This window comes from Oncorhynchus kisutch, linkage group LG4 (genome assembly GCF_002021735.2).
Source record: "Oncorhynchus kisutch isolate 150728-3 linkage group LG4, Okis_V2, whole genome shotgun sequence".
Taxonomy (NCBI): domain Eukaryota; kingdom Metazoa; phylum Chordata; class Actinopteri; order Salmoniformes; family Salmonidae; genus Oncorhynchus; species Oncorhynchus kisutch.
In genome coordinates this window covers 46,962,238-47,093,088 of record NC_034177.2, presented here as the reverse complement: position 1 = coordinate 47,093,088, position 130,851 = coordinate 46,962,238, and the positions used below count along the sequence as shown (strand labels likewise).

General features: G+C 43.2%; 2 protein-coding genes and 1 long non-coding RNA gene across 3 annotated transcripts; 2 read left to right on the top strand and 1 right to left on the bottom strand.

Moving 5' to 3' along the window:
• The first annotated feature begins 21,791 nt into the window (after window positions 1–21,791).
• On the top strand, window positions 21,792–24,189 carry LOC116373667 (uncharacterized). The gene is made up of 2 exons (XR_004209596.1): window positions 21,792–22,548; window positions 23,192–24,189. It is a non-coding gene; the product is annotated as an uncharacterized LOC116373667 (long non-coding RNA).
• Window positions 24,190–31,939: 7,750 nt separating this feature from the next.
• Window positions 31,940–48,513, bottom strand: LOC109888711 (uncharacterized). Its single transcript, XM_020479885.2, has 8 exons — window positions 48,335–48,513; window positions 36,826–36,870; window positions 36,637–36,690; window positions 35,980–36,246; window positions 35,398–35,430; window positions 35,238–35,267; window positions 34,867–35,004; window positions 31,940–32,869 (listed from the first exon to the last, which is right to left on the bottom strand). The coding sequence occupies exons 2-8, from the start codon at window positions 36,845–36,847 to the stop codon at window positions 32,769–32,771; spliced, it is 645 nt and encodes a 214-aa protein (XP_020335474.1). The 5' UTR covers window positions 36,848–36,870; window positions 48,335–48,513; the 3' UTR covers window positions 31,940–32,768.
• A 27,400-nt stretch (window positions 48,514–75,913) lies between these two features.
• On the top strand, window positions 75,914–125,959 carry LOC109889611 (terminal nucleotidyltransferase 4B-like). The gene is made up of 12 exons (XM_020481173.2): window positions 75,914–76,807; window positions 95,542–95,665; window positions 108,308–108,354; window positions 108,454–108,583; window positions 108,701–108,808; window positions 108,946–109,074; window positions 110,667–110,880; window positions 111,282–111,408; window positions 117,976–118,079; window positions 118,226–118,395; window positions 118,694–118,840; window positions 123,481–125,959. The coding sequence occupies exons 1-12, from the start codon at window positions 76,227–76,229 to the stop codon at window positions 123,658–123,660; spliced, it is 2,061 nt and encodes a 686-aa protein (XP_020336762.1). The 5' UTR covers window positions 75,914–76,226; the 3' UTR covers window positions 123,661–125,959.
• Window positions 125,960–130,851: the final 4,892 nt, after the last annotated feature.

Below are 130,851 nucleotides of genomic sequence, written 5' to 3'. Positions count from 1 at the left end.
GAACATGCAGACAATTTTTTTCACATTGAGATGCAAACATGAGTCATTGAGCCATTTTGTAACCTGGACCATTTTAAATTGGTGAGTTCTTGTGCAGCTTGTGTGCTATTAACATGCACCTATATCATTGAATAATCTGCATACTTCAGACCCAGTACAGACAGAAGGCAGATCATTAATATACAGCTTGGAGTGGGCGACAGCTTATTGCTAGAGAAATGAACATTCAATTCCTTCACGGATATATAGATATTGAAAGGGAATTTGATGCATTTTGAAGTGAACACTTTTTTTTTTTTCAGTGTATGTAGGAGTTTTACCATGTCCCTGGGTGGTATTCAACTTATATGAGGAATATAAGCGATAACATAGTCGTAGTTAATCTTTTTTTTCATGATTATTGGATTTTATATTATCTGTGTCCATAATATCAATATACTTTAATCAAAGGGTTACAGAGTTTGGTCTTCTCAGAGTTGATACACTTGATGTACACATGTCAAAGAGCCAAGGGGACAGGATATTGATACCTTCGTGATAACAGGAGAGTAAGGAGGGCACGACCAGCCTACCAGTGTTCAAGAATGTAGAGCGTTGACAGTGAATTCTGGTACTTCTCTTCTCTGTATACAATGATCACAGCCATGATGGGGAACTCTGGAACTTTATATTTGTTGATATTATTTGCTAGTTAGTGAGTTATTAGCCCAGTTATAGATAAGTAATGGAGTTACTGCTTCCTACAAGATCACAAAATGTGTGCTAGATGTCAAGCTCTCTTTGAAAAGCCAAGCAGGTGAAAAGCTTATGTCTTAATTGAGGAGCAGCGTTGTATTTTGAGACAGGCTTAAATAAGGAAATTATCCAATAGGCAGGTGGTTGCCAACATTGTCTAATTCTCTGTATGGTAATAATTATTATTTAATAAAGTATGATGCAAGAAACCACAACACAATTCAATTTACAGTCACCAATTTGGCCCATGGTGTTATAGACCATGTAAAAAAAAAAAAAAATGAATTAATGTCAAGCCCTTCATAATGTAAAAACATGTTTTAAGAGTCTCATGCAATGTAGCCTGCATTGAACACCACATACAGGCTACTGTAGGCTATATCATAGAAATCAAAAGCTATTTTACATGTGAAAATGTTATGGGATTTGCTCCTTTGGTTTTGTTGGTAGGCCTACATTATGCTCAAATAGACACAATTAGCATATTGACTACTGTAAGGGTACAGTGTTCACTATAAATGCGTGCTGGAAGTTGCATAAAATTCTCACAATGTTAAAGACTTTGCTCACAAGACCTACAATTTGGTCAGTGACCCCAAAAATTTGAGGGGACATTGCCCATGAATGTGTGGCCGCCCACGACTCCAACTTTACCATGAAGTTTGCCGACAACACGATGGTGGTAGGCCTGATCACCAACGGTGATGAGACAGCATACAGGGAGGTGGTCAGAGACCTGACAGTGTGGTGCCAGGACAAAAACCTCTCCCTGAACGTCATCAAGACTAAGGAGCTGATTGCAGACAACAGGAAACAGAGGCGGGTTCACACTCCCATCCACATTGATGGGGCTGCAGTGGAGAACAATATGGAATGGCCACTCAGATCCTTAGGAACTTTTACAGCTACACCATCGAGAGCATCCTGACTGGTTGTATCACCGTCTGGTATGGCAGCTGTAGCGCCCTCGACTAGAAGGCCCTACTGAGGGTGGTGCGGATGGCCCAGCGCATCACTGGGGCTGAACTCCCAGCCATCCAGGAACATTTACCAAAAACTCCAGCCACCAGAGACATGGACTGTTCTCTATGCTCCCATCTGGCAGGCGGTAGGGTAGCATCAAGGCTCAGACCAACAGACACCCAAACAGCTTCTATCCCCTGGCCATAACACTTAAATGGCAAACAACTACTGCTCCCCTCACATCTATGCTGCTGCTAAAATTATTATTGATTATATTTACTACTACCCTGCTGTTCATTGATTGCCATATCTATCTATCTTATCTTTCTAGTAGTCCTTATATGTAAAGCAGCATACCACCCTGCATTCCACTGCTGGCTAGCCTATGAAGCTAAGCAGGATTGATCTGGGTCAGTCCCTGGATGGGAGACCAGATACTGCTGGAAGTGGTGTTGGAGGGCCAGTAGGAGGCACTTTCCTCTGGTCTAAAAAAAGATATGTATATATATATCCCAATTCCACAGGGCAGTGATTGGGGACATTGTCCTGTGTAGGGTGCTGTCTTTCAGATGGGATGTTAAACATGTGTTCTGACTCTCTGTAGTCACTAAAGATCCCATGGCACTTATTGTAAGAGTAGGGGTGTTAACCCTGGTGTCCTGTCTAAATTGCCAATCTGGCCCTCATACTATCATGGCCATCTAATCATCCCCAGCTTGCAATTGGCTCATTAACCCCTCCTCTTCCCTGTATCTATTCCCCAGGTTATTGCTGTAAATGAGAATGTGTTATCATTCAACTTACTTGGTAAATGAATGCATATATTACCATAAGTATTTATGTTACCAGTCACTTTTCAGACCCATTTACAGTGGGGCAAAAAAGTATTTAGTCAGCCACCAATTGTGCAAGTTCTCCCACTTAAAAATATGAGAGAGGCCTGTAATTTTCATCATAGGTACACTTCAACTATGACAGACAAAATGAGAAAAAATCCAGAAAATCACATTGTAGGATTTTTAATGAATTTATTTGCAAATTATGGTGGAAAATAATTTTTTTGCAATAATTACTACCATTAAGTGTTGTGCAAATTTGAAGCTGTATTGTGTAATATAACATATTTGTGTTGTCAGAGGTTACCTTACACAGTGAAAACTAAACATTTACTTTGTTTTTACCAGAAGACCAGTTGCTTTTACTAAGTTACATCCAAACACGCCAATGTGTGTCATCCTAACCCATGACAGACTTAATCAAAACCACTTATGTTCGTCTTTAATATCGCTTCCCTGTTTTTCTCTAAGTAAAGTTTTCAGTAAATAATACTCAGTATTATCTGACAACCTTAATCAATACCGGAAGTACAATTTTCCCAAGAGTGGTCCATAGTTTCCCACAATTATCCACATTTCAGGTTTCTTGCGAGAGAGTAACGGTTAATGTGATTGGATGTTAATTAGTTGACTAGGCTACCTGTATTTCGCTGAACACTAGATGGTTAAAAAAAAAAATTGGGGGGGGGGGGGGGGGGGGTAGTGAAACTAGGCTACTCGGGGAAGAAAAAAAACACCCAAATGTATAGCCCCGCTCAAAAAAATATTAATCACATTTTTATTTGGCATAGCCCTGACGTTGCCCCTGGGAATACCTGCTGTAGATGATAACATGGCAGCATGTTCTAATAAATGAGCAAACGAGACAAGATGATCACAGGAAGCTCTCACAGCTCAACTTAGCTTTTCCCAGCCTAATTGTAGCCTAACCAATAGGCTATCCAAACGGAGATTCAGTGCAAACAAAAATCGGACATAATTATTGATATCAAGTCGAGTTTCCAGACTTGTCTGTGGAACGGTCGTTAAGACACTAACAGCTTACAGACGGTAGGCAATTAAGGTCACAGTTATGACACTAAAGAGGCCTTTCTACTGATTCTGAAAAAGACCAAAAGAAAGATGCCCAGGGTCCCTGCTCATCTGCGTGAATGTGCCTTAGGCATACTGCAAGGAGGCATGAGGACTGCAGATGTGACCAGGGCAATAAATTGCAATGTCTGTACTGTGAGACGCCTAAGACAGCTCTACAGGGAGACAGGACGGACAGCTGATCGTCCTCACAGTGCAGACCATGTGTAACAACACCTGCACATGATCGGTACATCCGAACATCACACAGGTACAGGATGGCAACAACAACTTCCCGAGTCCCACCAGGAATGCACAATCTCTCCATCAGTGCTCAGACTGTCCGCAATAGGCTGAGAGAGGCTGGACTGAGGGCTTGTAGGCATGTTATAAGACAGGTCCTCACCAGACATCACCTGCAACAACATCGCCTATGGGCACAAAACCACCGTCGCTGGACCAGACAGGACTGGCAAAAAGAGCTCTTTGACGAGTCGCGGTTTTGTCTCACCAGGGGTGATGGTTGGATTCGCGTTTATCGTCGAAGGAATGAGCGTTACACAGAGGCCTGTACTCTGGAGCGGGATCGATTTGGAGGTGGAGGGTCCGTAATGGTCTGGGGTGGTGTGTCACAGCATCATCGGACTGAGATTGCCTGCAATGACAACAATCTCAATGCTGTGCGTTACAGGGAAGACATCCTCCTCCCTCATGTGGTACCCTTCCTGCAGGCTCATCCTGACATGACCCTCCAGCATGACAATGAAACCAGCCAAACTGCTCGTTCTGTGTGTGATTTCCTGCAAGACAGGAATGTCAGTGTTCTGCCATGTCCAGCGAAGAGCCCGGATCTCAATCCCATTGAGCACGTTTGGGACCTGTTGGATCGGAGCGTGAGGGCTACTTGCAGGTGCCTTGGTGGAAGAGTGGGGTAATATCTCACAGCAAGAACTGGCAAATCTGGTGCAGTCCATGAGGAGGAGATGCACTGCAGTACTTAATGCAGTTGGTGGCCACACCAGATACTGACTTACTTTTGATTTTGACCACTCCCTTCTGTTCAGGGACACATTATTCCATTTCTGTTAGTCACATGTCTGTGGAACTTGTTCAGTTTTTGTCTCGGTTGTTGAATCTTGTTATGTTCGTACAAATATTTACACATGTTCAGTTTGCTGAAAATAAACGTAGTTGACAGTGAGAGGACGTTTTTTTTTGGTGAAGTTGGTGAAAGTTGGTGAAAAAAATTTCTTGGTTTGAAAGGTGTAGGCTTATACAGGGATGGAAAAAAAAAATAAGCTTGATTTCCGTAGCAACAACAGAGAAACTGGGCAGAAGGAAGGAGTGCTGGAAAATGTGAGTCGGTCATGGTCTCGTGATCCCGCCTGCGAACTTCAAGCGTCTTGTTGATCATGTGCAATAACGATACACTGCTCATAATCAGCGGGATCAACTGACTGACCAGACTGGTCTCATAGACTAGATGCGACTTAGTAAAGTAAATCCGGGACATTCAAATTAGTATAATGTGTTACTTTTGGTATGGTTACATAAGATTGAAGGTTACTTAAGGTGAAAACGAACCTTAGGGTGGTTGGTCAGGGTGGATGGGTGGGCATATAATGCAAACAATTGATCTCTTTCTCAGACTCCCAGAGTCAATGACAAATGCCAGCACTCCAGCAGATGGCACCAGTAGTCCGCCTTGGATTAGAGGAGGTTGGGCAACGATGACTTTTGGCAGTTAACAGATCGTGGAGATACAACAAAAAAATCTCTGTGACACACCACTTAAATTGGTGTCTCTTTCACGGCTATTCATAGAAGACATGCTCTTATTATTTGTACATTTACTGGCTGCAGTAATGCTACAGGGATTATATAAATAAGGGATTAAGTCTAGGCCTTTCAGTTGAAGGTCTCCCTTCCTGTTGACCAATGTTCCCTATTGGGAGGCTGGTGTTGTTGGGAGGGGATGGGTGAGTCATTCAGTTCTCATTACCAGACCAGAAAGATAGATCATACAACAGTATACTGCAGCTGCATCCAGTACAAGGCATATGGGCAGACATGACAAACACCTTCAGAAATGTATGTACTGATTAGAAAGGCAATACTCCTGCCAACTGAGTACTGAAGTAGCCAAATGCTTCTGCTGTAGGCTGAGAGAGGAACTGTGTCTGCTTAGATCAGTTGACGCGAATCACTGCTCCATAGATCTGCTGTGTAATGGGGGTTGGGAAGTGAACCCTGAATCAGGAAAAACAAACTTCAGCTCAGATATTTATTGTGGCACAGATCCCATTTTGCTTTAAGAACTGTGTCTATTTTGGAATCCTGACAACTATCTGTTGTGTTCTACTGCTGGCTTCACCATTCTACTAGCCTGCCCCCATTACCATTCTACTAGCCTGCCCCCATTACCATTCTACTAGCCTGCCCCCATTACCATTCTACTAGCCTGCCCCCATTACCATTCTACTAGCCTGCCCCCATTACCATTCTACTAGCCTGCCCCCATCACCATTCTACTAGCCTGCCCCCATCACCATTCTACTAGCCTGCCCCCATCACCATTCTACAAGCCTGCCCCCATCACCAATCTACTAGCCTGCCCCATCACCATTCTACTAGCCTGCCCCCATTACCATTCTACTAGCCTGCCCCCATCACCATTCTACTAGCCTGCCCCATCACCATTCTACTAGCCTGCCCCCATCACCATTCTACTAGCCTGCCTCCCATCACCATTCTACTAGCCTGCCCCTCCTTCACCAATCTACTAGCCTGCCCCTCCATCACCATTCTACTAGCCTGCCTCCCATCACCATTCCACTAGCCTGCCCCTCCTTCACCAATCTACTAGCCTGCCCCTCCACCATTCTACTAGCCTGCCCTTCCATCACCATTTTACTAGCCTGCCCCCCATCACCATTCTACTAGCCTGCCCCCCATCACCATTCTACTAGCCTGCCCCCATCACCATTCTACTAGCCTGCTCCTCCATCACCATTCTACTTGCCTGCCCTTCCATCACCACTCTACTAGCCTGCCCCTCCTTCACCATTCTACTGGCCCGCCCCACAATCACCATTCTCCTGGCCTACCCTCCATCACCATTCTCCTGGCCTACCCCCCCATCACCATTCTATTAGCCTGCCCCGCAATCACCATTCTACTAGCCTGCCCCGCAATCACCATTCTACTAGCCTGCCCCCATCACCATTCTACTAGCCTGCCCCCATCACCATTCTACTAGCCTGCCCCTCCATCACCATTCCAGTAGCCTGCCCCTCCATCACCATTCTACTAGCCTGCCCCCATCACCATTCTACTAGCCTGCCCCCATCACCATTCTACTAGCCTGCCTCCCATCACCATTCTACTAGCCTGCCCCCATCACCATTCTACTAGCCTGCCCCCATCACCATTCTACTAGCCTGCCTCCCATCACCATTCTACTAGCCTGCCACTCCTTCACCAATCTACTAGCCTGCCCCTCCATCACCAATCTACTAGCCTGCCCCTCCATCACCATTCCAGTAGCCTGCCCCTCCAGCACCATTCTACTAGCCAGCCCCCATCACCATTCTACTAGCCTGCCTCCCATCACCATTCTACTAGCCTGCCACTCCTTCACCAATCTACTAGCCTGCCCCTCCATCACCATTCTACTAGCCTGCCCCTCCAGCACCATTCTACTAGCCTGCCCCCATCACCATTCTACTAGCCTGCCTCCCATCACCATTCTACTAGCCTGCCCCTCCTTCACCAATCTACTAGCCTGCCCCATCACCATTCTACTAGCCTGCCCCTCCATCACCATTCTACTAGCCTGCCCCTCCAGCACCATTCTACTAGCCTGCCCCATCACCATTCTACTAGCCTGCCCCATCACCATTCTACTAGCCTGCCCCTCCATCACCATTCTACTAGCCTGCCCTTCCATCACCATTCTACTAGCCTGCCCTTCCATCACCATTCTACTAGCCTGCCCTTCCATCACCATTCTACTAGCCTGCCCCTCCATCACCATTTTACTAGCCTGCCCCTCATCACTATTTTACTAGCCTGCCCCTCATCACCATTCTACTAGCCTGCCCCCCATCACCATTCTACTAGCCTGCTCCTCCATCACCATTCTACTTGCCTGCCCTTCCATCACCACTCTACTAGCCTGCCCCTCCTTCACCATTCTACTGGCCTGCCCCACAATCACCATTCTCCTGGCCTACCCTCCATCACCATTCTCCTGGCCTACCCCCCCATCACCATTCTACTAGCCTGCCCCTCCTTCACCAATCTACTAGCCTGCCCCGCAATCACCATTCTACTAGCCTGCCCCCCATCACCATTCTACTAGCCTGCCCCTCCTTCACCAATCCACTAGCCTGCCCCATCACCCATCTACTGGCCTGCCCCATCACTATTCTACTAGCCTGCCCCTCCTTCACCAATCCACTAGCCTGCCCCCCATCACCATTCTACTAGCCTGCCCCTCCATCACCATTCTACTAGCCTGCCCCTCCATCACCATTCTACTAGCCTGCCCCCATCACCATTCTACTAGCCTGCCTCCCATCACCATTCCACTAGCCTGCCCCTCCTTCACCAATCTACTAGCCTGCCCCATCACCATTCTACTAGCCTGCCCCTCCATCACCATTCTACTAGCCTGTCCCTCCATCACCATTCTACTAGCCTGCCCTTCCATCACCATTCTACTAGCCTGCCCTTCCATCACCATTCTACTAGCCTGCCCCTCCATCACCATTTTACTAGCCTGCCCCTCCATCACCATTCTACTAGCCTGCCCTTCCATCACCATTCTACTAGCCTGCCCTTCCATCACCATTCTACTAGCCTGCCCCTCCATCACCATTTTACTAGCCTGCCCCTCATCACTATTTTACTAGCCTGCCCCTCATCACCATTCTACTAGCCTGCCCCCATCACCATTCTACTAGCCTGCTCCTCCATCACCATTCTACTTGCCTGCCCTTCCATCACCACTCTACTAGCCTGCCCCTCCTTCACCATTCTACTGGCCTGCCCCTCCACCACCATTCTACTGGCCTGCCCCTCCACCACCATTCTACTGGCCTGCCCCTCCACCACCATTCTACTGGCCTGCCCCTCCATCACCATTCTACTGGCCTGCCCCTCCATCACCATTCTACTGGCCTGCCCCTCCATCACCATTGTACTGGCCTGCCTCTCCATCACCATTCTACTGGCCTGCCTCTCCATCACCATTCTACTGGCCTGCCCCTCCACCACCATTCTACTGGCCTGCCCCTCCATCACCATTCTACTGGCCTGCCCCTCCATCACCATTCTACTGGCCTGCCCCTCCACCACCATTCTACTGGCCTGCCCCTCCACCACCATTCTACTGGCCTGCCCCTCCATCACCATTTTACTAGCCTGCCCCTCCATCACTATTTTACTAGCCTGCCCCTCATCACCATTCTACTAGCCTGCCCCCCATCACCATTCTACTAGCCTGCTCCTCCATCACCATTCTACTTGCCTGCCCTTCCATCACCACTCTACTAGCCTGCCCCTCCTTCACCATTCTACTGGCCTGCCCCTCCACCACCATTCTACTGGCCTGCCCCTCCACCACCATTCTACTGGCCTGCCCCTCCACCACCATTCTACTGGCCTGCCCCTCCATCACCATTCTACTGGCCTGCCCCTCCATCACCATTCTACTGGCCTGCCCCTCCATCACCATTCTACTGGCCTGCCCCTCCATCACCATTCTACTGGCCTGCCCCTCCATCACCATTCTACTGGCCTGCCTCTCCATCACCATTCTACTGGCCTGCCTCTCCATCACCATTCTACTGGCCTGCCCCTCCACCACCATTCTACTGGCCTGCCCCTCCATCACCATTCTACTGGCCTGCCCCTCCATCACCATTCTACTGGCCTGCCCCTCCACCACCATTCTACTGGCCTGCCCCTCCACCACCATTCTACTGGCCTGCCCCTCCACCACCATTCTACTGGCCTGCCCCTCCACCACCATTCTACTGGCCTGCCCCTCCTCCACCATTCTACTGGTCTGCCCCTCCATCACCATTCTACTGGCCTGCCCCTGTTCCCAGGAATAATAAAGGCCTACTTCACTGATTTAGTTGAAAAAACACAATGACCAAATCAAATTTATTTATATAGCCCTTCGTACATCAGCTGATATCTCAAAGTGCTGTACAGAAACCCAGCCTAAAACCCCAAACAGCAAGCAATGCAGGTGTAGAAGCACGGTGGCTAGGAAAAACTCCCTAGAAAGGCCAAAACCTAGGAAGAAACCTAGAGAGGAACCAGGCTATGTGGGGTGGCCAGTCCTCTTCTGGCTGTGCCGGGTGGAGACGACCCAGAGTAATAAAGGCCTGGTTCACAATCTAATAATGTGTGTATATTTTTTTCATTCCGATTTATCAAGGGGTTGCTGCAGCACCCTCAGCACCCCGACTTCCCACGGCTATGGCTGTAGTGTGAGAAAAGTACACACTAGAGTAAACCAAGCTAGCCTACAGTGTTTACCTTTTACCCCATGACATCATACATCCGAAGAGCTGGAAAACTATTCATGTTGACCGGAGACTCAAATCAAATCAAATTGGTCACATACACATGGTTAGCAGATGTTAATGCGAGTGTAGCGAAATGCTTGTGCTTCTAGTTCCGACCATGCAGTAATATCTAACAAGTAATCTAACCTAACAATTTCACAACAACTACCTTTTACACACAAGTGTAGAGGAATGAATAAGAATATGTGCATAAAAATATATGAATGAGTGATGGCCGAACGTATGAGATGAGTAATGTAGGGTATGTAAACATTATATAAAGTGGCAATGTATAAAGTGGCTAGTGATACATTTATTACATCAAGATGCAGTAGATGGTATAGAGTACAGTACATACATATGAGATGAGTAATGTAGGGTATGTAAACATATAAAGTAGCATTGGTTAAAGTGATTAGTGATACATTTATTACATACATTTTTCCATTATTAAAGTGGCTAGAGTGAGTCAGTATGTTGGCAGCAGCCACTCAATGTTAGTGATGGCTGTTTAACAGTCTGATGGCCTTGAGATAGAAGCTGTTTCTCAGTCCCCGCTTTGATGCACCTGTACCGACCTCGCCTTCTGGATGATAGCGGGGTGAACAGGCAGTGGCTCGGGTGGTTGTTGTCCTTGATGGTCTTTTTAGCCTTCCTGTGACATTGGGTGGTGTAGGTATCCTGGAGGGCAGATAGTTTTCCCCCGGTGATGTGTTGTGCAGACCCTCTGGAGAGCCTTACGGTTGTGGGTGGAGCAGTTGCTGTACCAGGCGGTGCTGCAGCCCGACAGGATGCTCTCGATTGTGCAGTTTGTGAGTGCTTTTGGAGACAAGCCAAATTTCTTCAGCCGCCTGAGGTTGAAGAGACGCTGCAACGTATTACGTGTGTTTGGTTTTACTATCCTGATAGGGACCATAAATTAGGGTTCGTTTTAGGGTTAGCTTTAGGGCAAATAGGATTATGAATGTGAATCAATTATTTGGTCCCTACAAGGATAGTTAAACAAATGTGTGTGCGTGTGTGTGTGTGTGTGTGCGCACGCTTGTTGGTGCCTTGCCAATATTGTAACAGTTGATTAGTATCATGACCTTTCATCTCCACTCTCTCTATCACTGAATTTTTGCAGTTGACAGACCATGGAGATACTACAACTAACAATCTCTGTGACTCTTATGGCTGTTCATAGTAAAGGTCAACCGATTTATGATTTTTCAACGCCGATACCGATTTAATCGGCCGATTTGTGTATATATTGTGGCAAACCTCCTCTGGGTTAGGAGCGTTTGTCACAGATTAAGTGGTAAACTGTCACCAAATCACCCAAGAATGAGAGTTCTTTCGAACAGGACAGTACCTGTGTGTTTGTTTCTCCGTCCTGGTCCACCCAGGCCGTAGGCGAGGTCAAGGATAGCAGGGTTCGGTACACGAATCGGGTTCTCGGTAGGTCCAGGTCCAAACGCCAACAGGTAAATCCAAAACAATCCAGCTCATACACGGTAAATCCAGCCAATCTCTATTGTCTCTTTCTCTATTGTTCATAGATCCTTCCAGCACTCTCTCTCTCTCTTCCTGGTTTTTCTTGACCCTTTATCTGTGGGTCGGCTCCACCTTCTGAGGGTTCCCCTTGCTTCTGGGACTTGTAGTTTTGGCGGTCGGCCATTTTGTGATCTGTAGTTCTGACAGGGGTGGCCATTTTAGTGATCGGGCAGAGCCCGTTTATTAGTTCTGCTCTCACATATCTGCCATTTATCACTCGACCCCTTTCTTTGCCACAATATATATATATATATATATATTTGTAATAATGACAATACTGAATGAACACTTTTCCTATTTTAACCCTGCTCACAGTGCAGGATTCTTGGCTGAGCCAGAACAGCTCACAGTGCAGGATTCTTGGCTGAGCCAGAACAGCTCACAGTGCAGGATTCTTGGCTGAGCCAGAACAGCTCACAGTGCAGGATTCTTGGCTGAGCCAGAACAGCTCACAGTGCAGGATTCTTGGCTGAGCCAGAACAGCTCACAGTGCAGGATTCCAAAGCAATTCTAACATACACTTGCCGATTTGAAGATGTCATTCTTGCATTCTAAATCGAGTGACAGACAGTAAGACAGTAACGCTGGACAGGAGGGAGACTCTGGAAGCGCTGGACAGGAGGGAGCACCTGGAGGGAGGAGATGGAGAGACAGCCTGGTGCTTGGGGCTGCCACAGGATGCCTGGTGCGTCGTGGAGGCGCACTGGAGGTCTCGAGCACTGAGCCTGCACAACCTGTCCTGGCTGGATACTCCCAGTAGCCCGGAAAGTACGGCGGGTGGAACAGACCGCACTGGGCTGTGCTGGCGAACCGGGGTCACTGTGCGTAGGTCTGGTGCCATATAACCCGGGCCGAGGAGACGCACTGGAGACCAGATGCGCTGAGCCGGCTTCATTGCTCCTGGCTGATACGAGGAGCTGAGATGTAGCACACTGGGGACACCGTGCGCCTCACGGCATAACATGGTGCCTGCCCGGTCCACCACTCGCCACGGTAAGCACGGGGAGTTGGCTCAGAACTCATACCTGACTTAGCCACACTCCCCGTGTCCCCCCCCCCCCCCAATACAATACAATATTTTTGGGGCTGCCTCTCGTCCCTGTTGCGCTGCCGTGCTAACTCCTCATAACGCCGCCACTCAGCTTTAGCTGCCTCCAGCTCCTCCCTGGGGCGGCGATATTCCCCAGCCTGTGCCCAAGGTCCCTTACCGTCCAAAATCTCCTCCCATGTCCAGGAGTCCAGAACCCTCTGCTCCTGGTTACTATGCTGCTTGGTCTGGTTGTGGTGGGTAGTTCTGTAACGGCTGTCGTGGGTTGAAGAAGGTGAAGAGGACCAAGGTGCAGCGTGGTACGTGTTCATGGTAAATTTAATAAAGGAACTGAACACTAGAACAAAAGACCAACAACGTGGAACAAACGAAACACTTCTGTCTGGTGCAGACACACAAAGACAGAAAACAACTACCCACACCCATAGTGGGAAAACAGGCTGCCTAAGTATGGTTCTCAATCAGAGACAACGATAACCAGCTGCCTCTGATTGGGAACCATACCAGGTCTAAACATAGAAACACAACACCTAGACATACAACATAGAATACCCACACACATCACACCCTGACCAAACTAAAAAATAGAAACATACAAAGAAATCTACGGTCAGGGCGTGACACTTGTGGTTTAGCCTACCTGCCAGTATGAGGCCAGAGAGAGTAGACTCTTGATGACTAACTGTGATAATTGCCAGTATTAATGCTACTTCCTTATTGAGGAAGTTAACTGTACCATACAGGCTGCAGATGCTTCAGATGAGTCACAAGGCCAGACGGTTTTGCAACAAACTGAGGCTTAAGATACTATAGGCCTGTTATTAGCATTTTGTTATCTTTCAAATCAAACCAAATCAAATCAAATGTATTTATATAGCCCTTCGTACATCAGCTGATATCTCAAAGTGCTGTACAGAAACCCAGCCTAAAACCCCAAACAGCAAGCAATGCAGGTGTAGAAGCACGGTGGCTAGGAAAAACTCCCTAGAAAGGCTAGAACCTAGGAAGAAACCTAGAGAGGAACCAGGCTATGAGGGGTGGCCAGTCCTCTTCTGGCTGTGCCGGGTGGAGATTATAACAGAACATGGCCAAGATGTTCAAATCTTCATAGATGACCAGCAGGGTCAAATAATAATAATCACAGTGGTTGTCGAGGGTGCAACAGGTCAGCACCTCAGGAGTAAATATCAGTTGGCTTTTCATAGCCGATCATTCAGAGTGTTTCTACCGCTCCTGCTGTCTCTAGAGAGTTGAAAACAGCAGGTCTGGGACAGGTAGCACATCCGGTGAACAGGTCAGGGTTCCATAACCACAGGCAGAACAGTTGAAACTGGAGCAGCAGCACGGCCAGGTGGACTGGGGACAGCAAGGAGTCATCAGGCCAGGTAGTCCTGAGGCATGGTCCTAGGACTCAGGTCCTCCGAGAGAGAGAAAGAAAGATGTTGCTGGGGATCGGAAGTGTCCGGTGCAAGAGAGGCAGGTTGAAGTGGCTAGAGTCAGAGTAGTGCAGAAGGTGTCATATGCTGAGACAGTGAAGAAAGCAGAGGAAGGTGGGTCAAGGGTGAGGGATCCTGGGAGGATCCCTGTGAGTAGTTGATCTGTGCCAGCACAGAGGGATAGGTCAACGAGTGATTTATGCTTCAGTAAGGTTGGCTCCTTAGCATTCATAGCAATGGTTATCAAATGTATCGCAGAAATGGAATGTGAATCACAGAAAATAGATGTTATGGTGGCAGCTGCAAAGATGTATTTTGGTATATAAGATTTGACTTCAGAAGAGTTACAGGGCGTGTTGAGGGGTGGTGTCCCATCCTCCCGAGCCGTTGGCATGGTGCAGGAGCAGATAGTTTCAAAGTAGTGGAATGGGGTAGTGGGTTTTTAATGAGTCTAGGTGGTGGTGTTTAGGACATTTTTCAATTTCTTAGAGGAACCGGACTAATGGAGAGAATTTGATGTACAGTAGGTTGGCCGTGACTGGCCTCACTCTCCAGTACAGTAGGTGGCGGTGTATGCACCTAAAAGCTGGATGCGATCCGCCAACCAGATTACAAAGATGAAGGAGAGGTTTGGCTGTGGACCAAGTTCAGTGTGTTTTATAGAACTGTGCGTGCCGCAATGTAAGTTGGGGCCTCATATTGTTGATGATGATTAATACATGCTACTGAAACCTACTGGTGTTGGTTATCTTGTTACATAGAATTCCGAGCCGTCAAGGTAAAAAATATGTCGTTCTGCCCCTGAACAAGGCAGTTAACCCACTGTTCCCTGGTAGGCCATCACTGTAATTAAGAATCTGTTCTTAACTGACTTACCTAGTTAAATAAAGGTTCCATTTTATAATATATATATTTTTTAAACATAGTGTTCTGTCGCCAGATGTTAGCATTGTTTACCTGTTTAGCTAATGCATACTATCACCTAAGGACAGAATTGCCAGCTAATGTAACCATTGCATGTGTGTGACTATTATTATGTGATTGCTATTATTACTGCAAGAAAGTGTGTTATGTTTCAGCTAAGTCAGTAGAATATTCTTGACTGCCTGGTGAGCTTGCACATGCTCACTGTATTTGTGGCCTACTAGATAAGATCTCTAGCTGGCTGGAGAGAGGTCATAAATCGTGACTGGCAGCAGTAATTAGCCTCTCTTCCCCAATATGTTGACACCTTATCTATAGTGTGAATGTGTCTCCAATGATAGGCTATGTAGCCTACAGTTCCAATTGTATACCTTCATTATAGCTGTTACGTTCCCCAGTTTCTGTGTTGTTTTGGGTTTGTATGTGTGTATTTCAGGAAATGGTTTCCTGGATTCTAAGCAGCTGATTGGTTGGCCACATCGATGATTGGAGCTCTGAACCCTCCCTCTCGTCAGGGGAAACAGCTGTTTTCAATTACCAACTCCTTCTCCAGCTGGATAAAAGCCCGTGTTCCTTTGTCAGGAAGAGAGAGCTTCTTTGATGTCCTGTGTTGGTTGTTGCCTAGTAACAGTTTTGTTGAAAGTCTTTTGTAGCCGCTACTTCTGAGGTGTCTGTATGCCAAAAGGAATGTGTTTGTGATTATTGAAATTGTTCACTTTAAGTTAGTAATTGATCTGTTTTTGTTCCCGGGGGGAGGGGAGTCACCTTAAGAGTTTTTAGGCAAGAGGCCTGCGGACATACATAACCTGTAGTATCTACTGTCTACGCACACTAAGACCTGGGCGGACCACCCCCTGTATTTTGGTTAGCCTGCCAGGGGTGCTAAAATATGTAGGTAGGAGAGGGGACTTGAACTTTTACTTGATTTTCTTTGGTTCTGTCCAGCCCCTTTTCACATTACCGTGTTAAAGAAATAAATTCCCTGTAAACGGTAATATGCTCTGCCTCTCGTCCTTACCTGCACCTACAATCACATACATTTTTCACTTCACGGGAAGTTGAATTGTAGAAGGGTGTTGCGTTCCGTCCAAGAGGCGTACGTAACAATAGCCTATATAGATAGAGTGTACAAAGCATAAGGAACACCTGCTATTTCCATGACGTAGACTGACCAGGTGAAAGCTATGATCCCTTATTGATTTCACTTGTTGAATCCACTTCAGTCAGTGTAGATGAAGAGGAGGTGACCGGTTAAAGAAGGACTTTTTAAGCCTTGAGACAATTGAGGCATGGATTGTGTATGTGTGCCATTCAGAGGGTGAATGAGCAAGACAAAAGATTGAAGTGCCTTTGAAAGGGGTATGGTAGTAGGTGCCACGAGCAACGGTTTGAGCCTAGTTGTGTGGGGACACATATTGTCGGCTACAATATGAGGAGGAAATTATAGTCTGAAAAATGGTTTCCAGTTTCACTAACTCACCCAATGATGTGCAGCTCACTGGATGGTGATGGCCGATGTGTTCGTGCCAAAAGCCTATATCTCGCTCTTGTTTAACTTTGTAAAACGATATTTGGAAGTTGATCAAATATTTTGTTAGCCTAGAGCAGACAGATTAGTATTCTCAAATAACTTCACAGATCTTCATTGTAAAGGGTTTTAACACTGTTTCACATGTTTGTTCAATGAACCGTAAACAATTAATGAACATGCACCTGTGGAACGGTCATTAAGACACTAACAGCTTACAGACGGTAGGCAATTAAGGTCACAGTTATAAAAACTTAGGACACTAAAGAGGCCTTTCTACTGACTCTGAAAAACACCAAAAGAAAGATGCCCAGGGTCCCTGCTCATCTGCGTGAACGTGCCTTAGGCATGCTGCAAGGAGGCATGAGGACTGCAGATGTGGACAGGGCAATAAATTGCAATGTCCATACTGTGAGATGCCTAAAAGAGCACTACAGGGAGTCAGGATGGACAGCTGATTGTCCTCGCAGTGGCTGACCACGTGCAACAACACCTGCACAGGATCGGTACATCTGAACATCACACCTGCGGCACAGGTACAGGATGGCAACAACAACTGCCTGAGTTAAACCAGGAACGCAATCCCTCCATCAGTGCTCAGACTGTTCGCAATAGGCTGAGAGAGGCTGGACTGAGGGCTTGTAGGCCCTTTGTAAGGCAGTTCCTCACCAGACATCACCGGTGGCAACAACATCGCCTATGGGCACAAACCCACCATCGCTGGACCAGACAGGACTGACAAAAAGTGCTCTTCACTGATGAGTTGCGGTTTTGTCTCACCAGGGGTGATGGTCGGATTCGCGTTTATCGTCGAAGGAATGAGCGTTACACAGAGGCCTGTACTCTGGAGCGGGATCGATTTGGAGGTGGAGGGTCCATCATGGTCTGGGGCGGTGTGTCATTGCAGGCAATCTCAACATTGTGCATTATAGTGAGAGAGATCCTCCTCCCTCATGTGGTACCCTTCCTGCAGGCTCATCTTGACATGACCCTCCAGCATGACAATGCCACCAGCCATACTGCTCGTTATGTGTGTGATTTCCTGCAAGACAGGAATGTCAATGTTCTGCCATGGCCAGCGAAGAGCCCGGATCTCAATCCCATTGAGCATGCCTGGAACCTGTTGGATCAGAGGGTGAGGGCTAGAGCCATTCCCCCCAGACATGTCTGGGAACTTGCAGGTGCCTTGGTGGAAGAGTGGGGTAACATCTCACAGCAAGAACTGGCAAATCTGGTGCAGTCCATGAGGAGGAGATGCACTGCAGTACTTAATGCAGCTGGTGGTCTCACCAGATACTGACTGTTACTTGCGATTTTGACCCCCCCTTTTGTTCAGGGACACGTTATTCCATTTCTGTCTGTGGAACTTATTCAGTTTATGTCTCAGTTGTTGAATCTTATGTTTTGACAAATATTTACACATGTTCAGTTAGTTGATAATTAACGCAGTTGACAGTGTGAGGACGTTTCTTTTTTTTTCTGAGTTTACTAAGATGGTACACTATTAAATAAATAAGTCATCTAACAAGTCCAAGCAGGAATGCATTATTCAAAATATTTTGATGTGCAAGATAATCCAGTGAGTTGTGAGTTGACACATTTTATTGTTATATTTTGCTGTTGAAATAGGGCTCCATTAGTTTCTGAATTTTGTTCAATAGAGATGAATTTGCCTACATGTTTACGTGCACAAATATCATCGGCTACTTTTGTGGCTTATTCACCACATTTAAACACAACACAAATGAGCTAGATCCCTAACTCTAAAGATAATACCCACTGCTACTAGTCGTGTATTAATCTAACAGTAAATGAAATGTCCTAAAAAAAAATGCAGTTGTAGCCTGCTATCCTATGCTCTCGCAATATTTCGATATGGCAATCTAAAAGCCATATCAAAAATATGTTGTAAAATAGTTGCTATTCAGCTCAATATTAAGAGATTACACATTTTAAAAGCATACTCACAGAAAGAGAACAACAATAGTTGCTTCCAAAGCTATGTATTGGATTTTTTTTAAATCTCCCGGAGCACACAACAAATGGCTTGCAGCAGCATCCGGCCCCCAGCGGAACAGGCCCCTGCGAATCTAGCCCAGGGGCTGGGCAGACACTTTCATTACACGAGGATAATGCACTTTACTGTTTGACCCAAATCATGGTTTTAGCCGTCAAAGAATATTGATGTTTTGAAACTTTAAAAGTGAGATCAAATCAAATGTGATTTGTCACATGCACCGAATACAACAGTGAAAGACTAAATCAGTGAAATCCTTAATTACAAGCCCTTAACCAACAATGCAGTTTAAAAAAAAATTTGTTAAGAAAAAATGTACGAAACTAAAGTAAAATAAGTAACACAATAAAATAACGAGGCTATATACAGGGGGTCAATGTGCGGGGGTACAGGTTAGTAAAAAGATGGGCGAGGGGGGGGGTATTGGAGTCTTTGACAATTGTTTGCGCAGAACATTTTGACTCACCCTACTTGTAGACTAATTGAATGTCAATGCCATCCTCCTGTCTTTCACACTGGCAAAAACGGTCTATGACTCTGTCATACATTACTATTCGTTTTTGTTGTCATAGGCTAGCAAGCATTTTAGCTAGGTAGCCTATCTTCCTGGCATGGGCAACAGTGAACCAGCTAAGTTAGCTAGCTAGCTAGTTAACATGAGCCTACTAGGCTACATCTAGGCTACATAGTGACTTTTAATCGTTTCAGGCCAGTGGCACAATATTTTCAATCATGGTTAGATCCGAATCGCCATAATCATCGCTGCAGCTGCAGCTGTACATAGTCTATCGGTAAATAGCCCACCCATTTTTACCTACCTCATCCCCATACTGTTTTTATTTATTTACTTTTCTGCTCTTTTGCACACCAATATCTCTACCTGTACATGACCATCTGATCATTTATCACTCCAGTGTTAATCTGCAAAATTGTAATTATTCGCCTACCTCCTCATGCCTTTTGCACACAATGTATATAGACTCCCCTTTTTTTTCTACTGTGTTATTGACTTGTTAATTGTTTACTCCATGTGTAACTCTGTGTTGTCTGTTCACACTGCTATGCTTTATCTTGGCCAGGTCGCAGTTGCAAATGAGAACTTGTTCTCAACTAGCCTACCTGGTTAAATAAAGGTGAAAATTTTTTTTGGGCCTGTACAGAGAATTAAGTCAAAACCACAAGTCCAAATCCCTGTCTCCATCTATGGTTTAGGAAAGGGCTGATTTAGAAAGCTAGCTACTCCCGGACATCAACATAAGCTAACAAGGAACAGACATGTTTTTCAAAGAAAATAGTTTTGCTTAGAAAGTGATTTGATTGGTCTGAAGCCACATCCAAACTGGCCTCCCTTGGTGGGTGTTTTCTGCACCAAGACAACCCACAGTTGAGCTCAGCTCAAGCTGATTTGGCTACAGTAGCAACATGTTATACTCTTTTGGTCCAGACATTATCAGATACATGGGCTACACATACTGAGACAGAGGGGTGCTGCTCAGATGATTTCTTCGGTGAGATTCGCCAGGACAACCCGCAGTTGAGCTTAGCTCAACTGATTGGCTAATTATTTTCAAAATGTTTTATCAAAGTAGGCCAAGTAGTTGCTGGTATCAATCAATCAAATGCTATGGTGTCAACATGTTATACTCTTTTGTTCCAGATATATGGGCTACACATACTGAGACAGAGGGGATTTCTCTGGTGAGCATCAGCCACTTGCGAATTGATGGAAAGTTATGAAAACACAGAAAGAGAAGAACATTTTAAATAGATTTTATTTTATTATTGATGAAATATTTGGGGAATCCTGGCTTCCCTTGGCATCCATGAATACACTTCACTTCTCAGATACAGTGCATTCAGAAAGAATTCAGACAGCTTGACTTTTTCCACATTTCCACATTAATCTTATTCTAAAATGCATCAAATATTTTTCCCATACATCAATCTACACACAATACCTCAATGACAAAGCATGAACAGGTTGAGACATTTTTGCTAATTCATTTTTAAAAATAAATTGAAATATCATATTTACATATTGAGCATTCAGACTCTTTACTCAGTACTTTGTTGAAGCACCTTTGGCAGCGATTACAGCCTTGAGACTGTTGGATATGATGCTACAAGCTTGGCACACCTGTATTTGGCGAGATTCTTCCATTCTTCTTTGCATATCCTCTCAAGCTCTGTCAGGTTGGATGGGGAGCGTTGCTGCACAGCTATTTTCAGGTCTCTCCAGAGATGTTCGATCCGGTTCAAGTCAAGGCTCTGGCTGGACCACTCAAGGACATTCAGAAACTTTTCCTGAAGCGTTGTCTTGGCACTTCATCAAGGATCTCTCTCACCAGTCTCCCAGTCCCTGCTGCTGAAAAACATCCCCACAGCATGAGGCTGCCACCACCATGCTTCACCGTAGGGATGTTGCCAGGTTTCGTCCAGAAGTGATGCTTTGCTTTCAGGTCAAAGAGTTTCATCTTGGTTTCATCAGACCAGAGAATCTTGTTTCTCATGGTCCAAGAGTTCTTTAGGTGCCTTTTGGCAAACTACAAGCGGGCTGTCATGTGCCTTTTACGGAGGAGTGGCTTCCGTCTGGCCACTCTAATGTAAAGACCTGTTTGGTGGAATGCTGCAGAGATGGTTGTCATTCTGGAAGGTTCTCCCATCTCCACAGAGGAACTCTGGAGCTTTGTCAGAGTGACCATCGGGTTCTTGGTCACCTCCCTGACCAAGGCCCTTTCCCCCGATTGCTCAACTTGGCCGGGTGGCCAGCTCTAGGAAGAGTCTTGGTGGTTGAAACATCTTCCATTTAAGAATGATGGAGGCCACTGTGTTCTTGGGGACCTTTAATGCTGCAGACATTTTGTGTCCTTCCCCAGATCAGTGCCTCGACACAATCCTGTCCCTTCAGCTCTAAGGACAATTCCTTCGACATGTTTGCACTTTCAACTGTGGGACTTCATATAGACAGGTGTGTGCCTTTCCAAATCATGTCCAATCAATTGAATTTACCACAGGTGTTCTCCAATCAAGTTGTAGAAACATCTCGAGGATGATCAATGGAAACGGGATGCACCTGAGCTCAATTTCAAGTCTCATAGCAAAGGGTCTGTAATTGAACACATTTGCCTCCCAGTAGGATCAGAGTTCTCTTTTCCGGTAGGGGAGTTTCAGTTTTCTGCCTACTTGGCAGGTGTAAAGTGTCTATGCTTTGAGTATCCTGAGCCAGTCCTCTTCTGGCTGTGCTGGGTGGAGATTATAACAGAACATGGCCAAGATGTTCAAACTATCATGGATGACCAGCAGAGTCTAATAATAATAATCACCACAGCGTTTGTAGAGAGTGCAACAGGTCAGCAACTAAGGAATAAATGTCAGTTGGCCTTACATAGCCGAGCATTCATAGTTAGAGACTTTTAGGCCCTGGGTCTCCCATCCCACTAAACCCTGAGTTATCTATTCCTCTAGGTGTGCAGTCCCTGCTCCTAGCCAGTTCGCAGCCCCCAGCCCCAGCGGGCGCCCAGTCGCCTATACTAGCGCTAGGCTACAAGTTCCCTGCTTAGATAGGTTTGCAGCCTCCCACCATACCTGGCTTGCAGTCCTCAGCTTTAGGGGATGACAGTTCAGGGGAATTACTGCTGAATTTCCTGCCCTGCTAGGCCCTCAGCCCCCTGACCTGGGGGACCCACGTTGCCTTTCTCCAGTTCTGGAGGGCCACCTGGCTCCTGCATTGGAAGACCCTCCTGCATTGCACCTGTGTAACCACCTGACCTTATCTCTGGGGACCAGCCGGCCCCTGCATCTAGATCCCCGAGGAGCCTTGCCTATGGGTCCCTACCTGCTCCACCATGCGAGCCATCGCCTTCAGCAGTGGTGAGTTTCCAACCTCAGCCATTGAGCTAACAATGACAGTCGGGATATTGACTGTCATTGGCAATAATAACCTCTTGGTAATGAAACTTTGCTAGAGATAGTTATCTTGTTACATCTAACTTATTTGTACTGTCGTCAGCTGGTAGCATTGTTTACCTGTTGGCCAGCTCATGCAAGTTGTCTAATTACAGAATTTGCAGGTCACTGTTGCATGATTGTAGCTACAATCGGAAGTGTTATGTGCCTTTTGAAATTACTGCAAGAGAGTATCTTATTGTCAAGCTAAAGCAAGTTAAGTTCTCGAAGGCCTGGTGTGCTCGAGCATGCACACTTGATTTAAGGCCTTGGCCTAGTAATTATGTAACGGTGCCTCCTCGGATCCTATAGGATCTCTCTGTAGCTGGTTGGAGAGACAGATGTAAATCCATCACGCCTGACTCCAATAATCAACTAATCATGATCTTCAGTTTAGAACACAGTTTGTTTAATCAGCTTTTTAATCAGTGTTTGCTTGGGATGGGGGAAAGAGAGTGACACCGCTCCGGTCCCTCGAGGCCTGGAGTTTCCCATTCCTAATATAGGCCTGATTGTGTAGCTTGCATTTCCAGTGTTAATATGCATCTTTATCTCCTTTCTTTTCTAGAAACCACAAGATTTCTACTTTGATATTAGTGTACCCATATATGGAGTTCCTGCTCTGGGGCCATTACCGTACAGAAGACAAAGCCCATATATGGAAATCCTGCTGCAGATTAAGACCTGTGGTCTGAAGCTTCAAGCTCTCCTGCATTATAAGCAACACGTTCAGTGTGGTTGAGTTATGCAAATTGTGTGCAGAGCTGATAACTGTGGTTTCCTTTTTTCAGCGAGTTGTGTTTGGGTGGAGGGGTTCTTGTCAGACAGCCTGTAGCAAGTCAGAACCTTAAAAAAAAGCAAGGCACTTAACCCTAATCTAGTCACACTGATTGAAGACATTTAATGTTGAGCTTAATGTAAAAATATACATTTTTTAAAAAGGAACTCTATAAACCAGTACTTTTTTTGGTTCAAACTTAATTTTGCTGGTTGGAACGGGGGAAAAAAACAGTTATGTTCAGAAACGATTTGAAAATGATTTCGGTTCCAACCTCCGTACAACTGTTGGTTGATTAAACAAGATGATTCAGGTGAGTGAGGCGGGCTTGTGACTAATGAAGATTGGATGCAGGTCAGCAAATCGGCATGGTCATTGCTCTATGACCATATATGGAGTCCCTTCATAATGATCGCATGGCAATGCGAATGTCGGTGCCCATGTACTGAGTTCCTGCTTCTGGCAAGAAATGCATATTGCGAGCAGAGCTGGTCACTGTGGTTTCCTTTTTTCAGCAAGCTGTAAAGTGACACATCACTCATAAATTGTGGGTTTTGTGTTTGTCGCAGTGGCGACAAAGGGTGGAATGATGACTGATAAGTTTACAGGATGTGGGGGCCTGTTTCTTTTTCTTAACCACAATGTATCTACTCATTGTATCCCATTGATTTATGGTGTTGAAGGTAATGTTGCTGTTGTGAAGTATCTTCATCACTTGTTGTTATCTATAGCACGGCAGGATACTTTTGTTCCAGTCCAGCTCCTTGGTAAAACACTCCTTCAAACTATCCGTGGTCTAGATTGAAGTCCATTAACATTTGGTTGATTAGTTGAATCAGGTGTTATAGATTGTTTACCTAATCAGCCCATTTATTTATTCCAGACTGTGAATACAGTAAGGCATCATGTCGTACTGGAGTGAGGGAGGTAAACAGGAAAGGTGGTTGGTTGAGAAGGTAGGAGAACTAGCCCAAGGTGCCTGCATAGTCATAGGTTACTATAGTTCACATTTTTCAGTGAGGTCAGATGAGGATATACAGTGCATTCGGAAAATATTGAGACCCCTTTTTCCACATTTTGTGACATTACAGCCTTATTATGAAATGGATTAAGTCAAAAATACTCAATCTACACACAATACCCCATAATGACAAAGCGAAAACAGGGAACCTGCCACTATCTCTACAGTAAAGCATTGTGGTGGCAGCAACATCATGCTGTGGGGATGTTTTTCAGTGGCAGGGACTGGGAAACTAGTCTGGATCGAAGGAAATATGAACAGAGCAACATACACAGAGATCCTTGATGAAAACCTGCCTCAGAGCGCTCAGGACCTCATACTGGGGCCAAGGTTCACCTTCCAATAGGACAACACCCTTCAGCACACAGCCAAGACATGCAGGAGTAGGTTTTGGGACAAGTCTCTGAATGTCCTTGAGTGGTCTAGCTAGAGCCTGGACTTGAACCTGATTGAACATCTCTGGAGAGACTTGAAAATCGCTGTGCAGCGACACTCCCAATCCAACCTGACAGAGCTTGAGAGGATATGCAAATAAGAATGGGTGTTATACCCAAGAATAGTAGAGGCTGTAATCGCTGCCAATGGTGCTTCATCAAAGCAGTAAAGGGTCTGAATATTTCTGTATAAAAAATATATACATTTGCAAAAATACCTAAACTGCTTTCCTTTTTTCATTATGGGGTATTGTGTGTAGATTGATGAGTGGAGGAAAAACTATGTCATCCATTTTGGAATAAGGCTGTAATGTAATAAAATGTGGAGTAAGTCAGAGGGTCTAAATACTTCCCGAATCTACTCTAACAGTAATTTAGTCATTAGTCAACAAGCACCAGGCAAACTCTCACCAACTAGAGAGAGAAAACAGAGCTGGACTGACACAACAGTTGCTTCCTGGCTGTCATAATATCAAACTCCTCCTTGAGCTGCCTGAGCAGAGCAATGATCACAGAGGTGGAAGGCTGTGGCTTACCTTCCCTACCATTTGTGGTCTGTGGGCCTGGTAAACTGCCGTTAGTGGCTTAGTGTCCTATTTCAGTCATGAGTTGAAGTTGGAGTCACTTAGTTAATACTACAGAATGTGGCATTAATGTTGTTACTGTTGTGTTCTGTCATATCATTGATAGTTGTTTGGTATCAGATCTGAGGATGCAAAGCACTTCAAGTCAAGTTTACAAGGCCCACTAATCTCTCGTGGACAGACTACATGAACATTAATCTGACCAATTACTCAGGAATTTAGTTCTGGGTTAACCGAGATTACAGGCCCGCAGACCACAGCCCACACACTGATGTAGTCACACCATTTAATCATTCTGAATACTGTTACATGAGACAGAAAGAGAGCGTATCCTTTCACGGTATAACCTGCCTGCCCCCCCCCCCCCCCCCCCTACGGATTTACGGTGGTACTGTGGTGGCCTTAGTCCTTAGCTCCGACACGGACCAAGTTCCCTCTCAGCCAGACAGGCAAGTAGACTTGAGGCAGAGAGAGAGGATGCCATCAAACATAATGACAAATAAGTAGGTGTATGGCATTTCAAACGTGTACACCTCTACTCACAAAGAGTTTAGTCACAGAAGCACATTTTCAGATGTGGCACAAAGCTCATGATTTGTGTGTATGATAGATATTTACCATTTGGCATGGAGCTACCTCATTCTTCTGTTTTGAGTAGTGTTTAGAGTTGACCTTTCCAACTGGTTTGAGGGACAGAAACGTGACCGTGACTTAGCCTTGGACCATCATTGGGAGACTTGGTGGTTTCCTGGTTGTGGTCCTATGTCCCTCTACAATCTCCACACTTCCTGTGGGGAAGTGGTTTATTCGCATTGCTGCTCATTTAATCATTCCCTGGATGCTTGTAATATTTTTTATTACAACTCGTCAGACACTCCTAACCCTCCTTGTAGGCTACCCTGTCAAGGATATATCCCTGTTTATTTGCCCTGATATCTAACAGTAGTCTGTTATCCACAGCTATCTGCTCATTGTTTTCTGAAGTCTCTGGAAATGTGAAAGTTGTGAATCTAAAAGTTGTGAATCTAATCCAAAAGTCCAGGCAATCACACAGATATTGCGCTCACTTCTCTCACGCTTCATACCACTCTTGGCTCTCTCCTACTCTGCCCTTTTGTGCAGGCTGCTTCCTCCTTTATCCCCAAGTACTCCCTGGCTTAACCACCCACAGCCTTTCCTATATGGCAGGAAGTCCATATAAGGCCCTGTGGTGGAGACAACAGGCTGTCAGATATCTCGCCTCAATAACCACTACCCTCACCTCTCCCTCTCCCGCCATCTTACACAATATATACTATCTATACATAGTCACCTTACCCCTACTATACCTACATGTACATATTACCTAAATTACCTCAACTGCACATCGGGGGTACAATTTGGGGGTACCGGTACCCCCTGTATATATCATCGGGGGTACCGGTACCCCCTGTATATAGCCTTGTTCTTGTTATTTTACTGTTACTTCAAATATATATATTTTTAGTTCATATTTTCTTAACTCTTATTTTTCTTAACTGCATTGTTGATTAAGGCTTGTAAGTAAGCATTTCACGGTAAGGTTCTATTCAGGGCATGTGACAAATAAAATAAAATAGTTTTATAGTAGTGAGGTGTTTTTTCATCTTTAGTAGTTCTTATGCATTTAGCTCAGACTGTAGGTACTCTGAGGTTGCATGTTTCAGACTGGTGTCAGAGAGGGACAGCACTGTGATCCAGAACCTTCTATTTAACTAAACAGTCTGGTGTGGTTGACATGTTGTGCATAGTAAGGTGGTCACTGTGGCTTCCTTTTTGTGAGCTGTAAAAGTACAGGATAGAATGATATCATATTGTGTTGGGGGAGGGCTGAGAGTGTTGCGTGATTTCCCACTTCCTGGTTGGATTTTTCTCAGGTTTATAAAAGAAACATGCTAATTTGTGAACGTGACCAACGCAACTGTAATAATGGGTGTAGATACATTATATAAATCTACTTCTACTTTTATCACAGACCACTTGCTGATGTGGTTCCAGCGTTTCCAACTTCCTATTCAGCTTAGCCAGCTGACCAGGAAACTTGGCAGTGTATGAAACACATGTAGTGACTTGGCGCTTTTTATTCATATTTACAGCCACATGCTCTGCCACAGCTACAGTTACACACACACACACACACACACACACACATTCACACACACAGTTGTAGGCGCAGAGGGAGCACAGCATACCGGGACAGCGTGTCACTACACTCCACATTAAAGAAACACAGGTCCTCTCTGATACACAGTTATGATTGCTAAGCTGATATGTGGTCATCCCTGATATACAGTGCATTCGGAAAGTTTTCAAACCCCTTCACTTTTCCCACAATGTGTTACATTACGGCCTTATTCAAAAATTGCTTCAATTGTTTTTGTTCCTTATTGATCTACACACAATACACTGTAATGACAAAGCAAAAACAGGTTTTTAGATTTTTTTGCAGATGTATAATAAAAAATTCAAATAAAACTTGTTTTCAGAAGTATTCAGACCCTTTGATATGAGACTCTAAATTGAGCTCAGGTGCATCCTGTTTTCATTGATCATCCTTGAGATGTTTCTACAAATTTTATTGGAGCCCATCTTTATGGTAAATTCAATTGATTGGACATGATTTGGAAAGGCACACACCTGTCTATATAAGGTCCCACAGTTGACAGTGCATGTCAGAGCAAAAACCAAGCCATAAGGTTGAAGGAATTGTCCGTATAGCTCCGAGACAGGATTGTGTCGAGGCAGAGCAGGCCCGGGGGACACGAAGGTGCAAAAGGGGGCCTTGCCCCCTTAGTTGAAATACTGTGCCCTGTGTGTGTGTGTGTGTGTGTGTGTGTGTGTGTGTGTGTGTGTGTGTGTGTGTGTGTGTGTGTGTGTGTGTGTGTGTGTGTGTGTGTGTGTGTGTGTGTGTGTGTGTGTGTGTGTGTGTGTGTGTGTGTGTGTGTGTGTGTGTGTGTGTGTGTGTGTGTGTGTGTGTTTTGTACGTGTGTGTGTGTGTGTTTTTACGTGTGTGTGTGTTTTGTACGTGTGTGTGTGTGTTTTGTACGTGTGTGTGTGTGTTTTGTACGTGTGTGTGTGTGTGTGTTTTGTACGTGTGTGTGTTTTGTACGTGTGTGTGTGTTTTGTACGTGTGTGTGTGTGTGTGTTTTGTACGTGTGTGTGCGTGTGTGTTTTGTACGTGTGTGTGTGTGTGTGTGTGTTTTTGGAATAGACTGAGAGGAGTATTTTTGGTATTTTTTGACAACTTTTGTATCCCTAATCTGTCCCACAATCTGCCCCCTCCAACATGGCCAACCAATTTGTTGTGTATGCTTCATTCATGCATCTCCCTGCACACATCAGTCATGCACATTTTACCAGTTGAAAAAAAAAGAATTTGGATTGGCCTTTACAATGGAAGGGGAGGGTCAATTTGACCATTTAGGTTTTCTTTACCTTTATTTAACTAGGCAAGTCAGTTAAGAACGGCCTAGGAACAGTGGGTTAATTAACTGCCTGTTCAGGGGCAGAACGACAGATTTGTACCTTGTCAGCTCGGGGGTTTGAACTTGCAACCTTCCGGTTCCTAGTCCAACGCTCTAACCACTAGGCTACCCTGCCGCCCCTTAACTTAACTTTGAAAGCGGCAGGGTAGCCTAGTGGTTAGAGAGCAATCGGGGGAGAAGGGCCTTGGTCAGGGAGGTGACCAAGAAACTGATTTTCACTCTGACAGAGCTCCAGAGTTCCTCTGTGGAGATGGGAGAACCTTCCAGAAGGACAACCATCTCTGCAACACTCCACCAATCAGGTCTTTATGGTAGAGTGGCCAGACTGAAGCCACTCCTCAGTAAAAAGCACATAACAGCCCGCTTGAAGTTTGCGAAAAGGCACCTAAAAGACTCAGACCATGAGAAACAAGATTCTCTGGTCTGATGAAACCAAAATTGAACTTTTTGGCCTCAATGCCAAGCGTCACGTCTAGAGGAAACCTTGCACCATCCCTACGGTGAAGCATGGTGCTGACAGCATCATGCTGTGGGGATGTTTTTCAGCAGCAGGGACTGGTAGACTAGTCAGGATTGAGGGAAAGATGAACCGCGCAAAGTACAGAGAGATCCTTAACAAAAACCTGCTCCAGAGCCCTCAGGACCTCAGACTAGGGCAAAGGTTCACCTTCCAACAGCACATCGACCCTAAGCACACAGCCAAGACAACGCAGGAGTGGTATCTGAATGTCCTTGAGTGGCCCAGCCAGATATACAGGTGTGCCAAGCTTGTAGTGTCATACCCAAGAAGACTCAATGCTGTAATCACTGCCAAAGGTGCTTCAACAAAGTGCTGAGTAAAGGGTCTGAATATTTATGTAAATGCAATATTTTAGTGTCTTATTGTTAAGACATTTGCTAAAAATGATAAAAAACGTTTTTTTCTTTGTCATTATGGGGTATTGTGTGTAGATTGATGAGGGGGCAAAAAACAATTAAATAAATCAATTTTAGAATAAGGCTGTAAAATAACAAAATGTGGAAAAAGTGAAGGGATCTGAATACTTTTCGAATGCACTGAAGTCACTATAGTTGACCTTCCCCAGTGAGCCAAACAACCTGGAAAAGAGTACAGGTAAACACAGTAAAACATCAGAGGTAAAGTGACGGTGAGTCATTGTCAATCAAGTTTTTTGTTTTTGCATGTTTTTGCATTCTTCGTCTTCTCTCCCCTCCGTGTCCATGGTAACCTGCTGAATAACTGCCACATTTCTGCACCCCCCCAACCCTTCCTTATAGGCTACATATTCCGGCTTTAAGCCTGTTTATTTGCTCTAGTAGATCAACAAAATATGTTGCTCACTGTTTCCAAAGTCTCTGGCAATATGAAAGTTGAGTCTAATGTTTTCAACCAGGGCTCTTCAACCCTGTTCAGGAGAGCTACATTCCTGTAGGTTTTCACTCTAACCCTAATCTAACACACCTGATGAACTGAATCAGGTTAATTACAACTGGGGTTGGAGTGAAAATCTACAGGAGGGTAGCTCTCCAGGTTTTAGATTATAGTTGTGAAGTGTGTTTATTCTTCCTTAGTATTTCATATGCATTTAGCGCAGTCTGTAGGTACTGTGAAGTGCCATGTTTCAGACTGGTGTCAGACAGGGACAGCATTGTGATACAGAACCTTCAATTGAACTAGTCTGGTATATCATATTGTGTGAGGTGTGTGTGGAATTGGGAGGCTGAGAGTGTGGTGTGACTGCTGAGAAGAGGGGTGTGGGGGGGGGGGGGGGTTGCTCTTCTCTTTCTGCACCTTGGTTGGAAGGAGAGGTAGCAACGGTATTCTTCTCCTGCACAGATTGTTTAGCTACCTAGGTGGAGTTGTAACGTAACCAGAGGGAAACGGTTTATTTTGTTTGGTCAATGGAGTGTCAGGAATGTTTACGTGACACAGAGGATGGTTTTGCTTTTGACATATTTGTGTTGTCAGAGCTTAATCATTCTCTTGAGGTTTATTAACCTGTACCTTGGTTGGAAGGAGAGGTAGCAACAACATTCTTCTCCTGCACAGATTGTTTAACTGAATAGTTGGAGGTGAAGCTGTAACGTAATCACAGGAAAACTGAGTATGAGGCATATTTCGATTCATGATAGCGTCACACCTTTGTGATAGTCTGCCACAGACGGGTGGTTATGCTCCTGAAATATTTGTGTTGGCAGAGCTGACAGAGGGTGGGTGTGGTGAGTCTGTGAGATGTACAGTGGAGCCTGCCTTAGGCCATCATGGGGAAGCTGATGAAATTTTTTTTCTGGGTAGAGACTCTGGTGCTGTTTTTCTTAATCAAAATGTATCTGCTCATTGTATTCCATACTTTATGGTGTTGAGGTTAATGTTTCTGATTGCTTTTACGCAGTATCTTCATCACTTATTGTTATCTATAGCACGGCAGGATACTTTTGTTCCAGTCCAGCTCCTTGGTAAAACACTGCTTCAAACTAACCGTGGTCTAGATTGAAGACCATTAACATTCGGTTGATTTGTTGAATCAGTTGTGTTGTAGATTGTTTACCTAAGCAGTCCATATATTTTTCCCAGGCTGTGAACACAATAAGGCATCATGTCATTCTGGTGTCAGGGAGGTAAACCGGAAAAGACTCCTGTTTTGTTCTGTTTTTGGTATTTACTGTCACTTGAAACAAAGACATTTCTGTGACTGGGTTTGGTGGTGTAATTGAGCTGATATGTAAATTCCTCTGTACCGCTGCTCTATGCTTGGCTGAGAGACCGCCGTGGAAACAACCTGAAACAGAATACTGGATTAGAAGTTTAAAAACTTTCTATCAGTTTGTGTCCAGATTATGGATTTTGGTCAATAGGAGTGGAACTCGAAACCTGTTCCCTCTCCTGTCCCGTTCCTCTTTGTAAGTCTGGACATGGCCTCACCAGTTTTATAAACAGATTGTACAGATATTCTTTTGTGTTGTGCTGTGTAAATAAACACATTCCCAGCCAGTGATCCCAGTTCTTTGGTGTTATTTATTCTGACAAAAGACAAGGGAAGCGCACATACGATGAGAAGCACTTGCAATTACAGTACCTTGCAAACACTATCAATGGTAAAAACATAATAAACAATTACAGTACCTTGCAAACACTATCAATGGTAAAAACATAATAAACAATTACAGTACCTTGCAAACACTATCAATGGTAAAAACATAATAAACAATTACAGTACCTTGCAAACACTATCAATGGTAAAAACATAATAAACAATTACAGTACCTTGCAAACACTATCAATGGTAAAAACATAATAAACAATTACAGTACCTTGCAAACACTATCAATGGTAAAAACATAATAAACAATTACAGTACCTTGCAAACACTATCAATGGTAAAAACATAATAAACAATTACAGTACCTTGCAAACACTATCAATGGTAAAAACATAATAAACAATTACAGTACCTTGCAAACACTATCAATGGTAAAAACATAATAAACATAAATGAATATAAATGAAACATAACGTAATTATTAACTCCATATGTTTCAATCAACCATATAGACGTGCAAAACACGCAAACTTGGCGAATCAAAAAGTATGTGGTTTAAAATGGCAGGACCCTCTGTGTAAGTCTGTCACTGAGATCTCTCCCTGACTTTACTTCCAGGCCCTAGGAATCCCAAGACACTCATGTACCCTGCTGCAAAAGTGCAGAGTAAAAGCTATCAAAATGTAACAACCTGGCTTTCTAACAGAGCTTACTGTTTCCTCAAGTTAAACCATAGCCAGGAAGTAGACAACATTCAGGTCCATCACTTCCTCTTTTCCTTGTCTTACACAATATCAACCTTTCTCTTTAATAACTTTAACTGGGTCTGGTGCTGCTCTGAGTGGACTTCAGAAGTGGACATCTGATGTGGACACCAGACAACACCTGTGAAGATGAGCACAACAAAAAAAGACCATTCAAATACATCTGCCAAAAGAGAGCTCTTCAATGATAATATACTGTACAGTGCCTTCGGAAAGTATTCAGACCCCTTGACTTTTTCCACATTTTGTTATGTTACAGAATTTTTCTCATCAATCTACACACAATACCCCATAATGACAAAGCAAAAACAGGCTTTTAGAGACTTTTGCTAATTTATAAAAAATGTAATATTACATTTATGTAAGTATTCAGACCCTTTACTCAGTACTTTGTTGAAGCACGTTTGGCAGTGATTACAGCATAGAGTCTTCTTGGGTATGACGCTACAAGCTTGGCACACCTGTATTTGAGGAGTCTCTCTCTGCAGATCCTCTCAAGCTCTCTCAGGTTGGATGGGGAGTGTTGCTGCACAGCTATTTTCAGCTCTCCAGAGCTGTTAGATTGGGTATAAGTCTGGGCTCTGGTTGGGCCACTCAAGAACATTCAGAGACTTGTCCCAAAGCCACTCATGCATTGTCTTGGCTGTGTGCTTGGGTGAACCTTCGCCCCAGTCTGAGATCCTGAGCACTCTGGAGCAGGTTTTCATCAAGGATATCTCTGTAGGATAGCTCTGTTCAATTTTGCCTCGATCCTAACTAGTCTCCCAGTCCTTGCCGCTGAAAAACATCCCCACAGCATGCTGCCAACACCATGCTTCACCTTAGGGATGGTAACAGATTTCCTCCAGGCGTGATGCTTGGCATTCAGGCCAAAGAGTTCAATCTTGGTTTCATCAGACCAGAGAATCTTATTTCTCATGGTCTGAGTGTAAGAACCGACACTGGAGTAGAGAAGCAGGTACGGTTAGTCAAACATTTAATCGGAACAGACATGGAACAAGACAGGAACAGCATCAGCACATGGGTATACAAGGACATATGATAATCAATTCTGGGCCTCCCAGGTGGCGCAGTGGTTAAGGGTGCTCTACTGCAGCGCCAGCTGTGCCACCAGAGACTCTGGGTTTGCGCCCAAGCTCTGTCGTAACCGGCCACGACCGGGAGCTCCGTGGGGCGACGCACAATTGGCCTAGCGTCGTCCAGGTTAGGGAGGGTTTGGCCGGTAGAGATATCCTTGTCTCATCGCGCACCAGCGACTCCTGTGGCAGGCCGGACGCAGTGCGCGCTAACCAGGTCGCCAGGTGCACGGTGTTTCCTCCGACACATTGGTGCGGCTGGCTTCCGGGTTGGATGGCGCTGTGTTAAGAAGCAGTGCGGCTTGGTTGGGTTGTGTATCGGAGGACGCATGACTTTCAACCTTCGTCTCTCCCGAGCCCGTACGGGAGTTGTAGCGATGAGACAAGATAGTAGCTACTAAACAATTGGATACCACGAAATTGGGGAGAAAAAGGAGTAAAATTCAACAACAAAAAACGAAGTAAAAAAAAGACAATCAATGCTGAAGCGTGGAACAAAGCGGGGGAACAGACAGATACAGGGGAGGTAATGACAGAGGTGATTGAGTCCAGGTGAGTCCAATAATCACTGATGCGCGTGACGGGGGAAGGCAGGTGTGCATAATGATTGTGGCAGGAGTGGATAGGATGGATGGGAGCTGCATTTCGTCTCGTAAATAAGGTATTTTGTTTTTGAACTTGCATAACATTTAAAAACCTGTTTTTGCTCCATCATTATGAGGTATTGTGTGTAGATTGCTGATTTAAAAAAAAATGTATATAATCCATTTTATAATAAGACTGTAACGTAACTAAATGCGGAAAAAGTCAAGGGGTCTGAATACTCTACGGAGGCACTGTATATTTCAGTCACACAGCTCAGCTTAGAAGCGGAAGGCAACAAACAGGTAGGTGCCCAGGCTAAGTAAGTGACTGTATAAAAGCCAGCTAAGTGACTGTATAAACACCAGAAAAATATACGTTAAACCTGTTTTCTCTTATGGAAAGGGACATGTTTAGCCAGGAAACACTGTACCCCCCCCCCCCCCCCCCCCCCGCTCACTTGATCTGGTCCTTCTGCGCAAAACAACAATGAGTATGAAGATGACGGAGAAGGCAATTGGGATTGACACAATAGCGAATCTTGTTTCCTTGGATAACCTGCCAGTGCCCTCAGGGGTCATTGTTGGGGCAATTGGATCTGTGTGTGGGAGAGGAGGACAGGGGGAGCAGTTGAAGAACAAAGAAAACAAATGATCATCATCTAACACTGTTAAACACTACTACTATCTTCAGATCAGATTATTGGAATTTACTCGATGAACAACAACGAAGTCTCTATCACACACGAGCAAGAACTCAGTTTGTCTCTTTTATTCTTGGTGCACACAATCTTGAGCTGAGCATTGCTGTTCTGTGGGTTTCTGCACTCACCAGGACTCCAAGCTGAACCTCCAGCTCTGTCTGTTGAAGACAAAACATATATAGAATACCCAGACTGCTGATCTCTGTTATGGAATTTGCTCTTGTAATGTAACATTACCATAAGATATGTTTTGTTTGAAATACAGTTTGAATATTGAATGGAACTCACCCGTCTGATCAGTTGAAACAATGCCAGTGCAATCTGTAATGACAGTACAGGAATGATTAGTTGAACAATGCTGGGACAATCTGTAATGACAGTACAGGAATGATTAGTTGAAACAATTCTGGGACAATCAGTAAGGACAATACAGGAATGGTTAGTTGAAACAATTCTAGGACAATCTGTAATGACAGTACTGGAATGGTTAGTTGAAACAATTCTGGGACAATCAGTAAGGACAATACAGGAATGGTTAGTTGAAACAATTCTAGGACAATCTGTAATGACAGTACAGGAATGGTTAGTTGAAACAATGCTAGGACAATCTGTAATGACACTACAGGCATGATTCCCTACAACAGAGAGATGTGCTGGGAAATGCTCATAGCAGTGACTGGTTTGAGACACTGCTCTAAAGCATCACGTCATGCTCTATAATAAACTACAACTTCCAACAGCCCCTTAGCATTAATAATTGACACCTATGACGACCTATGACGATCCAGAAATCTGCTTAGTTTGTTCCCTCTATTGACTATCTATCCTCTTCCCCAGGTTGTACTGTCATGGGCTCTTACAGAAACTCACTGGCTTCGATGACAGGCATGGAGCTGCCTTGGCCCTCAAAGGCTGGCTTGATGATCTCTGAGTCACACGCAGTGTAGACCTTCTGGCTCTTAACACACAACAAGCATTTTCCAGATGGTGGAGGGGAGGTTGTGGGACAGGGAGGCAGCTCAGCCATTTCACCTCGTGACCACAGGGCCGAATTAGTCGACAAATGGTCATAAACAGACTCAATATTTTGGCATTGAGTTTTGTTACAGAGGTAACAGACAGAAGAGGTCTTCTGAGCTGCAAGAGAATACAACAGGAAGAAGAGAGCGAGTTAAACAGAGCCCCCAGACAATATGAAATATCAGTTACTACACTTGGGTCAAAACACGACTATACAGTACTATACTATACATACTCACTGTGCTTTAATATACGAATATAGGAATTATTTTTATGGAATTAAAATGCCCAAATTAAATGGTGAGATCAAGTTGTCACCACTTTCATATTTCACTTTGAAACTTTCACTGACTGATCCGTGTTTCAGCACCAATACTTTGTGAAAATACTTTGTGAAACTGTGACAATCCGGGGGAAGTGACTTATTTAGAGTGTATAAAACAAGGTACAGTATTCATTTCATGTTTACGCCACAATGAACACATGGCAGGTATGAGAACAGCTCACCTTCAATAGAAGCGCCAGATACAGCCCAGCCAGCCAGACATAGAGCCAGGCAGACTGCAAAAATAAAAATCAAGGGTTCACGCATGTGGATGTCACTACAGTACAAACACCCATTCATGGTCTTGTTAACGGTTTCTCACTTTCAGTAATCTATATATGACTAAAACTCTAAACGCATTGTTGACTTACTTGGAAGTATCGATCCATTCATGTTTGGATGTTTCTGTGGAGTATCTGCAAATAAAAAATAAAAAACATTTAGTCTAAACATTATGTAAACCTTTGCTGCCGTTCATCAATCTAATATCCTCAAGAGTACTGAGCAGGTGGATCTAGGGGTGTGGGGGTTACAAATATTTTGACAACACAACAATGATTCTGGTCAGGCTCCGGAGACGGGCACATCGCGCACCCCTCCCTAGCATACTTCTCGCCAATGTCCAGTCTCTTGACAACAAGGTTGATGAAATCCGAGCAAGGGTAGCATTCCAGAGGGACATCAGAGACTGTAACGTTCTTTGCTTCACGGAAACATGGCTCACTCGAGAGACGCTAACGGAATCTTCACACATCGCGCCGACAGAAACAAACATCTTTCTGGTAAGTGTAGTAGGATGTCCCTTGGGGGTATCCGTACCTATGTAGGACATGCAAGGGTTAGGTTAATAAACAGGCTGGAGCTAGAACCTCGTTGTCGCGCGTCTTTATTTTAGATCATACTATATGTGGTTTTAAAATTCACATAAACGTGAAGGAGGTACCAAGTAAATCATACATTCAGGCTGTTTCAAAGCAGGGAGGGCACAGTGTTGGAGATAAAACAGCGCATATCATTATTTTGCTAGCTAACGAGCAAGGACTAAGCTACTGCTAACCAACATGTTGCAAGAGGAAGAAGCTGGCGGGATTTCAGGGTTTGCGACTCCAAGTTCAACGGGCTCTGGCGCAAACACGGACAGGCCAGTGGCTAGTGTGCTGACGGATTTCGCATTAGTCCCCCGGAGAATTTTGTTTGTATGGACATTCAAAACTGGCCAAAATGGATCAGGCGCTTTGAAAGGTACAGGGTAGCATCAGGCTTAAACTTGAAAAATTAGGCATTTCAAGTTTAATACACTGATCTACTCTATGGGTGATGAAGCCGAGGATATATTAAATGCTTCAACGTTGACCGAGGAAGAGAAACTTAACTACAGTGCCGTTAAAGACTGTTTTGAAACGCATTTTGTAGGGAGACACAACATCATTTTTGAGAGAGCTAGGTTTAATATGTGCAAACAGGAGCAGGGTGAAACCACCGACAGTTTTATCACAGCTGTTCACAAACTAGCAGAACATTGTCAGTTTGGCGTGCTCAGGGAAGAGCTGATCCGAGATCGGATTCCCAGCTTACCTTGTCCAAAGCTGTAAACCATGTTAGGCAGAGTGAGACAGTAAAAAGACAGCAGATGATACTGCGCGACAGCAGCTCCTTGCAGAACGAAGAGAGTGAGGAAATACATGCATTTTCATACAGAGCTAAAAAAACAGAGGGGAACAGAGAACAGAGACAGACGTGGAGAAAACAATCACAGACAGCACCATTAGCTAGTGCAAATGTGGGAAATCCCCTTTCCACAGATGGAAAGATTGCCCAGCAAAGGATGCTGGGATGCAGGAAATGTCACAGGAGAGGACACTTTTCAGCTGTCTGTCGATTAAAGCAAATGCATGACGTTTCAGAGGAGGTACAGCAGGACAGCATCTTTCTGGGAGAAGTAAAGGGAAACAATACTGGCTGGCATTCAGACATTAAACTCAATGGGGAGGTTGTGTCATTTAAACTAGACATTGGGGCAGCAGTGACAGCTATCCCAACAAGGCTGTATAGCTATAGCAGAGATGGCCCTTTGCTCTCTACAAACAAAAAACTGTATGGGCCCAGTAATAACATTTTACCAGTGGTAGGGCACTTGGTGATTAAACTGGAGAGTAAAGACAAAAGTGCCATCCAGCCTGTCTTCATCATTGACTCTCTAGCCAGACCGTTGCTGGGGCTGCCAGCAATTGAAGCATTGCAACTCATTGAGAGAGTGAGCGAACTGGAGGACCCAGGTGAGGTTTTCAAAAAGAAATTCCCAAATGTGTTTTCTGGTCTAGGAAGGATAGAAGGTGACTACAAAATCCACCTGAAAGAGGATGCTGTCCCCTTTGCCCTTACCACCCCCCGCTGGGTGCCTATCCCTTTATTGGCCAGAGTAAAGGAAGAGTTGAGGAGGATGGAAGAAATTGGGGCGGTGTCTAAAATAGAGAGTCCCACAGACTGGTGTGCAGAGATGTTGGTGGTCCCAAAAGCCAATGGGGAAATAAGGATCTGTGTGGACATGACTAAATTGAATGAGGCACTCTGCAGAGAGAGACACATCTTACCATCAGTGGAGCAGTCACTGGCTCAGTTGGATGGCTCACAAGTCTTCACAAAGCTGGATGCCCGCTCAGGTTTCTGGCAGATACCGCTGTCATCAGAGAGTAGGACACTCACAACGTTTATAACACCGTTTGGCCGTTACTGTTTTAATGTTTTGCCATTTGGAATCGCTTCCGGTCCTGAGCATTTCCAAAGACGCATGTCCCAGCTGTTGGATGGGCTGAGTGGCGTCATAGTCCACGCGGACGATGTGCTCGTGTGCGGAAGGGACAGAGCAGAACATGATGTAAGACTCACAGCAGTTCTGACCCGACTCCAGGAGACTGGCCTGACACTCAATGAAAAATGCACTTTTGCACAATCAGAGGTCTTGTTCTTGGGACACAAAATCAGTGCAGCTGGAATAGAGCCGGACCCAGAGAAGATCAGCGCCATCACAGATATGCCCACACCCCAGAATGTGGCTGAAGTCAGGACCTTCTTAGGCATGGCCACATATGTGGGTAAGTTCCTCCCACAGTTCTCAGATACAACCAAACCTCAGAGACTTACTAGCCAAAGAGAATGACTGGTCATGGGGTCACATGCAACAGGTAGCGTTTGACAAAATCAAAGGAGATCTGGCCTCACAGAGAGTGCTGGCCCAGTACCGTCCCCACGCTAAGACAAAAGTATCAGCAGATGCATCATCCTTTGGGCTAGGGGCGGTCCTCACACAGATGCAGGACAACATGGAGTGGCGTCCAATAGCATACATCTCCCGAAGCTTATCCGACACAGAGCAAAGATATGCTCAAGTGGAGAAGGAGGCGTTGGAGGCATTGGCTATCGCGTGTGAAAGGCTCAGCCAATACCTTATTGGCCTGCAGTTTACAGCAGAGACTGACCACAAACCACTGTTGGCTCTGTTAGGGACAAAAGCACTGGACGACTTGCCTCCCAGAGTTCTGCGCTTCCGCCTCAGATTACTGAGGTTCACCTACAAGATGGTGTATGTGCCAGGGAAGGCACTGATCACAGCAGATGCACTCTCCAGGGCCCCAATTAAATGTCCATTATCAGAGGAGGAGCAATGTCTAGAGGGTGAGGTACAGGTGTCCATTAATGCAATAAGGGACAGTCTACCTGCATCTCAGACCAAACTGCAGCAGATTGCAGAGGAGCAACAACGAGACCCCATCTGCCAACAGATAGTGCAGCAGTGCAAAAAGGGATGGCCCAGGCAGGAGGAACTGCCTCAGCTGCTGAAGCCCTATTGGGTGCACCAAAGTGACTTCCACTGTAATGGAGACCTTCTCATGAAAGGACTACGGATAGTTATCCCAGAGACTCTACAACCAGAAATGCTAGACAGAGTGCATGATGGACACATGGGGATAACCAAATGCAGACTGAGGGCTCAACAGTCAATGTGGTGGTGTGGTCTGAGCCAAGCTAGTGGCCCAGTGTGAGGTCTGTACAAAATGTCAACCTTGTCATCCGGAGCCAATGATGGCAACGGAGCTGCCAAACCGGCCATGGCAAAAGGCAAAAGGTAGGGGCGGATATGTTCTATTGGAGAAATGACACTTATCTGCTAGTGGTAGATTACTACTCAAGATACATTGAAATAGCAAAGACACCCATAACCACATCAGCTGGTGTTATCAATGGATTAAAGTCAATTTTTTCCAGGCAAGGGGTCGCTGAGGTCCTGGTTACAGATAACGCTCCCCAGTTCTCTGCGAACTCCTTTTCTGCTTTTGCAGCAGAATATGACTTCATACATGTGACCAGTAACCCCTACCATGCACAGAGTAATGGTGAGGCAGAGAGAGCTGTGAAAACAGTCAAGGGACTGCTGAAAAATAACAAGGATCCATACAGGGCTCTGTTAGCTTACAGAGTTACACCACTGCATCATGGGCCGTCGCCTGCCGAGCTCCTGATGGGCAGGAGGCTGCGTTCCCCATTGCCTGTCTCGCCGGCTCAGCTTAAACCCCGATGGCCTAACAGAAAGGCCTTCGCTGAGAGGGGCAATTGTCTGAAACAAACGCAAACTGAAGACTTTAATCTGAGACACCGTGCTAAGGAGAGGCCAGAGCTGACCGAAGGTCAACGCGTGTGGATTACAAACTCAAAGACACCAGCAATAGTGCTGAGGAAAGCGGATTCCCCACGCTCCTATGTGGTGGACACAGGCTCAGAAGAGGTACGAAGGTACAAAACACACCTCAGAGCTCTTCCAGATCTACCAGCCACACAGACCGAGACCACAGAAAATGCACAAAAAGAGGGTGAAGGAGAGAGAATGCTCACAGAGCCACAAGCGCGCCCAAAAAGGGATGTGAAGCCACCAGAGTGGCTGAAAGACTATGTTACATGAAGAGAAAACATACTGCTGGGGAACATACCCAGAAAAAAGAGACTACCTAAGTTAATGTTCATACTGTGTGATTTAATGCTTTCATACTGTTTCAGGATGGGAAGTAGCATGTTAGAGAATAATACTGGTTTCCAAATTGCATTTCAGTTCTGCTTCAGTGGTTATGCATGTTGAGTTCTTGTTAATGGGAGAGGGGAAGATGTAGTAGGATGTCCCTTGGGGGTATCCGTACCTATGTAGGACATGCAAGGGTTAGGTTAATAAACAGGCTGGAGCTAGAACCTTGTTGTCGCGCGTCTTTATTTTAGATCATAAGAAGAGGGGCGGGGGCATATGCCTTATGGTTACCGAGACGTGGTGTGGTCACAACAACATACAGGAACTCAAGTCCTTCTGTTCACCTGATTTAGAATTCCTCACAATCAAATGTTGACCGCATTATCTACCAAGGGAATTCTCTTCGATTATAATCACAGCCGTATATATTCCCCCCCAAGCAGACACATCGATGGCTCTGAACTAACTTTATTTGACTCTTTGCAAATTGGAAACCACATATCTTGAGGCTGCATTCATTGTAGCTGGGGATTTTAACAAGGCTAATCTGAAAACAAGACTCCCTAAATTGTATCAGCATATCGATTGCGCAACCAGGGCTGGTAAAACCCTGGATCATTATTATTCTAACTTCCGCGACGCATATAAGGCCCTCCCCCGCCCTCCTTTTGGGAAAGCTGACCACGACTTAATTTTGTTGCTCCCTGCCTACAGACAGAAGCTAAAACAAGAAGCTCCCGCGCTGAGGTCTGTTCAACGCTGGTCCAACCAATCTGATTCCACGCTCCAAGACTGCTTCCATCACGTGGACTGGGATATGTTCCGTATTGCGTCAAACAACAACATTGACGAATACGCTGATTCGGTGAGCGAGTTCATTAGAACGTGCATTGAAAATGTCATTCCCATAGCAACGATTAAAACATTCCCAAACCAGAAACCGTAGACTAATGGCAGCATTCGTGTGAAACTGAAAGCACGAACCACTGCTTTTAATCAGGGCAAGGTGACCGGAAACATGACCGAATACAAACAGTGTAGCTATTCCCTCCGCAAGGCAATCAATCAAGCTAAGCGTCAGTATAGAGACAAAGTAGAATCGCAATTCAACGGCTCAGACACAAGAGGTGTGGCAGGGTCTACAGTCAATCACGGATTACAAAAAGAAAACCAGCCCCGTCACAGACCAGGATGTCTTGCTCCCAGGCAGACTAAATAACTTTTTTGCCTGCTTTGAGGACAATCCTGTGCCACTGACACGGCCCGCAACAAAAACATGCGGACTCTCCTTCACTGCAGCCGACGTGAGTAAAACATTTAAACATGTTAACCCTCGCAAGGCTGCAGGCCCAGACGGCATCCCCAGCCGCGCCCTCAGAGCATAAGCAGACCAGCTGGCTGGTGTGTTTACAGACATATTCAATCAATCCTTATCCCAGTCTGCTGTTCCCACATGCTTCAAGAGGGCCACCATTGTTCCTGTTCCCAAGAAAGCTAAGGTAACTGAGCTAAACGACTACCGCCCCGTAGCTCTCACTTCCGTCATCATGAAGTGCTTTGAGAGACTAGTCAAGGACCATATCACCTCCACCCTACCTGACACCCTAGACTCACTCCAATTTGCTTACCGCCCAAATAAGTCCACAGACGATGCAATCTCAACCACACTATACACTGCCCTAACCCATCTGGACAAGAGGAATACCTGTGAGAATGCTATTCATCGACTACAGTTCAGCATTTAACACCATAGTACCTCCAAACTCGTCATCAAGCTCGAGACCCTGGGTCTCGACCCCGCCCTGTGCAACTGGGTACTGGACTTCCTGACGGGCCGCCCCCAGGTGGTGAGGGTAGGTAACAACATCTCCACCCCGCTGATCCTCAACACTGGGGGCCCCACAAGGGTGCGTTCTGAGCCCTCTCCTGTACTCCCTGTTCACCCACGACTGCGTGGCCACACACGCCTCCAACTCAATCATCAAGTTTGCGGACGACACTACAGTGGTAGGCTTGATTACCAACAACGACGAGACAGCCTACAGGGAGGAGGTGAGGGCCCTCGGAGTGTGGTGTCAGGAAAATAACCTCACACTCAACATCAACAAAACTAAGGAGATGATTGTGGACTTCAGGAAACAGCAGAGGGAGCACCCCCCCATATCGATGGGACAGTAGTGGAGAGGGTAGTAAGTTTTAAGTTCCTCGGCGTACACATCACAGACAAACTGAATTGGTCCACCCACACAGACAGCATCGTGAAGAAGGCGCAGCAGCGCCTCTTCAACCTCAGGAGGCTGAAGAAATTTGGCTTGTCTCCAAAAGCACTCACAAACTTCTACAGATGCACAATCGAGAGCATCCTGTCGGGCTGTATCACCGCCTGGTACGGCAACTGCTCCGCCCACAACCGCAAGGTTCTCCAGAGGGTAGTGAGGTCTGCACAACGCATCACCAGGGGCAAACTACCTGCCCTCCAGGACACCTACACCACCCGATGTTACAGGAAGGCCATAAAGATCATCAAGGACAACAACCACCCAAGCCACTGCCTGTTCACCCCGCTATCATCCAGAAGGCGAGGTCAGTACAGGTGCATCAAAGCTGGGACCGAGAGACTGAAAAACAGCTTCTATCTCAAGGCCATCAGACTGTTAAACAGCCACCACTAACATTGAGTGGCTGCTGCCAACACACTGACTCAACTCCAGCCACTTTAATAATGGGAATTGATGGAAAATATATCACTAGCCACTTTAAACAATGCTACTTAATATGATGTTTACATACCCTACATTATTCATCTCATATGTATATACTGTACTCGATACCATCTACTGCATCTTGCCTATGCCGTTCTGTACCATCACTCATTCATATATCTTTATGTACATATTCTTTATCCCTTTACACTTGTGTGTATAAGGTAGTAGTTTTGGAATTGTTAGTTAGATTACTCGTTGGTTATTACTGCATTGTCAGAACTAGAAGCACAAGCATTTCCCTACACTCGCATTAACATCTGCTAACCATGTGTATGTATGTGTATTTGTGTATTTTTGATTCCCCCAGTCATGAAGGTACATATATTATATTCTAGTAGGCTATAGTCTTGTCCCCACTGGACTGATCATTCCCAGGGGTCTGTTTTAAAAGGGTTCTGAGTCTGTGTGTGGATATCAACCAACCTCAGGGATATCCATTTTAGCCCCTCGGCTGTACCTCACCTACCCTAAAGCTCAGTTTTATACAATGTTAATAGGCCTATTTACACCTTAATTTATCCTGGTAAGTCTTATTGAGGCAATAAAAAAAACTCAAAAATCCACCTCAGTTGGACATTGCAGATCTATTCTTCTCTTCCGTATTGTAATATGAACCTTTAGACAAGCATGTATGGCATTCCTGACCTATAGTCTATGCTTTGGTATAACACAATATCACACTCAATTCGTGCAAATATGCATACAAATAATTTTAGCAGATTTCATGCATATTTGTGTGAAAATACATTTCTTTTGTGCTACTTCATTCATAGGAAAATACCTTTTTTTATGGGCAAACTTCGTAACAATCTTTTGAAATTGATTGGAGCAATGCATTTTGGGCAATGGTGTTGTACACTGTCTTTTTTTGTATTCCACATGTTAACAACCCAATATTGTTAATCAAACAGGTTGTCAATTAAATAAATATAATATAATAGTAGCCTTACAGGTTTTATTTTTATTAATGCCAATGCTGTTTTCTATGCTTGTTTTCGCTTAATACTTTGGGATACTGGTGCTATGCCTAACATCTTACACCCCATAGGTTGTAAATAAACCCTTTTAAAGCATTTCTCACCATCTATTTACAGAGAGCAATTTTCGTTTTTATAACAGGTAGTGTCCATTTATTTACATTAGGGAATTATTACTTTCTTCAGTGGAAATACAGATTATATATAAAAATGTCAAATATACCAAAGCTAATCAAGCAGAGAACTACAAACATTTAACCAGTTAAAGAAATACATGACAAGTAGAATATTTTATTATAAATAATACAAAAGAGTTGGCGATAACAGCACAAACAAAGTGAGTGTGTGTAAACAGTGGGGAGAACAAGTATTTGATACACTGCCGATTTTGCAGGTTTTCCTACTTACAAAACATGTAGAGGACTGTAATTTTTATCATAGGTACACTTCAACTGTGAGAGACGGAATCTAAAACAAAAATCCAGAAAATTACATTGTATGATTTTTAAGTAATTAATTTGCATTTTATTGCATGACAAAAGTATTTGATCACCTACCAACCAGTAAGAATTCCAGCTCTCACAGACACATGTTAGTTTTTCTTCAAGAAGCCCTCCTGTTCTCCACTCATTACCTGTATTAACTGCACCTGTTTGAACTCGTTACGTGTATAAAAGATACCTGTCCACACACTCAATCAAACAGACTCCAACCTCTACACAATGGCCAATACCAGAGAACTGTGAAAGGACATCAGGGTTCAATTGTAGACCTGCACAAGGCTGGAATGGGCTACAGGACAATAGGCAAGCAGCTTGGTGAGAAGGCAACAACTGTTGGCGCAATTGTTAGAAAATGGAAGAAGTTCAAGATGACGGTCAATCACCCTCGGTCTGGGGCTCCATGCAAGATCTCACCTTGTGGGGCATCAATGACCATGAGGAAGGTGAGGGATCAGCCCAGAACTACACGGCAGGACCTGGTCAATGACCTGAAGAGAGCTGGGACCACAGTCTCAAAGAAAACCATTAGTAATACACTACGCCGTCATGGATTAAAATCCTACAGCGCACGCAAGGTCCCCCTGCTCAAGCCAGCGATTGTCCAGGCCCGTCTGAAGTTTGCCAATGACCATCTAGATGATCCAGAGGAGGAAAGGGAGAAGGTCATGTGGTCTGATGAGAAGAAAATAGAGCGAAACACACAGCCAAGGCAACTAAGGAGTGGTCCGTAAGAAGTATCTCAAGGTCCTGGAGTGGCCTAGCCAGTCTCCAGACCTGAACCCAATAGAAAATCCGTATGAAATGTCCGTATTTCCCAGCGACAGCCCCAAAACCTGAAGGATCTGCAGAAGGTCTGTATGGAGGAGTGGGCCAAAATCCCTGCTGCAGTGTGTGCAAACCTGGTCAAGAACTACAGGAAACGTATGATTTCTGTAATTGCAAACAAAGGTTTCTGTACCAAATATTAAGTTCTGCTTTTCTGATGTATCAAATACTTATGTCATGCAATAAAATGCAAATGAATTACTTAAAAATAATACAATAAGATTTTCTGGATTTTTGTTTTAGATTCCGTCTCTCACAGTTGAAAAGTACATCTGATAAAAATTACAGACCTCTACATGCTTTGTAAGTAGGAAAACCTGCAAAATCGGCAGTGTATCAAATACTTGTTCTCCCCACTGTATGTGTGTTAGTGTTTGTGTGTGCATGATCATTTCCAATCATACAACTGTATCTTCATTCCCCAATTGAATACCTTTCATTGATAACACAAAAAAATTATATACTGTATGTATATATTTTTTGGTCCTATCTGGCAACCCTCATAAAGTTCAACTTAGCCTTGTATAAAATGCATTATGAAAGAAATTGTGTAATGTACATGAAAACGCGGATCCTTGTATTAAATGCATTATGAAGAAAATGTTTTCATGTATGATGATGGCCTACTTTCTAATACGGTGGTAGGCCTAAATTGGTGTTTTACGAAAAAAAAAAAAAAAAGTATATTCTAAACTTATTTTATACAATAGGCTTCATGTCGGTACCAACTTTCATTCAGAAATGATGGCTAAATAATGATAATAAAATGGTGCTCCCATAGGCTACATTAACAAAATGGGACTATACCACTGGTTATAATACATATGAAGTAATTGCCATGGGTGGTCAACTGATAATTCCAGCATCGTTTTGATTGGGACAGTATTATGTCGCTGCTTTGAGGCAAGCATGGGAACTCATCTTGATAAATCAATCAATGTCAGATCTTTGTTTTCACTGAATCTCCGTTTGGATATTTGGTTACAATTAGGCTGAGAAACGTTAGCTAAATTGAGGTGAGTGGTCATGATCATTAGTCTAGCAATTGAAAGCAATGCAGATTTTCTCTACACACATAGATTAGGCCTATAGCCTACCTGATGAGCTTCCCTAATGTTTTCATGAACTTTCCTGATGCATTTCAGTCACTTAGCCTACTGATGCGAATACACATTTGTATTAATTAAACAGCTGACTGTTTACTTGTGGCTGTCAATGAATAGCAGGCAGTAGCTAGAAGGTTTTTCAAAATACTTCAAAATACAACTGGGGGGAAAAAATTGTTTGAATAGGTGAGTGCAACTGGAAAATTGTAGATGATAATTTCCTCATATTGTAGGCCTAAATTTGGTGTATCCACTTTTCATTGGAATATATGCTTTTGGTTGCCTTTAAGTCATTGGTCGTTCATTGTCTTGATCTCGGTATGTAAATGTACGCTTGTCATTTTGATCATTTGTGTGATATAAAAAAATATTGTAACCTCTCCAGTCGTGTAAAATTATTTTTAGAAAAAGCCCTTTTTTTTCGCTCAGAACGACAAACCCCTCAGACCCTGGTCTTCAGGGCTGAGCCCCGAATGCTATGGAACTTTGGAGACGGCCTCGGCTGCCCTATACATTATATGTATCATCAGAAAATACATTTAATGCGGCATAAGAACGAATTCAACATGACAATTCAACATGCGAAAGGCAAAATACTTTGCAATGTTGAAGGGACACAATTAACAGAACAACTAGATACATTTCTATGAGAATGTAGGACATTCAATTAATCAAATGAAATAGTAAACTCACGTAAATTCGATGTGTGTTGGTTGAACTTGTCTGGAATGCCTTTGGGTCTCTGAAACACTGCCTACGGCAACTTGCATTCAACTTACTCGCTCTACGCGTATACTCCTTTCCACTCTGAGAAGTTCAGAAATGAATGAAAGTGCGGAAGTAAGGAAGAGCAGAAGAGAGTCTCTTGATAGGCTGGCTTGATAAACTATGATTCCGCCCTCAACAACCAGCCGTCATAAAAGACCTGTGAAAAAGTAACGGAATGAGAACGAGTACTTGGAGTTTAAACTGAAGGACAAATCCTCCAGACTTAGTTTATTATCGATAAGGAGGGAAAAGGGTTGGTGCTGTAATGTGCAACACACATAATATTATTCTGGTTGCCTAACATAGACTTGGAGTATTTAGTAGGCTATTTTGTTTCAGAAGGCTATAACGAATGTGTTATCAAGTAATTAGTATAGCATATTTTAATGTCACTTTTATTAGTCCTATATTTTTGTAAATGTGTGGTAGAATATTGTTATTATGTGGGCTATTTTCTTAATTTTCAACAAAGTTTAATTAGCCTACCAATGTGGAATGACTCGAGTCAAGCTGTAGTGTGCTGAGCGGAGCGGGACTCGCTTCAAGATCACCTCCACCAACTGCTGGTCACAGCATGTACACAGGGACCATGCAGCGAACATATTGTACTCTTTGATTTCAATGTGTGTACAAGGTACTCAAAACAGCATTAAGTCAAAATAAAGTGTGGTCAAAATAAAGAGCTGGCTCTGGGGGGCCCCAAACACGCCAATATATTTTGTAGAATAGCATGAGATAAGCTATAAAACTGCAAATGTTTGTCACATAGCAAAATTAGCTGTATATTTTCTGGGTTGGGGTGATAATAGACACGACCACAGACAATTGTCACATACTTACAGAGTAGAATTACCACACATTCTCTGCTTCCATTTGTGAAGTACATTAAAAATGAAAAAGGGAGAAACAGCAACAAATTAAACAAGACAGAACTGAAGACTGTTTCTGAAAAATGTTTTGTGTCCCTCGCCAAATCCTTACCACAATCTATGAGCATAACTGGGAAATGTTCCATTGCACCCCTCTCTCTCTCTCTCTAACACGTTCTCTCTGTAGGGGGTTTCCCTGAGAGGGCTGGATATGCTTTTTTTGAACATATTAAGTTAAATATGAAGTTGTTTTTACCATTGATTATATTTGCATTGTAGTGTAATTGCATGTCTGGTGAGGTTAATTGATGTTAGTGTTCCGCAGAGCTGGACCAGGAAGAGGCCTCCAGAATAAAATACTGTATACGGGGACCACGTGTTTGAGTTTATAAATTCTGCTCAGACAGCGACCCCCCCCCCCCAAGGTGCGGACTCCGAACGCACAACCTAAACCTATAGGGGAGGGTCTGGGTGGGCATCTGTCCGCGGTGGCGGCTCTGGCGCTGGATGTGGACCCCACTCCATAATTGTCTTAGTCCACCTCCTTAGCGTCCCTTGAGTGGCGACCCTCGCCGCTAACCTTGGCCTAGGAAACCTAACAACGGGCCCCATTGGACTGAGGTAGCTCGGGAGTGAGGGGAAGCTCGGGAGTGAGGGGAAGCTCGGGAGTGAGGGGAAGCTCGGGAGTGAGGGGAAGCTCGGGAGTGAGGGGAAGCTCGGGAGTGAGGGGAAGCTCAGGAGTGAGGGGAAGCTCGGGAGTGAGAGGAAGCTCGGGAGTGAGAGGAAGCTCGGGAGTGAGAGGAAGCTCAGGCAGGTTGATGGATCTACCAGATCCTGGCTGGCTGGTGGTTTCGGCAGATCCTGGCTGACTGGCAGATCCTGGCTGACTGGCGGATCTGGCAGATCCTGGCTGACTGGCGGATCCTGGCTGACTGGCGGATCCCGGCGGTTCTGGCAGATCCCGGCTGACTGGCGGATCTGGAAGAGTCCGGCTGACTGGCGGATCTGGAAGAGTCCGGCTGACTGGCGGATCTGGAAGAGTCCGGCTGACTGGCGGATCTGGAAGAGTCCGGCTGACTGGCGGATCTGGAAGAGTCCGGTTGACTGGCGGATCTGGAAGAGTCCGGTTGACTGGCGGATCTGGAAGAGTCCGGTTGACTGGCGGATCTGGAAGAGTCCGGTTGACTGGCGGATCTGGAAGAGTCCGGTTGACTGGCGGATCTGGAAGAGTCCGGTTGACTGGCGGATCTGGAAGAGTCCGGTTGACTGGCGGATCTGGAAGAGTCCGGTTGACTGGCGGATCTGGAAGAGTCTGGTTGACTGGCGGATCTGGAAGAGTCTGGTTGACTGGCGGATCTGGAAGAGTCTGGTTGACTGGCGGATCTGGAAGAGTCTGGTTGACTGGCGGATCTGGAAGAGTCTGGTTGACTGGCGGATCTGGAAGAGTCTGGTTGACTGGCGGATCTGGAAGAGTCTGGTTGACTGGCAGATCTGGAAGAGTCTGGCAGATCTGGAAGATCCTGGCTGACTGGCGGATCCTGGCAGACTGGCGGATCTAACTGATCCTGGCAGACTGGCGGCGCTGGGCAGACTGGCGGCACTGGGCAGACTGGTGGCACTGGCGGCGCTGGGCAGACTGGCGGCACTGGCGGCGCTGAGCAGACTGGCGGCGCTGGGCAGACTGGCAGCGCTGGGCAGACTGGCGGCACTGGGCAGACGGGTGGCTCAGGCGGCGCTGGGCAGACGGGACGCACTGTAGGCCTGATGCGTGGTGCTGGCACTGGTGGTACTGGGCCGAGGACACGCACAGGAAGCCTGGTGCGGGGAGCTGGCACTAGTGGTACCGGGCCACGCACCTCCGGGTGAGTGCAAGGAACAGGACACACCGGGTTGTGAAGGTGTACTGGAGACCTGGTGTGTATAGCCGGCATCAAATTCCCCGGAACTCCAACACACGTTTCAGGCTGAGTACGAGGAACTGACACGGGTGACATCGGACAGCTAACACGCTCCTCAGGGCAAATGCCGTGCATACTATGCCAAACCAACAGCTTTCTCTCTACTCTGTCCAATACATCCTCAACACTCTCAGACTCAGCACTCAGCTTTGCCGACAGCTCCAATTCCATCCATGGCTCCTTACGGTAAACAGGGGGAGTTGGCTCAGGTCTTACTCCTGACTCTGCCACACTCTCCCTGTGCCCCCTCCCAATACATTTTTGGGGGTGCTTCTCGGGCTTCCAGCCGCTCTGCCGTGCTAGCTCCTCATAATGCCGCCTCTCTGCTTTCGCTGCCTCCAGCTCGGCTTTGGGGCGGCAATATTCCCCTGGCTCTGCCCAGGGTCCTTTCCCGTCAAGGATCTCCTCCCAAGTCCATTTATCAAAATAGTGCAGCCTCTCCCACTGCTGCTGCTGCTGCTTCTGTTGCTTCTCCTGCTGCTGCCTTTGCTGCTGCTGCTGTTGCTCCTGCTGCACCTGTCGCTTCTCCTGCTGCTGTTGCTGCTGCCGTCGTTTACCACGCCGCTTGGTCCTTGGTTGGTGGGTGATTCTGTAAGGGTTTTCTTCTGGTGAAAGAGAGGCGGAACAAAATGCAGCGTGGTGGTTATTCATGTTTTTAATAAAGACGACTATACATGAACAGACTAAACAAAACAACAAAAGTGAAAACCTAAACAGTCGTATCTGGTGTAAACACAGAGACAGGAACAATCACCCACAAAACCCAACACAAAACAGGCTACCTAAATATGGTTCCCAATCAGAGACAATGACTAACACCTGAACCATATCAGGCCAAACATAGAAATAGACAAACCAGACACACAACATAGAATGCCCACCCAGCTCACGTCCTGACCAACACTAAAACAAGGAAAACACATACGAACGATGGTCAGACCGTGACAATAATCTGGATACAAACTGATTAAAAGTGTTTAAACTTTTCATCCGGTATTCTGTTTCAGGGTTGTTCCCATAGTGCTCTCTCAGTCAAACACAGAGCAGTTGTACACAGGAATTTACATATCAGGTCAATTACACAACCAAACCTAGTTACAGAAATGTCTATTTGTTTCAAGTGGTCACGGAAAAGTATTTTCCTGTTTTCCTCCCAAACTCCAGTATGACATGATACCTTATGGGGAGGCAGGCAGTCTAGTGGTTAGAGCGTTGGGCCAATAACCAAAAGGTTGCTGGATCGATTCCCTGAGCTGACAAGGTGAAAATATGTCTTCTGCCCCTGAACAAGGCAGTTAACTCTCCGTTCCCCGGTAGGTTGTCATTGTAAATAAGAATTTGTTCTTAACTGACTTGCCTAGTTAAATATATATTTTTTAAAGTATTGTATTCAAATCAAATCAAATCAAATTTATTTATATAGCCCTTCGTACATCAGCTGATATCTCAAAGTGCTGTACAGAAACCCAGCCTAAAACCCCAAACAGCAAGCAATGCAGGTGTAGAAGCACGGTGGCTAGGAAAAACTCCCTAGAAAGGCCAATACCTAGGAAGAAACCTAGAGAGGAACCAGGCTATGTGGGGTGGCCAGTCCTCTTCTGGCTGTGCCGGGTGGAGATTATAACAGAACATGGCCAAGATGTTCAAATGTTCATAAATGACCAGCATGGTCGAATAATAATAAGGCAGAACAGTTGAAACTGGAGCAGCAGCACAGTCAGGTGGAAGTTGAAACTGGAGCAGCAGCATGGCCAGGTGGACTGGGGACAGCAAGGAGTCATCATGTCAGGTAGTCCTGGGGCATGGTCCTAGGGCTCAGGTCAGTTGAAACTGGAACAGCAGCATGGCCAGGTGGACTGGGGACAGCAAGGAGTCATCATGTCAGGTAGTCCTGGGGCATGGTCCTAGGGCTCAGGTCCTCCGAGAGAGAGAAAGAAAGAGAGAAGGAGAGAATTAGAGAACGCACACTTAGATTCACACAGGACACCGAATAGGACAGGAGAAGTACTCCAGATATAACAAACTGACCCCAGCATAAACATAAACTACTGCAGCATAAATACTGGAGGCTGAGACAGGAGGGGTCAGGAGACACTGTGGCCCCATCCGAGGACACCCCCGGACAGGGCCAAACAGGAAGGATATAACCCCACCCACTTTGCCAAAGCACAGCCCCCACACCACTAATGTATTCACAGTCTGGGATAAATATATGGGCTGCTTAGGTAAATAATGTATAACACAACTGATTCAGCTAATCAACTGACTGTTAATGGTCTTCAAACTAGACCGGGTATTACCAAACTGTGGTACGCGTATCCAGAGGGGTACGCCAAATAAAAATGTGATTCACATAAAAAAAAAAAATTTACATTTTTTTTCTTCACATTTTCAAACAGTACATTTATATTTTATGGCAGGGCTATACATTTGGGTGAGGTTTTTTTCTCACCTGAGTAGCCTCGTTTCACCTTTAAAAATAAAATGAAACCATCTAGTGTTCAGCGAAATAACAACAATGTCAAATACAGGTAGCCTCGTCAAATAATTAACATCCAATCACATTAACCGTTACTCTCTCGCGGGAAACCTTCACTCTTGCGCAGACATTTAGAAATTAAACATGAGGGTGGGTCAATGTAAATTGTCCGGTGGCGATTTTATTAATTGTTCAGCAGTCTTATGACTTGGGGGTAGAAGCTGTTGAGGAGCCTTTTGGTCCTAGACTTGGCGCTCGTTCACACAACCCTCTGCAGCGTCTTATGGTCAGATGCCGAGCAGTTGCCATACCAGGAGGTGATGCTCTCGATGGTGCAGCTGTAGAACCTTTTGAGGATCTGGGGACCCATGCCAAATCTTTTCAGTCTCCTGAGGGGGAAAGAGTTTTGTCGTGCCCTCTTCACGACTTTCTTGGTATGTTTGCACCATGATAGTTCATTGGTGATGTGGACACTAAGGAACTTGAAAATCTTGACCTCGCTCCACTACAGCCCCGTCGATGTTAATGGTGGCCTGTTCGCCCTGCCTTTTCATGTAGTCCACGATCAGCTCTTTTGTCTTCCTCACATTGAGAGGTTGTTGTCCTGGCACCACACTGCCAGTTCTCTGACCTTCTCCCTATAGGCCGTCTCATCATTGTCGGTGATCAGGCCTACCACTGTCAGCAAACTTAATGATGGTGTTGGAGTCGTGTTTGGCCACGCAGTCGTGGGTGAACAGGGAATATAGGAGGGGACTAAGTACGCACCCCTGAGGGGCCCCAGTGTTAAGGATCAGCGTAGCAGACATGTTGTTGCCTTCTCTTAGCACCTTGGGGGCGGCCCGTCAGGAAGTCCAGGATCCAGTTGCAGATGTAGGCATTTAGTCCCAGAGTCCTTAGCTTAGTAATGAGCTTCGTGGGTGCTATGGTGTTGAACGCTGAGCTGTAGTCAATGAACAGCATTCTCACGTAGGTGTTCCTTTTGACCAGGTGAGAAAGGGAAGTGTGGCATGCGATTGAGATTGGGTCATCTGTGGACCTGTTGGGACGGTATGCGAATTGGAGTGGGTCTAGGGTGTCCGGGGGGATGCTGTTGATGTAGGCCATGACCAGCATTTGAAAGAATTTCATGGCTACCGACGTGAGTGCCACAGGGCGGTAATCATTTAAGCAGGTTACCTTCGCTTCCTTGGGCACAGGGACAATGGTGGTCCACTTGAAACATGTAGGTATTACAGACTTGATCAGGGAGAGATTGAAAATGTCAGTGAAGACACTTGACGGTTGGTCTGCTTTGAGTACACGTCCTGGTAATCCAGCGGCTTTGTGGCCCAGCAGCTTTGTGAATGTTGACCTGTTTAAAGGTTTTGTTCATATTGGCTATTTGCTTGTAAGCAGAATTATGGTCAGATTTGCCAAATGGAGGGCGGGGAAGAGCTTTGTATGCATCTCTATGTGTGGAGTAGTGGTCTAGGATATTTTCCCCCTGGTTGCACATGTGACATACTGGTAAAAATTTGGTAAAACTGATTCAAGTTTACCTGCATTAAAGTCCCCGGACACTAGGAGTGCCGCTTCTGGGTGAGCATTTTCTTCTTTGCTTATGGCTTTATAGAGTTGGTTGAGAGCGGTCTTAGTGCCAGCTTAGTTTTGTGGTGGTAAATAGACGGCTACAAATAATACAGATGAGAACTCTCTTGGTAGATAGTGTGGTCTACAGCTTATCATAAGGTACTCTACCTCAGGCGAGCAATACCTCAAGACTTATTTAATATTAGAGTGTGTAGAAAATTATTTAAGACTGAGACTCTCTTCAATACAACCCAACATTACAGAGTTATGTGCATCCTTTCAAACACACCCTTCTCATTAACCTGTGGTGAGTTATTCACCATTTTTGATGAACAAATAAGGTTTTATATGTAAGATGGCTAAATAGGGAGCAACATGATTGATTATTATAATACTATTATTTGTGCCCTGGTCCTATAAGAGCTGTCACTTCCCACGAGCCAGTTTGTGACAAAAACTCACACTCATTCTTTTGTTTAATAAATGTATCCTATAGTGTGTGTGTGGCAGGCTTACAATGACGGCAACAGCAAAAAACATTTGAGAGTGCGCTGACCCTGGTGCTAGAGGGGTTACGCAGCTGGACGCAGCTGGGGTACGGGCCCATAAAAAATTTGGGAACCACTGGTCTAGACCATAATTAGTTTGAAGCAGTGTTTTTAAAACTTGCCTGTTGTAAACGTGCAGAGTGGAAGCTATCATACTGTAACAACCCAGCTTGATGGGGAGACGCATTGTGCCACTGCTACAGTAAGCAACCTGGCTGATAGAGCTGAAGGCCACCTGAACTTAAGGAGAACACTGTCCCCTCCAGTTGCAGGATAAACACACACCATGGGGTTAAATAGGACCTAGACAACATTTGCCTTGTTAGAAATATATCGGAGGAGATATTCACATCTTGGCACACCACTATTCCCTGCAGGTCCAACTCTTCCTCAGTTGACAGTATCACACTCTTCAGTTAATCTGAATAGCACTGGGGTTCCCCTGATTTGACTGCTGGAGAGGCCACTGGAAGACACCTGAAGAGACAATCAACTCAAATAAATCGGCCAAAAGACAGAACATTGATGATAATGTGTAAATCACTCATACAGCTCTTAAAAATGCAGAAGGCAACAATTATAGTTAAATGATGAGAGTCAAGTTAGGTGGCTAGGCATAGTGACTGTATAACACATGAGTGTTAAACCTGTATTATCCGAGAGAGAGGGACATGTAACAGCCTGCTTACTTAATCTGGGCATTGTAGCGCCAAGCAACGAGGATGGCGAGGAAGGCTAGGGTGGCAGCTAAAATTCCAATAGTGATCTCTTCTTCTTTAGATAACCCCCCCACTCATCCGTCCGATCAGTTGAAACAATTCTAGGACAATCTGTAATGACAGTACAGGAATGATAAGTTGAAACAATGCTGGGACAATCTGTAATGACACTACAGGAATGATTAGTTGAAACAATGCTGGGACAATCTGTAATGACACTACAGGCATAATTCCCTACAACAACAGAGAGCTGGATAAGCTGGGAAATGCTCATAGCAGTGACTGGTTTGAGACACTGCTCTAAAGCATCACGTCATGCTCTATAATAAAATACAACTTCCAACAGCCCCTTAGCATTAATAATTGACACCTATTACGATTTTCCAGAAATCTGCTTAGTTTGTTCCCTCTATTGACTATCCTCTTCCCCAGGTTGTACTGTCATGGGCTCTTACAGAAACTCACTGGCTTCGATGACAGGCATGGAGCTGCCTTGGCCCTCAAAGGCTGGCTTGATGATCTCTGAGTCACACACAGCGTAGACCTTCTGGTTCTCAACACACAACAAGCATTTTCCAGATGGGGGGGGTCAGCCATTTCACCTCGTGACCACAGTAAATGATCCGTTACAGAGGTAACAGACAGAGGAGGCCTTCTGAGCTGCAAGAGAGAATACAACAGGAAGAAGAGAGCTAGTTAAACAGAGCCCCCAGACATTTTTTTTTATATCAAAGTTACTACACTTAGTTTAAGATCAGTCTGGGTCAAAACACTACTATACATGCTCACTGCCCTTTAATATAGGAATTATTTTATGGAATTATGGAATTAAAATACCCAAATTTAATGGTGAGATCAACTTGTCACCACTTTCAGATTTCACGTTGAAACGTTCACTGACTGATCCCTGTTTCAGCACTCTGGATTTTCTTGTTCTGGGGCACCAAGATTCCAATACTTTGTGTAAATCTGTGAAACTGTGACAAGGTTTGAAAAACCGTTATGTCAGGGAAGTGACTTAGAGTATATAAAACAAAGTACAGTATACATTTTATTTTGACGCCATAATGAACACATGCATGACAGGCAGAAGCGCCAGATACAGCCCAGCCAGCCAGGCAGACTGCAAGAAAAATTACATAAAACAAGGGCTCATGCATGTGGATGTCACTTACAGTAATCTATATGACTAAAACTCAAAACACATTGTTGACTTACTTGGATGTATCGCCCCACTAATGTTTGGATGTTTCTATGGAATAAAGCAAAAAAAAATGTTTTAAATGTAGTCTAAACATTATGTAAACCTTTGCTGCTGTTCATCAATCTAATGTCCTGAAGAGTACTGAGCAGGTGGATCTAGGGGTGTGGGGTTACAAATATTTTGACAACACAATAATGATTCCCCCAGTCATGGTAGATATATAATATTCTAGTAGGCTATAGTCTAGTCCCCACTGGACTGATCGTTCCCAGGGGTCTGTTTTAAAAGGGTTCTGAGTCTGTGTGTGGGACAGTAGCGATTTTAGCATATAAATCTTGGTGGAGCAAATAAATTTAATAAAGTGGGATGCATGGTGGCAAAGCCTCTACACAACACATTCATTGCACTATAATGGTGACAAACGGTGCCCACAAACTGTTAGGGCTTACATAAATCTGTCCCAAATGCAGTCCCAACATCTTACCACTGCTACACCTGGCTATCAGCGGAGCCTTGTCTGACAGCTAAAACAGTTAATTCAGGCTCATTTTACTGCCTTTAAAAAAAACATAGCTGATATGGCTGACTTGCTTAACCTCTATGAGATCGGTGTCCCTAAACCGGTTGCTCAATATGCGATAATGTGACTAGCCAACCTTCCGGGACATAGACATATCTCTTCTGGCAGAAAGCATAAATTCTTGTTAATCTAACTGCAGTGTCCAATTTACAGCAGCCATTCCAGAAACAAATACCATGCTATTGTTTGAGGATAGTGCACAACAAAACACTTTTATCACAGCAACTGGTTTGATACATTCACCTCTGAAGGTAAATAATGTACTCACATTTGAGTAATCTTGCTCTGATTTGTCATCCTGAAGGTCCCAAAGATAAAATGTAGCATAATTTTGTTTGATCAAATCCATTTTTATATTCAAATGTAGGAACTGGGGTCTACAGTTTGACCCCACTGCTGTCTCTGGCTCCACACCCACCCTGCCTATGCCATCTAGATGTGTGAAAGTTCGTGTATTTTCTGTAGGGAAGCTAATGATTCATCATGTATGACATTCCTGGGAGTGTTTAAACTTAAATGTTTTATTACCTTAGCATTTTATATGTTCTCTATAATTATGTACTTGAATATGTATAAACTGACCAATTCTGCACATTTGGGCAGACTCCTGGCAGACATGATACAAAATATTGTGTAGTGATGTAATTATTCACTTAATCAGTCTGAAACTTTACACACACGGCTGTCATCTTGTGGACAAAATATAAATTACACCTAGGATCCTAACTCAAGGTAATGTGTTATATTCTCCTACATTCATTTCACATTTCCACAAACTTCAAAGTGTTTCCTTTCAAATAGTATCAAGAATATGCATATCATTGCTTCAGGTCCTGTGCTACAGGCAGCTAGTTGGGTATGTCATTTTAGGCCAAATATGAGAGATTGGGAGTGCCATTGGGCGGCGCACAATTGGCCCAGCGTTGTCTGGGTTTGGTTGGGGTAGGCCGTCATTGTAAATAAGAATTTGTTCTTAACTAACTTGCCTAGTTAAAGTAAAGGTTAAATTTAAAAAATTTAAAGATTCTCTGGTCTGATGAAACCAAGATTGAACTCTTTGGCCTAAATGCCAAGTGTCATGTATGGAGGAAACCCGGCACCATCCCTACGGTGAAGCATGGTAGTGGAAGCATCATGCTGTGGGGATGCTTTTCAGTGGCAGGGACTGGGAGACTAGTCAGGATCAAGGGAAAGATGAACGGAGCAAAGTACAGAGAGATCCTTGATGAAAACCTGCTCCAGAGCGCTCAGGACCTCAGTCTGGGTCGAAGGTTCACCTTCCAACAGGACAACGACCCTAAGCACACATCCCCAAAAAATGCCCTAGTGGCTTCGGAACAAGTCTCTGAATGTCCTTGAGTGGCCCAGCCAGAGCCCGGACTTTGAACCTTATCGAACATCCCTGGAGACTTGAAAATAGCTGTGCAGAAACTCTCCCAACCTGACAGAGCTTGAGGGATTTTGCAGAGAAGAATGGGAGAAACTCTCCAAATACAAGTGTGCCAAGCTTGTAGCGTCATACTCAAAAAGACTCAATGCTGTAATTGCTGCCAAAGGTGCTTCAACAAAGTATTGAGTAAAGGGTCTGAATCCTTATGTAAAGGTATTTACATTTTGGGATTTTAATATATATTTTTTAAATCCATTTGCTTTTTCATTATGGTGTATCATGTTAAGATTGAGGATTATTATAATTTAAAAAAATCAATTCTAGAATAAGGCTGTAACGTAAGAAAATATGGAAAATATCAAGTGGTCTGAAAACTTTCCGAAGGCAATATATACAGCCTAAATCAGTGGTTCCCAAACTTTTTATAGTCCCGTACCCCTTCAAACATTCAACCTCCAGCTGTATACCCCCTGTAGCATCAGGGTCAGCGCACCTGCAAATGTTGTTTTTTGCCATCATTGTAAGCCTGCCACACACACACTATAGGATACATTTATTAAACATAAGAATGAGTGTGAGTTTTTGTCACAACCCAGCTCGTGGGAAGTGACAAAGAGCTCCTATAGGACCAGCGCAAAAATAATAATATAATCAATCATGTTGCTCTTTATTACATATAAAACCTTATTTGTTCATCAATATGGTGAATAACTCACCACAGGTTAATGAGAAGTGTGTGTTTGAAAGGATGAAAATAACTATGCAATGATGGGTTGTATTGGAGACAGTCTCAGTCTTAAATCATTTTCTACACACAGTCTGTGCCTGTATTTAATTTTCATGCTAGTGAGGGCCGAGAATCCACTCTCACATAGGTACATGGTTGCAAAGGGCATCAGTGTCTTAACAGCTCAATTTGCCAAGGCAAGAAACTCTGAGCGCAGCCCTATCCAGAAATCTGGCAGTGGCTTCTGATTAAATTCACTTTTCACAGAACTGCTTGTTGTAATTTCGATGAGGCTCTCTTGTTCAGATATTGGTAAGTGGACTGGAGTCAGGGCATGAAAGGGATAATGAATCCAGTTGTTTGTGTCGTCCGTTTCGGGAAAGTACTTGTGTAATTGTGCACCCAGCTCACTCAGGTGCTTCGCTATATCACATTTGATATTGTCCATAAGCTTGAGTTCATTTGCACACAAAAAATCATACAATGATGGAAAGACCTGTGTGTTGTCCTTGTTAATGCAGACAGAAAAGAGCTCCAACTTCTTAATCATAGTCTCAATTTTGTCCCGCACATTGAATATAGTTGCAGAGAGTCCCTGTAATCCTAGATTCAGATCATTCATGTGAGAAAAACCATCACCCAGATAGGCCAGTCGTGTGAGAAACCCATCATAATGCAAGCGGTCAGACAAGTGAAAATCATGGTTATTAAAGAAAACTTTAAGCTTGTCTCTCTATTTTAAAAAATGAGGAAAAAACGACAAAAAAACTCACCTAAATGCATAGCTCTGTTGGAACATATAAATGTACTGTTTGAAAATGTGAAGATCTATATTTAATTTAAAAAACATTTATTTTATATAAAAACATGTTTTATGTGAATCACATTTTTATTTGGTGTACCCCGACGGCATTGCGCTTGTACCCCAGTTTGGGAATACCTGGACTAGAGCTACAAAATCACATTTCTCCGGGTGATTTAATGCTTAATTAAACAATCAAAATAGTACCGACATCACAAAAAACGTTCTGCAGAAAAATCCACAAAAAATGTCTACGACTGTGAAGCCATTCCCGTTAAACCTGCGTAGACTACAGCTATCCAAGTAATGTTTTTCTTTATAGCTGAACTTTGCGTCAATCAGAGAATTGTGTAATTGTCTAATATAAACATTTTTACTCATAGGGTTAGCCAAATGAGCATATGGTATTTGGTCCATCATACTCTTGTCAGTGGCATTAAGTCAAAGTATTTTGTATGGTTGGATATTGGCCTGCAGTAGGTGTCATTAGTACTGTTCTTAATAACAATTACAGAGGTTAACAAAAACTAACATATGTGCTATTGTCAATTATCTTCAGTTATTGTCACGCCCTGATCTGTTTCTCATGTCCTTGTCTCGACCCCCTCCAGGTGCCGCTTATTTTCCCCGGTGTATTTATCCCTGTCTTTCCTGTCTCTCTGTGTCGGTTCATCTTGTTTGTTCAAGTCGAACCGACACAGAGAGAGTGTTTTTCTATTCTCTTTTACTAGTCCTCCCGGTTTTGACCTTTGCCCGTTTTTCTGGACTCCATTCCCGACTGCCTGACCGTTCTGCCTGCCCTGACCTCGAGCCTGCCTGCCATTCGTTACCTCTGGAACTCTGAACTGGTTTTGACCTTTTGCCTGTCCACGACCATTCTCTTGCCTACCCCTTTTGGATTGTTAATAAACATCTTGGACTCTAAACATCTGCCTCCTGTGTCTGCATCTGGGTCTCGCCTTGTGCCCTCATAGTTATATTTATAGACATAGAACAGAAGTAACCTCGCTCTCAGTACAATAGTATTTCTCACTCAAGCTTATAGAAAATAAATATTGATAAGCGTTACATAAATGGTACACAGGTAAGACATGTGTGATCTTAATGGTCATTCGCTGTTGTGATGGACAATGTGAGCAAAACAAACCAATCGTATTTGATAGTTTGCCAAATTCAAAAGGCCTATTCCGAAGAGTTGCATTTTCCACAAACGTTTATTTTCACTCTGAAAAGCTGGAAAAGAACTTGTCCTTGATGTAACACATAATATAATATTAACTTTGTTGATAGGTTTGACGTTTTCAGAAATGAGCAGTCGCAGAGTAGACCTGCTCGTTCCTGGACAACACAAAGACGAAATGTAACCGCTACGTTTAGGATTAGTCTTCTTAGGGCAGGAGTCCAGCGCTTCACTGCTGCAGGCGGTAAGAATATTTTAGTGCTACAGATTCATTTGCCACCGTTGTTGTTGTTGTTACATTCTTAAGCAGTATGCCCTTATTCAAAACCATATTTTTTTTAAATTAACATTTGCCTTTTAGATGTCACTACCGCTCAGAGAATAGTGGTCCAAAGAGCACAATCTGATGAGCTGATGAGGGTGGTCCCTCAAGAGAATTTCTCTGGCTGCTAATGAGTGCCTTCCTTTCCTCTGCAATATTTGAGGGACCTGATTGGCAACAATGCCTTACTTGCAACTCTCAAGGTGAGTTACACTTTTACACCAACAAAGGCACGTTTGTTTATGGCAATATGTAGGACTTCAGTAAGAAGTGATTTTTGTATGTTATGTAATGTGTCCTTCATTTACAGTTTATCTTCTGTGTGACAGAACTCTATGATGGCGTATACAAGCAGGTGGGCTGCATGATTGCTGTCTGTCTGGTACATGGGGGTGTAGAGCCACAATTTCTTTCAGAGAGGCTATACAGGCACGTGTGTGGCCTACAACCTCCTGTGCCAGAACTGAAAGAAATTGTAGAATATGACTTCAGAGAGAAGTTGGAGAAGGTAAGTCACTTTATACTGTGATGGATGTGATGTTACTGTTCATTTGCAGTAAAAAAAAAAATTAGGTTTGTAGTTGTTTATGAATACTTTTCCATGTTGATTTGGTTTCCTTTTGTTGGCAGTCAATCTTTTTAAGGGAATTGTTAATCAGTTTAGTGTTTTGATAATTTGTCAAAAACACTGTTATTAAGCTATCTAAGATCCAGTTAGCACAAACTGTTGATGAGCCACAGGAAGCAGTCATGGAGGCCTCTGAACAACTGGTCATGTTGGGTTCAATGCGATACATTTGGACATTGGAGGAGAGGGATGCCCTGGTGGAGTCAGCCACAAAGTTCTACTTAGAAAGCAGGCTCCGGGATGTTCTTGAGCCGTGAGTTTCCATATATCTAAGGAATATCATAAGCTGAGTTAAATTCTTCAGGGCAAATTCATTATGTGGCTTTTTAAAAAACTTTATAGATTCAAAGAGGGTCTGGAGTGTCTAGGTCTCCTGCCTTATATGAATAGACACTCAGGCCTCTTCAGAGAGGTTTTCATCTACACTGAGCCTCTTTTGGCCAAAGACAAAGCTTCTCTCTGCAAAGCAGAGCTCTCCCCACCTGGTACCAATCAAAAAGCAATAGAGAGCAGAATCGTATGTTTCTGAAGGGACTGGCTGCTGGAGGTGGAAAGTTAGATGCAAAACCATGATCATTAAAGTTACACGGCCCACGTCAAAATGTATCACCTAATCACTCTCACAGCTGTGGGACAGCATTTTATAGCCTTGTTCTTTCATGGCCCCCCTAAGAACGTAATAGATCAATTAAATCCCTAACTACTTTCACTTAGAGTATTGTGTTCTCCAATAAGTGTTAATTATGGACTATAATGCCCCCCGTTATTTTTTCAGAGGGGAACGCATACAATTTATTACCCCTGGAGGAGGCTCCGGCCATTCCTAGGCTGGAATTCCCAGTGGAGCCAAAGCTACAGTTCTTACACAAACAAGAGAATGAGGCTGCCAGGATCTTCCCGGAAGTAAATACATGCAGCATTGTTTTAAGGCTGCCAATACACCCTAGTAAAGTTCGGAATACTGCAGCCAATGTTAATTGGTGATGTGTCCCAAGAGGATTGATATATTATGAAAGTTTCAGACAGGATCGGCCATCAGCAAAAGAAAGTTGTTTAGCGAAGGTTTTCAAAAACATTACAACCAACCAGAATCGGTTGGACACAGTAATACATAATGCAGCTTTAATATTTTAATAAATGTATGATTTCTTAGTAGAGTGGGTAAACGGAGCATTATGCTAAGTAGTTAAGTCATGTATGTCAACTGACTATAATGTTACAATATGTGCAATGTTACCATAAATAAATCTTACAGTAAATATGGACAACATTTCATTTACATGTGTTACAGCAATAAAATACACTGTAGTTGGAACATAGGTTGTGGTGCAGCAAGTTGATGAGGAAAGTGGAGGTGTACTGGTGGGACTTTGAGTGAAGTGACTGAGGGCAGAAATGGATATCAGGGTGCCCAGGAACTTGAAGCTGCTGTTCATCTCTATGTCAATGTACAGTAGATGGGAGAATGGTCAAGTCTCACCATCTACTTTGTTTTGCTTAGGCTGAGGCTGTTGTCCTATCACCATTATGTCAGATCCCACAGCACCTTCATGTACTCGTGATCAGGTGGTACCATGGTATTGTCGTCAGCATGTTTAGGTGTTGCGTCCATTCTGGGGATACACATTCTTGTGATAATGTAAAAACTGTAATTCGTTTTACAGGGTTTACACCCAGAGGCCTGAGTCTGCTAACCAGTTTGTGGGTCAGGATGGTGTTGAAGGCAGAGCTATAAAAGAAACCACGCTCTGGTAAAAATGCATAATTGACAAATGTGTTGGGACAATAGGCAAACTGGAGTTGGGCAAGTACATTTTTGCTGCCATGTGCAACACAATATCTATTGTTCCAGTTTTTAAAATCAATATCGACTGGGCTGCAGTGAAGATGGTAAGAAGCTTTGATATCATGGGGACCTAACTTCTAACGTCCTTTCCTGGTACACCCACACAGACACCGCTGTCAAAAATGCCAACCAGCGGCTCTCCATCCTACGGTGGCTGAAGACGTTTTGCCTGACGTCAAACATTAACAAGAGTGTCGGATTGAAGTGTCTGGAAAAAATTTAAACAGAACCATAAGACCAGATCCCTTTTTTAAAATCTTTACTGGCGCAGTGGTTTTTAAATCATTCCTAATTGTAGTCACTTTCAATTAATTTATTGACTCCAAGAACAGTAGATTGTTTGCAGTTCATTACATTAACACACAACTGACATTAAACGTTGCTTGACAATAGATTGGGATACATGTTTTAATAGCATTGGATATTTGATTGGGCTTAATGTTGCATACCTTGCCGTGTTGCGCATTCCAACCAGGTCAGAATCACCAGAATTAACTGTGATACTTGATGAATCATGTCTTCTCTACTGCTTTATCAGCCTCTCCCTTGCCCACTCCAAGCTCCTCTTCATGGCTCCCTTCTGCAAGACACAATTGTGTGAAAATAAAGCAGAAGGAACCCTATTCCTTTGTAGCAGTACTATATAGTACTGGGTATATGCCTGAAGTTGTTATTTTACCCTAATAGGCATTGATGGAATGTAAATATTCAAAAACCGAAGTGAACGTCCACATTAAAGTCTATTCTGTTCGAAAACGGATATGTTGTAGATGTTAGCAAAGGTTTTACAAGGTTGTCACTGGACAAATTTGTTTTATGTGAGCTTTTCAGTGTCTTCATGCTAATCGTGAGCTAGCGCAGCTAACGCTAGCATTGAAATGACAGCCAGTCAGGCTGAAGAAGTTGCCTACCTTCAGCTGTTGTTTTGCTTAAATACAAGGTTTTGGGCTAAAAACGTAACTCAAAAACATGCCCTTCAATGCTGGCCGATAAGTCACATTTAGGTATCTTGTCTTCATTTAGTCTATGATAAAGCAAAATAGAGACAACATAGTACAAAAATCAACAACTACCAGGATTATGAGTAGGGTGTTTTTGGAGTATCTCTGTTGTCTAATCTATATATGCCTGGCCCTGCATTCAAGCAACAATCTTGCTAGCATGTAATTTACCTCGATAGTGTTAACATAGTCCAATGTGTTCCCATGGCTGTTGTAGTTGATGTTTTTTCATCAGAGCTTTTAATAAAACACAAGATGGCGCGGTTCACTGCGGTTAGCAGTATGGCCGGGCAGAGGTTGAGGCCAACTATAATATAATATGGCCGGGGTTCGAGGCTACCTACGTTAGCTAAATTAGCTAGCCAGTATCTGATTTAGTTTATGCTAAGCACGGCTGATCCTGGTGCTTGATTGTTAGCTGAATTTTATAGCCAGTGATGAGAAACAGATCTTTCCACTGAAAACTAGCTGATAAACATTATGATTCAGTAACAACAATTTTCAAAGACAAAATCATTATCTTGTGAAGGTTCATATCTGCTAGCAGTGGAAAAGGAAGTTCCTTCAAACTGTGAAATCTGGTTGAAAGGAGGACCTAGGGAAATTGGATGGTAAAAGAACATTAAAGAACGGCTAAATTAGCATGTGTCTGTGTATATTTCGCAGCTGTAGGTGTTAATTTGACATGTGCAGGACCGCTTGCAGACGTTTATTTAGCACATGCAAGCACATTTGCACGAGCTTAATTTAGCGAGTGAAGACGCTAATTTAACGCGTGCACGTGTTCATTTAGTGCCTGCACCTGCTTACTTTACATAAGTAGCGTTAAAAAATATTGTTTTGACCACGTGCTTTATGACCCAAACAGCGTTCCATAGACTGCTGCAACTGGTGGTACATGACTCCAGGATTTTTGTATTCGACCCGGACTCCTGTGTTTCCCAAAACATGCTGAAACGAATGCGCACACACGTACCTCATTATTGCATATTCATACTAGGAATAATACATGTGTTTTCTAGAGAGGACTTGCATGTGCATGATGCTGCCCATTTGCTTATCAACTTATAAAAAGGCATATTTGATTTGATTACATATGTATAAACTAGAATATTTCAGTGACATTTCTGCTGTGCGAAGCCTTGACAGCTCCCCTGGTTTTAGGCATCGCACTCTCTTCGTTGATAGGCATATTCTTTGACGATAGCTTGTGTAATTTAAATATCCTAAAACCAGAGAGGAAGAGGCGAAGTAAACAGGTAAGTTAAGTGTTATAATAATTAACACTGTACATTTTTTAGAAAAAATAAATGAAAGACAAAACAAGAACCCTGTCTAACATGAATAAATTAGACTAATTCAATCCCTTCGACAGGCGTTTAGGCCGATGTCAAAATGCAATTTAAAAAACAACAGTAGCACCAATTACACATTTACAAAAATTGCAGGGTTAACTCATGCCCATTCACAGAGACAGCGGAACAATGTTTTCACAGTTGGGTGCAGAAAAAAAGTTCCAAACAACCAGTTGACTGGTTTTAAAGAAATAAAAAACTGTGAAAACAATCAAACATATTTCTCATAAGATTTCAGTTTGCCTTCAAGAAAAGGTTCCTGGAGTATCCTTTAGGCGTTCTTCAAATTGAAACGGTGGGGGTACCCCTATAAGTTCTTTGAAGAACCCTTTTTAATGGATCCTCATATAACCTTTTGAAGAAAATTTGAGTAATTGTTTTACATACCCCACCAGCCCAGTTATTATTATTATTATTATTCATTATAATATGCATAATAATAACTACAACACAATCCTCTAGTTCTCAGTGTTTGTTATGATTTTAGTAGCAAAGTCCAATGGGTATATCCTCTGGCGTGTTGATGTTCTCCGTATCCATAGCCAGAATGATTTTGCAGCGAATGGTGATCGAGCAAGATTCCTGTTATATTCATCAGAGGTGTAGGTATATGCCTCCTTGTCTGTATACCTGAGGCAGACACAAAAGTGAGCATTTTTGGCACAAAAAAAATACCGATAACCGATATTTAAAAACATAAGCATTCTAGTACAGTTAAATAGTTAACACACCCACATGGACGCAGCAGTCTAAGGCACTGCATCTCAGTGCAAGAGGCGTCCCTACAGTCCCTGGTTCAAATCCAGGCTGTATCACATCCGGCAGTGATTGGGAGTCCCATAGGGCGGCGCACAATTGGCCCAGCGTCGTCTGGGTTTGGCTGGGGTAGGCTATCATTGTAAATAAGAATTTGTTCTTAACTGACTTGCCTAGTTAAATAAAGGTTACACACACACACACTCACACACACTCTCTGGCGGCTCAGGACAGACGGGAGACTCTGCGGGCTCAGGACAGACGGGAGACTCTGCGGGCTCAGGACAGACGGGAGACTCTGGCGGCTCAGGACAGACGGGAGACTCTGGCGGCTCAGGACAGACGGGAGACTCTGGCGGCTCAGGACAGATGGGAGACTCTGGCGGCTCAGGACAGACGGGAGACTCTGGCGGCTCAGGACAGATGGGAGACTCTGGCGGCTCAGGACAGACGGGAGACTCTGGCGGCTCAGGACAGACGGGAGACTCTGGCGGCTCAGGACAGATGGGAGACTCTGGCGGCTCAGGACAGACGGGAGACTCTGGCGGCTCAGGACAGACGGGAGACTCTGGCGGCTCAGGACAGACGGGAGACTCTGGCGGCTCAGGACAGACGGGAGACTCTGGTGGTGCTGAGCAGGAGAAAGGCTCTGGCGGCGCTGAGCAGGAGAAAGGCTCTGGCAGCGCTGGACAGACGGGAGACTCTGGCAGTGTTGGAGAGGAGGAAGGCTCTGGCAGCGCTGGACAGGCGGGAGCACCTGTAGGGAGAAGACGGAGAGACAGCCTGGTGCGGGGGGCTTCCACCGGAGGGCTGGTGCGTGGAGGTGGCACCGGATAGACCGGACCGTGCAGGCACACTAGAGCTCTTGAGCACCAAGCCTGCCCAACCTTACCTGGTTGAATGCTCCCCGTAGCCAGGCCAGTGCGGCGAGGTGGAATAGCCCGCACTGGGCTGTGCTGGCGAACCGGGGACACCATGCATAAGGCTGGTGCCATGTATGCCGGCCCGAGGAGACACACTGGAGACCAGATGCGCAGAGCCGACTTCATGGCACCGGGCTCGATGCCAACTTTAGCCCGGCCGATACGAGGAGCTAGGATATAGTGCACCGGGCTAAGCACGCGTACTGGGGACACCGTGTGCTCCACCGCATAACACGGTGCCTCACTAGTACAACGCCCTCTCTCCACGGTAAGCACGGGGAGTTGGCGCAGGTCTCCTACCTGACTTCGCCACAATCCCCGTGTGCAAGACATTTTTGGGGCTGCCTCTCGGGCTTCCTTGCCAGCCGTGTTCCCTCGTATTGCTGGCTCGTCCCTCCGGCTGCCTCTGCTCTCCTAGCTGCTGTTCTCATGGGAGGCGATCCCTTCCAGCCAGGATCTCCTCCCATGTGTAGCAACCCTTGCCGTCCAAAACGTCCTCCCATGTCCAGGAGTCTTGACATCGCTGCTGCTGCTCCCCATTACCACGCTGCTTGGTCCTTTTGTGGTGGTTGTTTCTGTAAAGGTTTTCATCGGGAGAAAGAAAGGAGGACCAAGCGCAGTGTGGGAAGTGTTCATGATGATTTTAATAAAAGAAAGCACTGAACACTGAATCAAAACAAAAACGATGACGTGTATTTACAAAACCGAAACAGTACCTTGTGGCCCAAACACTCACACGGAAACAAACACCCACAAACCAAAAGTGAAAACCAGGCTACCTAAGTATGATTCTCAATCAGGGCCAACAATTGACAGCTGCCTCTGATTGAGAACCATACTAGGCCGAACTCAAAAACCAACATAGAACAACAAACATAGACTGCCACAACCAACTCACGCCCTGACCATACTAAAACAAAGACAAAAACAAAGGAACTAAGGTCAGAACGTGACAGCTGTGCTGTTTTGTTGTTCATTTGTTCAGTCGTTTCATTCTCAACCAGGATCTCTATGGAACGCCATTTGGGTCTTTGCATGTCAAAAAATATACTATTTAACACTATTGGAAGTGTCAAATAACACTATTTGGTGTGTCAAATAACACTATTTGGTGTGTCAAAAAATCTTGTTGATCAATCAGGACATGAATATAGCTAACTATATAGCTAGGTGTAATCATCTAAAATAGCCCTTATTTATAAGACAGTTCTTATTTGATTAATGGTGGTCGGACCCATCTATGTGAAGCTAGCCACAATAAGGATTAGCCACAATAATGGACTTTGCAGTTAGCCTTTAAAATAAAAGTATGGAATAATTCTACTATTTGTATTCATTTGCATCATTGTCAATGACATACTTTGATATTGAAGGCAAACCACAAATTCCACTATTGTGCCTAATCTTTATTGTGGGTAGATTCACAACACATAACCCGGTCCGGTCTTGCCTCACTCGCCAGATGACGCTAGCTGGCTGCTTATTCGTGTTAGATTTGGGCAACAGGGTTAAGTAGCTGGCTAGCTTTTTATTTTCATGAACTGAAGTTAAATTTCAATAGGTGAACAATAAGTGGCAACCTAGCAAATACTTTCTCACAAGGATTCCGAAATCATTGCTAAGAATAATTAAAATGACTGCAGTTCCTACTGGTCATTGTTTTCAGGCTGGTTATATTGGTACTAGCTAGGTACCAAGCTAAAGCTAGCTACCCCAGAAGTTGCGGTCGAACAAATTATGCTTTATTATCAATGCGTTATTGTAAACACATAGTTCGTGGCTGGTGTTTGCATGTTTTCAGACTTTTTTTGTACAGCTTTGACAGTGGTACTGTATCTTTTTTGACACCCAAAGACCCAAACGGCGTTCCATAGTATGTATGTTGTGAAGCTATTACTGTGTAACTCCGGTAGGGCAACATCTGAAAAATAGCGCACTTGGTAGTGTGTACCGTTGCTCGACCAGTCGGTGACAGCCAGCATCACCCGCGACAGAAAACGGTTGATTGTCAAGGGCAATGAATTCCATTATCTTGGCTTTGATGGATTTTGCCTATGAGTTGTCTCGCTGAAAATGTGTTACTTTTTCAAAAGACTGCTTGACTTGTTGACTGCTCGATGCTGGGTTTTGCACATCGACGTTAAACTAGACATCATCAGCATTTTTAGCTAATTTCGGCCGATTCAGATATGTTCACCGATATATCGTACATCCCTAGTTCAGATATCTGCATGCAATACAGCTAGCCTTCAACATATTCTTATAGCCTACATATTCTTACCCGTTGATATCTGTTGAATTGTGTCCATTTTCTGTTTTAGAACGATGGGCACAAATATGAAAATATAGGTGTATCATAGTAAACAATATACATTTAGATTTAGGAAAAACCTGATATTGAAGAGATCTTTACATTTTTCAGTTAAGTGTCTGCACCTGTTGTCCTTTCAAGATGTGTCTGTACTTGCACTGTGTGAAGCATTTATTTGGGCTGCAATCTGAGGTGCAGTTAACTCTAATGACTGTATCCTCTGCAACAGAGGTAACTCAGGGTGTTCCTTTCCTGTGGCTGTCCTCATGAGAGCCAGTTTCATCATAGCGCTTGATGGTTTTTGCGACTGCACTTGAAGGAACTTGCCAAATTCTTGACATTTTCTGCATTTACTGACCTTCATGCCTTGACCTTTTCACACATACCAACAAATGGGTGTAATTATTCTACAGTGGTCTCTGCTGCGTACACCACTGTAGAATGTGGTTAGAACTTCAAGTTTCGGTTGATGCAACAATCAGCAATTGAGCTGCCCACACTTCTCTCACAGAAACATTTTGCACAAACACGGTCCTTACAAAGTTATGTCCAGAATGTGACCAGTTTATTTTTGGATGCAATGTTCAGACATTCACAGAAGTAGCTACAGCATAACACAATCATCCAACCTGGAAAATGTATGGCTACATTTGTCCTAGTGCTAACGGAGAAAAAAATTGACATAACAAGTGGTCATAACTTTCGTCTGACAGAAACTACAATATGAATTAGCTAATAGCAATTACTATTTATAATTAATCACATCATGGGTGAGCTCACCATTGATGTAAATAATTGAGTAAAACACTTTCTAGAAATCGAAAGTAATCCGACGATGGGTAGTTTGTGCGTGCCGCCATGTTTGTTTTTTCGCATAAACCAAAGATAAGAGGAGACAAGATGAGTTTTGTCTGTTTATAGTATGCATGTATAGTATGCATGTTGAATGGGGTGTGTCTTCTAAGATCATTCACTTCCCTTCATTCACTTCCGGAAGTTTACCCGAAAGATGAGTGAACCATTCCTTCAACTCATTATAACATCTTTGGTCTGACAGATCTTTGGTCTGACAGCTGGCAAATAGCATAGCATTATCTCAGTACAACCTAAAAAAGTATTTTACACACATCATAGGTGTCCATTACAATCTATGCAATAATCACGATGCATTATTTGTCACCAGTACTTGAAAACATGTGAATAAAACTGTAAATACATTATGCTACATACATACATACTGTATACGCCTACAGTAGAAATGACAACACAATATACAGAAAATAAGGAACTTACTGTGATAGGAACGCACACATGTCCAAAGTTATTATTTGTAAGGAAAACAACAAGGAGGGCAATGCGAGCGCCAGCCAGAACATTTTCCAATTTGTGCAAGACTGCAAATGTCTGCAAACATGATCTGCGCAAACATTGGTGAAGTGCGTGGGCTCTCCTCGAAGAGAGAAGTTTGTCCTGCTCAGTAAAGCCTCGAACATAAAATTGTCCGCAACATTGAAATGGGCTACTTCTATGTGAATTAATGAGGAGGCGGAACAAACCTTAATTAAAACTGTTAGAAAATACAACTTGTTAGAAAATATTTTGAAATTGACAAGTTGAAACACAGTTTATAGATAATTAGCAGGCAGCGCGTGTTAACTGTCCTGTTGCGTAATAATCACATTTTGGAACAGTGAGTGCATTCTGACATCACGTGCATAAAACAACTCACGCTGGGGTGACCGTTAGATATATTTGGAATTCACATATGAAAAGGTCAAAGTAGGGCTATCTTCTGTATATCACCCCTATCTTGTCACAACACAACTGATTGGCTCAAATGCATTAAGAAGGAAATAAATTCCACAAATTAATTTTTAACAAGGCACACCTGTTAATTGAAATGCATTCCTGGTGATTTCCTCATGAAGCTGGTTGAGAGAATGCCAAGAGTGTGCAAAGCTGTCATCAAGGCAAAGGGAAGAATATAACATATATTTTGATTTGTTTAACACCTTTTTGGTTACTACATGATTCCATATGTGTTATTTCATAGTTTTGATGTATTCACTATTATTATACAATGTAGAAGAAAAAAAAAATGAGTGAGTAGGTATATCCAAACTTTTGACTGGTACTGTACATAAATACAGTCTACTATCAATGAAGAGGGCACACGCAGCAAAAACAATGCAACAAAACCGGGCCATTAGCTCGAGCTTGACAAGCCCTACTGTCTGGTAACGGTATGGGAAGTAGCTACCTTTTAGCCAATATCAGGGTGACAGTCACGGTAAGCACACGCATAAAACACATGAAGCAACAGTAGATCTATCACCAATACTTTTAATAAAAAATAAAGAATGGCCAGTTTTATAACTGAAAATGTACACTTATTTGTGTAAAACTAAGTGAGATAGGACTCAGACTCATCCTCTGGCTTAAAAACATAAGTTCAAACTCTCCCAGTATCGTAGCTCAATTGTGGTAAGAAACGGAAGAAATAAAAACCTCAATCAAAACCGTCTAACTATAGCAGAACGCACCCACTTTACATTCAACACGCCCACTACTTTCCCTAAGATCTTTATAAACTAAACCAAGATAGGCCACAGCCAGTCGTTTCAAATTTGAAGAAAATAGTCATAGTTGGCAGAACAAGCAAGGAGGTAGGCAGAGCCAAGCACGAGCTAGCGAGATCCTATTGGCGCGTTCTAGCATATATTTTCATATTTCCGTTAGGGAACGCCTACTCTGTGAGACGCGAGTGTGCTGTCTAGCTCCCGCCTATCCTTTCTTTGGATTGGTGGATACTTCTCATTATTGTATCTTGATTTTAATATTCGATGAGGGTTGTTATTTAACTAGGAAAGTCAGTTAAGAACAAATTCTTTACAATGACGGCCTACTGGGGTTAACTGCCTTGTTCAGGGGCAGAATGACAGATTTGTAACTTGTCAGCTCAGGGATTCGATCCAGCAACCTTTCGGTTACAGGCCCAACGCACTAGGCTACATGTCGCCCCCTTTTTCAGGAAAAACCTTCTCAAACTTCAGTAGCACTGATAAACTTAAACTTTTTCCTATTTTCTACAGATCAACCTTTTGGCTTCAATCACTATGCCTACCTTCACATTTGCTTTGATACCATAGTATCAGGGACCCAATACTCATCCCACTCTATATCTATAAACTCAGACTACCAATCGATCAAAGATTTATCTTTGCAGCTCTCACATTGAAGAGGAAGTTACCACTATAGATACTGATCTAAAATAATTTTGCATGTTACTACCTCACGGTGAAGGTTAGGATTTTTGGAGGTAATCTGATTGGAGGTAATCTGATCTGTGTCTAAAGACCTATTCGCACGGGACGAGTATTACTAAATAATTTTGGTTATGTAATTATAAACCCAGAATGTCCGTTATTCCAGAGCACGATTCGGGCGGGACTATTTTTTTCCAAACTGCCACCTCTAATTCTTTCTCTTTTTTCAATAAATTGACAGTTCTGTCTGAATCCTGGAGGTTCCATCAGCCTTCAGATGTGAGCCAAACAGCGCACTTGCACTTGATATGCATTTTTAGGCTATGGATGAGAAAGCGAACATGTCATTTCCAAACGTTTAGCTCAGTTGTATGCTGCTTTGCGATCTATTAACAGCAAGGGTTGCATTAAATAGACGCAATATTTGTTTATGATGTATTTGGCTATGTTCAATTCATTCGCACAAAACGTATTTACAAAAGCATTCACTGTGAAAGTTGATACATGTACTATAGGCAAGTTGATACATGTACTTCATATATATACTACATTCAGCACGTCGTTTAATTTATCGAATCAGTTACTGTTTTCTTACTCAAACCTCGAGCAACATCTGTCAAACTCAGACATTTCTCAGGGATGTCGATTCGCACGGGGCAAGTATTATCAGAGGACTTTGGAGTTTGCAAAAAAAAAAACAGTAGTATATTCTGGCTGGAATTGTTACTCTCCTGCCATGTAAAAATGACTGACATGGCAGATTTGAACGGCACTAAAATTACAGAAAATTACAGTACGTTACCCCAATAAAACGAATCCCGTCCGAATATGGCTTTAAAGCTGGGCAACTACTCCAAGTAGTGGAGAAATGAAGTGGTTAATAGTCAGCCAAAACAGATAGCAATAAATACTTGTGGAAATATTCAATAACGTCGAATATAAGATAAAACATCAATGTCTGTCTATTTTGTTCATATTTTGTTCATATTTTAAGCAGATGGATTGTTTCCCAGCAGCCAGAGTGATTTAATTTGTCAAGCTCCGTGACTTCGGAAACACCCCTCTCCGCCCACCTCCAGTCTACTGTCCCGAGAGTGGAGTTTGCGCAATGTTATCAGCTCCGCCATTGACGGAGTCGCTGGAGAAAATTGCACATAGCCTGTCGCGTTTGTTCTTAGTAAGTATTCGACGTCTAGATCATGTATTCTCACAACTGAATTTAGTGTCGTTAATACATACGGTTGTTTACATCTACATGATTCGATTTGCATAAACTGTACGGCAGAAGTTGTCAAGCCTCCTGCATCATTAGCTAGCTTACGCACACCTAGCCAGCAGCGAGCGTGTCGTGCACGGCTGCGTCGCCCGTGTGCTCCACTCCATGGATCCAAGAATCGCCTGGTTTCAGCCAGAACAGCTCGGCCCTGCCAATAGCGCGTGGATGAATATTTGGGAAACGACACAAGGTCTGGGCAATTTGAGTTTGAGTAATCATAACAACCACGGCTCTGCTGTGTGGAACACGCCCACCACCAAGACGAGCCCTAGTACAACGGTATCCGTGAACTGGGGCACGGGCAACGTGATTCAGAACGGAGTCCCCGACGCTGTCACGAGCAGCAGTGAGACGAGGATGCAAGGGACGATAAATCCAAAAGGCGATAATGAAATAGAACATAAATTCGACCTATTGGAAGCAAATATCAACCAGCATCCTGCGGGGAGGGGTAGTAGTGGACCTTGGGTAGTGGGTGGCACTGCGTTCGGTAGCTGGAGAGAACGAGAGAGAGAATGTGGACTTGGGAACAGACGGAGAAGAGACAACCGAGCGAGCACTTTCGGATTTAACCGCAGTTTATTGAGTATTGGCAGTAACTCTGCAGTGGACGACGCTGGGTGCCGTGGAGTTGGTTACACAGGCACGCCTTGGAAAACCAGGAACTACTCTGCAGGGATTTTGGGGTAAGGAAGGATGCCTGGGGCAGCAGAACTCCTCTACACACACGTGTCATGTTTGAACTGGCAGGATGTCAATGTATTACAGATAACACAGGGAGGGACATTGGTGTGTGTGTGTTGCCAATAAGTTATAGCCACCTGATAAGTTGATCTACATGAGGAGATTTCTCACACAGAATGATCACATATTGCCTTGTCTTTTCTAGCTCGTCAGTGATAAAGATGACTTTCGCTGAACATCATATGTACTATTCAGCAGCAGTTGTTTAAAATATGTGAAGTCTTATAAGACTCATGCAAACACACATTTGGGATCATGTGAGTTGAAAGAGTAGGGGTCCACATTAGAGTAGACCGCTATTATTATCCTCAGTTTTGTTTCCTTCCTCAGAACATGACCAGGTAGATCTGAACTGGCACCACACAAGGCTAGCTCAGCTCTGTTACATTCCAATGACTCATCTGGTTCAGACTCCACAAACTCCTTCCTACTTGACATACTGAGAAGTTTGTGGTACAAGTGTTTTTCATTGAGAAGCGTGCATTTCTAAATTTTCTGTTTATGATTTTATAATAGTATATGCTCCTTGAATTATGGATATTTCATCGCTATCCTATATAGTTTCAGAATCAGAAGTAGGTCCTACACCTGAAACTATTCAAATGGCTAGGGGCCCGTTCTATGAGCTTTTCAGTTAATCCCACCACTGATCTGAGACCTGAACATGTAGAAATGAAACCATCCTTTTCATTTTAATCTTATCTCCTCTGCTGTATTAATAGCCTAGCGCAGGGGTCTCCAACAGTATCAGTAGCTCACAGCACACCTATGAGTAGCTTACCAAACAATTATGTTCCACTGCAAACTGTCATAAACAAATCTCACAAGTATCAGACCCCGCAAGTTCCCAGCTACTTACTAATCAATGTAACACTGACATTATCCAGGGCTTGACATTCACTTTTTTTTTTTTGCCTTTGGGCAAGTAGGACTGATTCTTTACTTGTCTGAAAGCTCAAGTCGCTTGTCGCTCACCCCCCCCCCCCCCCCCCAAAAAATGTGACACTTTTTTTGTTGTTTTTGTACGATGCAAGGAACCACTGTACAAAATAACCTTAATTATTGTCACTGGTATTGACAATGGGAGGTTGCTGACCTCCCATGTATCATATCTTCTGCTGTTGTGGCCTTGAGCAAGGCACTTAACCCGCCCATCAGTGTAGTATTTAAATTTGTGGGGAACTGATTCAAAACCATGTGGTCTGTCAACCCTCCATTTGGAGAGCTACTATCCAACCCTGCTCAAACACACTAGTCAGCTTATCAAGGTCCAGTTGATTGCCAGATTATTATTATAATTTTTTTACAATGTGATGTTACCCCCAATCGTTCTCCTTAATGCTGAGAGCTAAACTGAGATGCATCATATCCCATTTTTACAGTCGGACTCACGACCTTCCAATCTCAGGGCAGACACTCTAACCACAAGGCCACTGAGATGGTCAGTTAGGCTATTCTAATAATATATATTTTTACTTTGTCAGAATTACATGGCCAGTATTGAGTAGAGGAGAATCTGAGCCAATTTTGAGTGCTGCCCTAAATGCACCACCATCAAGCAGCTTAGGGAAGAGATCCTCTGTCTGTTAGCTCAGCTGCGAAAAAGGATAACATGGTTCTGAGTAAACCTCTGTAACCCAGGCAAATCGAATCTCAGTTTTAAATGCCTCCTATAGCAAAGCTGTTGCTGAGTCTGGCGGTGTTGCTCTGTCCCAATCCAACGGACAGATGTAAAAGCTCAACTCCGCAGCCCACAGGAGACTGGACACTCGCAAGGCGTAGAGGATTGGGGAGGCAGTCTGGGCACACTTTCATCTATACGAAAGACCTGATCCATCTATCTAACAGCTTTGCCCCTCTTGAGACGGACCTACCAGCCCCAGGAGTCTGCAGGGATCCTGGGTGTATACTAACAGCCGGCAGGTGCCCGGTGGCACCCTCCCTAACAGCCACCACAGTTCAGCAGATCGCTTCCCCATCAGATTCCATCAACACCATTATTGTGGGCAGCTCGACGGTGAGATTTTGGCCTGCTTACGATCTGTGGACTGACCAAGGTCCACTGTCACCCAGGAGCCTGTGTCCATGACAACAACCCCTGCCCACGGTTCTGGCCAACTACTCCAATATTGACACCATTGTCACTCACACAGGTTTGAACTCCTTTTTTTTTAGGCGATCTGAGAAACATTTTCCAAACACCCTCGCTAGCACAGGGAAGATAATAATTCTCTATGGCCCCCTCCCGTGTTGCCGAAGGGGTTCGTAACTTTTCAGCTGACTCTTTGCCCTGAACGAGTACACGAAGAAACTTTCTAATGACAGGAATGTTTATTTTTGTGACAACTTTGATTTGCTGTGGGAGCAACAAGCACTTTTTAAAAGGGACAAGATTCGCCCTAACCGCAGCGGTTCATGATTATTTCCAGCAACATCGCAAACTGTTTTGAGACTGACGGACAGGGTCTATTAGTCCTCCAGTTCGCCCTGTCAGAAATAAGCAACAGAGAACTTGGAAAGCCTATCAACTCCTGTTAAAATGGCACTATGGTTATTGTGAGTAACCTAATTTTATGTTCCTTTTAACTTTGCCTTCTAGTGAGTTTATACAAACTGTCATCTCCTACCACTCTGAAAGATAAGACTGTCAGAAAACATGGTTGTAACGTTAATAAGTTATTCCAACCAATCCCCCCTACCCAGACAACAGCTTTTCATACTCTATCAGAAAAGGGAATAAGGGGGGGGGGGGGGCAACCTCTATTTTTTTTAACTAATGCTCTCAGCTGTAAGACCATTTGTTTGGCGACTTTGGGTCTTTTGAGCATCATGCTGTACTGTTTAAATTTCAGGCACCCGTGCTTGCCATAACCCCGTATAGGCCACCAAAACACAGTGGTGTAAAACTACTTAAGTAGAAATACTTTAAAGTACTACCTTAAGTAGTTGTTTTGGGTACTTTTATATTTTTGACAACTTTTACTTCACTACATTCCTTAAGAAAATATTGTACTTTTTACTCCATACATTTTTCTTGACACCCAAAGTATTCGTTTCATTTTGAATGCTTAGCACGACAGGAAATGGTCCAATTCACGCACTTATCAGCAGAACATCCCTGGTCATCCCTACTGCCTCTGATCTGGTGGACTCGTTAAATAAACACCCATGCTTTGTTTGTAAATCATGTCTGAATGTTGGAGTGTGCCCTTGCTATCCACAAATTTAAGAAATAGCATATAGTGCCGTCTGGTTTGCATAATATAAGGAATTTGAAAATATTTTTATTTCTACTTTTGATACTTATGTCAATTTTAGCGATTTACATTTACTTTTGATACTTAAGTATATTAAACCAAATACATTTAAAACTTTTACTGAATTAGTATTTTACTGGGTGACTTACTTGAGCCGTTTACTATTAAGATATCTTTACTTTTACTGAAGTATGACAATTGGGTACTTTTTCTACCACTCCCAAAACACTGCCCCACTTTCTTTACTGATTTTAACTGAACTATTGTCTTTGAGAACTATGATAAAATAACTGTTGGGTGCATTTAATATTCATGTTGACCAAGATACTGACTCCATAGCCATTTAATTTCTGAATCTTTTGAGCTCTATGGACTTTATCCAGCATGTTACTGGGCCCACCCATAAATGCGGCCATACTCTGGACCTGGTTATTACCAAAGGGCTTTCTATTGACGTATCCTCTATTGTTGATGTTGCTTTATCTGATCACCACTGTGTATTCTTTTACTACCTCGTTGCCTATTGCACAGGGTAATACTGAACGCATTATTAAGAAATGCTATCTTACCTGTGAAGTTGCTACAGAATTTATTACCACCACCTATTCTGCCTTTATCTTGTGATGATTTAGTTGATCACTTTAATTGCAAAATAAGGGCAACTTGGCATATAACAAGGCAATTTAGAAATGCCAGACGGGCTCATTTTTATAACTTGCTCACTATTTATCAGAATAATCAGATAGTGCTCTTCTGGACCATTGATGGCTTGATAAATCCTACCCCCGCAAATCTTTGAACTTTCCTCCACATCTAAAAGTAATGAGTTTGTGCCATATTACAGAGATAACTAACATTAGGCTGGGTATCAGTCAAGCAAGACCCGGTGAGAATTTTGATATGTGTCCTAGGCTACCACGCAAAGGGACTATGGATTTATTTTCCCTGGTTGGCACAGACATGCACTGGAAAGTGATATCACAACTTAATTAAGCCTTCCACCTGCCTTCTTGAGGCTATCCCCACCACCTTCTTCATATCTGAAGAAGTGCAAGCTATTGTTAATCACTAACTGTTCACAGGCACTTTCCCCACTGCACTAAACTGCTGTGGTGAAACCCCTTCTGAAAAAAAGTAATCTAGATTCTTCAGATTTTTAGCAAATTTTCAGCCAATTTCCAACCTTCCATTATTAAGCAAAAATCTGGAGAAACGTGTTAAGTCCCAACTTTATTTTAGAAAAATTCCAATCTGTTTTTTGTAACTCCCACAGCACAGTGAAAGCCTTAGTTAATGTGATTTTAGCTGTTTGGCATCTGTGTTGGCTCTATCTAGTTAGCCCCGTACAGTGCATTCAGAAAGTAGTCAGACCCTTGCTCTTTTTCCACATTTTGTTACATTACAGCCTTATTCTAAAATGGATTAAGCTGTTTTTACCTCACAATATACACACAATACACCATAATGACTAAGCAAAAACAGGTTTTTGAAATGTTTGCAAATGTATTAAAAATAAAAAATCCTCTCAAATTTACATAAGTAATCATTATAGACCCTTTACTATGAGACTTGAAATTGAGCTCCAGTGCCTCCTGTTTCCATTGATCATCCTTGATGTTTCTACAACTTGATTGGAGTCCACCTGTGGTAAATTCAATTGATTGAACATGATTTGGAAGGCACACACCTGTCTATATAAAGGTCCCACAGTTGACAGTGCATATCAGAGCAAAAACCAAGGAATTGTCCGTAGAGCTCAGAAACAAGATTGTGTCGAGGCACAGATCTGGGGAAAGGTACCAAAAAATGTGTGCAGCATTGAAGGTCCTCAAACACATAGTGGCCTCCATCATTCTTAAATGAAAGAAGTTTGTAACCACCAAGACACTTCCTAGAGCTGGCAGCCAGGCCAAACTGAGCAATCGGGAGAAGGTCCTTGGTCAGAAAGGTGACCAAGAAACTGATGGTCACTCTGACAGAGCTCCATAGATCCTCTGTAGATATGGGAGAACTTCCAGAAGGACAACTATCTCTGCAGCACTCCACCAATCAGGCCTTCATGGTAGAGTGGCCAGATGGAAGCCATTCCTCAGTAAAAGTCACCTAAAGACTCTCAGACCATGAAAAATACGATTCTCTGGTCTGATGAAACCAAGACTGAAGTCTTTGGCCTGAATGTCAAGCAAAACATCTGGAGGAAACCTGGCACCATCCCTACGGTGAAGCAAGGTGATGGCAGCATCATGCTGTGGGGGAATGTTTTTCAGTGGCAAGGACTGGGAAACTAGTCAGGATCGAGGGAAAGATGAACGGAGCAAAGTACAGAGATCCTTGATGAAAACCTGCTCCAGAGTGCTCAGGACCTCAGATTGGGGCGCAGGTTCACCTTCCAACAGGACAACAACCCTAAGCACACAGCCAAGACAACACAGGAGTGGCGTCAGGACAAGTCTCTGAATGTCCTTTCGTGGCCCAGCCAGAGCCCGGACTTGAACTCGATCGAACATCTCTGATGAGACCTGAAAATAGCGATGCAGCAATGCTCCCCATTCAACCTGACAGAGCTTGAGAACATCTGCAGAGAATAGAAACTCTCCAAATACAGGTGTGCTAAGCTTGTAGCGTCATACCCAAGGACACTCAAGGCTGTAATCGCTGCCAAAAGTGCTTCAACAAAGTATTGAGTAAAGGGTCAATGGAAAGGCTCTCAATACCTACAGTTGAAGTCAGAAGTTTACATACACTTAGGTTGCAGTCAGTAAAACTAGTTTTTCAACCACTTCACAAATTTCTTGTTAAAACTATAGCTTTGGCAAGGTGGTTAGGACATCTACATTGTGCATGACCCAAGTAATTTTTCCAACAATTGTTTACAGACAGTGATTTATAAATGAAAAAATCTATCACAATTCCAGTGGGTCAGAAGTTTACACTAAGTTGACTGTGCCTTTAAACAGCTTGGAACATTACAGGAAATTGTCATGGCTTTAGAAGCTTCTGATAGGCTAATTGACATCATTTGAGTCAATTGGCGGTGTACCTGTGGATGTATTTCAAGGCCTACCTTCAAACTCAGTGCCTCTTCTTGACATCATGGGAAAATCAAAAGAAATCAGCCAAGACCTCAGATAAAAAATTATAGTCCTCCACAAGTCTGGTTCATCCTTGGGAGCAATTTTCAAATGCCTGAAGGTACCATGTTCATCTGTAGAAACAATAGTACGCAAGTATAAACACCATGGGACCACGCAGCCATCATACCGCTCAGGAAAGAGACGCATTCTGTCTTCTAGAGATGAACGTACTTTGGTGCGAAAAGTGCAATCTATATCCACAGTAAAACTAGACCTATGTTGACAACCTGAAAGGCCGTTCAGCAAGGAAGAAGCCACTGCTCCAAAACTGCCATTAAAAAAGCAAGACTACGGTTTGCAACTGCACATGGGACAAAAATCGTACTTTTTGGAGAAATGCCCTCCGTTCTGATTAAAGAAAAAATAGAACTTTTTGGCCATAACGAGCATCGTTATCGTTAAAGGGGGGAGGCTTGCAAGCCGAACAACACCATCCCAACCATGAAGCACGGTGTGGCAGCATCATGTTGTGGGGTTGCTTTGCTGCAGGAGGGACTGGTACACTACACAAACTAGATCAATAGAACATGAGGAAGGAAAATGATGTGGGGCTGTATTGAAGCAACATCTCAAGACATCAGTCAGGAAGTTAAAGTTTGTCCATTTGGAAGACCATTTGCAACCAATGACCACAAACCTACTTCCAAAGTTGTGGCAAAATGGCTTAAGGACAACAAAGTCAAGGTATTGGAGTGGCCATCACAAAGCCCTGACCTCAATCCTATAGAAAATTTGTGAGCAGAACTGAAAAAGCGTGTACAAGCAAGGTTTCCTACAAACCTGACTCAGTTACAAAAGCTCTGTCAGGAGGAATGGGGCAAAATTCACCCAACGTATTGTGGGAAGCTATTGGAAGGCAACCCAAAACGTTTGACCCAAGTGAAACAATTTAAATGCAATGCTACCAAATACTAATTGAGTGTATGTAAACGTCTGACCCACTGGGATTGTGATGAAAGAAATAAAAGCTGAAATAAATAATTCTCTCTTCTATTATTCTGACATTTCACATTCTTAAAATTAAGTGGTGATCCTAACTGACCTAAGACAGGGAATTTGTAGTAGGATTAAATGTCAGGAATGTGAAACTGAGTTTAAATGTAATTTACTAAGGTGTATGTAAACTTCTGACTTAAACTATGTTTAAGGTATTACTGTTTTTATTTTAATAAATGATCAATAAATTCGTAACCTGTTTTTCTTTGTCATTATAGGGTCTAGTGTGTAGATGAATAAAAATTAAAAAATCTTTCAATGTAACCTTTGTTTAACTAGGAAAGTCAGTTAAGAACAAATTCTTATTCACAATGACAGCATAAGAACTGTGGGTTAGCTGCCTTGTTCATGGGCACAACAGATATTGATGATATTGCTAGTTCATCTAGCTTGTCCTGCGTTGCATATAATCGATGCGGTGCCTGTTAATTTTTCATTGAATCACAGCCTACTTCACCAAACGGTTGATTTAACAAGCGCATTCGCGGAAAAAGCAATTCGTTGCACCTAACCATAAACATCAATGCTTTTCTTAAAATGAATACACAAGTATATATTTTTAAACCTGCATATTTAGTTAATATTGCCTGCTAACTTACATTTTTTTAAACTAGGGAAATTGTGTCACTTCTCGTGCATGCATGCAGAGTCTGGGTATATGCAGCAGTTTGGGCCGCCTGGCTCGACGCGAACTGTGTGAAGACCATTTCTTCCTAACAAATACCATAATTAATTTGCACATTGTACATAATTATGACATAACATTGAAGGTTGTACAATGTAACAGCAATATTTTGACTTAGGGATGCCACCCGTTTTGATAAAATACGGAACGGTTCCATATTTCACTGAAAGAATAAACATTTTGTTTTTGAAATTATAGTTTCCGGATTTGACCATATTAATGACCTAACATGATGACCAGACCGGACACGTCGCAAAATAAATGTAGAAATCCTTGTTATTCAATTATTGCACCCACACTGCCCACGCGCGACAACGTATGTCTGCGACGCCAAGGGCTAAAATAGAACTCATTCCTATTTCTGACGCAGACCGCGCTGCACGTCCTACCTCTCCCATCTCCTCATTGGTGGGTACCCGTTTATAGAAACGGGTTCCCACATGCCATCTCCTCATTGGTTATACCCACGTGGGTGAATGACTAACTGTTTTGCCGGTAGTCATAGTAATACAATGAAAGTTTAGATGCGATCACCATATAAGTTAAACAATGAAAACACCTGGAAGGAGGAGAGATGACTAGAAACGATTCGGTTGGCCGTTTTATGTGTGGATTAATTGTCGGAGTAGAGGTCCTTGTGCATTTCAGGTAAAATAACAACTCAATGTTTATATCCCAGGACAAATTAGCTAGCAACAGCAAGCTAGCTAAATAGGACAAATTAACTTTAGCTAGCAGGTGCAAGCTAATATTACGATCTAAATTGCCATACATGTTTAATGCTTTTCGACCTGTCCCCAAATAATGTCATTGGTTCAGAGTTTGTTTTTGATATTTTAACCTGTGTATCGTGATCGCGTTTGGTGTGGGGGGGTCAAAATAAATGTATGCACGATAGCGCACGCAGCCGGTTTTGGTTCCGTGTAAGTCTCTCGTATTTCTGTGTTTATTATAATTGTCTATGATTTGATAGATTAGTCTGACTGAGCGGTGGTAGGCAGCAGCGGGCTCGTAAGCATTCATTCAAACAGCACTTTCGTACATTTGCCAGCAGCTCCTTGCTGTGCTTCAAGCATTGCCCTGTTTATGACTTCAAGCCTATTAACTCCTGAGATTAGGCTGGCAATACTAAAGTACCTATTAGAACATCCAGTAGTCAAAGGTATATGAAATACAAATGGTATAGAGAGAAATAATCCTATAATAACTACAACCTAAAACTTCTTACCTGGGAATATTGAAGACTGTTAAAAGGAACCACCAGCTTTCATATTTCCTGAGCAAGGAACTTAAACGTTAGCTTTTTTACATGGCACATATTGCACTTTTACTTCTCCAACACTTTGTTTTTGCATTATTTAAACCAAATTGAACACGTTTCATTATTTATTTGAGACTAAATTGATGTATTATATTAAGTTAAAATAAGTGTTCATTCAGTATTGTAATTGTCATTATTACAAATATGTGTGTGTGTGTGTGTGTGTGTGTATGTGAAAATTGGCCGTTTTTTAAATGTATTTTTAATACATTTTTATCGGTATCGGATTTTTTTGGTCTACCAATAATTGCCGTTAAAGTCATAATCGGTCGACCTCTAGTATGTATGTCTCTCTGGGTTTATCTGCTCTTTCCTTGCTGTGTCCGGTCCTCTCCTTCCTGCCTACGTCTCCGTCTGGTGCAAGCTGCAGTCACTTTATGACCAACTTCTCCATCTTGTAGCCTTGAATGTCAAAGTGTTTCTCCTGATGGCATCTTTTGAATAATAGAAAAAAAAGTAGTTACAACAATTACTCCAATTTTGACTTCACACAAACATCCTTGGAATCACAATCTAGACCTGAAATGGGAAGCACATCAACTCAAAAACCAACGAGGTTTTAAAATTCAAAACTGCGTTTAACAGATCAAGAGATATACAGTGGGGCAAAAAAGTATTTCGTCAGCCACCAATTGTGCAAGTTCTCCCACTTAAAAAGACGAGAGGCCTGTAATTTTCATCATAGGTACACTTCAACTATGACAGACAAAATGAATTTTCGCCATTTTGAATTTAATGAATTTATTTGCAAATTATGGTGGAAAATAAGTATTATGTGCCTATTGTAGCGCCACCGTGTGTTCAATCTGAATGTGCTTGCATGTGTTAAATCTTGACGGGGTTTGGAACTTGTACAAAGTTTGGTTACAATACAACAGGGTTTGATTTTGTATGCGTTTTATGTTCCAGACCACGCCCACATGAATGTTTATTGGTCAGTTTTGACATACTAGCATGGAAAATATTGAGTTGAAAGACCTTGGTCAAGTTTCATCCAGATCGGCCCTGTGATTCCGGAAGAGATGTCATTTAAGTGTTTTTCAAATTCAAAATGGCGGAAAATCCATCATGGCATACTTTGAGGGTCCGTGAGGCACATTTGTTCCTTGTGAGAACAGGGACCGATGCACAGAATTTCAGGACTCTAGGTCGGGGATGGGCAACGGGCGGCCCATGGGCCACAAAGGCCTCGGATCAATTTCCCTCTGAAAATAATTGTTCTCTGTGATCTATTGTCAGGCTATGTTATAATAGTATCCTAATTCTATGGTCAGGCCACTCTCTCACACCATTCTCTTGTCTTGTGTCCCCTTGCCCAGTATTCATGGATAAAGCTCTCAGGTGATAAACGTATGGTCCGTGCCATTCAGAATCCTTTGGACTTCCCTACCCCATTGAAGTTGACATTTTAAAATGGTTAGGGTTATGATTTAGGGTAGGGATGTCCCAAGGATTCCAGATAGCACTGACCATAAACATGTAGGAGCTATGGATGCAAGGACTGGCTAACCATTATATACAAATGATAGTTTTAACCATGTTTTCAGATAAACAGGTTTATGTTTGGTTCTGATGGGGAAGAACAGTTCAACTAAGCTCAACATAACTTATCTTCTTCAAGAATCTTGAACAGTTTTCACATTTGAGATTGACTCCTTCACTGTCCAGCTCAGGGTGCTAGCCTTCGGATTCACATTTTGAGTATTTTTGGCGCACGGTGGTGGAAGGTAGAGAGAGTCAGAGAGGCTGAGGGTGGAGAGACAGTCTACTGGTAGGAAGACAAACAAGAAGACATGTATTGTAGAGCACATCACTTTACCTGGGGTTCAAGTGATGAAGGCGGTCAGCTGGAAACACTCGTCATTCAACCTATAGAATGTTGTTTAACATTATAATTAGTTATTAGTGGCAAGTTAAAATGTATCGTAAACCAGAATGGATGAACTAATTATTGTTCAACAAATACTGTTATTATGAGTGATAACTGTTGTCACAAGTTTCTGCCTGTGAACAGTGAGTATTTGGTGCATGGTGGTGGAAGGTGGAGACAGTCTGTCAGAGAGGCTGTGTGGTCGACCACTACTGGAAGCTAACGCACTTCTGTACATCGTGCTGTAACGTACAATGGACCTTATTTTAGCGTCCCAAAAACGTAATACTTCCAGGTCAACTGTAATATGAATACCATTGTAAAGCACAATCATTGACGAGACTATCATGCTGCCCGTCTCTGCATGATTGAAGAAGGCGATGAGCTCCGCCATGACAACATTTTCTGGAGTTTAACTTCTCTAGGGGGTGTGGGATGGTAGCGTCCCACCTGGCCAACATCCAGTGAAATTGCAAAGCGCCAATTTCAAAAACAGAAATCCTCATTATAAAAATGTATAAAACATGCAAGTGTTATACATCGGTTTAAAGATGAACTTCTTGTTAATCCAACCACTGTGTCAGATTTCAAAAATACTTTATGGTGAAAGCATACCATGTGATTATCTGAGAACAGCGCCCAGCAGACAAATCATTACAAACAGTTACCAGCCAAGTAGAGGAGTTACCCAAGTAGAGGAGTTACACAAGAAATAGCGATAAAATTAATCACTTCCCTTTGATCTTCATATGGTTGCACTCACAAGACTCCCATTTGCTCAATAAATTTTTGTTTTGTTCGATAAAGTCCCTCTTTATATCCAGAAACCTCCGTTTTTGTTTGTGCGTTTTGTTCAGTAATCCACAGGCTCAAAGGCAGATGTAAAATCTGAAAACTATCAGTAAAGTTCATAGAAACATGTCAAACGATGTTTATAATCAATCATCAGGTTAATTTTAGTCATAATAATCAATAATATTTCAACCGGACAAAAGCTTTGTCAATATAACAGGAAAACAAGAAAAGCGCGCTCTCGGTCGCACGCATGGGAAAAACCTCTGGGTCACTGCGGTGTCCACTCATTCAGAGTGGTCTTACTCCCTCATTTTTCAGAATACAAGCGTGAAACAATTTCTAAAGACTGTTGACATCTAGTGGAAGCCATAGGAAGTTCAATTTGAGTCCTAAGTCAATGGAATCTGTATAGGCAGTCAATGGAAATCTACAAACATAAATCCATCCAGGAAATGGGATTTCTCAGGTTTTCACCTGCCATTTCAGTTCTGTTATACTCAGACATGATTTTTAACAGTTTTAGAAGCTTGAGTGTTTTCTATCCAAATCTACTATATGCATATCCTAGCTTCTGGGCCTGAGTAGCAGGCAGTTTACTTTGGGCACACTTTTCATCCGGAGGTGAAAATAGTGCCCCCTACCCTAGAGGTTAAAGGCACAGTCAACTTAGTGTATGTAATCTTCTGGCCCACTGGAATTGTGATTAAGTTAAATCTGTAAACAATTGTTGAAAAAATGACTTGTGTCATGCACAAAGTAGATGTCCTAGCCGACTTGCCAAAACTATAGTTTGTTAACAAGAAACTTATGGAGTGGTTGAAAAATGAGTTTTAATGACTGCAACCTACGTGTATGTAAACTTCCGACTTCAACTGTTTTTGAAGGTTTGTGTTGAATTTGAATCAGGTTTTTAGGGCGGTGCTAAAGTTGTCTTCAGAAGTTAACAGCGGCTTTTGAGTCATGATGGCTTGCAGTGATGACGCAAGAAATGTATACATTCAGTTGTACAATTGACTAAGTATCCCCCCTGTCCCTTTTCTTATTTTTAAACTGCGAGAGAAGTGCAACACCTGGTGGAGAGAGGCTGTACAACACAGAATGAGTTGCATTATGCGTGCTGTACGTTACGTCATGACACTACACAATTTAACGTACAGCGTCGGAGGGGCGGGTTTATTTTCTCCAACTTTTCTCCAATACTATCGCGCCATTACATTTCAATCAATGCTTGAATAGAAACGTAGTTCACACCCCAGATTTTGATGCCAACACAGTCGCTACAGTCCCATTAGTTTTTATTGCAGTCTCGTTTGAATGCCGTGGTTGCGCAAATTTGTATGGAGTGGGGTTAGTCAACAACAGTAGCTAATTCCAAGTAATTCAGTTGGGGTCGCGCAAGTCCTTTAACTCACTGGACTTAGCTAGCAAGAAAATGATAGCTAGCTAACTGTCACTGTTAGCTAGCTATGTAGATCATGTGCTTTCCTAGTCTTAGCTAGACTACCAATGTTTTACAAATAAAAACACTAGCTAGCTTAATTAGCTACCTAATATCACATCGGCTAGACCCTAAACATATTGCCTTAGCTAGCTCTCTCTGCTCTAACAGTTAGCTAAGATAGCTAGTTGGCTAACATTAACGAAGAAACTTTGACAACCATGACCAGTCCAGAAATTAAGCTAGCTACAATGTCACAAACTAATTAGCGACAGCAACGAAATACACTGCTACAAATACAATAGCTACAATGACCTATTGACATTTTTGGTATCTTTTCTGGCTGGCATGGCAGGCTTGCGCTGCAAGGCAGACGGCTCAAGCAGCAGAGGCCACCGTTGCTGCATTGTGTGTTTTTGGTTCCTTTAGAGGTAATGCTAGTTCCCTATTAAGGATACTTCAGAAAGCATTGATGAGGGTAATTGACGATACATGTATGCCTCTATTTGCTATGTTGAAAATTACAATCATAGATTTGTAAAACAGACAGGAAATAGTAGCCTATTGTTGACTTGGTGATGTGAGGTCTCAATCTTGAATTAAACTTTGTCTATGTTCAGGTTCAGCAAAAATGTAGCATGCAAACTTGGGTTATGACAAAGAAACACTGTCAAAGTTACACAGTTGATGATAGTTATATTTTGTTCTGTCTTCTCAGAAAGCGCAGGCAACCCATAACTACTGTCAAAAGATCCATGCAGGAAATTGTTTGATATCTCACACGAGGTGTGCAAAAATAATACATGTGACATTAAGCAGACGCTTTTATCCAAAGCGACAGTATGCATGTGTTCATGGCCGGGAAGTGGACCCACAATCATGATGTTTCGAAAGCCATGATTTTTTTCCCCCATTGACTGTTATGGTCGTTATTTATTTGGCTATTTTAATAGGCTATAGACTACAGTAATTTGCGGTAATTCAACATGCATGGTTGTAGGGTCCATCACTCTTTCAGCCAAGGTAAAAGATTATCAAATGGAAGATTTTGGCCTACTTTTTTTATTTTTTTAAATACAATTATTCTACGTCCTAGGCTACAACAACCCAGTGTAATGAGGAATGTATTATTGTTAGTACACAATTTGTCTAGGCTGTAAACTGCAGTGATGTAGGCTAATTTTGAATAACCGCTCACATGTCCTTTTGTGTTTCATGCCGAAATAAAGCCCTGATTTATACAACCATTTGGATCAGTTATGGGTTTATTCTCGACCGTTTACAAGGTCCAGATAGTGAAACTAGTCCACTCATATGGTTTATTTTGTCAGGATGTATCAGCATTTACAGATGGGCCGTCCATAGAAAAATAGGTTATAGCCTACGACACTGATGTGATGTCTGTTGTGTATCATGTATCCCAAGTCGTCCTATAATTAACGTGGCCTCCACCATATGCATAAAAATTGTCAATGCCATTTCATATTAGGGCAGCGTTGGCTGAATGACTGAAATTAATAGAATTAGTGTGAGTGGGGTTCCAAAAAACATCTGTAGTAAAATCAAATTTATTTATATCATAGATTCTCTAGGGGCCTTCTCCATCTGATAGCCTATAGGCTGAACATTTGCTAGCAAATTCAATGTGAGATTATTACAAATTTGTTTTTGTTCTTCCATCACCTGCCGAATAAAAACCTCATATGGCCCTACTATTGAAAATGTTAATTGTGCCAGATATGCTGATGTGGACTTGGCCCGAGTACCATTAGTCAGAACCAAGAGTAATATGATTCTGCCGTACTCGGGAAGAGCTCAGCCTGTATGAAGCATTCCAAGTCGATGCAGAGTCTCAAACGTCATAGGCCTGAACCCACCGGGTTGATTGGGTATTAATGCCCATGATTTTGAATGAGATGTTTGACGAGCAGGTGTCCACATACTCATATGCACTACATGACCAAAAGTAAGTATAATGCCTTCAGAAAGTATTCAGACCCCTTGACTTTTTCCAAATTGTTACGTTACAGCCTTATTCTAAAATGGATATTAAAAAAATACTGCAATCTACACACAATACCCCATAATGGCAAGGGCAAAACAGCTTTAGACATTTTTACAAATCTATTAAACATCAAATACAGATACCTTATTTACATAAGTATTCGGACCCTTTGCTATGAGACTCAATTGAGCTCAGGTGCATCCTGTTTCCATTGATCAGCCTTGATGTTTCTACAACTTGATGGGAGTCCACCTGTGGTAAATTCAATTGATTGGACATGATTTGGAAAGGCACACACCTGTCTATGTAAGGTCCCACAGTTGACAGTGCATGTTAGAGCAAAAACCAAGCCATGAGGTCGATGGAATTGTGCGTAGAGCTCAGACAAGATTGTCTCTCGGCACATATCTGGGAAGGGTACCAAAAACATATCTGCGGCATTGAATGTCCTCAAGAACACAGTGGCCTCCATTTTTAAATTGAAAAAGTTTGGCACCACCAAGACTCTTCCTAGAAATGGCCGCCCAGCCAAACTGCGTAATTGGGGGAGAAGGGCGTTGGTCAGGGAGGTAACCAAGGATGCGATGGTCACTGTTACGAATCCCTTTTGGCCTGACAATCTAGGGGGGGATGGTAACGAGACCCGTAACATGACTCATGCAAATTATAATAGTGAAAAAGAGTGAGAACGAAATAACCACAGACAATTAAATGACCGTCAAACACTCATGGTTTATTTGAAAATACACGTTAATGGGGGGAGCAGGAAAAGGGGCTGAGCTGGACCTACAAATCTGTCGTTCTGCCCCTGAACAGGCAGTTAACCCACTGTTCCTTGGCCGTCGTTGAAGGAATAATAAGTATCCAAAAACACCCCCAAGCTAGACTAGCCTACTTCACCAACGGCTAACTAACTAACCAGAAATACAGTTGGTGGTAATCACAGTTCTAACTAGTATTTTTATACAAAGTATTCCTACGGGTAATGGGCGACTTTTCCCACAACAAAACCAATACTCACAGGTGGGGACAAAGTGACATGTAGATGCAAAAACCAAACGAGATCTACAGACAGATGGCATTGACAGAGAGATTGAGCTCTAGAGGAAACAACTGAATGGGTTTTTAAACCAAGGGAAAGGGAATGTGATAATGAAAACAGGAGGAGGTGTCTTCTGATAAGCGACTGATTGGGGAATGATGATTGCCACCTGTGAGGAGGGGAGAAGGAGAGAAAATAAATATATACACACACACACACACAGGTATACCTGTATCCATAACAGTCACTCTGACAGGGATCCAGAATTCCTCTGATGAGATGGGAGAACCTTCCAGAAGGACAACCATCTCTGCAGCACTCCACCAATCAGGCCTTTATGGAAGAGTGGCCAGACGGAAGCCACTCCTCGGTAAAAGGCACATGACAGCATCTAAAGACTCTCGCACCATGAGAAACAGGATTCTTTGGTCTGATGAATCCAAGAATGAACTCTTTGGCCTGAATTCCATGCGTCACGTCTGGAGGAAACCTTGCACCATCCCTACGGTGAAGCATGGTGTTGGCAACATCATGCTGTGGGGATGTTTTTCAGCGGCAGAGCCTGGGAGACTAGTCAGGGTCGAGGGAAAGATAAATGGAGTAAATTATAGAGAGATCCTTGATTTAAAAACCTGCTCCAGAGCCCTCAGACTGGAGCAAAGGTTCATCTTCCAACAGGACAATGACCGTAAGCACACAGCCAAGACAACGCAGGAGTGGCTTCAGGACAAGTCTCTTAATGTCTTTGAGTGGCCCAGCCAAAGTCCGGACTTGAACCCGATCGAGCATCTCTGGAGAGATCTGAAAATAGCTGTGCAGCAATGCTCCCCATCCAACCTGACAGAGCTTGAGGATCTGCGGAGAAGAGAAACTCCCCAAATACAGGTGTACCAAGCATGTAGCATCATACCTAAGAAGACTTGATGCTGTAATCGCTACCAAAGGTGCTTCAACAAAGTACTGAGTAAAGGGTCCGTGTACTTATGTAAATGTATATTTCATTTTTTGGGGGGGGGGGGGGGGGGGGGGCTAGATGTTTTTACTTTGTCATTATGGGGTATTTTGTGCAGCTTGATGAGGAGAAGAAACTATTTAATACATTTTAGATTAAGGCTGTAACAAAATGTGAAAAAAGTCAAGGGGTCTGAATACTTTCCGAAGGCACTGTGTAGCATTTGTATCTATTATTTGTTGTTTGATAACTTCGTCATGAAATGAGCAGCAGCAGTTCAGAACCATCGCTAGACTGACACATTACTCACTCGCTAGATATGCAATTTAAAGTGCCAAATCAAAGAAAACAAAATACCAGATGTAAAACAAATTGTGTGTTGATGTGATTTAAGCATTGACATGGACTCAACATTCCAATTCCATTTGTTTCTTTATTAACAATTGTAATTTTGAAAGTGAAAAACAGAAATGACAGATTTTGTGGGGGAAATCTCAGATTCTTAGTTTATTAACAATTATTTTACCGGGTATATTGACAGAAAACAACAGTGTACTACTTTCTCTTGTACACAAAGGACCTGGGCAAGAGTTGCAAGGGAAAGGATAAGAGTCTGCCTATTTGTAAGAAATTTAAAGTAGCTCTCATGCTAGAAAAGGTTGGAGACCCTCTGGCCTAGCGTAATGCAGCAGATAACCGTTTCTTGTACACCATGCAGAAGAGGGTTATTCTAAAGTGCTTTATTACTCTGGATGACATATTTAAAAGCAGCTGGCTGGGCTGGCGCACATTACATGTCCTCCTGGGAATACGCACTGCTGCTCTTTTAGTATAGTTGCATATGTGTCCACTAGAGTGTATTTATAGTAACTCCCTGCTCTGTAATCACAGGCTTCATAGCACACTGACAGACTGAAGGCCACTTCTAGGCTACATACTGTAGTGCTACGGGATTAGTTGGCTATAACAGAAACCTATCAAATGTAATGGGTGTCTGGCCTACCTGTTTCTCAATACGCTCCAGACTTTATATAAACAGATTTAAATGAATGAATCGTATGAAAAGTTTGTAGGTTGTTTGTTTTTTCAGTTTCATGGCTTTGCCAGGGAACCCCTGACTGCATTACTATTTAGGGATTTCACACGTGTTCTAACCACGGTGTGTGTGTCTGACTTTGTAGGCTCCATGAGGAGATCCAGGATTTCTATGCCTACATGTCTCCACGGCCGGAGGAGGAGAGGATGAGGAGGGAGGTGGTGGAGAGGATAGAGCGGGTTATTAAGGACCTTTGGCCCACTGCTGACGTAAGTCGATCCCTTTCACTGTCGTAAAACATGTAAACCCCTTGACCATTGACTTCCTTGTCCAGTTTTTTATTGGATTTGAAATGGTGTAGTAATTCTGATTTACATTTGGATACCATTGGATACCAGTATGATAATGTTGTAGCTTATGGTTGCTGTTAGGGATGCAACGAGTCACCAGAACGCATCGGTCCCAGGTTCAAATGTTTAAAATGCGAGTGCATCGGTCCGCGGGAGCCTAAAACGATCCAAATGAAGCATGCGTCGGTAAGAAAACCAATTAAAACATTAGGAATTGCAGGTTTTACAACAAAAAAATTCTGCCTTATTACGAAATACCTTTTTAATCGGTTGTGATTTGAATTCATGCGTCCTCTCCTTCAGCCTATCACATTTTTATGCATGTTAATACCGTATGACATTAATCTACAAGTCAGATGAGAACTGTGCGCACCTAGGAGAGGAAGGCCTACCCTATCCCTGTTTTATATTTATAGGCTACATCTGTGTGGCACCTTCAGCATTCAGATGTTTGTAAAAATGGCTTTTGTAATTTAAAAAATAGGCTTTATTAATTGAAGGGCAACCCCATGTAAGTTGTTGGGCCAATGTTACCAAATGCGCTGTGGAAAATTGTGTTTTACCGGCAGAGCTGTGTAGACTACCGGAATGAACACAACTCACATCTTGCTGATTGGGGCTTTTCAATTGTCAGGTTCACCGAACAAAATATTTTTGGTAGTTCTGCTTTAAAGATTCATTGCCTTTAACGTTTACATGAACCGTGTAAAGGTGGAATTTCATAACAAGGACAGCAATCATTTTTGCAAGCAGGACTGGTCGGAACGGGAGAAGCAAGCAGCTCTCCTCAAAGTTCCAAACGGTCAAAACCATTCGCTCTGAGACTGGTGAAATCCAAAGCTGGGTTGTATTAATTGCCTATGTTTTCATAGCTAATTTCTAAAGATAAATATTGACATATTACTAGCTCAAAACATTTGACCCTTTCTAGCCCGTCCATAAATAAATCGGTAACATGTTTACGATGGTTGTCAATATCACTCCCTAAAAACACAACCTTATGGAACAATCCTTGGATAGCTTTTCAGAATTCACCAATAAATTGGTCCACATGGAAAACTAAAGGCATAGAAGTAGTACAAAACTTAGTAACATGAAATACATTCATTTCCATGACAATATAAAAAAAATGATAATATTGGAACCCAACATTTTAAACTGTTGGCACAAGATGGAGGGAAAGTTGGTGCATAGCTAACAAAATAACAGTTAGCGAAAATGTATGTTAATCGAGTATAACCTAATGTATAGAATGTATTATAAATATTCTACAGCATAACAGCAGAGTCATGTATTAAGTATCAAAGTAAGAATGACTCAATAAGTCATGCTTTCTTGGAGTGCTATAAAGTCCGGAAGTTGTTAGCAGAGGTAGGAAGTTGGCTGTCAGAAGTATTACAATGTAAACATACTTTTAATTAATCTGCCGGCAGATTTCGAGACATGGCATATGGGGGTGTAGTGACTAGAATGCTTTTCCAACAGTCTTGAAGGAGTTCCCACATATGCTGAGCACTTATATGGCTTCTTTTCCCTCACTCTGCGGTCTAGTAGCCCTTACATAGCCTGGAGGTGTGTTGGGTCATTGTCTTGTTGAAAAACAAATGATAGTCCCACTAAGAGCAAACCAGATGGGATGGCATATCGCTGCAGAATGCTGTGGTAGTTATGCTGGTTAAGTGTGCCTTGAATTCTAAATAAATCTGTGTCACCAGCAAAGCACCATCACACATCCTCGTAGTGATTGATGGTTTTTGAGACTCCACTTGAAGAAACTTTCAAAGTTCTTGAAATGTTCCGCATTGACTGACCTTCATGTCTTAAAATAATGATAGACTGTCGTTTCTCTTTGCTTATTTGCGCTGTTCTTGCCATAATGTGGACATAGTCTTTTAGCCAATAGGGCTTTCTTCTGTACCTATCTCCTACCTTGTAACAACACAACTGAATGGCTCAAACGCATTAACCTCTACGAAATTCCCCAAACTAACTTTTAACAAGGCAGGTTAGTTGAACTGCAATTTGTGACTACCTCATGAAGCTGGTTGAGAGAATGCCAAGAGTGTCCAAACTGTCAAGGCAAAGGGTGGCTATTTGAAGAATCTCAAATTTGAAATATATTTACATTTGTTTAACAATTTTTTTGGTTACTACATGATTCCATATGTGTTATTTCATAGTTTTGATGTCTTCACTATTATTCTGCAATGTATAAAATAGTAAAAATAATGAAAACTTGGAATGAGTAGGTGTACATAAAACCCCTCTTTTGATTGGTTACAATGTCTGCATCAACGATATATGATTGGTTTAGTGGTTCAGGGGTGGGAATTAGGCTTTCTCTCAAGGTAAAACTCAACACGAAAATGGCTCATTTGACGCTGCTGGCGCAGGGAGACGTTTCTCCCCCACTCAATCGGATAGGGTATGAACTTTGGCAGCGCCACCATGCCGATTTGGACAACAATATCAAGGTAAGAAACTGTATATAATTTGTTTTATGTTGGTAATAATAATATTTGCATTTTAGAGTACTTTTTCCAATTGATAAGATGTTCGTCTGCAAAATGAGCTTTTGACGCCTGGTGAGCTAACTACCTACCAAGCCGAGTAGACTTGAAAAGTAAAATCCGCTTGAAAGTGAGTTGACTATTTCTATCTGAGGTAAAAGTTCATATCTGCTCAATGACGACATCATTTTTGAAGTACATGAAAAGCTTTATTAAGTGAATCAAAGCTTTTAAAACATATCCTCAGATAAACTAGGTGGCAAACTAGCAATCTAGCTATAACTATGATGACTAGTTAGCCTGTGTTAGTCTAGTCAGTCACTCAAGATGGAATGGAGCAAGGTATGCTAACAGTACTTGATTTATCTCTCCTCTTACCTTCTTGATGTTCATGTTTTCTTTAACTGTACAAAATAAAATGCATTTCTCATTAGGTATTAGAGCTTAACTAACGTAAACTCACCCCATTCCGTACAAATGTGCGCAACTGCAACATTCAAACGAGGCTACAAAGAAAACGAATGGGACTGTAGCGACTGTGTTGACGTCAAAATCGGGGGTGTGAACTAGGTTTCTATTCGAGCATTGATCGACATGGTAATGGCTCTATAGTATTGGAGAAAAGTTGAAAAAACTGACCCTCCGTTACATCTTGACGTGTCATGTCGTAACGTACAGAACGCATAAAGCAACTATTTCTGTCTTACAATCTCTCTTCACCTGATATAGCACTTCTATCATCCTTTAAAAACAGGAAATGGACAGTGACTGGGGTAAGGGGGAGACCTAGTCATTTTTTTCGTCATCATTGCATGCGATCATCATTCTCAAAGCTGCTGTTTACTTCTAAGATCACTTCAGCACCGCCCTAACAACCCGATTCAAATTTGACACAAAACTTCAAATAGATATGTAATGACATATTATATGAACTCTTTATAGTGTTTTTTTACATTTCGGAGGCGATAAGTTGGACAGATCGAGTGGGGAAAAAAGCAATTTTCCCACACATCTCTCCTTCTCACTGTCACGCATTAGTTTCACTTCCCCACCCGCTATTTAAAAAAAGACCTGACGGGGCTCATTGCCTGCTTGAATTATGCAGAAACGGGGAGCGTTTCGGTCATGTAATTGATTCTGTTGGAAAGGGGAGAAATTGTGCTTTACAATGGTATTGACATTACAGTTGATCTGGATGTATTACGTTTTTGGATCGCTAAAATAAGGGCAATTGTACGGACCAAGGCGATGTACGAGTTTACGTGAGTTTACGTTAACTGGCTAGTGATTTTATATTTTGACCGTAGCTAGCCAGCCAAACGAGAGAAGGGTGCTGAGAAGGAATGTACAGTTTTTTCGGAAAGTATTCAGACCCCTTGACTTTTTCCACACTTTGTTACGTTACAGCCTTATTCTAAAATGTTATAACTTGTTGTTTTTCTCATCAATCTACACACAATACCCCATAATGACGAAGCAAAAACTAGTTTTTAGAAATGTTGGCTAATTTAGAAAGAGAAAAAACCATTACATTTTACATAAGTTTTCAGACCTTTTATTTAGTACTTTGTTGAAGCATCTTTGGCAGAGATCACAGCATCGAGTCTTCTTGGGTATGACTCTAAAAGCTTGGCACACCTGTATTTGGGGAGTTTATCCCATTGTTCTCTGCAGATCCTCTCAAGCTCTGTCAGGTTGAATGGGGAGCATTGCTGCACAGCTATTTTCAGGTCTCTCCCAGAGATGTATGATCGGGTTCAAGTCCGGACTCTGGCTGGGCCACTGAAGGATGTGATGCGACTTGTCCCGAAGCCACTCCTGTGTTATCTTGGCTGTGTGCTTACGGTCGTTGTCCTGTTGGAAAGTTTAACCTTCACCCCAGTCTGAGGTACTGAGCGCTCTGGAGCAGGTTTTCATCCAGGATCTCTCTGTTCTTTGCTCCATTCATCTTTGCCTCGATCCTGACTAGTCTCCCAGTCTCTGCCACTGACAAACATCCCCACAGCATGATGCGGCCACTACCATGCTTCACCGTAGAGATGGTGCCAGGTTTCCTCTAGACGTGACACGTGTAATTCAGGCTAAAGAGTTTATGGCTTGGATTCATCAGACCAGAGTATCTTGGTTCTCATGGTCTGAGAGTCTTTAGGTGCCTTTTGGCAAACTCCAAGCAGCCTGTCATGTGCCTTTTTACTGATTGGCGGCTTCCGTCTGGACACTCTAGCATAAAGGCCTGATTGGTGGAGTGCTGCAAAGATGGTTGTCCTTCTGGAAGGTTCTCCCATCTCTACAGAGGAACTCTGGAGCTCTGTCAGTGACCATGGGGTTCTTGGTCACCTCCCTGACCAAGGCCCTTCTCCTACGACTGCTCAGGTGGGCCGGGCGGCCAGCTCTAGGAAGACCTAGAGGAAGACCTAGTGGGACCTTATATAGACAGGTGTTTGGCATACCAAATCATGACCAATCAATTGAATTTACCACAGGTTTACTCCAAGTTGTAGAAACATCTCCAGGATGGTCAATGAAAACAGGATGCACCTGAGTTCAATTTTGAGTCTTATAGCAAAGGGTCTGATTAGTTATGTTAATGTATTCCTGTTTTTTTTTTTTTTTATTATACATTTGATCAACTTTCTTAACCTGTGTTCGCTTTGTCATTATGTCTAGATTACTTATTAATATTTATTTTTATTTAATACAGTTTAGAATAAGGCTGTAACGTAACAAAGTGTGGAAAAAGTCAAAGGGTCTGAATGCTTTCCGAAGGCACTGTATGTATGCACTGGCATTCTCAACTTTCCTAATATTAAGCGCGTTGTTTATTTTTACAACAGGAGTATAGCCTACCTGGCTGACATTAAATGATAATGGTCCATTCCAAATCAAAACACATATCTATAAAGTAGTATATGTAAAGACGAGATTAAATAAAGAATAGTCTGATGGGTGACAATATTAGCCAATCGCTTGTGAATGATATATTATCGCTTGTGAATGATGCCCAGCATAAGGAACTGCCATTTTTTAAAACACATTTTTCAGAATCATAGTCGCACACCTCTTGTAGCCTAGCCCATAGGCCTATATGTTTTCATAAGGTTCTTATCACAAATAACGTTTAAAAATGAAGCACATTAGGCTCTAAAACCTTGTAAAGCAGACTGGCATGCATAAGCAGTGTGTGAGTTTTTAGTTTGGGGAAGCTAATTGTCACCATAAAAATGCACCTTTGTTATAAAAGCATTATGTGCCTTGTCGCATTTGCGTTCACTTTTGATAATGGTGTTTTACTGCTAATGAAACATTCACGTTTATAGCCTACTGCAATGTGTGCAATGCTGCACTTATAATGTGAAGAAATAAACTCTTAGCCTATCAACATTTTAAGCTAAATGTTCTGATCTGTTGCGTCAGCCACATTGCGTAATTATAAAAAAAAATTGCTAGTAATTGTATTAATTGGGGATCTATTGCATCCCACAACTGTCCCAGACCTGTGTTTGGAATATTTATTTCTCGCACAGAATAGAATAGGTTGACTTTTGTACTATGCGGGATAGTATCAAATCAAATCAAATCAAATTTATTTATATAGCCCTTCGTACATCAGCTGATATCTCAAAGTGCTGTACAGAAACCCAGCCTAACACCCCAAACAGCAAGCAATGCAGGTGTAGAAGCACGGTGGCTAGGAAAAACTCCCTAGAAAGGCCAATACCTAGGAAGAAACCTAGAGAGGAACCAGGCTATGTGGGGTGGCCAGTCCTCTTCTGGCTGTGCCGGGTGGAGATTATAACAGAACATGGCCAAGATGTTCAAATGTTCATAAATGACCAGCATGGTCGAATAATAATAAGGCAGAACAGTTGAAACTGGAGCAGCAGCACAGTCAGGTGGAAGTTGATTGACATAGGCTAGGGGTTTTGCTGTTCGTTAGGCCTACATCTTGTTGTCTGACAAAGTAAATGTGAAGAGTTCATTCAATATGAACCTCGGAATTGGATAAGGGTGCGTGCAGTTGCGTCCCTGATGTGTCTGTCTTCACTTGTAGCCTGTGAGAAAGACCCGATCACGTGATTGGGAGCCATGTGAGTGAGAGGTGCTTAGGAGCACGCAGCACTCGGGGAGAAGGGCACAACGCAGCACTCCGGGCCAAGGGCATGGATGGTTTTAGTGTGCATTACGGCCACGAATGAAGTGTGTAGAACCTGCGCAGAGCTCATGCCTTTCAAGCAACTTTTTTCAGATAATCATTAGTCGCATCATGCAGCCTTACATTGTATTAAAAATCAAAACATATAGCCCAACGTTTATAGAACTGCAGTTACATTAATACCTATTTTAACTGCTCAACACAGAATGGCTGCATGTGCACACACTCTCAAATCGTTTGGAGAATTTTTTTATATTTAATCAGCTTTGTTCAATTGTGTTCTTCATACTATAAAAAATGCCCTGGAATTCTAGGCAAATCTTGTCTGCTAAATGAACTAATTTAGCCCACAGCCATTTGGCATAGCCAGATCAGGACCTAACATAAGGACAACTTAGAGTATGCCTTTCTGTTGTTCTGAAAAAGACGACATTTTCTTCACATCATGCTTCTTTAGACCTGTCTAAAAAATAATGAATTTATTGTGAAGGTGTAGGCTATATTACATGGATTTTTTTGTGACCTTTTTATGTTGATGTTCCAAAGGTTTGCATCAGTGGCTTGTAGACTGTGTGGAAGCCAGGAGATGCTAAATGTGTTTGTCAATTACCGTAAGGCTGGCAGTTATTTGCTTGACAATCACCGGCTGACAAAATTTTGTGACTGCCACAGCTCTAGTCTGGAGGAAACCTGGCACCATCCTTATGGTGATGGCAGCATCATGCTATGTGGATGGGACAGTTGTGGGACGATAGATCCCAAATTCATACAACCTGTAGGCCTAGGCTACAGTACATTAAGTAAAATAACAACTTTAAAAAGCAACGAGTCTGCAACAGATCAGAACGTTTGCCTCATATGTATTAAAACATTCAAGTTTCAAACGTTGCATATTGCAAAGTGGTGTGTGACGTACTGATGAAGCCTGCCATCCATTGCCGTTTGATGCATTCAAAACAACTGGGGAAATTGGAAATCTCTGACTTCCGACTTCAGTGATAACTGGGAAGAAACGAGCACCGACTGGGGAAAACGTATTTTTGAACCGTCATCCAACTCGGAATTTCAACTCAGGAACTCTAGCTTTCCGACCTGCAGATCACTGACGTCATGATTTGAGTTCCCAGTTGTCCTTGCGATTTGATAACGTGTGGATACACTAATCACTTTCATTCATGATTCCCATTTTTATGTACTGAAGTGTATTCTGAATATAACTTTGTCAATCTTAAGCTATTCTTCGGCGGGGTTGTCACTGATTTTTACATTTGAAATGTACATTTGTTTGTCTTTGAGTTTTAGAAATGGACAGAGGGGACCAGTACCATCGACTAATGCAGTCCCTGTCTATGAGGAGGACACTGATGGCAAATGAGCTGCGGGTCATTGCCGCGCAAGTCCTGTAGGATGAGGACGACAATGAAGACATGGCCTTCTTAAAGAAAGATACCCTATGATGCTGAGCTACTCGGAGAAGACGAGGCTGAAGAGAATGAGATCAAGGAGCCAGAGGAAGTAGAGCCACCAGCTGAGGCCTCTCAGCCAAGCTCTTCAACTGGAAGGTAACTATATAGATGTGTTATTGTTATCTATTATCGGGCCTGATAAATCTATCTTAAAGGACAATTTTTTTTAAATTAATATATTATTGAGCATACTAACAATTAATTTATTTTCTCTCGTCTTGTCTCCAAGTCTTTCTGTTCGTGCTCCACTTCCCGTTAGCGTAAATGCTCTGTCTTGCCCGATAGCATGTTTCAGTCCTATGGTGATGTTGATACACAGGCACCGGAGTCCATCTCTCTCAGGCCTGAACATCCAGCAGGTTTAAGTCTTGGCAGTGTACGTCAGGCAGTTCGGTCGACGGCTCAGGAAAGACTAAGGGAGAGACTTCTTCTTGTTGTTTTTCATGCAGGCGTTGGTGGTGGTGGTTTGTGCGTTCCCAAATAGTCAAGGTTGGGGTCTTGTTTTGGGAGTGCCCGTCGTATGGTGATTCCGTCAAAGCATGGCTTGAGGTTACACCTACAGTATTCTACCGGTTTCTTGGACTGCTCGTTTACATGGGATTTACCGAACTGCCGGACCTTCATCGGTACTGGGGTGCAAAGTCTCTTCAGGGCTCTCTTGGGCTAGAGCTTTAATGTTGCGTAATCGCTTCAAAGCTCTGTTGGCTGCTTTACACATTGTGGATCCTGCCACTGAGGATAATGCAGATATGCTTCGAAAACTGCGGTCCTTCCTGGACCACCTGAAACAGACCTGTAAAAAGCTGTATCAGCCAAAGCGAAGTGTAGACCTAGATGAGTGCATGTTCAAATCAAAGGGGCGATCAGGATTCAAGCAGTATTTGAAAGGGTGGCCAACTAGGTGGGGAATTTAAATGATGGGTCATTGCTTCATCTGACACAGGCTACACTTCAGGTTTTAAACGTTTACATATGGGGATATGTGTTGGCGTAGGACACACGTACTGTTCCTTGCCTTCCCAATTTTTCCCAATGTATATGATTCCAGTCAAGTATAGGAAGGTGGTCCGCCAGCCTCCTGTAATCCACGATTACAACAGACATATGGGTGGGGTTGACAGGTTTGATACGTTCAAATTTGATCCATTGATCAACTCCTCCATTGTTTTGCAGAATACCCAGAAGTGGTGGGAAACACCCCCCCACCCCCCACTGTGTTGATATTGCAGTCATCAACAGTTAACTTTTGTTCCAGGAATGGTAGCGTAATCACGCAGCACCTGGCAAGGCAAATGAGCAAATTGGTTACTGCCAGATTACATTCAGAGACGCTTTCTCATCAGTTAGGAGGTAATTGTGTTAATGACCGGTATCTTTTGACAGACCTTTGTCTGTGAAAACTGTAAGCTCATCTTTTCACACACAGCACGTGCCCAGTCTACAGGCGCCCTCTATAAATTGCTGGCTGTGTTTCCTGTGTCACAGGAAAGATAAAAGAGAACAGGACCCGGTTTGTTAGTGTGGCATATGATTTTGCATCGTGGAGGACCGACGTTGTTTTAGGTTATGGCACTCATCTGATTTAGACTCATAGCAGAAATAGGCACTAGTAAAGGGACTCGGATGTAGCCCAGATGTTCACTAGTAAAGGGACTCGGATGTAGCCCAGATGTTCACTAGTAATTTTGCCTCTCTTGCATGTTTCCTTTTCCTGCATGTCCTTTCTTCCTTGGATGTTTTCCCTTTCTTTTCTGAGACATCCTGCATGCCAACCTCCCTTTATGTTTCATTCATGATTCTAATGGCCTTGGGGATGTAAAGGACTTGTAAATTGTAATGAGTGTAAAATAATGTTGCGCTTTTGGAATTGTTCCTGTACTGATTATTTGTGTAATAGATTAAATGCTAGTTGAATGTAGAAATGAAAGTTAAATGCCTTCTTTGTTCATATTTTGTCATTCCAGTTCAATTCTGATGAAAGTAGCCCTGAAATGAATGTTGTGTTATGATTATGATAGCGGTTTTAAATGGCTTCATTTTCAGGTTTGAATGAGATAATGTATTCCGCTAAGATTATTCTTTCAATAAAGTTCTTGTTTTATTAATATTATATCACTTGTTTGTCTTTTCTTATCATATGTAAGACTAAATGCTAGTTGTAGTTTTTGGTGCAGATACAGTTGAAGTCGGAAGTTTACGTACTCGGGTTGGAGTCATTAGAACTCATTTTTCAACCACTCCACAAATTTCTTGTTAACAAACTATAGCTTTGGCAAGTCGGTTAGGACATCTACTTTGTGCATGAAACAAGTAATTCTTCCAACAATTGTTTACAGACAGATTATTTAACTTATAATTCACTGTATCACAATTCCAGTGGGTCAGAAGTTTACATACACTAATTTGACTGTGCCTTTAAATTCCAGAAAATGTCATGGCTTTAGAAGGTTCTGATAGGCTAATTGAGTCAATTGGAGGTGTACCTGTGGATGTATTTCAAGTCCTACCTTCAAACTCAGTGCCTCTTTGCTTGACATCATGGGAAAATCAAAAGAAATCAGCCAAAACCTCTGATTTTTTTTTGTAGACCTCCACAAGTCTGGTTAATCTTTGGGAGCAATTTCCAAATGTCTGAAGGTACTCTGTTCATCTGTACAAACAATGGTACGCAAGTATAAACACCATGGGATCATGCATCCGTCATACCGCTCAGGAAGGAGACGTGTTCTGTATCCTAGAGATTAACTTACTTTGGTGCGAAAAGTGCAAATCAATCCCAGAACAGCAAAGGACCTGAGATGCTGAGGAAACGGGTACAAAAGTATCTATCCACAGTTCAACGAGTCCGGTATCGACATGTTGTGGGGGTGCTTTGCTGCAGGAGGGACTGGTGCACTTCACAAAATAGATGGTATCATGAGGCAGGAAGATTACTTGGATATATTGAAACATCATCTCCAGACATCAGTCAAAGCTTAAAGCTTGGTCGCAAATGGGTCTTCCAAGTGGACATAGAACCCAAGCATACTTCCAAAGTTGTGGCAAAATGGCTTAAGGACAACAAAGTCAAGGTATTGGAGTGGCCATCATAAAGCCCTGACCTCAATCCCATAGAAGATTTGTGGGTAGAACTGAAAAAGTGTGTGTGAGCAAGGAGGCCTACAAACCTGACTCAGTTACACCAGCTCTGTCAGGAGGAATGGGCTTAATTCACCCAACTTATTGTGGGAGGCTGGTGGAAGGCTACCCTAAACGTTTGACCCAAGTAAAACAATTGAAAGGCAATGCTACCAAATACTAATTGAGTGTATGTAAACTTCTGACCCACTGGGAATGTGATGTAAGAAATAAAAGCTGAAATTAATCACTCTCTCTACTATTATTCTGACATTTCATTTTCTTAAAATAAAGTGGTGATCCAAAACTGACCTAAGACATGGAATTTTGACCAGGATTAAATGTCAGGAATTGTGAAAAACTGAGTTTAAATGTATTTGTCTAAGGTGTATGTAAACTTCTGACTTCAACTGTATGTGTTTAATATACTATCCACATAAGAAAGTGTCTGATCACAGAACATTCTATAGAATTTGAGAAAAAATACCATTGGTCACTAAAACGTCGTAAACCATTCACAGTAAAATGTATTTTGATTTTGATTTCGGATCAATCCTTACAAAATAAGACTCTAATTTCGCCAAGTTTTTCCTCGATCGCCATGAGAAAATTTTTAAAATTGTAGTTGTTTGGGAGAAAAGCATTGATTTTTGTGTAAGATGCACATTTTCACAGGTGTTTTTTCTTGACTGATTTAAAGTTTGATTGAGGTGGTGCTATTGTATATCATACCATTTGAAATAAATGTTTTTCAGCTTTGAAAATTTGTAACACGTTTTACTATAAATGTTTGACCCCAGCAAATTATTCTAATTTATGCACACCGAGGTCATGGTCCAGCAAAATATATAACATTCCGCTGGGCAGGAAATGGTTAATCTGCTATATGACAAATTAATCAGTGGTGCATTAGGATTTCCGATAAGTTTGAGGACAAAAACAAATTGCCCAACCTAATCAGATTCACATTCTGCCCTATCGCTCAGCTCACACACTACGTCATTCTCTGTCACACACACACACTGAGCTCAGACAGATCCAGCTGAGCTCCATCAGCATCAGATATTAATTTAGAATGTAAAATGAACGTGTTAATGCAGCAATTGTTAGTTCATCGTATCAAACCGAATGGCATCAATTCGCTCCACCAATCAAATCGAATTGTTTCAAACTCGTTCTTGTATCTCAGCCCATGTATTTTGATGCATATCGATTCGTGCTTGGAAGGAGAGATGCACATCCCTAGTTGCTGTCATGGAGTTTAATATGCAATGTCACAATCGAATTTACTAATGCTGTGAACAATGCTTTGCAGGTTCAGGTATTTGGGAGTTTCAGCACAGGTCTCTATCTACCTACCAGGTAAGCTGTCCTTCCATTTCAAGTCATTTGAAAAGTTTTCATAACTGTTATATTCCACCTTGGCATGAGTTTGTGATAATGTGATTCTTTGTGTTGCAGTGACATTGACCTGGTGGTGTTTGGGAAGTTCAGGGAAGGAGACAGCCTCCCTCTGTGGAGGTTAGAAGAGGCCCTGAGGAAACACAAAGTGGTGGAGGAGAATTCTGTCAAAGTGCTGGACAAGGCCACGGTTGGTGTTTTGTGTCCTGTCTGTGGAGGAAAGCCTGTTAAAGTGTGTGTATGTTGTGAACTTGGTAATAATTCTGTGTCTGTATGCCTGTCAAATCTGATCTCTCCTTGTCTTCAGGTGCCAATCATCAAATTGACAGACTCTCTCACGGAGGTCAAAGTTGACATCAGTTTCAACATGAAGAATGCTGTCAAAGCTGCTGCCCTCATTAAAGATTATAAAAAGGTACAATGCTCCCAGTGTGTGTGCTTGCACGCGCATACGTGTGTACGTACGTATTTGAGCTCATAACTGCATTCGAGCACAATTCTCCTAGTTTGAACTGTTGTTCTAATGTTCTCTCTCCCTCGCTCTCTCCTCAGAAATATCCTGTGCTTCCATACCTGGTGCTGGTCCTGAAACAGTTCTTATTACAAAGAGACATGAATGAAGTGTTTACAGGAGGAATCAGCTCCTACTGCCTCTTCCTCATCGCTGTCAGCTTCTTACAGGTGGGTCGGTGGCCTTCCTCTCTATACTGTATTCAGACCGTTTGCTATGAGACTCGAAATTGAGCTCAGGGGCATCCTGTTTCCATCGATCATCATTGATGTTTCTACAACTTGAATGGAGTCCACCGTTTGTAAATTCAATTGTTTGGACATGATTTGGAAAGTCACACACCTGTCTATATACAGTTGACAGTGCATGTCAGAGCAAAAACCAAGCCACGAGGTTGAAGGAATTCTCTGTAGAGCTCTGAGACAGGGTTGTGTCGAGGCACAGATCTGGGGAAGGGTACCAAAACATTTCTGCAGCATTGAAGGTCCCCAAGAACAACGTGGCCTCCATCATTCTTAAATGGAAGAAGGTTGGAACCACCAAGACTCTTCCTAGAGCTGGCTGCTCGGCCAAACTGAGCAATAGGGGGAGAAGGGCGTTGGTCAGGGAGGTGACCAAGAACCCGATGGTCACTCTGACAGAGCTCCAGAGTTCCTCTGTGGAGATGGGAGAACCATCCAGAAGGACAGTCATCTCTGCAGCACTTCACCAATCAGGCCTGTATGGTAGAGTGACCAGACGGATGCCACTCCTCAGTAAAAGGCAGCCCGCTTGGAGTTTGCCAAAAGGCATCTAAAGGACTCTGACCATGAAAACAAGATTCTCAGGTCTGATGAGACCAAGATTGAACTCTTTGGCCTCAATGCCAAGCGTCATGTCTGGAGGAACCCTGGCACCATCCTTCCAGTGAAGCATGATGGTGGCAGCATGTGCATGTTTTTCAGCGGCAGGGACTGGGAGACTAGTTAGAATCGAGGGAAAGATGAACGGAGCAAAGTACAGAGATCCTTGTTGAAAACCTGCTCCAGAGCGCTCAGGACCTCAGACTGGGGCGAAGGTTCACCTTCCAACAGAACAATGGCCCTAAGCACACAGCCAAGACACCGCAGGAGTGGTTCGGGACAAGTCTCTGAAGATCCTTCAGTCGCCCAGCCAGAGCCCGGACAGAGCCCGAAGCCGATTGAACATCTCTGCAGAGACCTGAAAGTAGCTGTGCAGCGTCGCTCCCTATTCAACCTGACAGAGGTTGAGAGAATCTGCAGAGAAGAATGGGAGAAACGCCCCAAATACAGGTGTGTCAAGCTTGTCGCATCATACCCAAGAAGACGCTGCCAAAGGTGCTTCAACAAAGTACTGAGTAAAGGGTCTGAATACTTATGTAAATGTGATATTGCTGTTTTTTTATTTTTAATACATTTGCAAAAATGTCAACCTGTCTTTGTGGGGTATTGATTGTATTTAATCCATTTGGAATAAGGCTGTAACGTACATTTTTGGGGGGGGAAAAGTCAAGGGGTCTGAATACTTTCCTAATGCACTGTATCATAATTATTACACTCCCAATCTTGTATTCTAGTGACATTATTATATGAAGGATTTTCTCTGCCTTTTCTCAACCATTGAGAGCAAGGAGTAATTACTTCTGTACTATTGACTAAACTTTATTGATCCCAAGAGGGGAAATTGGATTTGTCCACCTGCAGTATAGTGTTCTTAAGGTAGAACCAAGTTATAGGCTGTATTGTGTGTGTGTGTGTTTCAGCTCCATAGCAGAGAGGACGCCTGCAGTCCCAACGCCAACACTGGCGTCCTGCTCATAGAGTTCTTTGAGCTGTACGGCCGCCATTTTAACTACCTGAAGACGGGGATCCGGATCAAAGACGGGGGCTGCTACCTCTCCAAAGACGAGGTCCAGAAGAGCATGCTGGATGGATACAGGCCATCCCTGCTCTACATCGAGGATCCACTGCAGCCAGGTGAGCCCTGGCTCACACACACACCTTTAGTTTGTCTAAGATTGCTTACTGCAGTGTTTCCCAAACTCGGTGCACGTTTTAATTGTTTCCTAACATTACACAGTTGATTCAAATGTATAAAAGCAGCTGATGATTAGTTGATTATTTGAATAAGCTGTGTAGTGCCTTGGGTTCCGCGAACAGAGTTTGGAAAAACCCTGGCTTGCTGCATACGGTAGTCAAAATATGGTAGCAAGTGAAGTGTGTTGTGCTTCAGAGTTCTGCCATAACCAAGACATCAGATGTAGTTGTTTTATAGAGATGTTTGAGAACTCTTATGGTAGGCCAGATGCAATAAGCAGCTGCCATGTTTATGTTTGTACCTGACCGTGAGCGTTTGGTGTTTGTCCTGTGTTGCCCAGGTAATGATGTGGGCCGTAGCTCGTACGGGGCCATGCAGGTGAAGCAGGTGTTTGACTATGCCTACATGGTGCTGAGCCACGCTGTGTCGCCCATCGCCAAGTACTACCCCAACAACCACAGCGAGAGGTACAGGGCAGGGCTGGGACTCATGGGAGAAGGTTACTGTCACATTATCAAATAGACGATAGTTAATCAAATAGACGATAGTTACATATCGCAGTATTATTTTTGGACAATATTGGATCGATATTTGACTCATCCTATAGCTTGCTCTCCATCTTCTTTTTAAATAGTGAGCCAACATTTTTCAACACTTTTATTTCCCTGACTGATCAAAACGTGTATTTATAAAATTTTTCAGTGAGGGTTTCAAATCCCAGACAGGCAAAATGACTTTGATCCACCACCCCCTCCTGGCAAACCAGAAAAAAAACTCTCCCCATACCACCGTTTCCATGTGGGTCTGAAAGCAAAGAAAGTCCCCCAAAAAATATATAAAAATAGGTATATAATGTGCCTTTAGATAGTATTCACGCATGCGCATACCGATAGGGGAGTGAGTAGCTCTGTTTTGTACCGATTAAACTGTGGTTATATGTAGAAGCCAGACGAGTTCAACTTAAGTGTCTAAAATCGCTAGATCAATATATCCTTAAGCAACTGGGCGCGAGTGAGTGGTCAGTTATGTACAACAGCGAACCAATCAGTTGGTAAAGCCATGAGGCGACAAGAGCCCAATGAGCCATTGTTCCTCGTCTGTTCCTCTGAGAAAAACAATCTGGAGATGCAAATTAGAGTAATGAACAGCTAAAGGAAATCCAGAAAACATCACTAAAATGCTCTCAATGCTCATCAAAACAAACTGTCACAATCTGTTGTTAAAAAAAAGATTTGTTCGAAAGGAAAGTGGAGTCAATCATGTCAGACATGTTTATACAAGGTTTGCGCATAAACGCCAGACATTGAAATTAGCCTTCTGGAAACAAGGTTGCAAACTTTAGGAGATGAACTGGAACAGAAAGAAAACAAAATGAGATGAAACATGGGAATATTGTCCTTCCCGGAAGACGTGAACAAAGGAGACCTTTCCAGCTACGTGGTCAAACTGATATCAGAGGAGCTTGGCGTGGATGTATCACCAGAGGATCTGGAACGATGCCATCGGATCAGTGTGAAACAGAAGAATGCTAAATACCCTTGCATGGCAATTTTCAAGCTGTGGAACTATCAGACCAAAGTCAACGTTCTGATGGCACGGGAGGAAAGGAGATCAAAATCCACGGCCAGTCCATTCGTCCAGGACCTGTCTGCGAAGCTGAGAAAGAAGCCACTGGAGGAAAAGGAATCAAGTCTCAACTTTGCTTCCCGGCAGTGCTGTGGGTATAGAAGGGAACACAAAAGCTGGAATTCACAAGCACCGACGAAGCCCTAAACCGTCTGCAAGAGACCTATCCAGTTGAAGGAGAGCCCACTGCCCTGAGGAGAGGACAAAGCGGGGAAAAGCAATAAGCACATACAGTGATGTCTAAAACCAACTTATCGTAAATTGAGACCATATTCTTTCCCATTTCCCCCAATACAACCTAAACTCTACTGTCCCAAAGTAATGATAGAAGAACAGGCAGTTAACCCACTGTTCCTAGGCCGTCATTGTAAATAAGAATTTGTTCTTAACTGACTTGCCTAGTTAAATAAAGGTTAAACAAAAAGTTTCCTGTGTGTTCTCGGTTAAATGTCTGCTCAGCCCACATGCTCACACACTATATATGTAATGTATATAATAACTATGTATTCATACTATGGAAGGCCTATGACATGTTGGCTAAAATGTTTTATCTGGTTTGTCAATGATAGGCGGAACAGACAAGGTTGACTTTGATTCTATTCAAGTAAAGACCCCAAAAAATCCAACTAATAACTTGGAAAGGTCACGGGCTTCATGATAGGAAAAAAAGCATATGGTTCTTGAACACTTAGAGATTGTCAGCTGTAGTAACAGCAGAGGTGTAGGCATCCTGATAAATACAAATACACCCTTTTTCCTTATATCCCAGCAAACGGACTAAGAAGGCCGTTTTCTAATGTTGAATTGTACATACATGGTGAAGAATACACATTGTTTTCATTGGAAGTGAGTAAATGTTTTACTCACGTTGGCCACGGTGAAGGAGAGCCCACAGGCTTTGGTAGCGGGCGGTGTCAGTGGCACTGTATTGTCCTCAAAGCGAGCAAAGAAGTTGTTTAATTTGTCTGGGAGCAAGACGTCGATGTCCACAACGGGGCCGGTTTTCTTTTTGTAATCCGTGATTGACTGTAGACCCTGCCAAAAAACGTCTCGTGTTTGAGCTTTTGAATTGCGTCTACTTTGTCTCTATACTGGCACTTTGCTTGTTTGATTGCCTTGCGGAGGAAATAAACTGGACGGAATAGCTGCACTGTTTGTATTCGGTCATGTTTCCGGTCGCCTTGCCATGATTAAAAGCGGTGGTTCGCGCTTTGTTTTGCGCAAATGCTGCCATCAATAAACTGTTTCTGGTTGGGGGAGGTTTTAATAGTCACAGTGGGTACAACATCACAGATGCACTTGCTAATAAACTCTCACCGAGTCAGTGTATATGTCAATTTTGTTGTCTGAGGCTACCCGGAACATATCCAAGTCCACGTGATCTAAGCAATCTTGAAGCGTGGAATCCGATTGGTCAGACCAGCGTTGGATAGACCTGAGCATGGGCTTTTCCTGTTTTAGTTTCTCTCTATATGCTGGGAGCAACAAAAAATGTCATGGTCAGATTTGCTGAAGGGAGGTGAAGACAGAATTTGTCTAGAACATTATAGTTTACACAGGTTCCACCACTGACATTCAACATTATGATGGGCTTGTGGTGTTCGGGGCCGTGGTGATGACCATGCTGGCTCCTCATCTCGGCAAGGGACACACTTTGTATGTGGACAATTGGTACAGCAGTCCCACACTCTTCTAGCATCTGCTCTCCAACAGCACAGGGGCCTGTGGCACAGTCAGGTCGAACAGGAAGGGGATGCGCCGGCATTCAGATGCAGAGAGGGGAGGTGGAGTTCAAGGAGAACGGTCAACAGCTCGCAGTAAAGTGGCATGATAAACGGGCCATGTCCTCTCCACTGTCCAATCAGCAACCGTGTCGGCCACAGGGAAGGTGGATCACCTGACTGGAGTGAGAAAGATCAAACCAGACTGTGTGCTTGACTATAACCTCAAAATGGGGGCCGTGGATAAGGCGGACATGATAAACAGCTTTGTGGAATGCGCTCTGAAAACTACCAAGTGGTATAAGAATATATTTTCCCATCTGATCGACACTGCTGCCCTCAATGGCCACATAGTTCACCGCCAACTGACAGGTGAGATGATTACTGAACAAGGTATTTTTTGTAATTGGACGTAGTTCACATACAGTTCCATTATGCAATTATAGTGACTATCTCACCCACCTACCCACTGCCTCATCCTCTCCCTTTCCTCATCCTCCACACTCCCTCTCCCCCATAGGTAAAGTAATTACCTACCAAAAGTACAGAGAGAACGTAAAGAGAGCGCTGCTGGAAGGAGCACCACACCCCTCGGCGCCCATCCACTAGGGGCTGTGCTGCTGCAGACAATCCCCTACGCCTCGCTGCACGGCATTTTCCCTACGAAGTCCCTCAAACTGCTACTCAAGGTAGTCGCACACGTAGGCACGACAAAGTCTGCCTGTCTGGCGCCAGGAGAAGGAAACCGAGGTTGACAAAGTACATGTGTTCAGCTTGCGACACACCTCTGTGTTTCAACCATGCTTTGGGGAGTATCATATGCTCAAGCACTATTGAGCACATCTGCAGCAATTAGTGACTGACTGACCTGACAGGTGACTTGACAGGTGACCTGCTATGATGCTATGCCTTTAGGGGTGGGGTGTGGAAATGCAGTTGTTGTTCAATCACTGCATGAATATGAAATATGGGTTATGCATATTCATAAGTTGTCGGTCTTTTCTTGCAGTTTTTTTTCTCCTCTAGCAATACAAGTTGTTCAACCGCCACCAATACTTCAATAAAATAGGCCTATATGTAATAGTCGTCTATGTGTTTTCTTGCTTTGTTTTCATCCATTAAAACTGTTGAGGGTACGCTAGCAAACAAAAGCTGTCCTCAATCTTCACCTCAAAAGATGTCCGGCTCCATTTATGATATTGGCAAATGATGTCCAATACGGTTTGTGTGTGTGGTTTTTGAAAGTACAGAATAAAGAGGAATAATTTTGTAATTAGAATACAATGTCAGGATATAGCAATACAAGAATATTACAAAGAAGTAACATAACACTGCTTTAAAAAAAGAAATACATCGTATTGACCAAATCCGAAATATGAGTTATAGAGCAGTAAGAAACGGTAGCTGTTGTGCTCCACAATTGTGCAGGGCAGGACAGCGCTATGCTAAACGGGCCGAATGAAAAACAACCATAGTCATAAGGCCTGGGTAGCTTCAAAAGGACAACACAAGCTAATACTTCTCTGATGCAATTATCATTTGTTTTACAGAGCTAATAGAAGAATGTAGCTAGCTACATAAGGACAATTGTGTATAACACCATAACGGTTATGAAATAAGTAACGTTACCTCACGTGTCTGTAGTTATAAGGAATACACACAAATGATGCTCCTTACATACAGTGAGCTACAGTAGAAATGACATACAGAAACTATTATAACATAATAAGGCACTAATTTTGATAGAAACGCACACATGTCCAAAGTTATTATCATGTAGTTATGAAAACAACAATGAAGGCAATGCTGTCACCAGCTGGAAAATTCAGCTCAGTAAATGCCCAAAAAAATGTATGAAAGTGAAATGGCCTACTTTTATACGAATTAATGAGGCAGAACACACCTCCATTCGAACGGTTAGGAAATAAAACAAGTTAGAAAAGCATTTGAAATTGACAAGTTGAAACAGCCTGTAAGTAAACGCAGGCAGCGCGCCTTAGTTTGAGGGCATGACACCGTCCATGGCACATGGTTTATGAACTGATATGCAAAACAACGGCAGATTCAAAACTTAAATTATTATACAAAATTCTTGCAACCAATGGAATGTAATATACAGTAGCAGTCAAAAGTTTGGACATTCAGGGGTTTTTCTTTGACTATTTTCCACATTGTAGAATTTTCTACATTGTAGAATAATAGTGAAGACATCAAAACTGTGAAATAACACATGGAATCATGTAGTAACTAAAAATGTTTTAAACAAATCTAAATATATTATATATTTGAGATTCTTCAAATAGCCACCCTTTGTCTTGATGACAGATTTGCACATGCTTGGCATTCTCTCAACAAGCTTCATGAGGTAGTCACCTGGAATGCATTTCAATTAACAGGTGTGCTTTCGTAAGTTCATTTGTGGAATTTCTTCCTTAATGCATTTGAGCCAATCAGTTATGCTGTGACAAGGTAGGGGGGTATACAGAAGAGAGCCCTATTTGGTAAAAGATGAAGTCCATATTATGGCAAGAACAGCTCAAATAAGCAAAGAGAAACGTCAGTCTATTACTTTAAGACATTAAGGTCAGTCAATACGAATCATGTCAAGAACTTTGAAAGTGCAGTCGCAACAACCTTCAAGCGCTATGATAAAAATGGGTCTCATGGGGACTGCCACAGGAAAGGAAGACCCATAGTTACCTCTGCTCTAGAGGATATGTTCATTAGAGTTACCAGCCTCAGAAATTGCAGCCCAAAAAATGCTTCACAGAGTTCAAGTAACAGACACATCTCAACATCAACTGTTCAGAGGAGACTGCGTGAATCAGGCCTTCATGGTCAAATTTCCTCGAAGAAACCACTACTAAAGGACACCAATAATAAGAAGAGACTTGCTTTGGCCAAGAAACACGAGCAATGGACATTAGATGGTCTGATGAGTCCAAATTTGAGATTTTTGGTTCCAACCGTCGTGTCTTCGTGAGGCGGATGATCTCTGCATGTGTGCTTCCCACCGTGAAGCATGGAGGAGGAGGTGTGATGGTGTGGCGGTGCTTTGCTGGTGACACTGTCAGTGATTTATTTAGAATTCAAGGCACACTTAACCAGCATGGCTACCACAGCATTCTGCAGCAATATGCCATCCCATCGGGTTTGGGCTTAGTGGGACTATCATTTGTTTTTCAACAGGGCTATTTGACCAAGAAGGAGAGTGATGGTGTGCTGCATCAGATGACCTGGCCTCCACTATCACCCTACTTCAACCCAATTGAAATGGTTTGGGATGAGTTGAACTGCAGAGTGAATGAAAAGCAGCCAAGTGCTCAGCATATGTGGGAACTCCTTCAAAACTGTTGGAATAGCTGGTTGAGAGATTTCCCAGAGTGTGAAAAGCTGTCATCAAGGCAAAGGATGGCTACTTTGAAGAATCTAAAATATATTTTGATTTGTTTAACACTTTTTTGGTTACTACATGATAGTATGTGTTATTTCATAGTTTTAAGGTCTTCATTATTATTCTACAATGCAGAAAATAATGAAAAACCCTTGAATGAGTGGGTGTGTCCAAACTTTTGACTGGTACTGTATATATTTTTTGTTACAATATTAAGTGGGGAAAAAGATTGCACATGTACGTGTGTCCCCTTTTCCAACCTGTGGTAACATTGTTTGTTGTGTGTCCTGCAGTATACTGGGCAGAATAATCCGGGTGACTCAGGAAGTGGCAGAATACAGGGACTGGATCACCATGAAGTGGGCTGATCTATCACTGAACTCCCTGACCTTAAACGGTAAGGAGATGAGACATTTTACAGCCCATTTTATATAATTGTTTTTTAATAGATTTTCACAGTTATCCATTCCAAGTACAACACTATATCAAAACAGTGTAATCTTGTCTTGCCCCACATTTCTTACTGTTTCCCACATGTCACAGGAAATGATGTCACGTTGCTGGTGGAGCCTCAGCAGACGTACGAATGCAACAATAATCTCTCTGAGGAAGGGGCGGAATCACCAAGCTCCTCCTCTCCTCCTCCTTCCTCTCCATCCTCCTCTTCATCATCCTCCTCGCCGCAGTCTTCATCAGCTAGCTCCAGCGATGCTGTGGGTGCCTTGTGAAACCGAACGTGTTCTCTCCACACATTTTGCACCTTAAAGACCAGGGGCTGTATGTGTCAAGTGATACTCTGAGACGCTTAATACCTACAGCCCCAGTACTGACTTTCCTTAGCAACTATGATGTAAAATCTCTAAAGATAGCTCTAAAATATTTTTCTAACTAGTAGTTAGTCTATCAGAAAGGTCCCTTAGGCAATCTACCCTTTCATTTGTTAGAAGTTTGAGATACCTGTCGTTAAACTGTATTTTGCCCTTGTTTGATTGGATGCTCTGAACCCTCCAGGATTCGGACGGAAGCCCCTGTAAAACGGTGTTGCCGCGTGGCAGGCGGGGCTTATCCGCACACAGAGCTGCCCCCCTAGGATTGACCAATCACAGGGCTACAAGTTCCTCTTCCGGAAGCCACGTGAGCCACTCGAACAAGAGCACGGTAGGTGACTAACTATAGCATTGCTCACCAACCGGTCGGTCACGATCGACTGCTCGATCTCCAAGGCATCCGTAGTCGATCACCAAACGTTTCTGTAAAAATGCATTCCTATTTTATTTTATTTTATTTTCCGTTTAGCTCTGTTGGCGGTAGGTGCACTTGATTTAGCAGCCCTAGTGCCAGGAAGCCAGAGTGTTCCCATTTTGAATAATTTCATGTGTCTGACAGTAGAGCTTACCCTGCAGGCCTACCGTGGCCAATCCGATAGCTCAGATCACTGTGTCTGCACAGTTTCCTCAAGCCATTTGTTGTAAAAATAAGCCTCTAGTGCACAGCAAATTGAGACTGAGATTTCCAGACTTGACTAGAGAGATTCAATGAATACAGCAAAGAGCTGCTGTTTTTTCAAATTAAGTTAATGTGTAAGTTGTTATTCAGCACCGTCATCTTGCTCAACACTTTTATAAGCCATAAAATGTGTGTTCTCCGTACTTTCACTCATGCTACAACCAGTACTGCAGCTGCAATGAGTGAGTATAGCAAAGTGTTTCAATAAGTTTGCGTTGTTATTATTCAAGGCAGAGGCTTGTCTTTTTTTAGTATCAAGGAATATTTTACTTTCTCTGTTCATAAGAGTAGCAACTTGAATTGCTGCACGATTCTGAAATAATGCAGTGCGACTTGAGTTTCGCCTTCAGCTGGAAGACTGTCTCAGTGAGAGCGGAGGTACGGTGAGTCGGGTGAGAGGCCGTTATTCTCCTCTCTCCCTCCCCTCAGACTGACCATCAGATGCAGGCCATCACACCAGTAAAATAAAATAAAAAGCTAAGGCCTGTTATATTCAGTGAAGTGCCCTTTTAATATAGGCCACATGGAAAATTAAATAAATCAGACTGGCTAAAGGGCCAAAATTCAACACCATCTGTGACTTCTAGGAAGACAACACTTAACCCTGACATTTCTACAAGTTCTCTTTGCCAGTCAACTTCGGTACAACACATACTCTCGTGACTTCGGTTGAAGGATCTACAATGAAATCTGTGCCTCGCTGGAAGCCAACCTTCCACAGGTGATAAGCGTGAGGCTTGGATTCATTCCTTCAATTATGCCGCTCTTCACCTCTGTTAACAGGAACAATTCACGCTACACAAACAAACAATTGGAACTCGAGACTGTCTTTTCGTTGTGCCAACTAAACTGTCCCTTAGTGTTAGAGCATGATCTCCCACTGGATGTTGTGGGCTGAAGTTTGTATGGTTCTCATAAGTTTCCTAATCGCAAACAATTAGTTAATCTTCTAATTGCTTGGCCTGGTTTTAGCAGTAAGTAAGATGGCTAATGCCACTGAAACGACGAAGGAAAACCAAGCTGGGTTTGGTTTCACGAACATGCCCCAATGAATAGAAAGATACTCACGTTTGTTGTTTTGTATGTCTCTGCTCAGTGCATGATCAGGGTGCCCTAGTTCAAATCAGTTTGTGTGTGAGACTAGGGGATGTCTGGCACTGTTCCCCTACTAGTCCGCGGTCCAGGTTCTGTTGACAATCGTGTAGCATTCTTTAGGGGCCTTGGTGTTTCCGATAGTGACATTCTCTCCCGGATGCCCGTACCTCGGATGATTCGGTGTTGCGGAGTCTGATGTCGGGTCAAATGTCTCCTGGCTTCCCCCCCACCCCCCCCGCTGCCTGTGTCTGGGTTCAGGTCCCACCTTTGTGATCCGGTCCTACATAGACATACGAGACCAGGCTAGCTAACACATGCTGCATAGCGTGCTAGCCTGGTTAGCTAACTTGCCAAGGTGAGCTAGCTACTACTAGCTTTTCCTGTCTCCCCCGGGTGGATTTGCTTGGGTAGCTCTCTTGTTTAGTATAAGTAGCGCTATGTCAATTAGTAATTCTAAATTTACTGTGTCAGAGGCTAGCTAGCTTAGCTTAGACTAAAGAGCCTCCTGACTAACTTTGGCTATCATGCATAACTTCCAGTGAATTAAGCTTACTAGCATTCCCCCAGTGCTATGGCAACCCCATCCCTATTTTCTATTCCTGGAGTTGGGAGGGGTAGACCGAGCGGAGCTTGCATGCTCCTCCGATGAGGAAGTAGCCCCTGAGCAGCTGCACCACAGAAACATTGCTATGACGACAGTGCTCCCACATTTTGCTAGGTCAAACAGGATACTACGTCAGTCATTGCCAGAGCCCTCTATGCCCGTAAGAGCTGGGCTTCAGGCAAACCTGGGCACATAGATTGTGCTAGCCACTCACCTGACGCATCTTGCAGCTGCTCACTTCAGGTGTCCCTGTCAGGCATATGGGCCATGGCCCAGTGTTGGAATCCTCTGCTATTGTCAGGGAGCTTTCATGGGCTGAGTTGTATTCTGTGAGGTGATCACATCAGACGCATCCTACGAAGGCAACTCTGCTCATCTGCGTGAACATGCCTAAGGCATGCTGCAAAGAGGCGTGAGGACTGCAGATGTTGCCAGAGAAATAAATTGCAATGTTTGTACTGTGAGATGCCTAAGACAGCGCTACAGGGAGACAGGACATACAGCTGATCGTCCTCGCAGTGGCAGACCACATGTAACAACACCTGCACAGGATTGGTACATCCGAACATCACACCTACGGAACAGGTACAGGATGGCAACAACAACTGCCCAAGTTACACCTGGGACGCACAATCCCTCCATCAGTGCTCAGACTGTCCGCAATAGGCTGAGAGAGGCTGGACTGAGGGCTTGTAAGCCTGTGTTTGGCAGGTCCTCACCAGACATCACCGGCAACAACGTCGCCTATGGGCACAAGCCCACCGTTGCTGGACCAGACAGGACTGTCAAAAAGTACTCTTCACGTTTATCGTCAAAGGAATGAGCGTTACACCTAGGCCTGTACTCGATTTGGAGGTGGAGGGTCCGTCATAGTCTGGGACGGTGTGTCACATCATTGGACTGATCTTGTTGTCATTGCAGGCAATCTCAATGCTATGCGTTACAGGGAAGACATCCTCCTCATGTGGTACCCTTCCTGCAGGCTCATCCTGATATGACCCTCCAGCATGACAATGCCACCAGCCTTACTGCTCGTTCTGTGCGTGATTTCCATGGCCAGCGACGAGCCTGGAACTCAATCCCATTGAGCACATCTGGGACCTGTTGGATCGGAGGGTGATGGCTAGGGCCATTCCCCCCCAGAAATGTCCGCAAACTTGCAGGTGCCTTGGTGAAAGAGTGGGCTAACATCTCACAACAAGAATTGGCAAATCTGGTGCAGTCCATGAGGAGGAGATGCGCTGCAGTACTTAATACAGCTGGTGGCCACAACGACTGTTACTTTTGACCCTCCCCCTTTGTTCAGGGACACATTATTCAATTTCTGAATGCGCATCTTGCGCATTGTTTAAAGTGTTGACTGTAAGAGATATTTGTGATGCGGGGAGTTGGGCATCACCACACACTTTCGAGTTTTATTGCTTGGATGTCACTGCTCCCAGTGTAGACCACAGCATGCTTACGGCTGGGTCTGGGGGAAAGTCACTAGGCAACGCAATACCCAGACTTCCGCATCTGGCAGGGTCAGGTCTGGGTGGTCTGCCATGGGGCGTTTTCATTTAGTATCTGTTGGCGTCCGTATGGGGCGTGATTATTTCCCCATAATATGTTGTACCGACATTGAATGACTGAAAGGTAAAGTAACGTTAAGACTATAACTACTTTTCCCTGAAGGAGGGAATGAGGTCCCCCGTTCCTGGGCTCAGTGAAGAGCGGTATTAAATTGAAGGAATGAATCGGAGCCTCACGCTTATCACCTGTGGAAGGCGGGGACTTCACTGGCCTGGACAGGTGTTATTGTAGATACTTCAACAGAAGTAGTGAGAGCGCAACTCCCCATAGTATGTTGTATGTAATTTCCCTACTTCAGGGAACAGGAGTTATAGTCATAACATTGTTTTCACCATCATTGCAAAGCCATAGTTTTGCTTTGACAAAGTTATTTCTGAATGTTATTTATTTCATGAAATTAGTGATTTATTTACGTCTGTCCCACATTTTAAGGTCAACTCTGTTATGTGAACTGAACTTTCATTTGGTATTTTTTTTCAAAGCAACATTAAACATCTAATAGTCAAATTATAGTGTAAAAGCAGGTGAGCTGGTTCTACTCTTTTTGGCCCTTTTCTGGTGTTTTGTGGTGGAAAATTGAGCATCAACCCCGTTACCCATAGGTAGACAGGCTATAATGTTTTTACACTTTCAAATTAATCTTGCTTTCAATTGCGTCTTTTCATAAGTGGGTTTATGGCTGATTTAAGATGAAATCGTCAACCTGTTACTTTATTTGCCATTTAATAGGCACTTATTATAGTATTATTTTTATTTATTTAACCTCAGCAAATGGGAATACGAGTTTTTTAAAAGTTTAACATGTGCTCTTTATGACAATGTTAAAATGTGGTGATATCCCGTATTTTTTTTACCAAGTTACATGTCTCAAAAGACACGGAATTGGTGGAACGACCCTATATCAAACAAGCTTTAGTGTTAACTTAACACACATCCATCCATGTCACACTAAATGTTATTACAAATTTCCCATCAGGGGACAATACAGTTCATCTTGTCTTATGTGTTTTCCTGGCAACAGGTGGACAGAGAAAGTTTGACGTCTCGTCAGAACAGCCATGCCAACACACAGCCAAGCACAGAAACAGGACAGTCGTCATGCAGGAACCACCAAGGCAGCAGGCGGAGCTGTACGGGCAGGAGGAAGAAGCCTCAGCACCAACGCAAACCTGCGCCTGCGGTGGAGGACCTCTGTAGATAATATGCCATCGTGTTACTCTTACCAGGGCTTTTGGTCGTGATATTTTTAAAGCCAAGTTGGAAGGAGATTTCTCCTTTTTCTGTTAGTTGAATGGGCAGATTGACGCTATCCTCGTCTTGAGGGCATAGTCTTTCTGTAATTTGAACACACTGCCCATTGGAGGAAGGTCGTCGAGCCTGAACAGTTGTTCCTGTACTTTATGAAGTGGCAATACACCCTGGTGCATTGGTTGGGTCTATACTGGCAGTTAAACTTTACAGCATAAATGACAAGGGAAAATGTATGGTATAAAACTATGGATATTATTGCTATATTGGGCAAAATGCTTGCACTGACAACACAAGTTGTTGAAAATGTACGTATTTCAGCAACTCATCTACATTTGCAATGGAAAAAGTAGAGCAAAATGTTATTTAAAAAGGCGAAATGGAGGTTAGAGTGAGACAACAAAAAAACAACAATGGATAGGGATTGTATATTTTTCACCAGCTGAATTAAAATGAATATCGATTTGCCATCTCTCCTGGACTGGTCCAAGTGTGGGTTCTAAGTGCCAACTCCAACCATCAGCAAAATAGATTACTACAGTACCATGTATGAGAGCACAAGATCACGAAAGGATCAGGCCAAGGGATCAGCCCAAATGGACCAGTTTCCGTGCATAAAGGGGATGATTTTTGTAATGATCTGTTCAATGGCTATTTCACAATACTGTTTAATCACCGTAATATCTTACAGTCTAATGTACCTACTGGTAGAATACAAAATGCCACAATATCTGCAATTTGCAAACTTCCTGTACATGAAAACATCAGTACTCCACTATTTTGCCTATTTACAAAATGATTTGTATTTGTTTATGTATTTATTTTTTTAGTATATTTATATGAATCTATAAATGTTACGCCCTGTGGATGGAAAGGTTAGGAATAGCCTGTATGCGTGTGTAAGAAAGGGTTCAGATGCACATTTTGTGCCGACTATCTCAGACGCCTCTGTTCTAAAAGTCTTACCCCCCAGAATGGTTTTGGAAATGGTGTCTAACACTTTGCTTTTACGTATCCGGTGCTTTCAGGCCACTGATTGAAAGTCATTGGCTTTGTTCAATTTCTGTCTCTAGCCCTTTTCTCTAGCTCTTACTTCTTCCTTGTCTGGCTTTTATATAAAATGATTGGACTGGATGTAAACAATATGGTGATAGTTCCTCCGAGCCTTTAACGAGGGTGAGTTCCTCCAAGCCTTTAACGAGGGTGAGTGCAGCTTCTTCCCAAGTCACTTTCACCCATCTAATCCTTTCAGATCCGCCTAAAGAATATAGGCCCAACTTTGACGGTGCAAATAAATTGTGCTACTGTTAATTGAGAACATTATACACCTTACACACTGCATTCATTTTAAAAAGTTACATAAAGTTTCAACAAGAGCACTACTTTTGACGTTATCAAAATGGCAGGTTGACGTTTATTGGGATGAATCTCGTCTTGGAAGCAGAGCGATTTCTGATAAGGTTAGCAGTGTGGTTGGGGGTTAGGGTTCAAATCAGATGTTGACTGTGGCTGTGCCAGCTAGTGACTAGCCTGCAGTGGCCTCCAGTACATGAGTCATCCCAATAAATTTCAGCATCAAAATGTCACTAAGGGTTGGGCCACTGTTAGTCCTAGCATTTTCTTCTTTCTTTTTTTCTTCAGAAATTGGTCCTCACAAAACATTTTGTGTGCAGTCCAGACATTTGTTCCAACCTTCATGATAGCTCATTGTTTTACAAGTGATAATATATTGTAAAAGAAATGCATATTTCCCATTGCCTGTTCTTTACTATATGTGATTAGAATATAAAAAAAATTCATTGACTAAGGATTTTTTTTTTTCTTGCTGTTTTTGTCTTTCACGGCAAATTTGTTCATGTGTTCACTGCCCAATCAGACGAGCCACCATCAAACATCCTAGAAGTCAACAAAATGATTATTTACATTCAGTATGCCATTGTCAATTCTATACCAGTCAACATTTCTCTCCGCGTTCCAACCATGAATGAATTTGAAGTTGGGAAAAGGTTTTATTGCTGTGAACAGTAAAGCTGTTTTGTTGAATGGTAATTTTCCTTATCTTTTCTTAGCGTTGTCTACAGCAAGTGTACAATCCCTGCATTGAAGTTGTATTTTCATATGATTATTGATATTATTTAGCTAATTATATTTTTGTGGAAGATGAATAGATATAAATGTCAAGAACCCTGCGGGTAAAAGTGGCAAGTGGGAAAATGTAAGTCTCTCATTATTAAAATAAACTTTTGAAAGAACTGCTGGTCTGTCTGCGTGTACATGTCCCATTTAGCACTCTTTTGAAAACATTCTCCCCAGTTGAAGTTTTTCCACAACTCTCCCATTGATGACATAAAATATTTTACAATAAAGTATAAATTGTGCACCAAAGAACAGCATCGCGAGTGAGAAGAGCCGAATGAGATACCATTGAATGCCTACCATTGAACGTCTGACTGACATGTCGTGATACCAACAACTGACTAACGTCTGCGTGACACCTGCATCTTAAATAGCATTGAGCTATATTGTTAATCTGTGCAGGCTATTATAATACCGTAAAATTCAACTGCGTGAGGGTCTACTCATACAATTAGATTGTATTTATACTGAACAAAAATATAACCGCAACATGTAAAGTGTTGGTTTCATGACCTGAAATAAAAACAAAATCCAGGAAATGTTCCATAAGCACAAAATTATTTACCTTAAATTTACATCCTGTTAGCATTTCTCCTTTGCCAAGCTAATCTATCCACCTGACAGGTGTGGCATATCAAGAAACTGATTAAACCGCATTATCATTACACAGGTGCACCTTGTGCTGGGGACAATAAAAAGGTCACTCTAAAATGTGCAGTTTTGTCACACAACACAATGCCACAGATGTCTCAAGTCTTGAAGGAGCGTGCAATTGGCATGCTGACTGCAGGAATGTGCACCAGAGCTGTTGCCAGAAAATGTTTATTTCTCTACCGTAAGCTGCCTTCAACGTGGTCTTAAAGAATTTGGCAGTACGTTCAACTGGCCTCACAACAGCAGACCACATGTGGGCGAGCGGTTTGCTGATTTCAAAGTTGTGAAAAGACTGCCCCATGGTAGCGGTGGGGTTAGATAAAGTTTCAATGTTATTTCAATTAATTTTAGCACATTTGTAAGCTAGCTGCTGACTTAGCTAGCTAAACAGAAAAGGCTACTTTAATTTGCCACTTTACAAGCTGGCCAGCTAGCTAACTCTTTCAAATAAAGGTCATTTTTTATTAAGGGATACACTAAATATAATTACAGACCCCGCCAGACATTGGCAATTAGCTAAGTTCATTTCAGGGCGCAACATTGACTGGGGACCGGGGGACGTGACCCCCCCCCCCCCCCCCCCCCCACATTCCTTTTGGTCCCTCAGTTTTATCATTACACTGTGATAAACTCGGCACTGGTGGGATTTAGGACTAAGTGGACAACTCCGAGAGGTCGGGTAGGCTGTTTTCCGGTTTCAGCCGTCTGGATTTAGGACCGCACAGACACCACAGAGCAGAGTGTGCAGACAGGCGGTGTGAAGGCAAAGCTTCTTCTGTGTTGGACCAGCATTGGAGAGATGAACAGAGGTAGCTGCTGTCTGTTGCACCTTTTCTCAGAGTTGTAAAAGCAAGCAGAGCAGAAACTGGCAACTCTTTGGTTGACTGATCTAGCTGGCAAGATAACTACTGTTTGACAGAAGAAAAAAAGTATTCCTAGTGCTGAGCTAGTAATGCAAGTGACATGTTACATTAGCTAATGTTTCATCCCCTCTGGACTGAAGTGAATGAACTACAAGCAGCTAGCTAATAGCTACTACAGACAGTTCTAGCTAGCACCTACCTATCTACCATGTAGCAGTTTCTAACAGCTGTTGTGTGTATGGAAATGTTTGTAGCCTTTTTTGTCCGGTTTAAACAAGTAAACTTGATGTACCATTTAGCTAGAGCTAGCCAAAAGTTGGCTAACGTTAGCTTGCTAGCTCACTAACTTTAGCTATTGTTTTTGCCTCAGTCACACTAGACCTGAATCAAATTATGAAACCAGCAGCCAAACGATTGAAGACCTATATTATGATGTTTTTTCAGCACAATGTGAGTTTTATTAGTCAGTATTGCAATATAACGTTATCTGTCAGTTTCCCTAGCTAATTCCCTATTTTTCACACTAACACCACATAAACAGCATCGCTGTTCAGCTATTTTCAAGTATCTTCCGAGATGTTCAATCGGGTTCAAGTCCAGGCTCTGGCTGGGCCACTCAAGGACATTCAGACTTGTCCCGAAGCATTGTCTTCATTGTGTGCTTAGGGTCATTGTCGGTTGGAAGGTGAACCTTTGCCCCAGTCTGAGGTCCTGAGCGCTCTGGAGCAGATTTTCATCAAGGATCTCTCTGCACTTTGCTCCGTTCATCTTTCCCTCGATCCTGACTAGTCACCCAGTCCCTGCCACTGAAAAATCCAGACGGATTACCAGGACGTGTACTACAAGCATGCACTGACCAACTGGCAAGTGTCTTCATTGATATTTTCAACTTGTCCCTGACCGAGTCTGCAATACCAACATCTTTCAAGCAGACCACCGTAGTCCCTGTACCGAAGAACACCAAGGTAACCTGCCTAAATGACTACCGACCCGTAGCACCCACATCTGTAGCCATGAAGTGCTTTGAAAGGCTGGTCATGGCTCACATCAACACTATTATCCCAGAAACCCTAGACCCACTCCAATTTGCATATCGCCCCAACTGATCCACAGATGACGCAATCTCTATTGCACTTCGCACTGCCCTTTCCCTCCTGGAAAAAAAGGAACACCTACATGAGAATGCTATTCATTGACTACAGCTCAACGTTCAACACCGTAGTGCACTCAAAGCTCATCACTAAGCTAATAATCCTGGGACTAAACACCTCCCTCTGCAATTGGATCCTGGACTTCCAGGTGGGCCGCCCCCAGGAGGTAACAACACATCTGCCACGCTGATCCTCAATACGGTTGCCTCTCGGGTGCATGCTCAGTCCGCTCCTGTACTCCCTGTTCACCCATGACTGCATGGCCAAGCATGACTCCAACACCATCATTAAATTTGCTGACTACACAACAGTGGTAGGCCTGATCACCGACAACCGACAGTTTATAGAGAGGAGGTCAGAGAGCTGTCAGTGTGATGCCAGGATAACAACCTCTCCCTCAATGTGATCAAGACAAAGGAGATGATTGTAGACTACAGGAAAAGGAGGACCGAGCACGCCCCCACTCTCAACGACATGGCTGTACGGGAGCAGGTTGAGAGCTTCAAGTTCCTTGGTGTCCACATCACCAACAAACTATCATAGTCCAAACACATCAAAACAGTTGTGAAGAGAGCACGACAATGCCTATTCAATTTGGCATGGGTCCTAAGAGCCTCAAAAAGTTCTACAGCTGCACCATCGAGAGCATGCTTGGTTGCATCACCGCCTGGTATGGCAACTGCTCGGCCTCCGATCACAAGGCACTACAGAGGGTAGTGTGTACGGCCCAGTACATCAATGGGGCCAAGCTGGATGGCCCAAAAAATTGCCATAGACTCCAGCCACCCAAGTCATAGACTGTTCTCTCTGCTACTGCACAGCAAGCGGTAGTGGAGCGCCAAGTCTAGGTCCAAAAGGCTGCTTAACATCTTCTACCCCCAAGCTATAAGACTCCTGAACACCTAATCAAATGGCTACCCAGATTATTTGCATTGTAGTCGTCCCCCCACCCCCATTTTTAAGCTACTGCATCTCTCTGTTTATTATCCCTGCATCGTCACTTTACCTCTACCTACATGTACATATTTCCTCAAATACCTAGACTAACCTGTTCCCCCGCACATTGACTCTGTACCAGTACCCCCTGTATATAGCCTCGCTACTGTTATTTTTATTTTTATTTTTTTTACTTCAGTTAATTTTAGTAAATACTTAAACACTTTTTTTCTTAACTGCATTGTTGGTTAAGGGTTTGTAAGTAAGCATTTTACTGTAAGGTCTACTACACCTGTTGTATTCGGGGCATGTGACAAACCCTACAGTAGTCAGGTGTATGCCTTTCCAAATCATGTCCAATCAATTGAATATACCACAGGTGGACTTAAACATCTCAAGGATGATCAATTGAAACAGGATGGATTTGAGCTCATTTTCGAGTCTCATAGCAAAGGGTCCGAATACTTATGTGAATAAGGTAAATCTGTTTTTTTACAATTCAAAAAATCTGTATGGGGTATTGTGTGTAGATTGAAGTGAAAAAATAAATATTTCATCCATTTTAGATTAAGGCTGTAACGTAACAAAATGTGGAAAACGTCAAGGGTCTGAATACTTTCCGAATGCACTGTATCTGCTTATATTATGGTCTTGTGAAGGCTGGCTGAATTCTGGCAAAGAGTATGTTTATTTTATCACAGCATATCTACACATTGTCCCTGCTCCCTGTTTTTGTTTGCTTGGAAATGTTGATACTGGAGACTTGGCAGAAACGGTGTAACCTAGCATTTATAGGGGCTAAGAAATGCATTGCCATTAATTGGAAAGTTGGTTATCCTCCCACAATGGATGGAATAAATATTAAGTTATGTATCACTAGATATGACTTATTACAAGATTTAGGGTATACTGTGCAACTTTCACAAGGTCTGGATGCCTTATTGGGAATACTGTACAACTAAAGGAGTCTGTATTTAAAACATACTCACATCAGGGGAGATACCTATTTCGGCAATCCCGAGCTGCTGGGCTGCTCAGTCCTGGCCCTTGGGGTCTACCGTTTTGTTGGTTGTCACTCTGGTCTTGGCCAAACATACCTGAAACCAATAATGAATATTTCACTAAGATCCTAAAGCTGAGTGGGATGTGTTGGGTTGGGGCGCTGCAGGGCCGTGGACCCCTAGGGGCAGGACGGGGTGACCCAGCTGTATTGTGTGCAAGTAAAAAGAGCTCTACAGTACTATTACGCATGTGATATGAATTACATGGAGGGTGTACTGTTTCTGTGTATTATTGTGTGGGTGTATGTGTGTTTCCCTTGAGATAGAAAAAAATAAGATTGGAAGGAATTTGTTTTGGGGAGAGTTGAGGTATTGACTAGGCTGGTGGGGGGTAGAGCGTGCA

Coding starts and splice junctions, on each gene's coding strand:
- LOC109888711 (XM_020479885.2), bottom strand. CDS start 36,847: ATGAATGGATCGATACTTCCAA. Junction 36,247..36,636: donor ATCTGGCGCTTCTATTGAAG/GTGAGCTGTTCT, acceptor ATTCTCTTGCAG/CTCAGAAGACCTCTTCTGTC. Junction 35,268..35,397: donor TGTTTCAACTGATCAGACGG/GTGAGTTCCATT, acceptor TGTCTTCAACAG/ACAGAGCTGGAGGTTCAGCT.
- LOC109889611 (XM_020481173.2), top strand. CDS start 76,227: ATGGATCCAAGAATCGCCTGGTTTCAGCCAGAACAGCTCGGCCCTGCC. Junction 108,584..108,700: donor AAGTGCTGGACAAGGCCACG/GTTGGTGTTTTG, acceptor CCTTGTCTTCAG/GTGCCAATCATCAAATTGAC. Junction 118,396..118,693: donor CAGCTAGCTCCAGCGATGCT/GTGGGTGCCTTG, acceptor TGAACCCTCCAG/GATTCGGACGGAAGCCCCTG.